The sequence below is a fragment of the Hydractinia symbiolongicarpus genome, chromosome 5 (assembly GCF_029227915.1).
Source record: "Hydractinia symbiolongicarpus strain clone_291-10 chromosome 5, HSymV2.1, whole genome shotgun sequence".
In the NCBI taxonomy this organism is placed as follows: Eukaryota; Metazoa; Cnidaria; class Hydrozoa; order Anthoathecata; family Hydractiniidae; genus Hydractinia; species Hydractinia symbiolongicarpus.
In genome coordinates this window covers 21,928,778-22,072,956 of record NC_079879.1, presented here as the reverse complement: position 1 = coordinate 22,072,956, position 144,179 = coordinate 21,928,778, and the positions used below count along the sequence as shown (strand labels likewise).

Genomic DNA, 144,179 nt, shown 5'->3' with positions numbered 1-144,179 from the left:
GAAGTCTGTTGTTTATATTTTCTACCTACAAAAATGCTTGCATATATGTAAAAAAAACTTTTTTTAATCTTTTGTAAACATTAGCAAGTCATCTATTTATCAGAATTAGCATGAAACCAACTTTCCCAAATGCTACCCCATGTTTCAATTACGCCCGTTCCATAAACTCCACACAGTTCACAACTTCAATTAAGGTGGGTATGGAGATAGATATATAGTAAAGGTTTATTTATGCTTAAACTTTCTACATTCTTCGCCAACCTGGGGATGGGATCGCTGCAACTGATACCATCATACTTGATGAAAAAACATGGACTCGAATTACGCTTCTGGATTTTTTATTTCACGGCCCTGAACCCCTGGGGGTTTGGGGACACGGATCAACTTGCGTCGACGCGACATGCAGGCTTTGTGATGTTTGTTGATTTGGAAGATTCAAAGTATTGTATGTAGAGTGTATCAAATGGGACTAACAATGCCACTATCTTCTGTTAACCTTTATTACCTTTGTATCGTTTTAGTGAGCCACATCCCTAATATACATCATAACAACACTTTTAGACTTGACAATAAAAAAAACTACATTATTTGCGACGTTTCGGGTGTTTTTAGACACTTTTAGACTTAGTGAAAGAGTATTTCGGTGATCATGCCAATTCGTGTACTGCATATAACCGTTTCCCAAATATGTTGGTCCAGCAAATCCAGCCAGCTTGTACCGCAGGCACTGTTTTCGAGGAATCGTTTACTCCCGCACGGCTGATCTTAGGTGGATCCGCGTTTTGAGAGACCGTATACACAAGAGGGAAGGGTGTATGAGTACTTTCAACTGATTCTTTACCTCTTTATAGTGAAGCCTCTATTCTTGAGCGCACATTTTATCGACTGTTTGCGTTATCCATACACGCTAGCTTGGTCGTCACCTAGTTTTCTATTCATCCAGATTACCCCTAGGTGCGCGTATTTCACGTTTCCAGAACGTCCGCTGTGCCTTGTTTGATATTCGTTAATCACAAACTGTACTTACAGTGGTTCTCTCAACCAATTAAAATTTCACCATTACAGGTACCCTAAATCTACCAATTATATTTACCCATACAATCACGTGATTTTCTCCTCTTTAGCGATAAGAAAGCCCACTTTTTTCTGTTCCTTATTAACCTTGCTAATCACCACACATGATTTGTTTTCGTTCACTTACCAAATATAGTAGGCATTGCCATCAAGAAATCAAGAAAGATTCATTAACAGCAATAATAGAAAAAGTTTACGCTTTAATTTAAAATGAATTTTCATGCCCTCCTATATCTTTATTTGGATTTATAATTAGACATTTAAATTTGGAGCGCATTGGGAAATTTAATTGTACCAGTGTGGACTTCAGCGTATTATTGACCGTTGATTTATTTAATTGGTTTTTTAATGGCAAGTTTTGTAAATTATTTTTTTATGTTTGATCAATTTTTTACATCGACTTGTGACCATTGTTGTAACTTATCTGTATTTAAAGTTTAAGCACATTTTAAAAGTATGGCATTAAGATTGTTTTCTAAAGTGAATAGAGTTTTCTTTTGTTGAAGGGTGTTTAAACAACGAAAATTAAACACATTTCTTGACGAGGGACATTTAGGCCATGAAAAAATTTGGTACTCCTTGACGGAAGCTCGCTGGACCATAAATACTAGGTGTCTTGGGAGATCTTTTGATCGGATGTAGAGATAAATAAGATCGGATTTTTTCCTTTTTTCTTTGAAATTTTTTTTTAGAATCGCTATGGGAAAAACACAATGTGACAGAAAATAATGATATCAAACAACTAGCTGACTCAACCTGATGTTTACCTTTTATCCGATTGACAATGTACGGCGCATGTTTGTTAAATCTAGATTTCGCGATTTCATTTAAGTAGGTGACAGTCTCATTTGCGTTGGAGTTAGAGAACAATGTAGTCCACTTTGGATTTTGGAAGTCCATGTTCAGTTTTTTAGGATTGTACTTAGTATAGTTCCGGCATGTAATAACTTTAGGCGAGTGTTTTTGATGATTAAAATTCTAAATACAGCGGACCATTTATGATCGCCGAATTCTATCGTAAATACCTCGTTACTTATAATACTCGAGGGATGATTGTTCGTTGTTCTTTAATCGATCAACGAAGCCGATTCGTTATCCATTCGTGCAGTTGATTTTAATAGAGTTTGAAGGTGTCCTTAATGTCTTTATTCTCAGTAGATTTTAAATATTTTACATTGAAGTCTCTAGGACAATTATCTCTTTGATCTTATTAACAGCATTACAAAGAATGTTCCACCTAATTTCAGTGAATTTAGGTGGCAAATAATTTAAACTATCCTTAGGCCGTTAAAACGTAGCTATGAGAATACTTTTCGATTTTGAGGCAAAAATTTCAAGCCATAAAGTTTTTTTTTTTCAAATCAGCTCTCCTTTCCCATGAAATTTTATCACTAATGTAATATGAAACTCTTCCTCCCTTTTCTTTCAAACAAATTCTACGGCAAATTAATATCCCCGGATTTTGTTATAGTTACAGGTTAGTTAGAGTTATCTAAGTGATCTCTATCAACAATATAAGTTTCCCATAAATGTCTACACCCTTATCTCGAAAATCTTAAGATATGATATAGATACTGAGACGTTTTACAATCCTAAGATAAGGTGAGTGTGGTTGTCATTAAGTCGGATATCCGGTTAGTTATTTTTTATCCAGTAGCATCTCAGATAGAGAGAGTTTTTAATTCAGCAGGTTGTATCACAGTCTTTCTTCTTCCGTTAATATTATTCGTCCTCTACAGGCCTCTGTATGTTTTTGGAACGAATTGGTTGAGTGAAAATATTTCAAACAACGTCCACGTATAAATTTCCTGCTGCCCTGACTGTTTATTTGAAAGGAGGCGAGTCTTTTTTAAGATTTTTAATTTAATATAAGTAGTAGGTTTATTGCATTTTTGTTGCCTGTGAACATCAAGACCTTGATAACTTTATACCATCCATTTAAGTTTACTTTTCTATCTTGTTTTTTTTCGAACGTTTGTTATGTTCCCTATAATTACGAGGAACTGCACGCCATCGAAGTTGAGATCGTTGAGGTAGCCCCTGTTCTTTGATAGTCTTTGAGATTTTCTGTCTGGTGGATGCAATGCTGTTAGTATCGCGTACATAAAACTTTAATTATTGTTGTTTCCAACGTTTATTATCGCCTCGGCTGTCTTTAATTTTATGGCAATTCCGGAAAACCTCGTTCCCTGGGGCTCCGTAATAGCCCTAGTCTAGGCTGATGATATACGGAATTTGATTGAATGCGGGTAGTTAGGACAGAGTTTTTTTCATTGTAGAACAAGGTGATGAATGTGGAGAGCAGAGAGTAAAAAAAAGTGCACGCGGAAACCTCATAGAAATGTTTGAAGAAGGATTATATTAAAAACTAATCGCTAAGGCCCGTAGAAAAATTCATTTAGGCAGAAGGACAATAAAAACAGGTTGTTTTAGATGTTTTGCTGACGTCACAAGTGCAGATACAAAAAAATAGGCGAAAATTAGTTTATTTGTTGCCTGTAATGTGTAGAGGTTGAAACGCTTTCCTTTGACGCCAATATTATTTTAACATCAAAGTTTGATAAATTAGGGAAAAAATTTATAGGTAATGTTTTTTAAAAAAATGACTTTTTAAAAAAAAATGTGAAGAATATATTCCACTTTGCAAAAGTGACAGACAGGCACACAGAAACTCTGTATTATTACATAGAAGACTAGTCGATAAAGCCCGTGGAAAAATCCACAAAGGCAGTATAAAAAATGAAAAAGAAGCGTCATTTGAATTTGATGACGTCAGCAACCCATCCACAAAATAATTAGAACCTTGTTTTGACGCTGCCATTGTGTAGAGCTTAAACTGCTGATCAAAATAATGTATAGGATCATATGTTTTCGTCGAACGCCTAAGGTGAAATAAGGGTTTGAAAATTTTGCTGACGTCAGCAAAGACCCGCCAAAACACACAAAAAATTATTTTTAGGATTTTATATACCTAATGTATTCATCGTATAGATCTTAAAACGCTGATCAAGAAAATGTATAGGATCATGTACTTTTGACAAACGGTTACGGAGATATTGTGGTTTAGGTGTTTTTTGATGACGTCATCAACCTGTTTATTCCAAAATGGATATGCGGATCTAGATTTTGGAAACTTACCCAAATGAAAAAACCACATATAAGAACTAAACATTAAAAAGGTTGACACTACAGTTCTAGAAATAATCAGGATTGAGTTATCAGAGAGCATCTGCTTCTCTTTGCACTAGTTCGATATCGGGCATCTCCATAAATCTCCTCTTTTTGTGAGTGCGTGATTCACGGATGGACAGAATAATCGATCTTAGCAGACTGTAATTAATTCTTGTTCGTATATAACTAACAGTTGCACTAAATTTGTTGTTCTTCTTTAGCGATATATGCTCTGCTAACTTAGCGTAAAATCCGCGACACTCTCGTCCCATTCCTCCAGTAGCGCTAAAAACAAGTGGTGTAAACGAACCATTTTCAACTTGTATGATTCTATCATTATATGCTCTTTTCTTCGACTTTTCGTTCGTGTCATACGCTTTTTCTATAGAAATGTTGCTATAGCATCGAGCTTGTGGGTTGAATACCCTTACATCGAAATACGCTCTCTGTCCATAGCACCAGAAATCTCTGGCTGCAATGTCAACACGCACCTCGTCTTGTTGATTGTTGGATGCAATCCGCTCACCCGTTAATGGTTCGAGACATGGCTCTGTTTCAACGTCTTTGCACACTTCAGACAATAGCTGAGCTGTAATATCCCTTAATTTGTTGTGTCGCCTTGCAACGAATCCTCCAGTATGACAACTCAGTGCATGCTGCATAGTAAATGGTGCACCGCATGCACATCGTTCCGGTAATCTGGTAAGTGGTAGGATGTATCGCAAGCGAATAGCATCCCAGAACGATCTTTTATCTAATGTAAAACCATATTTTTCTAACGGGAGAACTGTCAACCAGTTGTATGCACCGCTTTCTGTTTAACAATCAAGTGTACGCATTTGCAATGCGTTTACGGACATGGCTTTTACGGCTCTTAAATTCATTTCGTTTTTTTTATCGACTTGAATCTGACTCTTGACTTTTCGCGTTTCATTTTCTTTATTACACTTGACTTCTTGTTGTTCAAACACATCGTTAAAAGCCGCTTTTGTAACTTTTCTGGAGTTGTTGTATTCTATTTTGCAGAGTGAAATAGGATTGATAACAAATACCACCATACTTCGGAGGTAGAGACAACAACAATCGTTCGGGATCGTTGCAAATGTGTCCTTCCATCAGTACTGGAAGGAAAGATGTCCTAATGCTATCTTCTAGCGACTGAAGTAAGGATTCAATTTTAGGAACAGTTCTCATGATGTAGGTGTATCTTCCACGTAGGCCATTTGTGAACGCGCATAACGCTGATTGTGGTCCACTCTTTCCGCAACCCATTCTTCAACTTTTTGCTGGACAAAATGGTGGTTGAATGTCTGCGTACCAATGGTTGCCCCGAGATGTTTACTACCTTCTTGATTTTTATTCCCATATCTTTGAAGATAATTCCCGCAGATTCTAAGTGCTTCTTCTTTACAATAAGCCACGTCTTGTTCTCATTAACATAATAACCAATCGATGGACCATGTAGAACCAGCAGATAACACCATTGACGTAATTCTTTCAGCTTCCCAGCCACAGTTAGATCGTCAGCGTAGGCCACCTGCTTTGTCGTATTTGAAGAATCTGAAGAATGTAATGTGTAGAGAAATGAGCTGTTTATCGTTGACATCAATGGTGTGATTCCAAGAGCGTATACAGCCATGGCAATTGGGTCGGCCTGCGTTACCCCTTCTTCAGATAAGAATTCTGCTCCACCAAGCACAAAAAGTCTAGCAGGTCTGCTGTAGCAGTTTGATACATAGGTAGCAATCGTTGGACAAATGATTTTAATGTTATGAATCATCACGCAATCGTCGCATTAACTTCCCATTTCTTATGTAGTTGGAAAACGTTTTAGTAACATATTCGTCATCATTGTATATGTTGCTGCGATGGTTCATCCGTTGTTGTATGAAGTGCCCTTCTTGTAAGAGTTCTGGTAATTCTCGCCTATTATATTGGTCTAATCTTCTCTCCAAATTGCTTTTGTTTTGCTGGGCACTCGTTCTGCTTGAACTTTTTTGAAGAAGCAGTGCGGGCATGGACATAATTTTTTTCAACGCAATCTCATTACTGACGTCGGTTCACCATCCCTGGATTAAAGATGTCATAGTTCGAATATACCTCTTACCCAAGGCTCCGCTAGGAAGCTCGAAATGCAAATAGCACCATATATGTCGTCAATTTTGGTCTTTACTCTCCTAATATCTTCCATGGTTACGTACGACGTCGTATTAGGTTGCCGTGCAATAGCTTCATTTGTAACGGTCATTTTTTGCTTGTCCGCTGATGTTTTATTTAACGGTACTTCTTTTCCAGCAGAAATGCATTTCTTTTTGTGTTGTTTTAAACCACCGGCGCTCTTTGTAACCTTTTAGCAGGAACAAATGTGGATTTCTGCTTTAGGATGTTCGGGATTTTGTTTTATCGTAGTCTGAGATAACGGTAAATATTTCTTCATAGTATCATAGCTTCGTGGCCCATAGTTTGGATCAGCTCTGAAGAAGGAAGTTTTGCTTCCAGTATCTGCCACAGTTGCAATCTCTTTATCGTTGTTATTATTCGTTGTGTTGTCCGAAACGTTTAATCTGAATGCAGGATCAACCTGCAACAAAATGTTTTTTACCATTAGATCATAAGACCATAACCATAACAAGTTCGTGGAATGGAAAATAAAGCAGTATTGTAAATTACTTAAGAAGATATCCTTGTGAAGAAGATTTAACTGTATGTCGTTGTTGAAAAATTGCGTCTTTGTCGTTTCAACAAAAACTTGCAAACGGTTGCAAAAACTTCGTTCAATTTTCTTCTTATGTTAAGACGTCCGCCATCTTTAACGGTCAACTAGGGTTCTTACTTACCCAAATTAGTCTCAGTTGGTCCCTAGTCAACCACGCGATGGAAATTGACTGACGTCAACATCTCGTTTTTAAGTTATTTGGCCTCAACGTTTTAAGTGCATTGTAAGGGCTTCAGTAATCGCAATACTTTCCTTTGACGTCAATATTGTTTTGTTTATATAACTAACTCCTACAATAAATTTATCGGTAAAAACATTTTCATAGGATAAATACAACAACAATATCAAGTTTAACAGTTCAGATAACCAGATTCAGCAACTTTCCGTGTGGTTGCTTCTTTAACATGGCTAGTTAACTAGCTACATTGTCCATAAAAAACAATGCTGATATCCAGCTTTATCAAAAATACTAAATACAGGGCGACAAAATCATAAAAAATGCGTCTCCTCTCACTTTCAGATTCGTTCCTTTAGCTTTGTGGTTACCGAGTCAATATAAAGCTCGTTGAAGCTCATGTTTTTCTTGGCTACCTGGCTAGTTAAAAAAATTACTTCAATATTCGTTTTAACTATTTTAGGTCCGAATTCAACTATACACATTATTCTGTACGTGGCGAAGATCGTAATGTTTTGTTTACAAAGTTTTATTATAGGTCTAAGTGCCGACCTCGCAAGCTTGGTCGGCACTTAGACCTCGGGCGATATTTTGTGGTACAGCCCAGGTACAGTGATGTTTCATAGACTTTATCAAAGGAAATTGTGATTAATATAATCCACTTTTGCAAAAGTGACAGACAGACACATGGAACTGGCGTATTAGTATATAGACTAGTCGATAAAGCCCGTGGAAAAATCCACTTAGGCAAATGAACAATGCAAAATTAGGTTGTTTTAGATTTTAGCGATGAAAAAGGGACGCAAGTCTCTTGAAAATTGAATTTTCTTTGACAGACATTGTCTTTCTATATAAAAACTAAAAAAAAAAAAAAAATCTGACATTTGTCTTGTCTTTGATTTCTTTTTCTCTAAAAAGTTCGAGTTATCCGAAGAAATTAGCTTCATGGGTGACGAAAAATAGGTCGAGTTAACAATTGTTCCAGTTATCCGAGGTTCGAGTTACCCGGAGCTCTTTTATAAGAAAGTATTACAAAAGTTTAAAGGACATAAGAAAACGAGCAATACTTTATGCTTTGATTTATTCCTTCTGCTCTACTTAGTCTCAATTTTTGTTCATTTGCTCGATTGTTTTTATTTCTTAAGCCCGTCGATTAATAAATATATTTAATATATGTATATTTTTTTTATTATATATTTTGGTGTATAATTTTCATTTTCATATGTTCTGGTCTTAATTCTCCGTCAGAATCTATTATATCGATGTCTTTCAATCCTTCGCCACTTTGAACTCTGCTAATCTTGTCTACAGTTTTACAGTGTCTTTTTTTATAGAATAACTTATTTCTTTATTTAAATATTATTATTATTTTAATAGGACGAATAGCCATTGTAAAATATGGAAGTGCCTGAAAGACAGTTAATAAAAAAAAAAATAAAAAAATGGTTTGAGATAATTATAGTCCGTTCCAACAACAACGACAAAAATAGCAACAACAACAGAGATGTTCGAAAAAGAACTGACATAAAATCTAAACGTTGTATATACGACAACAATCGCCACTGTTTACACTTCCTGATTTCGAAGTAGAAAATCTCAAAATAACGCTGCAAAAAGAAACTCAAATCATCTACAAAAGTCCACCGACACAGATGGTGACTGGTTAAATATTAAATTTCAAAAAACTGTATTTACCATAATAGTATATTTAACTGCAGCCTCCCTATTTGCACAAAACGTAAAATAATATAATAGAATTCCGCGTACTTGCCAATAAATGTAGTGTAAAAATCGTCTTAACAAAATATGAAAACAAACGAGCAAAAGCATCAAGTCTATTAACAGTTTTTATCTCGCATACTATCAGAACTTTCACAATGAAAAACAAAAAAATAGTTACTTGTTAAAAATGTAAATTTAGGGTGTAAGTTTGTGATGTTGATGATATGTGTACAGCGTTAAACAAGGATTAAACACTTTATATTTCAACTTGTTTTGAACAGACCCTATTCGCCGCGTAGTTCACCAATCAAAAACATTTTTTTAATTCAGCAAATACAGCCAGCTCTGCGGTGGACCCGCGTTTCGAGAGTCCGTATACACGGAAGGGAAGGGTGTATGAGTACCTTCACCATTTCCTTTATTCCTTTACAGTGAAAACTAGCGCTGTGCACATTTAACGGCTTTTAGAACTGTACATACATGCTAGCTCAGCCGTTAGCCTAGTCTTCTATTCATCCAGATTACCCCCAGGTGCGCCTGTTCCACGTCTGTAGCACTGCCCCTCTACCTTGTTGTATATTCGCTACTCACAAACTGTATAATACGTCACTTACCCGAGGCGCAGTGGTGCTCTAAACCAATTAAAATCTCACCATTACAGGTGCCCTTAACCTACCCATTACCTATGAAATCACGTGACTCAGTCTTCTTTAGCAACGAGAAAGCACATTTTTCCCTTTCCTTTTTCACCTCGCTAATCATCGCACGTGGTTTGTTATCGATTACTTACAAAATCTGTTAATCATGGCCAACAAACAAATCGAGAAAGAAATATATAAAGGTAACCCTTCCGTTATAAACAGACCCTTTAAAATGACCGACCGCTTACGCCAGGTCGGGTTGTTTTGATTCTATCACGGATCAATTTCACTACGCGAGCAGAAAGCGGTATAAGAAACAAGGCCTGTGCGTCTGATGAAGCCCTTGTTTCTTAGGTCATCCCTTTACCCACACAACATCCTTTCTCTACATACGATACTTCGAATCCTCCACTGGAGATTTGGGACACCCAATCAAAAAACATGCTTCACGCCCGGGGAGTTTATTAAATTTTTTAACATTTTGGGGGGCTTCTATTCGAGGGGGGCGTTTAAAAGAGGGGGCGTTTATTGAATTTTTTACACTTCGTCTTTTTTGCATTTTTTAAGGATACCTATAATATATATCTTTACAACAGAAAATAAAAGATATTCACATGTTTCAGAGAATAAACTTCAAAAGCGAAAAGCTAAATTTCCAACCTTAAACCTAAGATTTAGGAAAAAAGTAAGTAAGTATACTTTTACTATTGCCTCGCTCCCTTATGAGGGAGGGGCGTCTATTCGAGGGGGGCGTCTATTCAAAGGGGGCGTTTATTTAAAAAATGACTGGAAAAGGAGGGGCGTCTATTCGAGGGGGGCGTTTAATAGAAGGGGGGGCGTTTATTCGAAGTATTACTAAAGTAGTTTTCCAGCCCATATTTATTCTGTTCTATGTCGAGAATCTTTAAAATATCTTTCGTAAATATGTCTTTAACGTGATATGCAAATACATCATGACCACCCAAATACGCAAATGTTTTACAATTAGCAGAATTAAATTTGAAATAATTGGAGTTATACGCTGGTTGTCGGGTCAACGCGTACATTAAGCGCTTTTCTGACATTACTTTATAACTCACCTGATCCCAGCCTTATCCAAACAAAATGTCCTGCCGTCCTATGATCACAATTCGATCCCTAAAGCATCCAGCTGCAAATTCTACATACGTTTTTATTGTGTGCTGTTTAGGAAGATATTGTATCACCAAATTTTCACTGTTAATTAAATTTGACGATGAGAGTTAGTCCACAGCTGCAAGCAAATCGACGAATACATAAATGGATTATTTATTTTTATGATTTAAGTTTAATTGGTTTCGACTATTTCGTACAGTCTAGCATCAATTTCTTCGTCTGTTGGGGGTCTACCCCCCGATATCTCACTCTTGTCTCGATGAACTCTCTCAAAGTACGGAATAAAATCCGTCATTAGAATCATCTTCATCTTTTTTGAGTCATCAATTTTTTCTGGTGGAATACATGAGCTATTTTTGCCTTGTTTTTTTTATTCAGTTTCAAGGTAGGCAGGTATTTAAAATATTCAATTTTCTTTCCGGGCAAACCTATAGCTATAGTACGAAAAAACACATTCCCGTGTAATACTTTCTCCGGTTTTAACACACCAGATGCATTTGTATAACAATACTCACCGCCTTGGGGTTTGTATAAACTGCACAAAAGGGTGATTAATGTTACTGCTACCAAAATGTGGGGGGCTAGCGGGTTTACATCACGTGATGAAAACGACTCAATTTGATTTGCTGAATTTAATGGCTAACTTTTGATCTTGAGAAAAGAGCAAAAAGTAAAAAAAGCCGTTCCAAAAAGCATATTTAAAAAGAAAAAAGTCCAAGTGAAGAAGTAGTAAAAAAGTGAAGTTGGAAGTAAGGAGTTTGAAGGCTTAGAGTTTGAACCAAATCAAAATAAAATCTTAAAAATGAAAAAATCGGTCATTTTGCTTTTATATGAACCTCTTCCATAAAAGTTTATCTCTATAAAAATATTACAATAACTAAAGGCCCGTGGAAGAATCCACTCAGGCAGAAGAGAATAGCTTGTTTAAGGAGTTTTGCTGACAACAGCAGTACAGATACGAAAAAACATTGGCAAAATTTACTTTATTTGTTGCCTGTAATGTAGAGGTTAAAACGCTGATCAAAATAATGTATACATGTTTTCGACAAACGCCCAAGATATAAGGTTTTAAAAATTTTGCTGACGTCAGCAGACACCCGCCAAAACACACCAAATATTTATTTTAGAAATTTGTTTACCTGTTGCCATTATCGTATAGGTCTTGAAACACTGATCAAGAAAATGTATTGGATCATGTATCTTTGACAAATGGTTGCAGAGATATAAGGGTTTAAATGTTTTTTGACGACGTCATTAACCCGTCTATTCCGAAATGGATTCGGGGACCCAGGTTTAGGAAACTTACCCAAATTGATCTCAGGGGGTCCCTAGTTACCCACGCAGTGAAAAATGACTGACTTCACCACCTTGTTTCCAAGTTAATTGGCCTCAAAATATTAAGTGCATTGCAATGGCTTCATTAATTTAATATAAGATATTGATGTTAAAGTAGCGCTATTGACGTCGCACCGTAACGTCAGAAAATGTAACATTTCAAACATACCTTTTTCGGTGACATCAAAGGAAAATAAAGATATCTGCTTTGCCTGTTACAGACACACACACACAGAGTCTTCGTATTAACAAAAATGTTCGGAAACCTTTGTAAACTATCTAAAACCTTTTCGCAAACAATTGTAGCTTATCACAAATGTCAAGAATACAGAATATCCATAAACCAAGACTTCAACAATTAGACCAATCATAAAAGCTTTTGGTCTATATTATAAACTTCATTTTTAATTAATTTATGAACCATAATTTCACTAAAAGTTTATCTTGACAACGGAGAAGTATATACTTCGTTTCCCATCTAAAATATATATCTGAAGCTGTCTGCATATATCCAGAAAGTATTCTGCCCTACTCTTTACTCCTTATTTTCTAACGTCACAAAAATAACAACTTCTTCCGTAAACTGGAAACAAAAAGTTCTATCCATGTCATCAAAGTTTAAATGACAGTTCTCTTTTTCATGGTTCTCCTGCCGAAGTGGACTTTTCCAAGGGCCTTATCGATAAGCCGTGACTCTTCTTGAAAATAATAAACAGGGTATAATCCCTTGGTATTTGTGACGATTGCATGTAAAACATGAAAATCTATCTATAACTGCCCTAGCCTGTTAACTATCCAAATAAAGAGCTTACTTGCTTTGTCTTGTACAAAAACAAAAGCGAAAAACGAACTGTTACTATAGACAACTTTTAATTTTTAAATTGTACAAAGCTACGTTGTAGCTAGTTAGCTAGCTAGAATAAGCCTGAAGATGTTTTGCACAGAAAAGTAACTTACAGTAAACAATCTTAGCAAAAAAGAGATAAAAATGTTACTTAATAACCTCATAAAACTTATTAAGCTGTAGCTAAAATCTCGGACAAAAGTGAAGTAGACAAGTGTAATTCAATTAGTTGCGAGTAATTAGGTGAAACAAAAATGGCATTATCTACTATCTTCCACCCCTCCCACCGCAAACAAAGTTGGTAGCAATATCGAAGAGTGGGGGAAATGCTACGTGTGTAGTTGAGAACACCATTTGCTTGTGGGTGAAGGGGGAGATGAGTTGTCAAGCCCAGTAAAACCATTATACAGAGAGTTAACATACTCAAGCAAATAAAAAACAATAATTCTTGCAAAAAAAAGGTTAAAATTGCCAGATTAGCCAAAATTCAATATTGTCTGTATGAATTGGTAAGGAATTGAGTATTAAAAAGGCGATGGTGACTGGTACTTTTTAGATGGTAAAAATCTACAAACGTTCTACTGTATATTTACAATAAGTTATATTAAAATTTGAAAATTTAAAAAGATTCTGGCAATTCAATTTTTAAACCCAACGAGATTGACGATAAATCTGTTAGACAAATTTAGCATTACCATTTCTCAATATATACCAATATGATATGAATGTGTCCCTTATATATTAGCTGACAGTATGCCCGTTATTTCACGTTTTTGTCTGCTTTAAAACAACAAAATTGTTGTAGTTAGACCGATTCGCTTTTTTACTCGTCCTGGCACAATGACTTCCTCATCCACTCGCAATTTTTTTCAAGTTGATGGTAAACTATAAAGCGATGTAGCCGGTGGAGTCAAATATTCCCTTTTAGATAATCACGTTTTAGGACAGTATAAGTTACATAAGCAGTTGTGGCATTTTTTAATGGTCTTTTGTCCAAATTAGACAATGGTCTTTGATAACGATTATCCACTTCCGATTCTTTTAACACGATATTTGAATATCCATTTCTTCTAATTTCGCTACCATTAGTTGTCCAGCTATTTGATTCTTCTTGTCCTAGGTAGCCATAGCCAAACATACGTTACATTGTACATGGTGGTTCCCAGCCAACTAATTGGCTATATTTAGTTCATGCCATGAAGGTTGGTCATAAGTAAAAGATGTTTACTAATATCTAGCAGTGTTTCATCTATTCTTTACAAGTACTTCTGTCTATGCTTACTCTACCTGCAGTTACATAATTAGCCATTTACCATTTTCCAACTTTGAACTTTGTAAAAGTTATTAACTTTAAGTTTGTTTTTTTTTAATGACTCTTTAATGAAGTTATTATACCATAGAGAGGACGAGCAGCACCATTTCATCAAGTAATTTAGAAATTGGACAGAAACAACGTGAGGTTACGCATTTCTGTCTTTTTTCGTTTGACGCAAATAATTCCTTGTGAAAAGTCGCCAAGAAGCTGGACTGGGCAATAGAATGTGTTTGGCATATTTAGAAGAGGATTGGGACGAGGTTTAGTAATCACCGGAAAGAGAAGCATAATCCACAGAAAATTTGACCGGAAAGGCAAGGCTGACCGGAAGTGGCGTAAACACCATACAAAGTTATTTTGGAATGACACTTAGGCAAACTGCTAAAAATAGCAACTTCAATGAGCAGCAGAAAGTTATCAAATGAAAAAAGTATTAAGGCTGTTCTTTTTTATTCCAATTTTAAAAAGCAACCTCGTCGACACATTTTACGTCCAATCGATTAAGATAGTTGATTCAAATAGAAAAAAATGCAGTAGATAAATGCAATAGTTATTACAGGCCCAAAGATATTATCCCTTTGTAGATTTACAATATAATTTTGAATGATTTCAATGATCTTGTTAATTAAAATTTATTAAAAAATGTATACACAGTGAAACGAAACGAAACATAGAGATATATGATATCTCTATGAATGAAGAAGGCATTAATAATGCAATTTGGAACTGATTCCCAAACACATTTTATTACAAGGAATAATCTGGAAATGGGAGCTGGTTTGAGTTTTAATAATAGTATATCTGGTTTGACACGTGCTTTTAATAACTTAAATCTAAAATTTGGTCCTAAAATGGTAACTGCTTCAGTAAATAGAGATAAACGACGTCAGTCATATGGGAAGAAATGACACAACACGTGTTTAATGAAAAGAATGGATTGAAATGGAATTTTTTAGCTTTTCGTTTTTCGGAGATATCAACATACTTGAAACATGACATTTTGAAAACCACTAAAACTCTTAGGCCGCGAAATTTTCAGCATTTGTAGATATTATTTAGATCTAGAGAATGCATTGAAATTATATCACCACGCCAGATTTACTGAATGCTTGTAATTTTTAAAATTTATTTCTCACTCACAGGTTTTGGTGGCATAAAATATCAAAAAAAATTCCTTACAACTATAGTTATGGGCTTGTTTTTACTTCAGTAGATAGTTGATAACCATGAGAATATTTTAATCAAATTTCAACAATACTTTTTTTGTTATATTTAATTTTATATTTTTTGGCCATTTTTAATTCATTATTTAATGTTTTTCAAAAAAAATTTAAAACTAGGAAAGAGAATATTATATCCAGTGAAAGGGCATTGAGCATATTTGACCCAATATTATAGTGAAAAAAACTTGTAGGTGTACCACCAGAACTGTCCAAATGTAGTTTCCGATGTTATATAATCAGGAAAAGTTGCAATGCCTTAAAAAAGCTTTTTAACCTTTTACTCTAAACAACGTCATTCTATCTCACGCCAGTCACCACACCCCAATACGTTGCACTCACTCTGCACTCACTCTTACTACGTCGAATGGAACACACTAATTTGGTTCAGCAACATTCATGACAACATACGTCAGTGACCAAGGTCATTAAAAAGCGTTTTAAACAAAAGCGGAATGTACTCAAAGAAGAAGAGTATTTCCTGTGGTTTTCTTTTCAAGCTGGCTCTATGACAACATGACAGCTAGTCGTTTGATTAACGATTGGTTCAGCATGTGTGAGTGATCACGACAAGATGCGCAACATACGTCAATAATTGGATTACAATTTTTAAATAATTTAATAGGACCTACTTTACAAGAACCTTCTATATTGTTCCCTGTTCAATTATTATTTTTATTTTTATAAAATACATATACTGACTCTTAAAAAGTCAAACTGTCATGGCACCAAAAAAGGTTTTAGTTTTCAAGAAAAAAATGTTCAAACTGTTTGATTTAACCGTGATATCTATGTTTGTTTGCCAAAGGACAGAATTTGAGTAATTTAGTGTTTTCAACTCAACCTGTATTTATTTATTCAAATTACTAAACGTGACTACATATGCATTCTGATGATGGCTGTGTGTTGTCGCGATGGCTGATTTATTAATGTCCACCTAAGCTAACCTTATAATTGAGATAAAACGCCCATCAAAATAAGATCAAAAGTTTATCACGCTATGGAGTGTCAAATACTACTTTGCCAGTTACTTCATCATTTGAATTATTATTTTCTTTATGTGGTATTTTAGTGGGCAAAAAGACTAATTTTAAAAAATTCGTGTTACGTGAAAGCTTCAGACTGTTGCAAAAGCTATCAAACGTTAAAAATTTCTCTTGACAATGTTTCATCGATTTTGTTTCATTGTTTCAGATGTTTTAAATGACGTCATAAGCAACAGAGTCTGCACGAAAGGCTGGCACTGAAACTACGTGTTATTAAACTTATATTATAATTATGAATTCATTGGCCAGAAAAAAATTGGTTAGATAATAATTACAGAGATTTCGAAATTGCGGCTAACACGAAATTATGTCTCATATATACTCATATCTGGGTGCTTGTATAGATTCCTAAAAAAAAATCCAACCGGACATGTCTCAACGAATATAAATCTACCAATACTTTTCACAGGAAACGTCAATTATTATTACCCCTAATGATTTGTACGCTATTTAAAACAGTTTTAGCGGGAAACCATAATTTTAATTAGACAACTTATGATTCGCCGCGTGCTTTAACGACGTTACTCCCCCGCACGCTACCTCTTTGATGAATACCTACTTTTAATACCTTCTTGTAAAGTAAAAGTTTGCTCAGAAATAATGCATCATATCTTTTCCACGTTGTTGCAAAAGTGTTATCTTAACCCCACATTATACAAAGTACCCACAGCCCGTTTAACTTGATATAACTTCTGTTGGGCACGTGATTGGGTGCATTTTACTAGGGATTGTGATAAAGAAAAAATATTTGAAAAAAATTAATGCTTAACGAGATGTTGCATTCTTAGGGTAAAGGTTTTTTTTTTTTGACTTCAAAAGTAATGAAAGTGTTGTAAAATGTTGTATTTGTTATAAAAATATATTTTCATGTATGTTGGTCACCAAGAGGTTACCAAGAGGTTGATAAGGACATAAGTGTGTACTAGGTATAAAATACAAAGCCGATTCAAAAAAAAAATTGATCTATCTAGCTGAAATGACGTAATTTCTGATTCTAGTGATGTGATTATATTGTTTTCCTTACCTCGAACATTTTTAAATGCAATATTCTGCATATGTACACAAGTTTAATGACATAAGCGTCCATATATTCTCGAGCAAAGCAAACCATCTTAAAGATATGACGTCATTTTCGTTCCCAGTGATGCCATTAAAATTCATTTCTTTATACCAAATCAATTTTTTAATACACAGTCCACAAGATATTCTACAACTGTACTAAGTTTTATTACTTATACTTAATTATTTTGAGATTTATAGCACGCAGACACTTCCATGGCCCCGTTTAGGGTTACACGGGCCAAAACAACCAGGTATAATAGAGCTGAAATTATTCTTGTATTTATTTAATAATTTTCATTTTTAGTATAGATTGGTCAAAAATATATGTTATGACGAGTCGGAAGTGAGTATTGGTGGATAAAATTCAATTTAAACATATTGTGATGCAATTAACTCATATCAGATGTGAAAAAAAAACTATTTCATGACGAGAGAACTATTTGTGGTGGTCTAATATATTTCAGCTATTTAAACGTTCACTTAATCATTTCATGCAGCTGTGTTTCATCCTCTTCTCGTATTTGTACACATTTGTACACAACCCACAAAATAAACTATTTAACTAATGAGTTTAAATTGCATGAATTCAGTTAACCTCTCTATGCAGGTATTTTAAAATGTTTGACATAATAGCTCATTTCGACAACATTGTGTTGTTGTACATATGAAACAATAATCTTCAGCTGTTATCAACGTTTTAAGTTCCAGGATAATAACTTTTTTAACTGTTAATACACGAGTATATTATATACATGGATTAGTTAGGCTTAAATAAATAAAATATTTGACAAAAAAAAATCTTCATAATTCGATAAAAAAGGGGGCTTTTGTATTCTTTGATAATTTTGATGACCCTCACTGGATTGAAACAACTGGTATTATGAGAAAAGTTTTTTGTGAGAGAAATAAGCAGTAGTTATCGCACATTACCGAGAAAGATATCGGAAATATTTTTTGAGTTTTTATCTTTTTGTTTATAAATTTCGCGCAGTTTTAAGCGAGCAAATAATAGTATCATATGGTTGAGTTTCTCTCGCACTTTGATTGGCTAATCTACGCGAAATATATGCTTAATTTTTATTTTCTCTACAGTGCAAAAAGCTTATATTTTTTCCCTGATTGGTTGAGTAAAGTTATGTTTTAATGAAAAACAAGAACTTGTCTGAATCTATTTGACTTTTAAACTAATGCGATAAGAAATAAATAGTTTCTCCGAAAGAGCAATGCTGCATTTGTTCTACATAAAATATCAATGACCAAATCAAAAAGTGAAAAAAAACCGCATAGTTTAAATTGATCCATAAAAATCATTTTGATTAACTAGCGTATTAATCCAATTTATTGATTACTTGTCTGTCAGAAAAAATTATCAATATTCAAATTTATTAGTGGATGGTCAAGTAAGTTATTACCACATGTAATCTAATATGTTGAATGTATGCAGTGAACAAAAAATAGTAAAAATGTGATTTTGGCTTTGCGGGTATCATTTTCAATGATCTTTTAACCTTTGTTACGCTCCATCTGTTACTTTAAATTCTTTTTCTATTACACTTTTCTTTTATCGTTGTTAAATAATTTACAACTTTTCTTTAAATTTTATTAGCATATTTATCAACTAAAGGTAATTCTGCAAATCCTTATTATAGTTTGTCATTAATTTTTATATAGGTCGGTTTTCTTCCTTTTTTTCCAGATTACTTCGATTTTGTCTGACACTTTGCTTAAAGGGTACATTAAATTCAAGTTAATCGTAGCTAATGTGGTCTTAAAATTCGGACGTCATTATTGTAAAAATGCCTGTGGATAATTATATAGTTATCACGGAAATCCGATGCAATGAATGATATTTCACAGTGCAACCGTTGAAACTTTAAAACAAACCACCCCTCTCAAAAAGTTTAAATCGTAAAAAATAATGTTAAACCGTAAAGAATAGTGGTAATTGATGAGTCACTATGACAAATGCGACGCCATACAGCGTGCGCTTTTTTAGCTACCTACGGCCCAAACAGGGCTACTCAAATTTAGCCCGAACGGTGAATGTATATAAAAACTTTTGTATGTTGATGCAGATATATAAATTTTTCAATCTCACAATGTACAAATAGATTTATGTCATTTAATTTATGATGCATGATAGACATTTGATGTAATGGAATAAATACAAAATATTTTTTACATTAAATTTAAATTACTTAAATGTGATAAACATTTCTATTTTAATTCTTCAATCACATAACAGTCAAAATAGAATCAATTTTTTTTTCAACTAGATAATTACTCTCGTTTGCACAATAACTATAGGGCAATGAGAGTCGCAAAAAAGAAAACTGAAATTGACGATATTGTGCATTTCGCTCACGTCATTATTTCGACACTCCATAATTCACAAGAACATGATGGCAATATTTTAAATTGATGGTTCTATGTTTATCATTGTTATTACATCGTTATCCTATTTTTTTAATTTTCAAGAGTTAATTTCCTGATTTTAATGCTTTTCTCTTTAAAATATTTTTGCCTAACCCCAAGGTACTTCAAATAGGACTTAGCCCATAAATTAGGTACAATTTGTTTTAGGCAACAATGTCAGGAGCCCTTCTAACCAAAGCAATTGACGTCTGCATATATCTTTAGCTCCATTAAAACCTTACGATGCTTTTACGAAATCTTCTTACAAGCCATCGCTACGCAGTCGACGCATACGATACTAAAATCGAATTTGTGAGCGTTATATCGCAGCACACGTACTGATTTTATGATACCTTTTTCAGAATAAAAGTTAATTTATGAGTAACGAATAACACAATTATTAAATGAACATATATATTATTTCCAACGACGTTTCAACAGCCAACAGTGTTGTATATATTTACAAAGTTTCGTATTTGTTTAAAAAAATACATAAAACATTAAGTTAGCAGTTTGAAGATCCCTTCAATCAGTGGATTGAAATAACGAAACAGAAATGATATTTCCTTTCAAAACCAGTATAATCTGTGGATTAATGGATTAACTCTCATTAAGTTTTAGATCAGAAATATTATCTGCGTTGGAGAGTACACTGAATTTATCAAGGTTTAGCGTAAGTCACTGTATGTTTCAATACCGTTGAAAGGTTTACCCGTATCTTTACATACTCCTATTTTCTTGCAAAGGCTTGCAAATGTATTTAAATTTGTAAACATTTTTGAGCGTAGTCTTAACGGATTAATACATTCTTCGAATCTAAAAAAAACACTAATTGGAGATCTCGATTTAAAGTTACTTCCAGTTTACAATAAGATAAAGTTCGCTAAATGTTTTTTTCTTGCGAGTAGCCATGGATGCTCTAAAATGGTAACACAATGAGTACTTCTCTTTTCAGCATTGTAAGAACAACGCTTTTGACTTGAAACATTCTGTCGAGAAATGACTTGACGCGGCGATAAATCAAGCTCAGTGGAATGCCATTAACATGTCTTCACAGTCTTTCATCTTTACATAAAATATGACAAAACCTGTCACAACTTTGGAACTTCAAATAATCAAATCAGATATGTTAGGATAATTATTGTTAAGCTAATTCTGAAAAAGCCGCAGGTGATGAAAAAAGACTCAAAACTTTAGAACCTGTTTATATAACAAACCACGAAAGTAAAATAGGAGTTTTGAATTTAAATTTATCTCTACCTTTTAAATTTCCTACTTTCTTAATGTCAGCAAAAAAATAAACAATACAAATCTAGATGCTTTCTCATAATATTTGTAAAATATAAATTCCGTAAAACAGTTTTCACTTTTATTGTTGAAAAAAAAAATAATGATGATAAAAAACAACATAAAAAAACAACAAACAAATAAACAAATAAATAAACAAACAAACAAAAAAAATAATAAAATAATAAAAATTAAAACAATTAAAAAAAGAACAAACAAACAAAAATTAGAATTAACGTCACTACGAAAAGTTTTATGAATAAGGCGGGAACGTACTAACTTTTGATGTGTCATTTTCGTCAAGAAAGTTACTTGATTTTTTTATTTTGCAATTATTGTCCCACGCTTGGTTGTTTAATTGCTTTCACAACTTAATTAAATTATTCTGAAAAAAAACTTTTAGCAACATTGTTTAAAGTCAACATATTTGACTTTAAACAATGTTGACAATGTACATTTTAATTTGAAAAAAAAAATAGCAAAGCTGTAACAAATATTGTGAAATAATTACCAAACCGAGCTTTTTACTTTGTCGCTGCTAAAAGTAAGGAAACTTAAAATTTTTGTGTATATTATAGCGCATATCTACCGACTTTAACTTAAGGAAATTGTTGACTTCTCAACCCTTTACTATTGGTCTAAAAACCCGACAACAAATAATTACGCAACGCTTCCTTGTGAAGCACATGTTTTTACTTGGAAAATTTCCAGCGCTAAATGGGATATTGTATCATCAGAAAAATTAGAATGTTCAAGTAACAGAAAGTGAACAAGACTTTACGCTTGTATGTTTTTGAAAAATTCAACTTCTTTACAAATTACATTTAGCTAATTGTGAGCAAGTCATTTTAATTTATAAAAAAAGTTTCTTTTAAAGCCAGATGTTTCTCACCATGTTGACAATATGTCCAATTTGTCATCTGTGACGGTAATTTACTGGTAAAGATTAAGTCATTAATTTTTAAGAACAAAAGAAACTTTTGTTGCTATGACTCCAAATATAACACTATCAGCTTAGAATATAAAATTTCACAAGTATGAATATCCTTCTATCAATTAGTGTTGATTAAGCAAAAATAAACAAATAAACAACATTGTAACCAAATACTTAAAGGAACAAAAATGAATGACTCAAAAGCTCTTCCATTATCTCACATCCTGAGGTCCTGTAGCTACAATCTGTATTTTGCATCTTGTTCTATTAACCTTTATCAACCTTACCATCTAACATTATTAACTTACAATACACAACATGAGTAGAAAAAAAGCCTTGATTTATTTGGTCCAGTAGTTTATGCACTCTTATTTTATTCGAGTTGTTTTTGTTTCTTTTTGTTTTGCTATCTGCACGTAATTAGTTTTGGTATGTACTCTCAATGTGCACAAAACAACGATCTTAAAGGTGAAACTCGACGCACACAAAATGAAACTTATCTGCATTCATTAAAATACTAATTATTCAAGTCAATTAAGTATTTTAAGGATGATTATGTAGCTGATTAGTGTGTTTCCTTTTTAAATTATTTTTATCTCTGCTATTAAAATCGACATGACTTACTTTCTTATTTTTAAACTTTCTGAATTCTTGCTTTGCTTGTCAATGTTAATATCGCATATCACCTCTGCGCAAAGGATTCTTATGGTTGTACAAAGAATGCTGGGAAATGCCTTGTTACGTAAAACGCATTAAGAAACTAAACCATGGCAAACTGATGGTATTTTTTCATACATATATATTAAAATGATTAGCTATATAAATATATTTTTAAAAATGTAACATAATTTGTTTCCTTGCGGTGAACATCTTTATCAGTTTTTGCTTATACCTCATCTGCGCACCACTTAAACTAACTAAAGAATATTAGCTAATTTTTACGAGTTTTGTACCAATGTAATAAAAGAAAGAAAATTATACGCAATAAAAATTAGCCATTAGCTTGATAGTCATAAAAATATCGATAAAAATTTCTAATTTTTGTGAAATAGCAATCTTTAAAAAAAAGTCTAAGCGACAACTAATATTTTAAATGAGATCCAAAATTGGAACTGTGCGGAAAATTGAATTTGTTGTCCTCCCACGTGTTATAGGTTAGGAAATATTCTTTTGTTCTTAAAACTGGCGATGCCGAAATCCCATTGATTCATAATGACACATCTAAGTGTTGTCCCTCCTTCTTTGAGGTGATTTGTATACCTGCTTGAAATAATCCTAGGGAATTAGAAGTTTTTAAATATCTCCGCCTAACTATACGCCTATTCATTGTGCTCGACATAAATGAAAACAATAGGTTTCATTAAAGCTGTCTGATTGGTTAATAAGATAATACCAATCAGCGCATGTCAACTAATCGCACAACAATTCATGTCGAAACCAACCGACCAATATAATAGCGCATGCGCATGAATAAAATTCTATTGTTTACGAATATATATTGGTTGATAAAAAAATGGAAGGAACAGTATTTAATAGACGAACAGTGGAGCGTGTTCATTTGTTTTGAATAGCAATACAGCAAACAACGTTATCATCCAGCATCATTAAAGAAGAAAAAAGTTATCTTTTTCTTTTGTTGAAGTTATATAAAGATAAAGAACATTTAAAAGCAATTGTGTGCTTTCATTAACGTTGTATACAAACATTACTTTACTGTCATTATTGTAAATAAAGTACATAATTCTACGGTTACCTTGCAAGATAAAGACCTAATAACAGTGCAAATGGTTTGGTCTTCACCAGATATGGAATTACCTCGTGGATTGGGTGCATCACCTGAAATGACAGGCAGTAGCTATCACACGCTTATGAGCCAAAAGTCAACGCCTTCTATTTTATCGCAATATGAAACAGCGTTTTCGGCTGGCTATCGTATACCTGGATCCAACAGTAGTCCAGCTTTGAGTAGTCCATCATATATGCGACCTGAAATAAGATATGGACAGAGTCCTGTAGGAGGCGCACCAATTGCGGATCATTCATCATTTAACATATCTTCGCCTGAACCTTCAACAAATTCACCGACAGACACAACATACAGCACTCCTGGTTCAACTTTTGAAGCAACGGTACCATCTTACTTAGGAAACCCATCACTACCACCTTCTACAACATTGTCAAGTTTTTACAATCCTGCAAATATGGCTTCCCATATGACAGATTACACTCAATGGGGATACGGTAGTACGACGCCTGGCGCTAATTATCTATATGGCTATGGAAGTCCTTCTTTAAGTTCTTACAATTATCAAGGAATTGGCAACGCTGGCATAACTGGTAAGAAAAACATTTGTTTATTTCCTGATTCACTAAAACTCCTAAGTGGCATACAGTGTTAAATATTTCATATATTTTAATATTTTGCTTCATGTGAAAGCATTTAGAATCCTCCTTAAAATGTCATATTAATAATATTTTGTTAAACGTATAATAAACACTAATATCATAATTATTACCAATTTTAATTTTTTGTGTACACAGTTAGGTTAATTATCGAATGGTTTAACACGTAAACGACTGTGTTGAAATTTCAATTTATTTTTTTTCTTTCATAAATATAATATCAAGTGTTAACGAATACTATCTTTTACATTAGAGATTTTACAATCTATTTGAGTTAGAGGAGGGATTTCACCTTGTTAAAATATTGTTTGCTAATTTTTATAACTCCCTATTACTGTAAATAATTTAAAATTATCAATATCATGTTCAGAAAGCTGTTAAAAAGGCAAAACATGATACAAGCTGAAACGCTTTTTTTTCTTTTTACATTCGGAATGAGTGTACACAAAACTTATCTCACAATATAACAACAATGAAAAAAAGATAAAGTTCCATGCCTAAAAATTTGTGGATCTACTCAAAAAGGGAAAAAACTCCAGAATGTAAAAATTCTAAAAAGGTACATGACGTGAGATTCGTAATGAACTTTATATAACGGACAAAACATTTGTTGATTGGATCGTATTAAAGTTAATGAGCAAAATTGTGGTAGAAGAGATCACTTCTGTCGTTGACATTTTAACCGCTCTCAACAAAAGCAATTCGAAAGCAATTACGTAAAAAATTAAGAACCCTGTCAATACTAGATATCCACTGCCCAATTAACTGCTTTAAATTTAAAGTTTTTGTTAAACATTTTTTTATATATCCAAAATGGTCAAATGGTTTGTTTACGAAACGTTTTTATTTCATTTCGTTATCTGCAATAAGTCAGACAAAATTTAAAAAGTTGCGCTGCATGAAAAATTAGTCTTACTTGACAACAAAGAACAATTACCCGGACTTGTACTCCCCGTTCCAAGTCACATTTGGCCTGTGAACTTATTTTCAAAATGTCAGCATTAAAAATGTCTAAAAAAAATATTAACTATGCAGCATTTTTTTAACTCACTTTATTTTTCTCCATTAGGTGTTCCATGGCTTTGTCGAGAAATTGATACAAAACGAAAACGAATGACGTACTCACGTAAGCAACTTCTCGAGTTGGAAAAAGAATTTCACTATAATCATTTCTTAAAAAAGGAAAGAAGATCTGATCTGGCGAAGCAATTGAACCTAACAGAGAGACAAATTAAAATTTGGTTTCAAAATCGTCGAATGAAATACAAAAAGGAAAGTAAAAGACAAGGCTCGCAAAATACTCAACAAAACACACAAAAAGACAATGTAACACAAGAAATTATAAAAGAAGAAGAAAAATCAGAAGATAGCTCAAAAGTTAAACAGATAAACTTGAATATGACTTTGCCGAACATGTCACACATATAGATATTTACAAATATATAAATATAAATAAGTCAGATTCTTTTTTTTCTCTATGAGAAATATTTTAGCTTGAAAAAACAACTGATTATGAAAACTATATACTTTAGGAATTTATGTTTTTTCGATCTTTCGTATTTGTATATAAATCTTTAAAAATTTTCCTTGATGTTATCAGTATTTATTTGTTTTTGTTTTGTTTTTTAATTTTTATTCTTTTTATTCTGTTCTTAGTCAAAAAAAGTTGAAATAGTTATATCCAACATGATATTAGGTTAAAGAAAAAAATATAAAGAGAAAACGTTTGGGTACGCTTATTTTTATTTTTCAACCCAATTTGATGTTTTTAAAATGGTTTAAAAAAAATTAGTCGAATTTACTAGGGTTAATAAATTATCTTTTTAGAAACTCGTAGAAATAATGGATATTGCGGAAACTCTTGACTTTATGCATCATGAGCTTTTTTCTTGGGTTAGAGTTGAAAGCAAGTGTCTAATATCGTTTTTTTTAAAAAAATATATTTTAACAGCTGGAATGTTAGTTGAATATAATTGTGAATAAGAAATCGCTGTTTATTATGTATTATAAATTTGTTGAAATATTGAAGAAAAAAATAAAATTCCAATACACAGTTCCTATTTTAAATTCTTTCCTGTGCGAAAGGTGTTTTAAAAAAAGATTTGAATTCATCTGATGTGTTAAACGTTGATAGCACCATTCTCTTTAAGCGTTCTTTATTTCTTCTCAATATTAGATACACCACATTTAATAACAATTTCGATACCTGTGACAAACCGCTAGACTCAAATAAATGGAAATAAAAAATATCTTAAAAATTATAACAAATATCTTCGGATCAAATAAATCTTATTACAGCTTGATCCAAGCCATATCTTTGATTAGATCCAAAAACTTAAACAGTAACTGGCGCCAGTCCAACAAAATACCCCTATTTTGTAGAAGAACGTATTGCCGATCTTTTGTAAATATAATATGCCCAGGATAACATATGCATATTTTTTTGGAATTTAAGATATCAACAGATCAAGCTAGATAAATAATCATCGGGTAAAAACGAAAATTATAGTTCTTATAAAAAGGTGTCTGTTCTGAAACATTTTTGTAGACTAATTTAGGGTATTTGGGTGTAAAATCTGAAACAGTTTTTCTAAAAAACTAAAATATTAAATTTGATAGCAAAGTTTTGATGTAACCATACGATGCCAAAAACATTAAAAGGTGTTAATATAAAATTTTATAAGTGTCTAAAGTAGGGGTTGACTGTTTACATTAAAATGGCTGGAACATCTTTCCTTGACAATTATTGGGTCATGTGCATGTATATGCTATAACATAAAATTAATTACTATAAACAGGCCATCACATTTCACACTTGCAATGCGAGACAAAATAGTAAACGAGGAGAGATTGGTAAAGAAGGTGTGTCACATGACGTCAACTGTGGCAAATCAAACATGCCTCTTTCCGCAAATGGCATGGCTGACAGTGTGTTGATGTCAATACTCGTAAGCTTCAATTTTTTTAACACGTAATAAAATATACTTTTATACGACATTAATGTCAATTATTTTATAAAAATAAAAACAAACATACTCTCTACTTCTCTTATATTTGTTTTATTTATTTTTTATCAGTTCAATTAAAACAGATCGTTAAGAACGATGGTTGAGCTGCTTCATTGAAATGTGAACTTCGTCATCCTGGGTTGGTAATAATCACCAACGTTGTCTGCTTTTATTATTATTAGCTACATTAACAAGCACCTTATTTCTTTACTACGTCATGTTACCTGTAACGGTCTAATCGTCTCACAAAACGAATTAAATGTATCTAAGATATCATTTACAAACCATTTAGAGAACATTTTGTTGACGTTTCTCAACCAAAGTGCAAACAGAACTCAATTGTAATGTTTTTAACTGTTCTCTAGTTCTAAAGTTCTTCCACAATTTCATTTATATGGAATAATTTTCGCTCAAAATCAACGCAAAAACCGCTTGCGCCAGTCCACAGAGATTTATTCGGAAATTTGAAATATTTGGATGAACGAGTAAAAAATATTTATATTGTTTCTTTGTGTTATGTTATGTTGGTTTGTATTATTATTATTATTATTATTATTATATTCATTCGCGAAGGTCAAATAATTTGACATGACAAGGAATCATAGCTGTAACCTTTTTTCCGAAAGTATGTCAGTTTCTCCGGTGATTTATTCCCTCATGTCAGCGCTGAAACGCAATAAAACGAAAAAATGCACGTCAGATAATTTCGAAGCAAGTTTTGTTGCTTCTATTTCTATACTCATCACCCTAATTTCATCGCGAGGATTGGATGCAGGATTTTTGAGCATGATTTTTTTTACCTTAAACTAGTTGAAAATATTAACATAAATATAAATTCCCACTGTGTTTGTGATGAGCCAAAAAATTTAATGAATAGACGTTCTTGTGGCTTTGTTTTGTTTTCATAAATCAATATCGAAAACCACGAACGAAATATTGTATTGAACTGGTTGAAGACTACAAACAATTTATCCCAAAATTTGCAAAAAAAGGAGTATTTGACTGGAGGGTGTTAAGATTTTTTTTCGCTGAAACTGTCATTTAATCTGTCGCTTTTATGATTGACTATGAACTGTTCACACAGCTTGCGGTGGAAATTTTTGATGTTAGCCAGGTGAGATATCCACCGCTTGCAATGGTCAATGATCATTATTTTAAAATTGCTCCAGATTTTTCTGTGTGATTTGTAAAGAAATAGCTAATATTAATTTATGATTTATAAGCTTAGATATACAATTAGAAAAAATGAAAAAGCACTGAGAATAAAGAACTACCGAATCTATTAAACTGAGTTTATAGCTAACATAAATCATGTTAATTTGGTCATTAAAATTTCTGCGGTCTTTTAAACTAGACTCACACTTTTTTAACCATACATAAGTTTCTGTTCATAACCTGGATGATTCAGTAACCAAGGCTTACCTTATCTCGCAACAAAACTCATTTAACCCCAGGGTTTTCTTACTGATATTACAGAGAAAAAAACTTGGCATTGAGTGTGGGTGAGAAATAAGTTTTGGCAAAATGATACCCCTTATACCCTGATTTAGAAACCGAAATTGACATTTCTAGGTCACGTCTCTTCTGGAGTTTCAAGCCCTTGAACTTTTAAGAGATCGAATATGTTGCTTTTGTTGTTTTCTTGCATAAATGACGCAATTCTTAATCATTGGGTGCGCCCAAACGTCATTATGTTCCTCTTAAATTCTCCTAAATTTCGAATTTTAAAATAAAAAAAAATGCATGACCAACCTTGGAACTACGTATTGGATCTTTACCCTTTCTATAAAAAGTTATATTTTTAGATATTATAACATTGCTGGGATATTTTAGCGGTGCTCGTTAATTTAACTGAACGTAATTAATCATTCACTGTCATTAAGCCGTCATGATGTGGGCTTTCTCGCGAAAATTAGGAATTCCGAATCAAATTACTCTGATCCTTTATCCAAGGAAACTTCATAATTGTTACCATTTAGAAGAAAATCAAACACTTTAATATTGCGAAATATGGTAATTGTTCACATTCCATTCACACTCATGTGAAGATGCAACTAGAGAACCTGGTAAAGTCAAGTGTCTGGAACATTGCTGATATTTTAATAAGCGATATTTTTATTGTTAAATATTTAAAAAAGGATGAGATTAGTTTCTGGTATAATGTGGTTATGATAGAATAAAATCTTTCAGCTGCAACGCATGCTTTGTGTTATATTGCAATTTGCGTTGCTATGGTAATGTTATAACTGTCATTTTGTTTTCAAATGCAAAAGAAAAGGTACTGAACATATCCCTTAAGTTTAAAAAAAGGGAAAGTAGTTTTTTAAAAAAATAAGGATTGAGGATATATAAAAACTTCCAAAAACACAACAATATTGTCGAGGAAAGAGCGTGCAAAAGGATACCACCAACCACAGGTTTAAATATAGATGAAACCAGAACGTTACCACCCTACAATAAACGGAAGCCTAAAATATCCGGTTCTTTAATTCTAAATACACATTAATATCCAATAAAAATGGCTTCTTTCCGTTAAAATTGAAAAGATTTCGTGTGTTTAGCGCACAAGAATCTATTTACACTTTATTGAAATGTCAATTTTGTAACAATAAGTTTCAATTTGCTTTAGCCACTTAGTGTAAAAGGTGGAGCTTGGGATTAAAACGTAATTATTTCAAATCGTTAAAAACGATCATCTGCTCATAACCAAACGAGCCATAATCATATTAAAAAGCGTTATCTTAATTGTTCAATATATCAGTAAATTATGTATACGCAGCGATTTTAACCATGTAATAATTAGGTGAATTCCTTTAAAACACGAAAGTTTCTGCGTAATAAAACTGGTGAAGAATATTTTAGCGTCAAAATGTCTTATACTGAATATTAATAGGAATATCAGTTTAATTTTTTAGGATGTAAAAGACTAAAATAATGCGCCTAAAATCCTATACAATTTTTAACTGTTATTCTCCGTTTGTTAAAGCATTTGAAATATTTTCATCTGTCGGCAAGTACTTTCAATATTACGTCACAGTTTTTTGGTACTTTTCTTCTAATGCGTCTATGAGTTTTCAACGTCAGAGTCAGTATGGGATCTGTTCTTATGGATTCGTCGTTTGCAGACGAGCACTTAAATTTATAAAACACCGCAAAGTTTGTATTCTTGTGCGTGGGTATGGAAAATTTAATAAGGAAAACATAGAACTTCACAGAGAATTAGTGACTTTCTTCTTTGCATTTTACTTTTTAAAATAATGCGATGTATTAATTTTGCAATATTTTATTGGAGAATAATATTCAGTAATGACATATGGGTGAGCATTATCACAAAAAGATTTTTATTATATAGCAAAGCTAGCATGTCCAGGGAGATTTAAGTATAGCTACTGGAACCGCAAAGATAATGTAGCTCATTATAAAGATACTTATAATATAAGTGAACAATTCCAAAAGTTGTTATTTTGTGTTGGCTTGAGAAACTGTATTTAATTAGCTATGGCGACCTACAAATTTTTGATGCAAACATATTAAAATTGTCAAAGTTGATGGCTGTCTTTGACTTTGTTCTCTATTATTTGCATTGGTGAAGTATTTTATTCAGAAATTTTCATCAGAAATTTATTTTTTTGACTTTCGATGCAGCTATCAAATATAAATTCATTTCCAAGATATCATAAAACAAATTATCCACCACTTAACCTGTTCCCGGGTTTTAATACCCTACATGGGTTTTAATAAAGGAAGTGAATATAACATATCAGTATCAACAAAAAAATAGCTTGTCTAATCAAATTAATTGTTTTCAGTACAATGCATTATGGAAAAAAGTCGGAAAATTCTTAACAGCTATCAGGAATAAAATATTCTTTCTCACATCCATACTGTAACTACTCCACTTTTAATAGAATGTGTTGTTTTATTTTGATAATACTAATTTTTATTTAAGACTTTTGTCATTTCTTCTTACTGGCAACATGCTTAAGTTATAGCATGCTTTGTATGGATACTAAGAGCGCTATATTTAAGTGTAAACCCCCATAATATTAGAACGCGGTAATCTGTACATTTCTTCTAGCAAAACAACAGAAATAGCAATGCTTATTTTTTATTAATGATTTTCTTTCTGGATATATTAAAAAAGACTACAATTTAATGAATATAAATATTGTTAATTAGAAATATATAATCCTTTAAGAAAAATTACACATTTCTTTATTCGAAACATGTTTCGACATTATCTCATGTCATCTTCAGTCAATATGATAAAAATTACAAGTTGTCGTAAATATAAAAATAAGTATTAAAATAATCAGTATATACCTAATACAATGAAAAGTAATTAAAGAGTGTTAAAATGTGATAAAAATTTTTTACAGAGTAATAGATGAAAGAACATAATAAACAAATCAATAACGGCTCTATAAAAAATGCAGATTTTCAAGAGCAGGTTTTATGATGTCACAAAAGGAAAGTTATTATAAAGGTAGGTTGAGCCACAAGAAAAAATGTACGATAATTTCCAAATTTTAGCTTTGGATGGATATTTATTGGTTTCTCGTAGCTACAATCCTGGCCAAAATTGGTTGAGAAAAAGCCCAACACATGTGGATTTATTATCTCTTTTGTTTCTGTGGTCCCATATGTAGAGATTCTCTGTTTTGTTGACATAAACTAGCCAGCAAAATTATGGTATGTGTATACTAAAACAGTGCAGGCTTTCACTTAAAGAATACTAGCTAGTTCCCAGTTCCCCCATTTCAATGTTGATATTTCATAGTAATTAATGCATGTTACTTCACTATGTTTGACTAAAACTACAGCAAAATTCAAAATGGAAATAATGTTACCCCTGTAACAATGTTTTTGAATAGCTAAGTTATGCTTTTCGACTTTTTTCAACAACACCTCCTATTAATCTTTAATGACATATACATATATTGATGCATATTAACAGTGCATGTTCGTAGTAGATTCTTTTGTTTTCCATTTTGTTAACTCGACCGATTTTTCGTCCCCGTTGAGGCTAACTTTTTACTCGAGAAAAGGAAATCAAAGACTAGATAAATGTCAGATTTTTTCTCTTGCCCTACCTCTTAAATAAATCACTTTAACACGAGCTATAATCTCATTTTAGACGACAAAAAAGGTAAGGTTCCAATTGATCCTTTTCTTTTATGACATCCAGATATTTGTTAAGCCAAAACACTGGTCAAGTTTTTTTATCTGTACGCAATATATAAACGAGGTTCGCCTCTCTTTTCACGAAAAGAAGATTAGGTTTTAGGTAAAATTAATTTGCATTTTTGCTTTGTGGTGCGATTGTGGCAGGTTAACTGTTCATATTTTCATATATATTCTTTTTTAGCAAAAGTTTAGTGTCGTCTTTTTTTATTTTTTTATTTTTTTGTTTATTCATATTAATTTATTTTATGGATATTTAAACAGGATGGGAACTTCAGTCATGTATATTATAATGCCCGTATACGTCTGTCCGTCCGTCCGTCTGTCTATCACGCAAAATGATAGCTTAGCTGCGCAATAGCGAGAAGCACGCAATGCGGTATAAAAAGGACGGACGAACCCGTGGATTTTCCACGGGCTAACGACTAGTGTTTACAAATAGTACGTACAGTAAAACTGCTATTAACGTTTGTCCTGTAACAACAAGGATTTCAAAGGATCAGAGGATCAATGTGGTTAATTTCTATAGTCAATCGGAAAATCAATTGGATACAATAAATATTACAGATATTCCCAATAGGTAGACATATTGTAAGTACAGTAGACGTCCGTTAATTCGAACACGCAAGGGACTAAATTATTTGTTCGAATTAACGAATGTTCGGATTATCGGAAGTTCAGAAAAAATAAGAATTTTAATAAACGTTTTAAGGTTTTATGGTAATATAACTTTATTACAACTTTACTACAACTTTTTATAAAAATCTTTTTAACGTTGTTTGTTGGGCGATGGGCAAGGCCTTCAAATTCCTTGTAAACTTCATTTTATTGGAAATGCCAATTTAATTGATGAATTAAAAGAAATTTTGCCACCATTGATCAAAAAAAGAATAAATAAAAATGAATTCGTTTTTTTTATTTTCCTTTAAGATTTTATTTATCGATACACAAAATTTCGAATTAACGAGCATAATGCAGCTTTGGGATTAAAAAATTGTTCAAATTAGCGAAATGGTCGAATTGCAGAGTTCGAATTAAGCAGCTCAAAATATAAGACCTTATTAAACCAAACTCTTGACTTAGCAATTTGTTCGAAATAATGGAAAGTTCGAATTAACGGGCGTCTACTGTCTACCTAAATTAGTACAAGAGTCCAAAACATTTCAGGGGCTACGCTTTGACGCAAATGTATCGGGATATCAGGTCAATAATGAGTCGAATGTACCCTATCTGTTTTGTCTTGCATCAATCCCAGCAAAAGAAGAGACTGAGCCAAACGTAAACTATAAAAAGAGAGCAGTTGGAGAGATTGAAAAAGGAAGGTTACGTCCAAATAAAAAACAAGATCAGATAACTTAGACGTGGCTACAGTAGATATAGGTACTCGCTCTGGTTCAGGAAGACTTGTTGTAGAGCATTACCATATATTAAAGGAAATTTGGGGTAGTTGTCCTTCAGTGACAGCAATATCTCAAGGTAAAGTTTCGCTTCTATTAAAAGAAGACAAAGCTGTTTCGGAGGATAAGGAATTGAAGTGCCCCGTGTTGTACCAGAGGACAAATGCAAATATAAGACAATGCAAAAACGTTATCTGCGTTAGTTGAATTAACACAGGAAGGATTAAAAATAAAATGACAGAACACTGAACTAATAAGAAAATCGACGGAGACATAGGGACAGAGGAGGTAACAAAAGCTATGGTCGAATCAATAAATTCAATGAAATAAAGAAAATCGTTATAATATGAGTTGCAACCAGCTCTCATCCATATCTGTATTACAATCAAGATCATCATGCAACGCAGTACAAATATGTCTCCACCATAAACATTAAAGGGGCACTTCAGTGAAAAATGTGTTTGGGAAAATTGTTATTTTGATAAGACAATACATAAGTATATTAAAATTAACCTTTAACAGTCGTTAAAAATCTTCATTTATATTTTTACCGCGTCTGGAACATCTTTAATTTTAAATAATTTCAAGGTCGAGTAAAGAGGAGAGGACTAGGTCCTGATAAATAAGCATACGTCACATCATGCAGAAAGTCTGCAAGCTCGATAGCTCGCCTTCTAAAAAATTTTGAAAAACAAAATAGAAACTGAAGAGCGCTACGAAAAAAAACATGTCTAACTAGACAACTTTTTTTATCGTGTTTGTATTCGAAATTGGTATAATGTTTTGTTATTTAATATAAAAATTTACAAAACATTAATAGGTTATGTTGTGTGGATGAAAACTATAATCGGGAACAAATAATGAAATAAGAAGAAATGAGAATCTTGGACCGCGTTAACTAGCTAAAAAAACATTCTTACGAATTGGAATTATTTTATGGAACTTTATTTACTAGTTTATTAGTTTACTAAAGTTCTCTTTTAAAAGAGAACTTCAGTAAATAAAGTGAAGTGTAGTGAAGTGCGACGAACAGATCGCTTGGTAGATCTGCACGACGTATTTTTTTGAGCCATTTTTGTTCAAAAACGAGATTGTGTGAAAACTAACTTCTTTAAACTTCTCTGATCGATTGGTACATCGAAATGCAGAGCAATTAACCATTTTTTTAAAGATTTAAACGTAAAGTACATACAAAAAGAAGCGATTTTAATGTAAACTCTAAGTTTAACATGAATGTTCTCTGCGCTCGCTCAAACTTTCTGCAAGATGTGACGTCATTATTTATAATCGGGTCCAGTCCCAAATGAAATTGCGCCTGTCTGTTTTTTTATAAGAAAAATTGAATATCCGAAGGCTAGTACAACAATCTTAAATAAGGGAAACAAGTAAATTTTTTTTGATTTTTGATACTTTTCTGAGTGATTTTTAGTGGAGTTCCCCTTTAAGCTTCATACTATATTTATCAATATTTATTTAAATTTTTTTTTAAGAAATGCGATTTTTATGTGTTGTCTTGAACAGCTTTATTATCGTTTGTGAATTAGTTTTCCTGCCTGCCAAAATTCTCACCTCTACATTTACAAATTTGTCAGCTTAAAAATTGATTTGATTTAGTATAGGGAATTTAATTTAATGGAGCGCACAAATTAACAAATTAGGCTAGAATTTCGAGTGTGGTGTATTTTTCAAAAAAATAACTTTCCTAAAAATACAGCTTACAACCTGTTGTTACCTCATCATAGCATGAAAGTTGGCCAGCATTTTTTTTATGTCGCGGAATAAGTTCCCGCGAAAGTTAAAAAATTAATGCAAGTAAGCCATGTCGATCCGCATGTGAAGTGTTTAAATCAGTGCGCAATATGGACGCAATACCCTGTCCAAAAATCGCGACTTTGATTCTAATTAAACACTGTTTAGTTAATCTCTCAGCAGTTTTATTTTGTGAAATCATTTTTCCTGTAATTTAATTGCCAGTTTAAATAAAACACGCTGAGGAAAGAGGTTGATTTTAGATCTTAGATATGTGACGATGCATTTAAAAACAACTTATGTAATTTTTGACTTTCAAAACTGGGCTATTGTTAGCAACAGTTCTCACAAGTTGAAACAAGGATACAACCACGTAGACATTGTTGAGGACAAATCAACAGTACCAAGGCTTTTCATGGTTTATTAATGTACCAAGTATTTTGTATTTACTTAATTATCTTTTGGCTTTACGTATATGCACCTTTATTCCCCAAACAGGCATTGTTGGATTAATCCCTTTTAGAGTTTGCCATCGCAAAATATTGAGGCGACGAACTCACTATTTTAGTTTAAAAAAAGTTTTTTACTTTTTAAAAAACATTTTGTGAAATTCAAAGAGACAAATTCACTTTCGGTGCAAAATTTTTATCGTCCACCTTTGCCAGATCGTCACTGTAAGTTTAGCCCCCTCTTTAGAGATTACTGTTGCAAAAAAATGAGGCTGTACCGTAGAATTCAGCCAGTATGGTCACAAGCCATGCGTATGCCAAAAGATTTATGGCGTCTTTAAACAAAATAGTATGGGCAGCGTTTATCAAAGGAAAAGATTGGAAAAAGAAACATACAATTTTTGTTTTTGCTTATCGCAATAGCCCTCACTCCACAACCATGGTACCACCAGCGGAGATGATGTTTCAACGAAAGATATGTCACATGTTACTATCCGCGACTACTAAAATAAATACCGACCTACACCGACAAGTAGAGCAACGAGACGAGGATGCAAAGAAAAAGGCGAAAGTTAACATTGACAACGGTCATTACGCAAAAACACATGACCTCAATATTGGAGACACTGTCATTGCCAAGTAATATAAAAAAACAAGATGTCACCTATATTTGAACTACACCTTTACAAGGTGACTGCAAGAAAAGGAAGCATCATCACAGCCGAATCTGATATCACAGGAAGACAGTGGACAGGAAACGCTGTTTCTTACAAACAAGTACCACATAATACTTATATAAATAATTTTCAGCCTAAAAGGAGGAAGAGGACGAGCAGGAAACGGAATCACCGTTCAACCAGCCAATTGACAACGACGTAACACCAGCTGACAACCACGAACCATTAACACAAAGACGTCAACCTGAACGTACCCTCGTAGACTGCGTAGACCAGTTCGAGAGTGGAGATACAACTACGCAAACCCTTAGACATATTAGAAAAAAAGAAGACATAGAGCCATCTACATAGAGAAAAGTTTCTTTATAGAAAGTTATGTTTGAACCTATCCATTTTAAAGAACGTCTTCTGTTGTTATAGAAACAATTCATTGAGCGACAAAAAAGATGGGAAGATGCTGTGACACGACAACAAAGATGAGAGAGAAACATTTATGATGGGGAGTTGTTGTATGATACACAAATGGTTTATTTTTGTTCCTTCCTTAAAACATAAAAATATGGATATGAAAAGCTAAGAAAAAGATTGCGTCTTTTGCAACAACTACAACAACTTCAAAGGCTAAATGGTTACGAAAGAACTAGAGTGCGAAAGAGATGTTTACGAAATAAAAATCGTGACAAGCATGGTGCGTTTTAAACTTTATTTCAGAAACTTCATAATGGCCGATAATATTTTTTTCGATATGATCAAATAAGTCCAGAGAGTTTTGACCATCTCTTCAGTCTTCAAAGAAAACATTGAGAAGGAAAACATCCGCCTGCAAAAATCAATTCCTGCGCCTCTCTATAGTTGCGCTATCTTGCATTTGGTAAATTACAGCGGTTAATGTAATACAGCTACCGTGTAGGAAAACGTTCGGTGTGCAAAACTGTTTCTACACATGTATTGCCATTTCTAAAAGTTCCTTACATCAGGTCACCATCTTCTGAAAACAATTGGAAAACGAACAAGGATTTTCTGGAGTTTTTCTTATGTGATTGGTGCGATTGACGTTAAGCACATGCGCATCAAATGTTCAAGATTGATTGGAACTTTATACCACAATTACAAACAAGGGATTTTTAAAATCTCATATAAAATCTATTTAAATTACACTTAAACCACAATGGGAAATAATAGCCACAAATGGGAATTTGGAGCCTTGATTTTGTCACATATATGCCCTAAATAGGAAATCCACGGTCAAAAATATTTGTCGCCCTCCCAAGGCGAAAAATAAATTCAGACGCCGATCTTTGAGGGTCATCACAGTGCCGATCCCGGGGTCTTCACATATTTGCGATCCCAATAATCCGAGTTGGGGGCAAAAACTTTTGATTTTTTGCGTATTTTCTTGACCCTCCTGCCGACCTGACCACTTAAGTTAAAATTTAGAGTGCGGATATCCTGGCTACTACGAAAGCATCATACCCACTTTAACGAAATGTTACAAGCAGAAGATAGCAGCGTTTTGTGGTTGGTTGTGCTAGGATTTATAATTGCTTTTGTTCTTGCTTTTGGAATTGGAGCCAACGATGTTGCTAATTCCTTTGGAACTTCAGTTGGTTCAAAAGTCCTAACACTCTTTCAAGCATGTGTCATTGCAAGTATTTTTGAGTTAGGAGGAGCTATTCTGATTGGATCGAAAGTGTCTGGTGTGTTTTATTTACTTTTGTGAGTTACCAAAGTCCAGAATAATATGAGTGTCTTCTATATAATAATACGCTAAGTGTGTCTGTGACAGGCAAAGTGGATATCTTCATTTTCCTTTGATGTTGCCGAAAAATGCATCTCTAATATACTACACTACTTTAACATCGATATCCTATATTAAATTAATGAGGCCATTACAGTGCACCTATAACTTTGAGGCCAAATAACTTGGAAACGAGGTGGTGACGTCAATGATTTTTCACCGCGTAGGTAACTAGGGACCATCTAGGACCAATTTGGGTTATTTTCCCAAACATGGGTCCCCGAATCCGTTTCGGAATGGACGGGTTGATGACGTCATCAAAAAACCGTTAAACCCTAATATCTCTGCAACCGTTTGTCAAAGGTACATGATCCTATACATTTTCTTGCTCAGCGTTGCAAGATCTATACGATGAAGGCAACAATACAAATTTCTAAAAAAAATGCCTCAGTGGATTTTTCCACGGGCTTTATCGACTGGTAAATAATAATAAGCCTCTTTCCTGTTTTTTGCAGTCCCCATTTTTGTATATTTACACACAAAAATTATAGCTATGTTGTGCAAATTTTAGAGCAGAAATTGCATGCAAAACGTTATGTATGAAAATTTACACCTGTGCATGACATTTACATGAGTTTGTTTACAAAATCCTGCAATGTATGGGCATGCATGTAAGCAAAACCACATGAGTAATTTAGTTCATTAGCAACAATCTGATTAGCAAACTACTGGTGAGCAAGAAGGTGGTCATTTGCACAGGTTCAAGTGAAAAAGAAATCGACTCAAAGATCATAGTTTACGCCTCATTTCTACAGTCTATTAATGAATAAAATAGTTTGGTGACTTGTTTCCAATGTAGTTAGTAGCTGCTTCAAACATCACCATATGCTCAAAAAACAGATACAACATTAGGAAAACTTGGTGAAGCAAACCAGAGAGGATCTGTGGAGGAGAGCACATTTGTTGATAATTTTTTTTTTAGAAATATCTATATCCTGTCTAGTTTGGTAATAGGTTTGTTTGGTATTTAATGAATGATTACAAAGATAACAGTTATTTAAAATATTCCTGTCTGTGATCAACCACAGCAATGTTTAGGCTATCTGTTCTGTAAGTAAACAAGTTCAGTTCCAATAAAAATAGTAATATGGTATACTAGTCGATAAAGCCGGTGGAAAAATCCACTGAAAAAAAAATTAGAACCTTGTTTTTACGTTGCCTTTATTGTGTAGACCTTAAAGCGCTGATCAAGAAAATGTATGTAATCACATGCTTTTGATGAATGGTTGTCAGCAAAATCCCTAATAAAAGTAAAGAAAATTAATGTGTACCCGTTGCCTTCATGTTATAGCTCTTGAAAAGCTGATCAAGAAAATGTATAGGATTATGTACTTTTGACCAACGGTTACGGAAATATTGTGGTTTAAAGGTTTTTTGATGACGTCATAAACCCGTTCATTCCGAAACGGATTTGGGGACCCAGGTTTGGAAAATTACCCAAATTGGTCCCAGGTGGTCCCTAGTTACCAACGTGGTGAAAAAACATTGACGTCACCAACCCGTTTCCAAGTTATTTAGCCTCAAAATTTTAGGTGCTCTGTAATGGCTTCATTAATTTATTATAGGATATTGACGTTAAAGTAGTGTTATTGACCTCTCGCCGTAGCGTCAGAAAATTTAACATATTAGACATGCATTTTTCGGCAACATCAAAGGAATATGAACACATCCACTTTGCCTGTTACAAACAGACACAGTCTCTGTATTATTATAAGAGATACATCATGTCATAGCTATTCAATTTTGCTAGTGAAAAGAGAAAGTTACCAAGAAAAGTAAAATCAAGGAATTAAGATGTTCGCTAAATTGGACGGTACATGCTACATTAAAACACAGAAAGTCATTTTTAACTTTTTCCGTTTTTGGATTAGCAAAGCCATGCACGCTAGCATGCATTGTGTAAGTACAGTGAAAAAAAGTATTTTTTCGTACAGTGGAACACTCATCACATATATATATTTACAGTACCCATTATTGTTTCTTTGCCTAAGTGGATTTTTTCATGGGTTTATTGACTAGTTCCTTGATAATTTGTCATTTGCCTTTCACTACAATATATGTTAATACACATTTTAATCTTTTTTAGACACTGTTCGAAAGGGTATTATCGATATAAATGGCTTTCAAGGCAGTGAAGAACTTGCAATGGTAGGTGCATTTAGTGCACTTACAGGAACAAGTGTGTGGTTATTAATAGCTACATTTTTTGCACTACCTGTGTCAGGTACTCATAGCATAGTTGGTGCAACAATTGGATATGGTGTTGTTGCTTTTGGAGGGAGTGGGATTACATGGCCTACCTTTGGAAAAATTGGTAAGTAGGTTATTTCTCTGGAATCAAGTTTGGATTTTTAATTCTGTAAGTGGTGTAAAATCTTCCTTGTAAGTAAACACAACAGTTAAATTATAGCATTTGTTGTTAAGTCACATTAATTTCAAGGGTACAATTAAAACAAAATTGGTAAAATTATATTTCTAGCTTCTAGATTTTGTGCATGGTTAACATTCTTACAAACAGACAGATGGGTATTACTAATATAGATATTATAAATTTTTATGTATATATGTTTGTTTTTATTATAGTGATAAAAAAAACTTAATGTAAACGTTTTTTATTTAGTGTAAAATTAAAATAAAAAATATCTCACAATAATATTCTATTGAATAACATGGTTGTGGTGTTAATAAATGTTATTATAAAAATTCATCTTTTTTGTAGCTGCTTCTTGGATCATTTCCCCACTGTTGTCTGGATTGATGTCAAGCTTAATTTTTATATTGATAAATAAATTTATTCTAACTAGCGTAAGTTTTTGTCTCAATTTCTTCTCATTGTTAATAATGGCAAATTTAGATGTTTAGCAGGTATTAGACAGGTATGAAAATGGGCCATCAAACTGAGAATATAGTGCAATTGTTCCATTTTAAATAAAGATGATAACGCTAGCAGAAAATGAAAACTTTAAAATGAGTTTTTTTAAAAAATTGCATACCTCTACATAGTAAGTCACTAAGGTAATGCCTGCTTGTCCACAGGTTTATGCTACATGTTAACTCCCATCTAGCAAAAATTTCCTTACTAAAAAAATTTGGTATTTGGTAAGGATAAGTAGATAAGATCAAAATAAGTTACATAAATATAACTTTAAACTTGGGGCTTGCTGACATTTGAAAAAATTAACAACCTTTAAGATTTTAGAGTTAACCTAATAACACAAGATCCTAAGCCTTCAGTCCGCTGTGAACATCAATAAGTTTCAGCGCGTGTTACTTAGAGGGGAACAGAATTCTTAACTGTTGTTGTTGCGATCTTTGAAATTCTGCCCTCTTTCCCCATAGATTATATCTGGAGTTGAAGCATTGCAGAAAATATTGAAGTTGTGTCATCTTAACAAACTGATATTTTAAGTAATAGTTTTTCAGCAACAAGTGCACCTTGTTACGATCAGTGCAACTTGGTACTATTAGGTATATTAAAAGCACGTCATTACCAGACTTTCATTAAGGACTAACAAAATTGTTTAAATGCAAAGTTTATTCACTGAATTAATCCTTGTGTTACATACTTTTCTATACCAGAAGTTAACTTGTTTAGTGGTACAAAATTGGCGTGGGAAGGAATCTATGACCTTGGTTTTTTTTATTTACCCAAGCTGATCCATATTTGGTCAGTTTACAGCTCTTGTCTTGATGAATGTAAAAAATATGGCAGAGGGAGTTCACATCTTGTTTTTTGTTGTGATACTGTTATATAAAGTTTGCACCAATTTTTTTATTGTTAGAATTTGCAGCCGTTCTTTTTTTAGAGCAATCCATTGTTTAGAGGACTATTGGCATTGCCCTTTTTGTTTGCTGCGACAATATTTATCAATTTGTTTTCCATATTCTATAGCAGCTCTGAAGGTAAGCTTACTTTTTTCTTGTATCCACAGTCAAATATTTCTATTAAATCATGTAAAAATCATGTGTTATTGTAATTATGACTAAAAATATATATATAAAAAAAATCTTCAAAAACCTGTTGCCACTGGAAAATTCTAAAATCTCCTGAGTTTTTTATGCTTTTGGAAAGTCCTTTTTTAAATTAACTTTTTCCTGGGAATTTGATACTGATATTGGTTCAAGGCATTTAAAAAGACAAACATTTGCATTTTAAGTGCTTTAGCATTTTAATTTTTAATTTTGATTTAATTTTGATGTTCATTTTAATGTGCTCTTTAGGATGCCACAAATCCTTTTAAAATTCGTAAAGTTCCAAAAAAATTTGTTTAAGTTAACTGATGGGAAAAACTCTTGCCTTCAAAGAATATAATCCTTTATGAATTTAGGGTGTAATCCAGCGTTATCAGTAGCCGATAAACAACTATTTCTCAATTCCCAATTTATTAGAGAAGCAAATTATATTCACTACAAAATATCGGACTTATGGTCCATTTTGTGAAGAAATAAGATTTCAATATACTTACACCACCTTGATAAATTCCCATTTGGGATTTAGCAGTTCTTATTTTACATTTCTGGATTACACCCTGTTTATTAAAAACCATTAAAATCCTCTATTTATTTTTAATATTTTCCAAATTTATTACAAAAATCCTATAAATAGGTGATAACCCCTTTTAATCCATTTTTTGTTTTTCCTAACAAGTATCTTTTTCACCTGGTTAATTGCTGCCATGATGCATTTTTTTATTAATTTTCAGCTTGGTCATTTTCAAATTATTGTTTTTATGACTGCAAATTGGGGATTGTAGAGCAAATAATTTTATTTTAGTGTTTGGCATGGAAAACTTGAAGTGGTTTGAAATACTAGCAATATGTATTGGTTGTGCAATTCTGATTGGTATTTTAACAGCAGTGTTTTTAAATCCTTGGTTGAAGAAGAGAATCCTCTATGAAGGAAGCTTACCAGTATCACATCTATCAGCATCATTTAAGAAGAACACATCTTTTAATACAACGGATCAAGTGGAGGTCACAAGTATGAAGAAAATTGAGGGTACTTTTTTACAAATCTTCTTCTTTTTCCTTAAGTTATTGTGTAATAAGTTTTATGGTAATATGTTCAGGTGGGCTTTTTTTATCTGAGAAATAACTGGGTTCAATCTGAAAAAAAATTATCACATAATGCAGGCCTATCAATAAGAAAATAACACCAGAGCAATAAATCGCTCTCCCAAGGTTACAATAATTTAAACTAGGCAAACAATCTGAATAAATAGAATAAGTTTAGAAAAGCATATTTAACACAAAGTCTTTTTTATCTATTATATATCTTTTTTGTATCTTTTGGTTCTTTTTTACTGTAAATAATAAGAAAGGGGACATTGATTTCCATGTGAGATGAATTGATATTGCTCGGTCAGAAAAACTTTTTTTGGAATTGGGGGAGCAATTAATGGCTCAGCTAGTTTTTCATTTCTTAGAATTGGGCGAGCCTTTGCGCGAGCAAGAGCAATTGCTCTCCCCTTATTGATAGGCCTGAGATACCAAATGAGAAAGCATGTTATAAACACAAAACACTTTGACTTTCTATCTGCATTATTATTTCGAATAGTTTTAATGAATGTAAAATTATAAATTCTCAGATAAAAACTTTTTAAATTAGGAGGTAATTTGTAATTGGGGCTTTGTATTGCCAAGGCCATTATTAAAATGGCACCATCGAAAAGTATACAAATAAAAATTAATTACCCTACACAACTGTTTTAATGATGTTGGTTTTCTTGAAAAAAAATGGTTAAATAGACACTGAAAAGTAAACTGATAAACTTTACTAATGAGCTGCTTTTGAAAAAAAATATTCACTAATTGATTAAGCTGTCCCTTCTGTTGTTAAGAACTAGTAACGCCGAGCAAGAACATGCACTCTGTCAGGATGTCAGGAATTTCAAAAATATAGGTGAAATTGGTCTTTTTATAAAATGAAAGAAGTGGGGATTATATTTTAAAATTTTTAACCAATCTGGTTTATCAATATGTTTGTTATTAAAAATCACGTGTGTAAGATTATCTAAGGTTTCAAATAGTATGAAGTTCTTATAGAGTGTAGCTTGAAAAGTGAAAATAATGTCAGAAATTGTGACAAAAAATGTTAGAAAAAAAAGAGTGAGCACAAGTGATACACACTGTTAGCGTATTTTTAGACTAGTTGTGTGGCCCCTAGAAAATCCATTTGGTTAGGGATGCAAGCAGTTCCAGAAATAAACTTTTGATACAGTTAATAATGACCTTAACCATGTACAAAAACACTTTAGTCCATGGTTGAAAAAAAATGATCATGTTTTTTTGATCATGTCATGAACCTGTCTGTTTCGAACTAGGTGGGATAGACAAGCTTTGGGAAGGGTCTAATTGTGTTCCCTGGTGGTGCCTATTAAGAAGTTTACATCAGTTATTCACACACATTCCCAAGTTTTGTCTTCTGACAATCTATAAAAGCCTAATTTTCTTATTCAGAACTTTATATTGAAAAGATCAATTCATGGAATTCGAAATGTGTATCTTTAAGACAATTTTCTAACTTAATGCCAGGTGTTCCATAGTTACCCACATAGGGGTGAAACTACTGATGTCACCATCTGTTTTTATTTGACCTCAAATTTTAAGGCACATTGCAACAACAGTATTGACAGTAACAGTATTCAGGCAACATTGTTGACGCAATTATGTAATGTTAAAATGGTTAATTTTTCGTTCAGGACGACACAAGATATAATAACATCCTCATTTATTTGTCACACCGTATATTATTATATTATATTATATTATTACTGCATTGTATCACTCTAATTCGCACAAAAATGTTTTGCTATCTAGGTTCTGTTCATAATCAAGTCTTTCAAGATGAAACTTATCAAGATGAAGAAACAGATGAAAAGGCAGTATCAGTTAAGTTTAATGAAGAAGAAGTTAATTCTCTCAAGAAAGATGATAAAATAGATCTTATAGCAGATTCAGAAACTGATAATGGTTTGAGAAAAAAACGGTCAGAATCTGCAGCATCAAGATCTAGATCTGGATCAGTACGTTCTCGAACCAGAAGTGTCATCGAGGATATAATGATGCCAGTTGATGAAACAGCAAGATCAAAAATTCAAGATGATCCACACTCTGCCCGCCTCTTTAAATATCTCCAGATTTTAACTGCGTCTTTTGGAGCTTTTGCTCATGGTGGTAATGATGTCAGGTATGTTAAAGTTATACGTAGCTACATTTCCTGCTCAATAACTTCATTGTAACACATAAGAATTTGACCCATTTGCCTAACGCCTCTAGCAAAAATATTGTTTTTATTCACCCATAACTCTTTACACAAAAACAACCATCAATCCCATTTTCGCAGAATGAAGACAAGAGAAACGAAGAAGAAATTTTTCCTTTTCTTTTTCTTTTCAACTTTTAGATATTCCAGATATAATTTGACACACAACAGTCTTCGCCATCAAATCGTCTTCACACGGCATATTTCCAACGCAATAAATCTTCAGTAGTGCAACAACAATTCTTCAACTATTTCAATTTTCTTTTTATAAAGTAGAAGTGCAAAGTAAAAGCTTACAAGGCACTTTCTGTTAGCACCTTTAACAACAATTGCTTGTTGATGCACTATATTTTTTTCAGCAATCGAATAACTTTCAGGAATGCATTAAATTCTTTTTCCTTTCCCTCCACCATATGTGTCAATCTACCAGCATCTGCTCGTGGAAGATTTTAGTGCTGCTGATACGATCCTTTGGTCACTTACTGTTAGTGTAGCATATAATTCTCGGTGTTTTAGGTAGGTAAAAAATCTATTTCAGTAGATTTGTTGTCAATCAACCAACGTCAGCTGCATTAACTATTCCTAATGCTTCATAAGCTAGGCTTTGTGATTCTGGTGAGATTCCTGGAAAACCACTTAAATCAAACTATGATCAAGCTCCTTGAGTTACCACATTGGGAAGATTTGCATGAAATGTATTTGCACGCATTGCAAGTTCAACCCAAGTTCACCGGACAAAGGAAATAACAATCTTACGTTTTCTGACTTCAAGTATTTGATACGATTCTCAGTTTTCAGTGATTGCACAACAGCTTTAATTCTATAGTTTGCTGATCTACAGCGTTCCTTTACGACCATCACGATAAAGCAGTTGATCAAAGAGAGCGTAAATCATTTTCTCTTTTATGAGTGGTGCATCAAGTTTTACTTTTCTCTCGCTATCAACATTATTGTCTCTTAAACTTTGCACATGCTGATCCTTATCTATGTGTATCTTGTTACTAGTCTGTTTCACATTCAAATCAAATTTTCTTGTGCTTGTTGATTCGAAAAGCGTCTTTCAGCTGAACCATTACTAAGTCAATTAACTTGAGCAACAATCATACCAATCGACGAAACCAGCTCATCAAACCACAGAAGCAATGATTTATCATACATAGTCAACTTTCCATTTAAATCAATGAGTACTTCTATAACTCAGTTGTATCACTCTCACAATACATCAGCAAGTCCATATAAAGAGTGCTTTAAGTGATGTAGTTTTTTTTCCAAAATCTTATTTTGATGAAAGACGAATACGTATTCTTTTTGTAATGTCATTGCCTTGTAAAAATGTAGAGGTTATATCTGACGAGTGTTCCCGACGTTTAGTGGATGCAACTATAAAAACAAGTCTGAACATTTGCCTAATACATGTTGGGCTATCGGTTGTACATGTTTAAGTATTTTGTTTTATTTTATAGTTGTAAGTTATATTTGTATCCTGTGGTAGGTTCAATAGTATATATTATCAACTAATAGTATGCATTACCATGCCGAATCAAGGCGAAATTACTTTCTTATTTAATAAATTTTTGCAGAACCTCTACCTCCTTTTTTCCTTATGCCAAATAAAAATCTGAGATTTTGTCTAACCAGATCCCTTTAACCATCTTTAACAGATGCTGTTTAGTGCAAGAAGTTAAGATGCTGATGAAAAGTTTGGGCTTTACCCATTGGCTAATACCGACCACGCCAAAGCAATCTCAAAACTATGTTTTCCATTTCCCTTCTTTTTAATCATTGATTCAAGAACAACTTCATTGTTTGGCTCAATCATACTATTACTATATGGTGCCTTGCCAGGAGTTTTGCTTGTGTTAATATCAAACTTACATGCATTCCATGAAACACTTCATTACAAACCTCCTCATCACAGTCATTATGCGTCTTTAATGCGAATTTGATAGATTCTGGTTACAACAATTTCCTTTTTGTAATTATTAGGGTTGCTGAAGTATGACGAGCAGCTGCGGTCCACGAAATGCAAAATCCACAATTTAGAATGTATTACGTTATTTCGATCACTTGATACAAATTTATTAAAATTATCAGCTTTTAGCATTGACACTACAGGAGAAGGCTTTGGAGTTTTATACTTTAAGAACTCTTGATCTTCACACCCATTTTAGAAGCAAGCCTAATCTTTTTAGCCTTCATTATTTTTTCTTTTACTCATGACAAAATTTTTCAAATGAAGTATCACATTGTAGCTTTCAATTTCTCCTTTAATATACAGAAACTACATACTGCCCAGTAGAATTGCTTTCTCAATCTTTTCTTATTGAGCAGAAGTAGTATCAGCGATGAGAATTAGATGTATGGCCATGGGGACATCTACTTTTTGATGAGGGAAATTCTCAACGTGTTTGTGCTGTTACTCAAAACATCACATTACATTATCTCCAGATTTAAGTGATCTTGCACCGGTCTCTCTTTCTCTAACAATACCTTAACCGTTTCTTTTGTATCTCCTACTTTGACAAGTTCTTCTAATGCGCTTTCTGTTGCCGTGTATTTCTGTTTTCACTGGTAATGTTACTTCGTTTTCATCCTGTTGGGAACTTACAAAGACTTTTTTGACGTCAGTCTGATGCATTGAGGTCGTGTTGTAACGTCAAACAAATTAAAAAATAAGCAAAAAAACAATCTTTTTCGGTTACATCAATGGAAAATGAACACATCCTCTTTTCCCGTCACTGACACACACACATATTAGTATATAAGACTAGTTGTCAGGACCCGTCGAAAAAATCTATATAAGTCATTATTTAAAGGAGAACTAACGATTAATAACAAGTTGTGCCTAAAGTGTTCATTATAATGCAAATATAAACTGTGTTAATTTTTTTATATTTGGGAGCTTTGGTTCTTGAGATATTTAAGGTCAAAGTAGTCCTACGGTCGCGGCCATGACAGTGTCGATTAGGACTTTTTGTTGGGTAAAATACTAACTTGTGTGACGTAAGTACGCAGTGTTGTAAACAAACGCATTCTAAATGAACGAAGCGAGGGAATACTAAACTGTGCCTCCTTTAATTGTCTAAGAGTAATTTTATTTCTCATATTTTGAAATAAATATCTTTATCAGAATAAAATGAAATTTCACCGTTATAAATATAATTTTAGATTTTTAGACATGAATTATCACTTGGAAAAATAAGTATTACGTTTATTAAACTTTATTATAAAAATTTTTTATATAATTTTTTATTAAATAAAACTCAAATGATTATGCGCAATAAAGTGTACTGAAAGTGATTTTGTGAAAGCTAAACAAAACAAAAACAGTCTCAAAGTTTTTCTTTGTTTACCTACTTTCGCATGTTGTTAAATTGTTGAAAATTACTTTTTTATGATGTTGTTTTACTGGAATTTAACTTGTCTTCTTCATCGTTTGAACGTCGCGATAAATTATATCTCTCTTCGAAGACCAAGAATTTAAGTGGACCCCTACAAGTCCTGCTGAGCTATGTGCGTCGTGTGACGTAACAAATGAACAAAATATGTACGAAACTAGTTGGCTTTTATTTGATAATGGCGGCGACCGTGAATGTAATTATGGCTTTTTGAAAAAAATTTTCGTTAGTGTTTCTTTGAAGAAAAGTTGTATGAGGAATTTGTTTGCGTGTTGGCACTATTATGTACAGCTTGAAATGATCAAAATATAGGTGCTTGCCATTGTGTTACGCCGTCGTAAGGACTAAGAGAATGTATTCGGCACCTTCAGGAAGTCTAATTCCAGGTTTATTTACAACCACTGTCCCTGCTAACATACTCGCAGCTTGAACTTTTTTTATCTCGTAGCCGAAACCTTGTTTTTTTTGAAAGTTTGGAAAGTTTCTTTTAATATTACGAAGGAGCTTTTCACAAATAAAAATCAGAAAGCAACTTGCCAAGGCAATATATGGGCACTAAAAATAGTAGGGTAATTCGATCCACGTTAGTGAATCCATTTATGATTCCAAAGAAATCATTATATATTTACTCCGGCCCTTCTGTAATGCAATATGTTACAAAACAACAAGTTTTAATAGCTTTAGCGTGAATACATCAACTGGACATATCTTTATACATGGATAAGGAAAATAAGAAACTTTCTTGCAGATGTAACGTTACTTTTGATACCATCTTTAAAATTATTTTTTAGCAACTCGCTCAAAAGTCAGTCGAGAATTAAGGTTGTAGGATAAGTAACATGAGAGATACTAAATATCATATGACAAGGGAAAAGGTACAATATAAGTATATGTGATGTCAATTGTTTTTTGAATGTTTTCACCGATTATATACGACTGAGCCATATCAAATATGCATCATATTTCATGTTCTAGGATAATTTCACCGTCAAACACCGTTCTGCTAATTCCCTCTGGTCAATTTCCCCCCGATAATTTCCACCTAGGATACCTCCATCAGGATAATTGCCCACCTTCCTGTATTACTTCCACTTCGCATACCAATTAAGACTGAATATTTGCTACGTAGGTTTTTGCATACGAAATGTGTGTCTTGACGACTTACGGAGAATATATAAACAATTATTACAGTCTTCTATACGCGAGGTCTTGCGAACATTTCACAAAATAAAAGAAATAAGTATTAAATGTTGTGGGAAAAATATTTAGTCTGTTATTTTTTTTTATTCCCTGAAATTTATCGTCTGAATAAAATTTAAATATTTTAAAAATAAAAGTCTATGCAAATGTTTAGTAGTTCTTCTAGAATTTCTTTACGCCTCCTTCATAAAAATCTTCCTAGTATTTGCTCAATTTTTTAGGGGAAAAATAGTTTATAGCTTTCTTTTTTAAAAAGAAATTTCGAAAACTAACTAGAAACTTCATGAAATCGAAAAAACTAAACAATACACTCCTCTTTTTTATCGAAACTGTAGAACTGAATTTGTCACAAATTCTGGTGTCAGTTAGTGAAAAGGAATTATCGCGGTAGGATTATCCAGGACCAAAGCGTACTGGATAGAAAATTATCTGGGTTTTATATAAATGTTTATGTATTTGAGAGCCTTGTGGTATAATACAAAAATAAAATGTTGGTAATGGTATTTTGATAACTATTTTGTTTTAGTAATGCGATAGGACCTGTCATCTCTCTTTGGCTTATTTACCAAAACGGGGAAGTTGTTTCCAAAGCATCAACTCCAATATGGATCTTGATATACGGCGGAGTTGGAATCATTCTAGGCTTGTGTATATGGGGACAAAAGGTTATCAAAACAATTGGTGAAAATCTTTCTCCCATAACACCTAGCAGGTTAGACAAAATTTGATTTTTTACGGTAATTAAGGATATAAATCTCCTTAACTGACCTGCAACACTATGTCTCAAAAGCAAAATATTTTTATTAATTCAAGGTAAATTTACGAAAAGTACCTTTTTACCGGTTAACTCAACTACGAATTGCATAAACATAGAACTACTGTTGAATTTACATTTGTTTTTTCTGTGTATGTTGTACTTCTTTGATCAAAATCTCTCTTCTATTTAGTGGTTTTGCTATCGAAATCGGGTCAGCATTAACTGTACTTCTGGCATCAAATCTTGGTATACCAGTCTCGACTACGCACTGTAAAGTCGGCTCGGTTGTTTTTGTTGGTCGAGTTCGTGCAAAAGAAGTTGTAGATTGGTCCTTGTTTGGAAATATTGTATTGTCTTGGGTGGTGACCATGCCTATTACTGGTAAGTCTTACTCTTCACTTGTCGCAGTTGACAGGGATCGTCTTCAATTCAAAATAGCATCGCTTTATGACACGAAAACAGAAAGTTTTTGTTATGCTCAATATTTATTGATGTTGCAATCTTGGTCAACACTTTTAGTACATTGGCAATTGTCAGCCTTTTAAAATTAGCCAAAGCATGAAACAACTAATACTGCTCAGGCAGTATGTATAAAATTCCTTAACTTGTTCAAATGTAGGTCGGATATGCTGTGTTTATCATTCGCCAAATTAAAACCCCCGCCAAATATTCCATTTTGGTCACTCGCCAAATTTAATCCTTGCCAAAATTTATCCACTTAAGGTACATAAATCAAAAAGTTATCTTGATTTTTCTCTCCCTCAAAAGTTATTTCCTGCGAAGTAGGCCATCCGCGAAACTTTCTTCCCGCGAAATGTAAAAATTTTGCGTTTTTTTTCAATCCGCGAAAACTTTCTTCCCGCAAAAGTTTCTAACCTTAAAGTATTGATTTAATGCTCATATCAATCACATTTTTCCCACGTACGCCTCAAAAGTTAAAAGAATAGATTACCTAATTTTTGAGTGTGCGTGCAATAACATCACCGTCTATTTTAGGTGGAATTTCTGCTGCTTTGTTTGCTATACTGCGAGAAATACTGTATTAAGAGTTGTGATGATGAAGATTTTTAGAAGATACAGGAATACATATAGTTTATATAATTGATTGTTGTAACGATTAGTTTTATTTTACATCAACTTTCGAGTGATGTTGTCATGACACAATGTATCCAATTTGCATTTCAGTTTTATTTTTTATTTTTATAAAAGTTTGTTTTCAGCTTATAATTTTATAGATTTATTTACGCATGTAATGTAAGGTGTGAAATATGTATGATTCGAATAGTATTAATTTATAATAATATATATATATATTTTAATTTTTAGCGAAAATAACTAGACAAAATAATATAATCCTAAAAAATAAACAGTTTTTCCGCACACACTCAACAGCTCTGAAAATTTCTATACCGCTACACTGCACGGGCCCATTCTAGCGTCTCCTCAGCCGATTCCTGTGCTTCGTTCAGAATACGTTAGTTTACATCCCCGCAGACTTACGTCACACAAGTTCAGAAAATACTTACCATTTATTGTATTGGTGTCTATTTCTTTCATTGGTATTCCTTCGTCCTGTGTGTATTTGTTTTGCACAACCACTAATATTTTACCGATTTAAAATCCCATAAAAATAAATTAATAAATAAATATTTTCAGCGACTTTAGTTTTTACGTTTTTTTTTTTTTTTGCTCGGTCCTTTTTACCGATGACGTATGGCATGTTTAACCACGAAGTTGCATTGCATGTTTACATCTCTGTCACGAAAATATGTTCTCGCGAATTTTTGTCAATTACTTGTTTTGGAATAAAAACATTAATTATGTGAATTATACAATAGTATTTGGCCATCTGCAAAAATGCATTATTTCGAAATTAAATTTTTGCTAAAATTTATGACTAATTTTGAATTTCGCCGCAACAAATGATCACATTGGCTGTTTCTAAAAAAATTATTTTGACATGTTAGCTTTCAAATGCATTATACTCCTCCGCAATCACAGAAAATAATTCGTATGAGGAAAAAGAGTCATTATGATTAATGATATGATCAAAAACTGTGGCGGTCAAGACCAAATTTAATTTTTCCTGTCTGATGAAAAAAATCCAAATGATCACACATCGAACTTTGCAAAGGCATAAATGATAAACAAGACCGGGGCGAATAACAGTTGTTTAATCGTCTATTATAAAATAAATAAACTTAAGATGACAAAGAGCCTTTGTTTCATTAATTTTGTCCACGATTGTAGACACTAATTACAGGAAAACTTTCTGCCATCAATCAACATTTAGCACATAAAATTCTTTTCAGATGGCACACGGCATAGATAAAAACAAAAGTCTATTGTTAAAATCGCAAACCGCAAATATTTATACCCGTATACGAAAATTTCGAATCCGCGAAAGTTTGTCTCCGCAAAAATTTCACAAAAGGCGATAATTAAAACAAAACTTTAATAAAACTCTAGAAAATTACATTTTTACAAATAGTGGTACATCATCATGTGATAAATGTTAGCTTTAACTTTCCAAACTTATGTCCAGAGTTCTACCTTATACTATCTCAATAATGATGCCATAAGGTCTTTAAAGCTCATAAAACTAACGTTATATATATAAAGAAAAGTTGACTTATGGGCCGGATACACTTTACGATTTGTGCGAAACAAAAGGTTATCAATTTTAATACATTTTTACACGCACTGAAAAAACTGGGTTTTTTTCTGTCTTATTACTTGCCGCATTTAACTTCTGAGCGCTACATGGTTCGTACGACATCTACAAAAGCCCATTTGCGCCATTTCTTTTAATTTACATGCATAAGTGAAGTAAAAACATATACAGTTGTTTTGTACGCATTACGAAAACGTAACACAAGCAGAAAAACAAATTTAATATGTTGCCCTACTTTTGAAGACATATTACAAGCAGAAAAACAAATTTAATATGTTGCCCCACTTTTGAAGACATAACACAAGCAGAAAAACAAATTTAATATGCTGCTTTAGTTATGACATTGTTTTATTCTTATCCTAGGATAAGAATAAAATTACGATCCTTGTTATCAAAAAGAAAAGTTACAGCACTTTCAAAATAGTGAAAAATTTGGATTCTAAAATATTGACTTAAAATCAGATCAAAAGATGTAGAAATGTTATGATAAGACAGAAAAACGATCAATCTTTTTAACAAATGTAGCAATTTTTTTATTTTTTATTCTATTTTACAAATGGTTCATCCTTCAAGTATTTGACACGAATAACTTCACGTGGTTTCACAATAACAATGGTAGCAATGCTACGATCAAGTGTAGCAGAAATAACTCCTTGTTGCGTTGGTCCTGTACCCATTATAAAGTGTGGCTACAAAACATTTCATTTTTACTGCTGGTGTTACGTTGTGAGTGCGGCATACATAAACAATTAACTTCTCTATATGTGAAGAAAAATTAATAGCACTTCCGTACGTATCGTTTTCGTCGCATGCGACTCGTAACTGGTACTTTTGTATGATTTTAGGCGTTTACACGATACGATTTATTGCATTTATCGTACCGTGCATCAGGCCTTAACAGTATTATCAACTCTGCCTTATGGGCATATTTTTAGTAAAAAAATTTTTAAAAAAATCTAAGATAATTAGTTTAATTTTCAGAGTAATTTTCAGAGTTTAGGAACTTCTCGCAAAAATTAAAAATTTAGGAAAAAAAGGACGCCCTGTAGAATGATATCGGCGTTATCGTTTCATTTTAGATCAAAAATGCCCTGAAACAAACAATAAGCATTATATGTATTACAATATAAATAATTTATCAAATCAGTGTTACGTGTTAGTTGAAGGCTTCTTGAAATGTCTCTGCATATTCTGTTAAAAAGCGAACGTCCATGTCTTTCTTAAGAAATTCAGGAAGGTCATCGTAGTCATTTTTATTTCCAATCGGAAGCAACACTTTTGTAATCCCTGCTCGACGGGCCTAAAATCAATATTTAAGAAAAAAGTAATAAAATTGAAATAACCCTATTTAAATAGATTCAAAATCTGATCTGATAAATAATTTGTGCTGACTTCAGTACGTCTTATTTCCACGATTTTTCGGACCTTTTTCAGGTTAAGGAAGGGTTGTTCATAACGCATTTTCATCGTGAGTTACTCGACCTACACCCCTGCCAAAGAAACTCTTGCAGCCTATAGGGTGCTAAGTACTGGCTAAGTGATGACGTTTTGCCATTTACGAAAATAGCCAAAAGAGCCTTTTGCAAAAATATTTTGTCCGGAATTGTAGTAGCCAATGCTAGTGCAAAGTATAAAATTCAAAACAATCAACTTAGCTAGCTACCAGAAAAAATATAAATCAGCAACTTCAATATGCCCAATGGGCATTTAATAAATGACCTTTCTCTTACCAAAAGTCATAATTAAGCATAATTAAGGTAAAATAAGTCAACTGTACATCACTTTGCTGGAAATTTTAAATCGTCTATTAACTAACCTGATTTTCATGTTTTTATATTTATTTTGGCTGTGTTTTGCGGAATGGTTATGGATATTAAAATAGGCTTATTATCATAAATATAATCCACAATTTTAAAAACGCGTAAAAGAGAAAATATCTAAGAAAATTATTAACAAACAGAAAACTTTGGAATGAAAAGATAATTTTAATTGACCTACCGCAATCAGCTTTTCCTTTATTCCTCCAACTGGTAAAATCTAAAGAGTAGCAATTGATCAGATGGTTCAAAGATGATACAAATTCGAATTATTACACCATTTCAATAACATTTAAAACTTTAAGCAAATAATTCTTACGAAAACAATATTTATTTAAACGCAGATAAAAAAACGCCAAATTTTAAGAAAATGATGCAACCATTCTTATATAATGACACTATAGACGTGACGTCATCAAAAACGTGACCAACATATCATTTTTTCAGTTAAGATCTTGTTGTATTGTGCCAAGTTTTATGCGACAACTACTCGATATATAATAAAGTAATACATTTTGAATATGCAAACGAATAAAAAACACGACGTGAAAGTAGAATATTTTTGAGAATATCTAATTTTACATAAAACATCTTCATACTCAGTTGAAGGGTTATTTTACGCCAGTATTTCAGGGAGGTAACCATGGAATTATGCATTTACTTACCTTCCCAGTTAATGAAAGTTCACCAGTCATAGCTAAATTGTGATTAATTCTTTGGTCCATCGCAAGCGATAATAATGCTGTAGTGATGGTGCAGCCAGCAGATGGACCATCTTTCGGAGTAGCTCCTTCAGGTACGTGAAGATGAATTAAATGGTCGTCGAAAAACGTACTTCCAGGATTTTGTTTTGAGAAAAATGACTAGAATTAAAAAATTCAACAGAGTCCGGCAACAAAAAAACATTAAGTAATACAAGAGAAAAATCAGTCCTCGAACAATGATTATTATGCGAATTGTTTTACCGTGCATACACCAACAACTTCCCTAATATTTAAATATGTTACAGATCCAAGGTTTGTGTAAAACCTACTTAAATTTCGTACAAACTTATCTCTCTGTATGTAAGGACAAAATTCTCCAATAGTTTTAACACAGCATACTTTAGCATATGTATACGCAATTTGGCAACTTTCTTTCATGACATCACCTAACTGTCCAGTAATATATAATGGTGATGATGATGCAGTAGTTTTAGCCTTTACCGTAGTTTCTATGAATAGCGTCGATCCACCTACAATAAATAAAATCCCACTAATTAAATCTGAAAACACTAAATCAAAAAAATGCCAAAATTACTATAGTCAAACATGAAATGAATAACTTATAGCTAGTTAGTTTCATAATAACCGTCGTCTCTCTGTTTGTGTGTCTGTTACGAAAACATGAATGCGATATATATATATATAAAGGACAGGCGACCCCGTGGGTTTTTCCACGGGTTGACGACTAGTTAGTTATAATAAGCTATACATACCCATTGAAGTCCATGCAAGACCAACACTAACACCAACAGGTGTCTTATCATACATTCGTTCAGAATTAAATACCGGATTACCGACAAATTGTTTTAAGTTATCTTGTGTGATGGATACCACTTCATTCTTTTTAACATATTCCAGTGCTGCTTTTCGGTACATCTAGAATAACAATCATAAACAACTCTGTTATGCGTTAGTTAACAAGTAGCTCACCATCCAAGAAGTTGCTGTTTCGAATACATACAGTTGTCCTATTACATAAAAACTGGCACTGTGTAATGAAAAAAATTTCACAAATTAATTTCAACATGATTGTTCAGCATGGTATGTTTTCTTTATTTAGACAGCTAGACTAGAGCGCCTGATATTAAATTTTGTTAAACAATTTTAACAACGTTTTTCGTAAGTCAATATCAGGGTTCAGACAAAGGCTGACAAAATAAATTCCCCGAGTTTTTTGGTCGTTTTGAAGGCATTTTTCCCTCAAACTGACCTGGTTTTGGTACCTTTTTTCCCTGCGCAAATATATGATGTCAAATCTAAATCTCGTTACTCTAACAAATTGTAATAAACAAAATTGTCACATATAAGACCTACATTTATTTGCTGAAAACAGTACATAACTTGCCATAACCAAAATATTAGAGATGGGGATCACCAATAGGTAAAATTATAACCCATTTAGGAATCTTAGAGATTACTTAGATTTAAACAGATTTAGGGCGTAAAAAGGTGGTAAAGCTGAGAAAAAAAATTCCCTGAGTTTTCCCTGAATTGGAAAAAAAAATTTTTTTCCTTGGTTTCCCTCAAATTTTTTAAAAAACACCTTTTTTCAGGTTTTCCAGGGTCTGGTTGAACCCTGAAAATTTCGGCAGTTCCATCCAAGTCACCTGTTATTACTCTATTCTTGAAAAAAAAAAAAAACAAAAAAAAACAACAAAAAAAAAGAACCCCCGGGCTCTAACAATTTATGCAGAGAATATCTGCGAGAAAAAACTGCTTGGAAACTTTAGGCAATATAATATACAGTTGGGAAAACTTAACATTAAATGGCTTAGGCTAGATATTCTTCATTTTGCAGCATTGCACAAGCCAAAGTAAAAATTATTAAGATATTATGGTGTTTTGCACTAAATTTAGCTTCTAAAGAGAAGCATCAACATTAAAATACTAACCACAAAAAGGCTAAAAATATCCCAAATAATAAAATATCCATGGAAACTGCTCGCGCTTTACACAGAGGCTCGTCTTCTACTTGCAGAGTAACAGCATTGGTAAGTGATAAAAAAGCCTGGGACACAGGTTGTTAACTTTGTTTAAAAAGTCTATGATTGAAGCTGTAAACAAGATGCTGCAGAATCTAGCATTGAGCTCTCTCACAATGTCTTTTCTTAACAGCAACAATACATTTTACAGCTATGGTCATCTACGTTGGAAAGAACATTTCAAAAATTACCATGTTGAAAGCGTAACAAAGAAACTTTTGAACAAGAAGAGTTATCAACATTTATGTACCAATAATCTTTTTAAAAATTTGGGCAAATTTGAATGCACCAGAAACTCTACAGCTTGTTTAGTAGCATGTTGTCAAATGGAAAATAAAAAAGTTGTTAAACCTAAAAAACACTTGCTTTACATCCTCCATCTTGCAGTCATGATGGAGACATCAAAATGGTAACTTTTTGTATACCGCTTTAGGCTGAAATTAAAGTGTTAATAAAAACTGCTTTGTTTAATACAAAATTCGCACGGTTAATAAAGAAAGCATGTTGTCACCTTAATGCTGTTTTAGGTCACAATTGGTCAAAACATTAAAACTGTTTTATGTTAGACAAATAACTAGATAGTTAATGCAGCTGACTTTCTAATGCAATACTACTTGGTTAGCAGGAGGATAGAAAAAAGAAATAGACAGGTCTTTTTTGTTAAAACGACATAAACCTATTCATTTTTGTATTGTTTTCAACTACAAAGGAATTACAAGCTTGTTCACTCGCCGTTTTTTGATGAAAAAATGATAAAAGTGAACTTTCTCCGAACACACTACGCGGGTTGCTACTCTGGAAACTGCTTGATATTGCTGCTAACTCACCACGATTGAAATTTTTATTGGTTAAAGCTCTGCTATGCTTCCTACAAAGCGGTGCAAAAATAAAACACTTGTTTTGGATCTGCAAATGAGTTAAAAATCATAATTTTGTCAGAGGTCAACAGTGGTCTTCACTAAACAGCTCATTGTAAAAACATTTTTAGCCTTCGAACTTCGCTTCGGCATTCGGCAATTGCCGAAGTATTAGCAGTTATAAGGCTTTCGCTTCGGCAATAATAATGCCGAAGCAAAACTCGATCGTCGATGGTTGTAGTTTCCCTTTTTTTATGAATATTCATATTATCCATACTCCTAAATTTCAAACAGATATTGCCACAATGACACAAATAAGTTTCCACTGTCCACTTCAAAAACGACGAAAAATAAAAAACATATAGTCTCGATGCCCCCAGCTTATAATTGAATGATGTAAAGTGCGTCACGAAAGTCGATTTGTCACCTTGTTTTCACGACGATGTCTTTTTAAAAAGTGCCGAAGTCTGCCGAGGCAATTGCCGAAGGTTTTCAGTGCTATTGATCATTGTCTTCGGCATTTTTTCTGCCGAAGGACTGCCGAAGTGATTTTGAAAAATTGCGAAGTTACTTCGGCAATTATTTGCCGAACCAAATATATCGGAAATTCGAAGACGACATTGCAGGCTAGATAAGTGATAAAGTAAATTTTTTCTGCAACTTTGTGTGAAATTTTTCAGAATTTTGAAAGATACGGTCAATGTTCTTGCAACATTATAATGCAATATTTTCGAAGGAAAACAGCATTAAAACATTTATTAGGATAATGAAATCAAATTAATTTGGCCAAGAAAGTTGTATAGTTTTTAGCCAATGTTGAGTGAAAGTTTAAAACATTGGCTTTAGCTTTAATTTAATCGAGTCAGCAATTTTTAACTGAAGACGTTGTGGGTTCGATCTCTACATCATGAAGCTGCTATCTAGTTGTTATCTAGTTAGACTTACCACATAATTCATACTTTTTTCCCAGGAATATATTTTTTTGCAAATTACGTAGGATGCATAGTTAGCTAGCCAGCCAGCTGGCTAGGTAAGTAACATATAACTTTTTTTAACAGAATTTCAAAGCAGGCAGCATCATTAAATAACATTGTACTACGAAGTATTATTAACGTGTTGTAATGTTGGCTGGAAATTCACGATCAAACTGTTAAATTAACTCTGATGTACAAGAGTAATAACAGAGTTATGACAGCATTATGATAACAAAAGGGTCAAAAATCCTAAACCATGTTGCATATAAACAGGCCATACACACGAAGACAAAAACACAAGTGAAAACTTCATTTAAAATAAAATAGATACCTTTTCAATATGTTTTTGCAAGTTTCGTACACCACTTTCACGACAATAGCTTCTAATAACGGTTTCAATTGCTTCATCAGAAATCCTTATAGACGCACTGCTCATACCTGCAGCCTTTTCGGCAAATGGTATCAAATATTGCTTAGCTATTCCCATTTTTTCATGTTCAATATAACCAGATACTTCAATCATTTCCATCCTGTCTTTTAAGGGACCTGGGATAGTATCAGTTGTATTGGCAGTGCATACAAATAAGACTTTCGACATATCAACAGGCACATCAAGATAGTGGTCGAGAAAATTATGGTTTTGTTCAGGATCAAGAAGTTCTAAGAGCGACGAAGCTGGATCTCCTTGAATTCCACGTGATATTTTGTCAACTTCATCTATAAGAATCAGTGGATTCTCGCATTGTGTTTTCTTTAAGCATTGAATAATCTTGCCTGGCATGGCACCAACATATGTACGTCGATGTCCTTTTATCTCTGCTACATCAGTCATTCCTCCAACACTGAATCTGAAATATTTCCGATTTAATGCACTGGCGATAGATTTACCGATACTCGTTTTACCAACACCGGGTGGCCCTAGTAAAAAGCGTAAGTATCCTATAGTGTATTAATAACAATTTATTCACAGAGGAGAAACCAAGACACTAAGATTAATAGGAAAATACAATACTAGTACAGCCGGCTGTAGAAATCTGTATGGGTATACATACCAGTAAAGCACAGTATTTTCCCTTGAACATTCCCGCTCAGCTTTCTTATAGCAATAAATTCAAGCACACGATCTTTAATTTCTTCTAAACCGTAGTGATCTTTGTCAAGAACAGAACGTGCATGTTCTAAATCAAGTACATCTTCTGTGCACACTCCCCATGGCATACTTGTAAGCCAATCCAAATAATTTCTAGTAACACTAACAGATAAATTAAATATATAAGCCTTCTTTCATTGAAAATACATTTTTAGAAACACTTTTATGCAAGACAAACTACAGATCTGGCATAATTCTTGTAAAATGGAAAAATGTCCCTATTCAACTTGTTATAATCTGCACATAAAAATTACGAAAAAATTAAGGCAAAGCAACTTGCAAATTATATGTCACATTCTCTAAATTGGTGTATGAAATTCGATGTAAATAACCTTAAACACTCATTGTTACAAATCTACAGAGGTCAAAACTTAGGAAATATTACTGGCATACCTAAACTCTGAAGAATGATTGTCAAGGTAAGATAGTTTGTCAAGTTCTTCTTCAATTATATCACTCACATTCACTGGAACAGTAAGAAGCTTCAAACGTGAGCGAAATTTTTCAATTACAGAATCTTTATCATCCTTCTCCAAACCCAATTCTTTTTTTATAATTTTTAGTTGTTCTTGAAGCAGATATTTTCGCTGCATTTTACCGACTTTTTCTTCTACCTACGAAAACACAAACCATGGAAATAACTTTTTAAAGCAATCAACATCTTAGAATGGATGTTAAATATCTCACAGGGCTGTATATTCACCTCCTTCCCTAGTCTTTGTTGAAGAGTAATAATAGCTAACTCTTTTTTCAATAATTCCAATGTTAGCATCAATCGCTGAGGTATATTCTGTTCCTCTAACACTGCTTGCAACTGAGGTGGATCTGCACTTGTCAAAGCAGCACCTAAAATTTTCATTACAAAATTGTACATATCAGCTGGCTTTATATAAATGTTTAGAGACAAATCTGGTTAAAGAATGTCATACAAATCCTAAATTTTCTGGAATAAACTTTTAAATGACGCATTAAAAAAATTTGTTTTTTAAGACGTGTATTGGTTGAGTTTTTTTTTCTGTGTTTCTGTTTTTTAAGTGACAAAAATGCAACTTTTTTTGGCTACCCACGTATTTAAGTTATCTATGTTTGCGGCACCTCACGTTCTAAAAATAATTATTGTTATTTACTATTAAATTTTTGTGCAAAAAAAGACTACAGATAACACTGTTGCGGAAGGAAGGACAGAAAAAGCCGATTTCTTTGTAATTTGATTTAAATTCTTACAAAAGAAACAATATTTATGTTAGGTCTTACTACATTAAGCATCAACAGACATAAGAGTTGTGAATGGACAATTTTTTATTTATAAAGTTCTCTTCAATATCGTTAGAAATTTAACTTCTCAGAAATTTTTCTTCTCAGGACAAAATGATCTTTACACAAGGTATTACTTTGCGTTATTAGTTTTTAATTGAGACAAAGGGAGTTTTTTCATCATTTTTAAATATTGTCAAAAGCGTTGTGGCAAAAATTAGTACTTTTGCATACAAACAGGCCAGTTAGACTGCGTTTAAAATTTGCTGGTCGCATTCTTAACACACCTATAGAAAAACGAAATAATCCATGTTGATGCCTACGTAGGAAGTGCCTAAGAAGAAAGTGCAGGGAGATGTAGTAAAGACGTTCAGCCTGCTTGGATTTTATACAAAAAGGCGATCGTTTTTCCTTAGATTAAGAGACAGGGTAGCTGTGTAAGTGAAAGCTCAGATTTCATGCCACCTGTTAGAATTATTGAAACTATTGTAATTTCCGCAGACAATAAATAAAAAGATATAGTTTTTTCCTTTGCTTTGTTACTTTGCCCAATTTGTCCAATGAATTGCCCAATTGAGCTTGAAAATATACATAACGTGTATTATCTGACTATGGCTAAAATTCTTAGTACCGCTTATCTGGTAAATAACGTTAACACCTGTTAATGCATGTTGCTACACATTTGCAATTAGTTATTAGTTGTTAGCAAACCTAGTTTTTAATATTTTTGAGGAAGATGCCAAAACAGATTTAACAGTCTCACACATAACTTAATTTGGGTTATTTTGTAATATGGTAACATAGTAGCCTCATAAATATTTGAATTGGAATTGATTCGGTTTGTTAATTATTGTAACTGGTTTTGTGTGGTTGTTTTTACATTATTGCTTGATTTGGTTCTTTAATAAATATTATTGTTGTTTTTTTGCAGGTTTTAGGTTGTTTTTAGTTTTATTGACATATAAGTTAAATTATTAGAATAATGGTTCAACAAAAAAATTTAAAATAAAAAGGCTGGTCCTGATATATTGTTTGTGATTGTTTCAACCTCATAATAAAAAATAATTTTAATGTTCTAAAAAACTGTGAGGTACATATTAGTGGACTTACCGAAATCAGCTAAATGAACAGGATTATCAATAACACGTTTACCAGCCTCTATTAACTGTGAAAGAGATTCTTTAAAAAATGGATTAATGGCTATAATATCTCTTATCGTTTTCACAACTTCTGCAGCAGTTGCCTAAAAACAGAAAAAAACAAAAAAACTGTTCATCAAAAGCATGTAATTCTATACATTTTTTTGATCAGTGTTTCAGCCTGTATAAAATAGAGGCAAAAAACTTAAAACTTAAATAACGGATCCTTTTTACTTGTAACAGAATGTTTTATTTGGATCAGCCTTTAAAGTATTGTCATATTATTTTATAAAACAGTCATAAATAATCTTAAAAATTAAAAAATACACCTTAAAAATATCGTTTATCATTACAGTGAAAAAATATTTTCTATGCTCCTGGAATAAATATATACGTATAGCGCTTATGGATATTGTAAGGTCTTTGAGTGAGATTGTGATAATTATAAATCTTTGTGTAATTTTAATGAAGATAGTATTTTCAATGCAGTTGGTCATGATGGGTGCAAATTCTGTCAGAATCATAAAAGCAACTAATAGAAATTGACTTTTCCTCCTTACCACTCTGCATAAAGAACAGAAATGATTCCTCTTGTCTATTGGAATATATGGATTATTTACTCTGCTTGAAGATAAATACAACAGGAGCACTCCTCTGTTTTCAAAATCAGATAGAAAAAAAACTAAGAGCACACCTTTAGTTCTTTTGTTTGGGTAAAAGGTTCATGGTGAGTATTCTCAATGTCGACAAGCAGAATTGGTTCCCTGTTTTCAGACATATCAATTGCTTCAAACTTTTTGTTGCTGTCAATTCGTTCTGGAGAATTATTCTCAAGTATTTTATCTGAGTCTTTATCTGAACTGCTTTCAATTTTCTCATTGCAAAATTCAGATTTGTCAAACACTGTTTCAGCAGTGTCATCTTGTCTGCTAGCTCCGGTAATATGAACTCTAAAGAAAAGCAATATAGACAGAAATTACAATTCATTTGATGTATCAAATACAAATTAGTTTCATTAAGAAGGTCAATCCAACTTCTTACTGAAAGCAATCACCTAAATAGAATGGCACAACAAAATACACATAATTTAAAAATAAATCTAATGCTAAAGTAAAATAAGTAAAAAATAAGTAAAACAAAGCAAAACAAGAAAATAAACGTGCCTTCTGTGTCCAGAAATTATCATTTTGATTTTATCTCCAGTGTCATGTAGTTCTGAGATGTGAACAAATGTACCAATAGAATATATTTCATCAAGATTATGAATGACTTCTTTATCGCTAAACAAAATAACAACATTTATAAAGACATTTAAACATTTAAGACTTAGGCTCTTCAATTACTCTACCAAGAACTGAAATAGCAATATACTGGGAGTATGAAGCAAATGCTTTTAGTATGTCCACATTTTATTTGTCTAACATTCTATTATGCTGTTACAAATCTATTAAAACTAAAGATTTTAAGAACTTCATGCACTTTGATATGTCCTTGGGAGAAATTCTGCAAAGTGCAACTGCTGACATTTTACACTCCTCATTAACATTAGGAATCTTCATGACCTTTAAACATGTGTAGAAAAGATTGCTTTGTCTGAATTACGTGTGTTTACATCAGCTCTTTTAAGGTATTATGTGTGTTTACATCAGCTCTTTTGAGGTTTTACGTGCGTTTACATCAGCTCTTTTGAGGTGAAGAGAAATTTCAAAGGAAGAAAAACTACCTTGTGAATCTAAGTTTTGCCTTTTGATATCTCAGCTAAAAATCTACAAAATATATTTACCTATCATCTTTTCTTAAAAATGCTCCAGCATAAGGTTGTGATAGTTTGCACTTTTTTCTTATCAGTTCCATTAACAATTGATCTGAAACCTTAAAATTAAAACAAGAAAGTTGTTTGAGAATAGGAAAATAAGATTTTTTTGGTTTTGAAATTTTCTTATGCTATTTTAATTAACAAAAAAAACATAGCGCGTTAAACTTAAGTAATGCTCTATATGACTACGGTCACAGATATTGCATAGAACAATATAAAAAAGGTTGGAATCTTGAGTCAGTGTATATATTCACACAGCAAGCTTTTTGAAAAACAGAAATCGAGACCAAGTTGTACCTATTTTTTTTTTGCTCTTACCCACAATAAACGAAAGAATCTAATTCTAAAAGACAGACCATAGGGCATGAATGACTGGGGATTCTCACTCACACTGTATGCTCTTGGGTAGTCTGGGAAAAGGAATATCAAATACTGCATGCATCTGGTGTAGCATTGACGGAGGAATTTATTGCAAATTTGAGCAACAAAAAATGTAAAGGGGTTAACAAAAGGGAAACTCCCAGTAATGCAGTGTTTTGTTTCACAAATGTGCAACAATTCTAAAATTTCTAAAGAAGCTTAAAAAACTTTGTTGTCTATAATCTTGCCTTTGCCATGCCCCTTTCCTGCAAACTCCACAACACCACCTTGGAACTACATGTCACATTTTAATGGTCATGACTTTAGACTTTGCTAAATTCACTCAGAACCCTTTGTCTACTAGTTCTTTTTTTCACTTCTCAAACTTTTCAGTAACTCATCCATTGATTCTGCTATAAGAAAGAACTCATCTGCTACAATAACTTCCATGAGCACATTGTTCTGAACTTCATCGATAGCACTTCAATACACGAAAAGATTTAGTACAAAACCCTGATGTATATTAAATTTATCAGATCAAATTCAAGGTTATTTACTGAATAGTATTATGAATTTTTATGTTTTTTTTTTTCAGGCTGCTAAATGAAGATCTATACACTTAACATAAAAGACTTAAAACTGCCAACATAACAAAGTAATTTATTTATGAAAAATAACACCAACCTGTCAAGTCAATAACAAAAATCCATGTACAGATACGTACATGGGAGGAGAATAATTTGTTAACCCTGTAAAATAGTCATCAGGAAAACTTTTAATAGATACTGTCACATATGGAAAGAAATCATAGCCATTGATGTCATCTATTTGATCACGACTCTGAAAAACTGTTTAATTTTGGCATATTGACACATTTTGCGAAAGTAATTTCCAACACTGCCCTCATAATTGTGGCTATGCGAATAGTTTCTTCTTTTTGCTATGCTAATACTCTTTAAGTTTAAATAAATCATATCAAAACACAAATAATATACAATGGGTACAATTCGGATAGCCATGGTTGTATTCGATTTCTTATAATTATCTTATTTTCTGCATGAAAAAAATGCACCTGCCATAAACAATAACATGGTATCTCTTTTCTGTCCTGTTTCCTTTTTTCTTATGTAAAAATCTAGTTTAAGCAAACAAAAGAATTTGGTTATGAGTTACTTTGTTGTATGAAAATGCACAATGCATGTTCAAAAAAGAAAGAGAAAATGTAGAGGAAATTATCAAAGTAAAATAAGAACATGGCCGACTCCGATGGTACTGCCATGTTTTCAGGTGTGACGATGATTGTTGGCCAAAGAAAATTTTGGAATTTGATCCCTGGAAAATTCCCGAAAGGACGACCTCGTAAATTATGGCTTGAAAATGTTCAACGTGATATAAAATCCAAAAACCTCATTGATGATGTTGCCCAAAACTTTTTGGCCAGGAGAAATGCAATACAACAATGAATTTTATTATTTGCATTTTATTCCATCTTGTTCTCTTGTTAAATAGGGGTAAAATACATTTAATAATACATAAAAATAATGTGTACTTTGAAAACCTACCTCGACTAACTTTACGAACTTTGGAAACACAGGATTACGATACAAAGGAATAACAGGAACTACTGGGAAATTTTCAGGAACACCGATTTGTGTTAGCGCAGAACTGTCACCATTATTTCCATCAGTGGATACATTATCTTTACTCTCCTTGTTCTCACCATTATCACTCAAATCTGACTCATTTTGATGAGAAGCATGAGTTGTCACTGTCAAACTAGAAAGAAGATGTATACATACTGTTTTTTAAACTCTAGAACAGCTGTACGTGCATTTTTGCACATGCTCTCTCAAATTGCTTAAAACCTGATCCTCATTTGTCAGGCAAGAATGTCAAAAAATTAAAATACAAAATATTATAATTCAAAATGTTAAAAAAGAATGCTTTCATGGAGCAAATTCTAAATAAACAAAAATGAGTTCTGTGTATATTGAATACAGTCCTAAACACACAAAAGTTTACCCAAAATATAAAAAAAAAACTTTTGTAAGGAGTAAATTTTTAATCGCCAAAATTCGTTCTTTGACATTGTGCCTATTTCTTTTGTATTTCAGTCTGTGACAATCCCAAATGTAAAAAACCCCGGCACAACAAATTCAAAATTTAGTCACATATACAGGGTTGCCATTTACTTTCATCAAAAGTAAAATTTTGGAGGGTTCTAGGAGAATTTAGGAGAAGTTCGATAATTTAACCTCCAATATTTAGAAGAAATCACTCAATTAAGACTAAAATGCAATGAAACTTTTAGGAGGATTTGGGACATTTCACAAGATTTTATAACAATCTCACTACAATTCATTAAACTTTTGTTAATAATACAAACATATTGAATAAAGTAGTATTACACAATATGAAAAGAACCATTACCATGGTACACAGGCTTAAAAAATATATGTACTCAATTCTTTTTCTAGAAGCAACTGTATTGGACTTGAAAAAGAACTAATCAACTTTAGTTCTGTATAAACGTGATGACAAGCAACTACCAAAGATTTCAAAATTTACAACTATTTCCCATATCAACTATTTCACATAACACTACATGCTATAACTGAGAAATTGTCAAAAAAAATCCTATATAATGTAATTGTTAGCAATATTTTAGCCTAAGTTAGTTTCCTAAAAAGGAAAACACACTTATTAAATAAAATAATACATTCTATAAAGTTAATAAGGATCAAACAGGACAAAAGTATGAATGTTTTAAAGTGACATTTTTCTTGAAAGCAATGGGAGATTTATTTTAAGTTCGACATTACAATTTTAGGAGGATTTTTGGAGATTGTTAATTTTACTTTTGTCTTTCAGGACATTTTAAATAATATAAATTCAGGAAAGGTGGAACAGACGGGGAAATGACGTCATCAAAAAACTTTAAATTCCAATATCTTATCAACTATTTGTCAAAAGCACATGGGTCGATACATCATTTTGATCAGTTTCAAGGTCTTAACAATAGATACAATAGGTTTTGTATAGAAGATGTTAGCGCCAAAGAAACAAGAAGCGCTAGGGACAAAGTATTGGATAGTTTAATTTTGCTTGCACCTTGCAAAATGCGTGGATTTTGCTACAGGCTTATCAATATATATTAAATATATGTTATACTTACAATTGTTTGCAAACACGCAGTGGATTCCAAGATCTATGGGTGTGGGCTGGCAGGATAGTATTTAATGGTTTGACTAGCACTCTCAGCATGGCTTGCATATATATTATTCTTCTAAAACGTTTATTTTTGAAAAGTTGCAAATTAAGGCAGCCAAGGGAGGGTCATATATTCTCTCCCAGTCTAGAGCTTATTTTTCGAGTCACAAGATTGCGTTGAAGTTTATCTCTTTTCTACACATGATAAAACCCCACCTCAATTTTGTCCACAGTTAAAAAGCAATATATATTATTTGATTTGTATCACCCACATATATTGATACATTTTGGACATAAAAATAACTATATGACTCTCATTCCTTGTAGTTCAATGGTTAAGACAAGAAAAATATATGTACGCATACGCGCATTTGTCCAGAAAACATAAACAACAGAAATTTAAAAGCTGAAAGCTGTTTTTGAGAAGGGGAGTCCAGAAAATTTAATTTCTGTTTGTATTCCTAAAAATGAAGGTAATGACCCATTGTTTTCCTATGTAGTCCTGATTTATTTATGCCATGCATTGATGTATAGCAATCGTTAGCATCCTGTCTATATCATTGTAAAAGTCAAATACATTTGCAGGAAGAAAACGTTATCCCTAAATATTTTGTGATTTCTTGCAGTTGACGACAAAAACTGGAAATTATTAGAATTGATAATCTAGTTTATGTAGAATTTATAAAAAACTACACCTTTTTTACGGAAAAAAATCCTTGCTACGACATTCAGGCCATTTCTTAAATAAAACTATGCCAGAGCTATAAAAAGCACCCGCTAAAAAAATTATATGTGCTATGATGTGTGAAAATCGCACTCGTAAGCAAAATTTACAAGTGCGATGTGAATATTTGCAAGTGTGTTTCACACTTATTTGTTTTTTGTAAAGAAATGATGTTTGAATACTAAGGAATCGTCTCCACAATTGCTTCAATGCATATAATATTTTATATGAATTGATCTCTATACGATTTTAGAAAGTGAAAATACTGATGTGAATCGTTTAAAAATCATAAAAACGACATCGTAGAAAGCGAAAATATGGCAGTAGATCGTTTAAAAATCAGGAAAACTGAATCGCAGAAAGCGAAGAGATCAATGTAGATTGTTTAAACATCATGAAAACAGGATCGTAGACAGCGAAAAGATCACTGTAGATCGTGTAAAAATCTTAAACAGCATCGTAGAAAGGGAAAATATCGCTGTAGATTTTTTAAATATCATGAAAGCTTTTTTCGTCACTCTATAGCTAATATTTTAGAAAAAGAAAATTTTCACGAGTTTAAAAGCACTCGTAAAATTTTTACGAGTGTGCGGGCGAGTGCACTTGCAATCGCACTTGTCTCAAGGAATGGCCTGGGCATTCATCAAACACTCAATGCATTGGCACAATGAACAGGCTGTGCCAGTCAATAAAAGCCATCCCTTATTGACTAGACACACCAAAAGCACACTCTCACCCAATGTCAATATATATACCACCATTAATTGACTTTTCTGGAAGCTTTTTTAGTAATACTTCAGGCCAGACAGTACACATTTTTATAAGAACAATGAGTCTGAAAGGCTGGAGTATAAAAACTAAATAAAAAAATTAGCAAGACTGAAATTTTGCTGTCAAGGATGCTGAATACTGAATATTTTTTAAACTTTACTCTAATTATTGTTGTGCTTTATATTTACCAGCACTGCTTCTTGTTGTGGTAGCTCAGTCTACCACCCTTTAGTATACATTGATTTAGTAGGGTCAGGCACCTTTCATCTGTACTGTAAATTTTAAAATTTGGTGCACAGTTTTAGCCCTCTAAATAACTTTGCTTCACCTATAGTGCAACAAAGTTTTTCCTGCTACGCATTACCAACGCCGAAACAGCTTGCCGGTGAAAATACAAGCAAAGAAATTCATCTATAGGATTGTCGGCATAGTCTGTATGTCCATGGGTTCTGCAGATTACACTGACTAATTCCCAACATATAACAACATCACTGTGTAAATGTTTTCACTCTTAAATTCCATTCGTAATATCCAGTCCTCTCTTAAACAGTGTTTATCCTTAACGTCCAGGGGACAAAGAATTTGTCAACTAAGTGTGTCTGAGTTACCCAAGTTACGAGACGCCTTAAAAAATTACGTGCACCATTGGCATTGGGCACTGATCGTGTAAGCGACATCAAAGATGGGGCCGAAAAGTCGTGCATGTGAAACTTGTGTATCTGACTTTTACTTACAGAGAAAATGTTTTTTTTAAAGAAACAAATTTTCTCGCACGTTTTTCTTGCACGTCTTGACCTTAACAATTTTAAATTGATTATACATCGAAACCTAGCAAAAATGAGCTACTTTGTTTTGCACATATTTACTAAATTGTTGCACAATACTTTTTACTTGTGAACAAGTTTACACATACTCGATCAAGGCGCTTAATTCCACATATTTTCTTGGCGTACTCGATTCCGATCATACCATTACTTGAATACCGAGCCCGATTTATTGTGTACGATAAAAACTAACCTTTTGAGGTCTGTACTACAAAACAGGATTTACTGTATTTTGTTCACATTGTATATGTTCACTGGTAGATGCATCGTCACTTTCGCTTGAGGATTCTTATGCAAAAAATACAGGGTTTAGCTATATGTGAGATAAGAAGAAGAGGAAACATCGTAGCTAGCAGCTAAAAATAATGAATTGTAGCTACAGGTCAACTAACAACGATAGGCAACAGTATTCTTTCTGTTGTTAACCACAGAGACATTACTCCTCAACTGCGGAGGGCGCTAGATAAAGTAAATAAATGAAATGAAATAAATAACATAAAAATAAAGAAAAATTATGTTTCCACGTGCTTCCCGAAAAACATTATCCTCGCCAGGCTTGCTGAACATGGAATACGAAACTCCGGAACAAGTAATCCGGCGCAACCCGGAATTCCAAAACAGGTAATTCATCACAACCCGGATCAACGGAAACAAAAAATACAGGTTTTTGCGCCCCGCCGAAGGGGCGCACATTTAGTGGACCGCGGGTATATAGTGTTTGTTGCGCCCCGCCGAAGGGGCGCACATTTAGTGGACCGCGGGTATATAGTGTTTGTTGCGCCCCGCCGAAGGGGCGCACATTTAGTGGACCGCGGGTATATAGTGTTTGTTTTATGTATGGGAGAAGTTTTTTTCTTACTCTCAACTTCGCGGGGGAACTTCGGCTCGAACATTCAACCTAGGTTTGATATAACACAACCTGTGTGTTTGGTACCATCAAGACAAAAATAACACTGATCGAGCAAAACTTATCTTGTCTCGGTTTCTTTGTTGTCTCTGAAGATTTGACTGCCATAAAAAATATTAATCGAGATTCTTTTGTTATGTTAATTTATAGCTTTGTAATATTGTCTCGTTTAATATGCTTAAATGTCACTGCAGCCCACGTGAATTTATCTTCAAGAAAAGGTTTGTTTTTCTTTGTCCAAGTTGTTTCGAAACTTGTTAACAGTAAGTAGAAGGATTACTTATATTTTATATGAAATTAAACTCAGAACGGTTTATGGCGTTGATCCAAAGGCCGCAATTTATAAATGCATCGCAATTTAAAGTCAATCAAGAACAGAACATTCCGTGTATGGCCATGAATAAAACTGCTTGCATTTTGTTGGTCTTCCATTCCCGATGGTCTGGCTTGTTGTAATAGCTTTAATGATGTAGCTAGGGAGCTAAATACTTATTTTTAAATTCTTGCATTTTATAAGTTAATAGTCCTAAAACTACTCTCACTTGTACTACAGCTATCAAGCTAGAACTGCACAAAATAGTGCTTTCATTAGAGTCCCTTTTTTCAGAAGCAACAAAAAACTTTTATCCTGCCCTGTGTAATTTTATCAACGAGGGTGCTGATAAGCCACATACACCGTAAAAAGTATAGGCGTTTTGGGTGAGTAAAATAACTTCTAAAGGAACCTTTGTGAGGCTGCTATCATGTATTCTTGCGGTCAGAATGTTCTACTTCGTTGCTATCCGATGGAGAACAAAGTGGACTTTTCACGGTCAAACCTTCAAAGTAGCAACCTTACTTAAACAGAATTTACAAGTAAAACGTCGTTAAAATGTCGCAAAATGGCAAAAATTAAGCAGTATCTAAAACATATTAAAGATTTGACTAAAAAAAAAAGAATTCCTTGAAAAATCCAGTATTGTGTTTATGAAGATTTCACCACAAAAACATTAATTACGGCATTTGTACCCCATTTCATAATGGCTGCCCGTGATTAGTTGACACGAATTAGACCGCAAGAATATATATAAAAAGATATTTGTTGAATCATGAAAAAATATTGTTGTTCATTGCACGGAACAGTCAAGTTGAACTGATAAATTAACCAATAACATAACATAGTTAGCCCCTTGCAGTACAACTAGACGCTACCCACAGTATGTTACAGGTTTCTTTGTTTTCTTCCCTTTTTCATGTTTTTTCTTGAAATTATAAATGATGTTGTTGATTTATCAAATCTGACAAATTTATTGAGTGTCTACCCTTTTTTGTATCAACTTGTTCAATTCAATTCGAAAACAATGACCAATCAATTTCCTCGATAATAAACAATCAAATTTGTAAAATTCAATAATCGATTTCGACAAAATAAGTCCTGTATTGTCCACAGGTTTGAAAATCTTGTATCGCCTGCTTAATATTATACTTGTTTAACAATGATATCAAAGCCAGCTTGACTAAATTTATATATATATTTTTATTTATATAGTATACCTTTTGTGTATCACATGGCATTGATTTGTATCTTTTTAATAAATTCTAACTTTAAATCAGATAAGTAGACAATAATTAAACAACCTAGTATTAATTCAGTTCTGGTAAAATTGTATTCTTCTTTCTCAATTTTAAATATACTTTCTTTTTCAGATCATTTGTTATGAAACCATGCACCATCAGCAGTTTCGAAAAATCTTCAACGAGAGAAATTTTTAAGGATTTTATTGGTAACTTAACAGAGTAATAATTCATTGAAATTGAAATTGTTCAGAAGTTATTATATATATTCGAATCGTGAAGTTCATACATAGCAATCCTGCATCCTGGAATTTTCGAGATCAGTTATAAAACAAGACGTATGATATACGCAAACAACCTCGCCAAAAAAGTGTATAAAAAGCTGAAGTTAGACACGACATATTTTGCTATTCGGATAGGCAATAATATTGATAGAAAATTTCTCGAAATTTCAATTTTCGTTAGGTCAGTCAGTAAACACGTCCTCGCGGGCGAGATAGTAAAAAGAAAAAAAAAGTAAAAATAGTTACCAAGATGAGATTCGAACACACGACTACTCCCGTGTCGGTGCTCAGAGAGGCAAAAATTTCCATTCTTGTAGGACACTTTTGCGTTTTAATACAAGCTCACGAGCTTAAAAATCCAGTTAAAGTTTTAACTATTGTTTTAGAATATATACTATATATATGTAAAAAAAAATTATTTTTTTTTTATCAAGTTGTATTTTACGTTAATTACAATAAAAATTGAGAATTAGGATACTTATGATGTGTTTATATACCCCATTGTTCTCCGTTTTAAAGTCTACTTCAAATTTCAGAATCTTTTAGGCTAATGACGGAAATCTTCAAGTCGCAGGGATTCTTATTTAAAATTTTCCCCCTGGGCAATAAGCTTATTCACAAGCCTCATGCAATTCCGTACTGCATTTCTATCGTATTCGTCAAATTTGTCGGAAAATGTTTCAGCAGAATAGCTTTCAGACACAATTTGTTATTACAGCACAAGAATTTTTGGAGATTTGATAAGTCAAAAATGTATGCGTAAGTCTTTTGAACGAATTTTAACCAAAAATCAAAAGCAATGATTACGTGAAATTACACAACAAGAAGGCTAGAGGCGTTTAAAGTGTACATATATTTAATCAAGATCTAACTTTATAGATAGAGCCTTAGCCAAATGTGAAAATAACGAAAATAATAAGTTCTAACACTGCAGTTTTTATAGATTTCAAACGTCCACCATTTTCCATTTTAATTTTAAATCCCGTTCTAAATTTGAATGTTTGAAATCGTTATTAGTAATTCGGGGCGCATTAGTGGTAACTATGGCTAGTTTTATGTATGGGAGAAGTTTTTTTCTTACTCTCAACTTCGCGGGGGAACTTCGGCTCGAACATTCAACCTAGGTTTGATATAACACAACCTGTGTGTTTGGTACCATCAAGACAAAAATAACACTGATCGAGCAAAACTTATCTTGTCTCGGTTTCTTTGTTGTCTCTGAAGATTTGACTGCCATAAAAAATATTAATCGAGATTCTTTTGTTATGTTAATTTAAAGCTTTGTAATATTGTCTCGTTTAATATGCTTAAATGTCACTGCAGCCCACGTGAATTTATCTTCAAGAAAAGGTTTGTTTTTCTTTGTCCAAGTTGTTTCGAAACTTGTTAACAGTAAGTAGAAGGATTACTTATATTTTATATGAAATTAAACTCAGAACGGTTTATGGCGTTGATCCAAAGGCCGCAATTTATAAATGCATCACAATTTAAAGTCAATCAAGAACAGAACCTTCTGTGTATGGCCATATGACTAAAACTGCTTGCATTTTGTTGGTCTTCCATTCCCGATGGTCTGGCTTGTTGTAATAGCTTTAATGATGTAGCTAGGGAGCTAAATACTTATTTTTAAATTCTTGCATTTTATAAGTTAATAGTCCTAAAACTACTCTCACTTGTACTACAGCTATCAAGCTAGAACTGCACAAAATAGTGCTTTCATTAGAGTCCCTTTTTTCAGAAGCAACAAAAAACTTTTATCCTGCCCTGTGTAATTTTATCAACGAGGGTGCTGATAAGCCACATACACCGTAAAAAGTATAGGCGTTTTGGGTGAGTAAAATAACTTCTAAAGGAACCTTTGTGAGGCTGCTATCATGTATTCTTGCGGTCAGAATGTTCTACTTCGTTGCTATCCGATGGAGAACAAAGTGGACTTTTCACGGTCAAACCTTCAAAGTAGCAACCTTACTTAAACAGAATTTACAAGTAAAACGTCGTTAAAATGTCGCAAAATGGCAAAAATTAAGCAGTATCTAAAACATATTAAAGATTTGACTAAAAAAAAAAGAATTCCTTGAAAAATCCAGTATTGTGTTTATGAAGATTTCACCACAAAAACATTAATTACGGCATTTGTACCCCATTTCATAATGGCTGCCCGTGATTAGTTGACACGAATTAGACCGCAAGAATATATATAAAAAGATATTTGTTGAATCATGAAAAAATATTGTTGTTCATTGCACGGAACAGTCAAGTTGAACTGATAAATTAACCAATAACATAACATAGTTAGCCCCTTGCAGTACAACTAGACGCTACCCACAGTATGTTACAGGTTTCTTTGTTTTCTTCCCTTTTTCATGTTTTTTCTTGAAATTATAAATGATGTTGTTGATTTATCAAATCTGACAAATTTATTGAGTGTCTACCCTTTTTTGTATCAACTTGTTCAATTCAATTCGAAAACAATGACCAATCAATTTCCTCGATAATAAACAATCAAATTTGTAAAATTCAATAATCGATTTCGACAAAATAAGTCCTGTATTGTCCACAGGTTTGAAAATCTTGTATCGCCTGCTTAATATTATACTTGTTTAACAATGATATCAAAGCCAGCTTGACTAAATTTATATATATATTTTTATTTATATAGTATACCTTTTGTGTATCACATGGCATTGATTTGTATCTTTTTAATAAATTCTAACTTTAAATCAGATAAGTAGACAATAATTAAACAACCTAGTATTAATTCAGTTCTGGTAAAATTGTATTCTTCTTTCTCAATTTTAAATATACTTTCTTTTTCAGATCATTTGTTATGAAACCATGCACCATCAGCAGTTTCGAAAAATCTTCAACGAGAGAAATTTTTAAGGATTTTATTGGTAACTTAACAGAGTAATAATTCATTGAAATTGAAATTGTTCAGAAGTTATTATATATATTCGAATCGTGAAGTTCATACATAGCAATCCTGCATCCTGGAATTTTCGAGATCAGTTATAAAACAAGACGTATGATATACGCAAACAACCTCGCCAAAAAAGTGTATAAAAAGCTGAAGTTAGACACGACATATTTTGCTATTCGGATAGGCAATAATATTGATAGAAAATTTCTCGAAATTTCAATTTTCGTTAGGTCAGTCAGTAAACACGTCCTCGCGGGCGAGATAGTAAAAAGAAAAAAAAAGTAAAAATAGTTACCAAGATGAGATTCGAACACACGACTACTCCCGTGTCGGTGCTCAGAGAGGCAAAAATTTCCATTCTTGTAGGACACTTTTGCGTTTTAATACAAGCTCACGAGCTTGTAAAAATCCAGTTAAAGTTTTAACTATTGTTTTAGAATATATACTATATATATGTAAAAAAAAATTATTTTTTATTTAGCAAGTTGTATTTTACGCAATAATAATTGAGAATTAGGATACTTATGATGTGTTTATATACCCCATTGTTCTCCGTTTTAAAGTCTACTTCAAATTTCAGAATCTTTTAGGCAAATGACGGAAATCTTCAAGTCGCAGGGCTTCTTATTTAAAAATTTTCCCCTGGGCAATAAGCTTATTCACAAGCCTCTATGCAATTCCGTACTGCATTTCTATCATATTCGTCATATTTGGCGGAAAATGTTTCAGCAGAATAGCTTTCAGACACAATTTGTTATTACAGCACAAGAATTTTTGGAGTTTGGATAAGTCATAAATGTATGCGTAAGTCTTTTGAACGAATTTTAACCAAAAATCAAAAGCAATGATTACGTGAAATTACACAACAAGAAGGCTAGAGGCGTTTAAAGTGTACATATATTTAATCAAGATCTAACTTTATAGATAGAGCCTTAGCCAAATGTGAAAATCACGAAAATAATAAGTTCTAACACTGCAGTTTTTATAGATTTCAAACGTCCACCATTTTCCATTTTAATTTTAAATCCCGTTCTAAATTTGAATGTTTGAAATCGTTATTAGTAATTCGGGGCGCATTAGTGGTAACTATGGCTAGTTTACTGTTTAACCCTCCTATTCGGTTCGGGGTTTTTCGAACATACTATGACCGGGGGGGGATTCCGCCCCCCCCCCCCCCTCAATAACTTTTCATAGGATTGTTCAAATCTTGGAGGAAAGAATCCGTATTCTTTTCTCCAAGTTCAAATTGAATCAAACTTGGCACACTTATAGTACGTCATAAAAGGAACAAAATGGCGGCAATAAATTTTTGCTTGCGTCAGCACATTTTCTCTGACGTCATCAGAAGCTTGAAAATTGTTAAAAATGCCACTATCTGCTTAAAATATAATTACTTTTGTTCTAGAGCGAATTTTTACATTCTGTTTGAAGTTTCTGAAAGCTAAATTTGTTTTAACATATCTTTCGGTTTTTATGGATCGAATCAGGGGCGGATCTAGCAAATTTTCTTTGTAGGTCATGATGCGCAGCATCATGACCTACTAAGAAAATTTGAATATACAGCTGGGGGTCTTGGGGGGCGCTCTAAGCTCCCCAAGCGGGGTCTGGGGCGGATCCCCAGAAGCTTTCGCTAAAACGGGCTTTGCGAACCCTGAAATAGGCTTAAACGGGGACAAAAAACAACCTCGTATGCAGACGTTTTAGAACTTGATAACAGAAACGAAACATTCTCATAAACGCCGCAGCTCCGCATAAACACTTCAAATAGAAAAAGAATGACAACTTAAATGTATTTCGTTAGCATAAATCATTTTTAGACTGTTTCGCCCAATGTCAGGGCTCGTCAGCATGCCTAGGACAAACGAAAAATAGATTGAAAATATAGTTCGTTAAGCCCGACATGGACAGTCATAATGCCGCTCCGGAAACCAGGTACTGTCGGCTGGAGTCAGGCCGAGCCCGGAATAAGAAAAATTTATTTATAGAAAGAAGTTATTGTTAAAGTGGAAGTAAAGAAATGGCTCTGTCAACTGCACGCACAGGAATTAATTATCATTGCAGCTAGCTGTTTTGTCACATCATCGTATGATGATTGTAAAATTAGATAAATGTTGAAACTCAGTAAGTATCATAGCCATATAAGAAAGCAATCAGGAGTTATTAAAAAACACCGTCCGGGGGGGGGGGGGGGGGCGGATTCCGCCCATACCTTTCAGAGGCTTTGATATTGGCCGTTACTCGAAACTACCCCTAAAATCTCTATGAAATCCTTATAATGGGGAAAATATAATAACTCCTGTTAGGATTATCCTTAGAACTTGAAACTTGCAACACAACTTTGTTTCATCAAAAAGAATCATTTTGAATAATTTTGACACGTGACTAATCCGATTTCCCGGCTCAGGGGCCACAAGACCCTGGGGACGAGGTTGCTGTTTAAGTTTATTCTCTAAAAAATGCTTTCAGCAATACCATTGGCAATTTATCATGTATATAACTGGCAAGTGGCAATCTAATAGCGTCGTACAGGAAATAACGCGCACGTTGTCCAATTAGACAAGCATTACAATTTTAAATTCAATTAAAATCGACAGAAATTTTTAGTTCGCTTATCACTAGTACAGGAGGTTTGTCAAGAAAAACTCAAAATTGTACTTTTAAGGGTAAAATCATGAAATTTATTACGGCTGAGATTGAAAGAAAAAGATTAAGCCTCGGGACCACCTCTCATAGTCATATTATTGAGTTTTTTACAGACCAGAATATATTCTTCATAGAAAAAAAAATCAATGTCAGAAAAACTTATATTCCTATACAGTATACTCACCAATCAGCGGACACCATGACCAAATACAAAAGCAGTAAATAAACACTGTTAAGCTCCATCAATTTCCTAGCCTCTACGTCGGTCTTTCCTATCAGAAAGTAGGCCTGTAGACGAGGTTGGTATTAATAGTACACCTTGTCGCAAAATTTTGTACTGTAAACATTATTTAACAACTTTTTATCGCAACAATTACTCTCTTTTTTACACAAACGCATACGAAACAATATGTTTTGTGTATCACACATATACAAGTATACAAATATAAACAGTAGCATATGTTACACAATATTTTAACATTAGATTTATAAATAGACAGAGTTCCTGCAGAAAAAATATGAAAGTGTAAAGGTGTCATCGGGTTCTATAGAGAGCATTGATTATAAACGCAAAAAATCAAAGAGTTTATGCTTAGATTTTAAAAAATAGATGTTGTTTTCGTTAGTTAAAACATGGCTGTTCTATCAAATGTCATTGTATAAAAACGTATGCTTCTTAGATATAAAAGAACATACTGTTCCTAAGTTACAAAAATAGAAGTTTGTAAAAAACTATTATGTATTATATATAAAAACTTTTTCTTATAAAAATCAATATAGTTTATAATTAAAAACTGCTAGCTTAACAATAAGCACAAAAACAGAATAAAAAATCTGTGTTCTCCTTTAAAGTACCGGATTTCCTCTATTACCACCCAGACGTTTATTATTTTTTTTGGAAATTAAGGAAGGAGGGGGAGGGTGGGAGGGGGTGGTGGCGGTTATTAAAGGAGGCACTAAAACAGGAGACGGTCATTAAATTATTTCAGAATCACTAAAAGTTTTAAAAGATGTAAGAAATATTCATTTTATAATTTTGTGTTGCGACTTTACTTAAAAAAAATATATATAGTATACAAAATTTGTTTAAGCCCAGTGGCAAATCAGCTGTTTTAATGAACGAAGAAAATTACTTCAAGTTCTATTTGTACGGTTTATAAAAGTACGAACAAAATATTTTGTTCAATGATTTGACATAAATATGAACTTTTCTTCAAAATATCGAACTCGGTTAAATCAAGTAATTTGAATCTGTCACGAAGAGAATGCTTCATCCATCCAAAATGGGACAAATCCCATGTAACTGTCTGTTTGCTCCATCATGTTCTTCTGTAGTATTAGTGATCAGAAACAACAACGTGCATTGTGGGATGTGTTTTATCTTTATAGCGCATGCGTATTATATTGACAGCTTCTTTGTGTGGAATATCAATCAGGCTTTCACCATCCACGGAGATTAGTATCTGACCAGCCTAAAAATGTATTGTTGATAAAAAATTTGAAAAAACTATAAAAAAAGATCAAAGTCGTATGCGCATTTAACCCATTTCAGAATAATAAAAAAATGTAATCTAAAATTCCATGTCTTTCAAGAACTTCTTTCACTATTCCAAGACTAGAGTCACGTCAACGTGTACTTCTTTAAACGCCTTAAAATCACAAGATATTCAACCACAATGAAAACCAGGCTACTTTACAAAGAATGTAAGCCTTCTAAAAATGTGAAATTTTACGAGGGAAAAAAAAGAAAAGGGTTGAGCGCATTACCTTTAGTGGGGTCACAAAGGCTGCTGTATCTGGGTGTACTACTGCTATCTTGATGTCAGGCTGCGTTTTTGAGTCACTCCCGCCTGATATACTCAATCCTGAATCATAAAAGGTTTAACAATAGTAATAAAAAAAGGATTAAATATTTTGTAAAGCAATCGATAATATAATAGTTAATAATGGACTTCATTAAAGTTGTATTAATTCGTAACCCAAAGCGTGTAGACGTGTTTTGTTACTACGAAAACATAACAATAAATAAACAAGAGGAAGGGTCAAGGGATACAAAAAGCTCGAAAAAGTAGCTTACGAAGTCTAGCACATGTAAACTCATTTTTATCTACAACACAATAGGTGCTTGAGTTGATTTTTTTTCTCATGTCAAAAGAACTAACATAAAAGTAGCTACAACACCTATTCCATAAAGGACTGTCAAGGTGCGTGCTGCAAAAACAAGCGCTTACCTAAGGAAGAAAATCCCTTCGGTACGTCTATTTCGTGCAAATCGTTCCCGCTTTCACTAAGCCTTGTATTCGTTAGCAGGTCCTTTCCATGATCAGGTGCAGCGAGACGTTCGGTCGGAACGCCGTTAATAGTTGGTTCATTTTCACTTACGTTATCTGACACATCCGGTCGTCCATCTGTAGCACCATCAACAGTTGGGCCATTGTCGACTAAGTTTTCTTCAACAGTTGCTCCAGCACCGTTAACAGTTGGTTTATTTTCACATGAGTCGTTACCATTCAAAACCACAAGAGGTTTTGGTGAATCTTTTGAGTACTTGTAGACCTTGTGCGGTTTGTTTATGTTGACAGTATCGATGGAAAGGGAGTAACTTTTATGTATTGTATCGGGTGAAGAAGAAAGATCAAGTTCGTACGCACAAAAACTATCGCGCACTTTTATCTGACTAGGATCTTGTTTCTTTGGTTTGTTGACAATCGCGTATAACTCATCAGGCACCGTGTCGCCTGCCTCCCTTTCTTCAGCATCGTTCAACATGGCATGCCCATTTGTTGCAGGATTTCCTGGCGAGCTTCCACGTTGTACGGCTGAATCCAGCGTTGCATTATTTCTATTAGAAATAGCTAAATTATCCGGTTTACTGTCAATAATTTCACTACTGCTCATTGATTCACATGAATCATTTTGTATACTCTTTTGCAGCAAAAAGTCATTTGTATTTACTCCATTTGAATCAATTCGATTCAGTGTCTCCTGGCTTCTGCTCAAGTAATTTTTGTAGGGCTTGTTTTTCGGTTCAGCGGCTTCCACTTTTACTTGTACGTACCTGGGAGAGTTTCGAACTGGAACGCTGTATTTTCGGTCACGGTTTATTTTATCACTTGCTTGATTGACAATATCGTTTTTATTTGTTGGTTTCGGTAAAGTATCTTGAAATGTTGTTACAGTATTATATTTCTCGTCAAATGATACTGTCCTTTTGCGCTTTGCTTCAAACGTTTCTTTCGGTTTCTCGTCCTTTTGGGCACCAATTTTATCGCTCGAGTCATCGAGAAAAGAGCTGAATTCCGAGCTGTTTATTCGTTCTCGTTCATTTTTGTTTTGTTCAAGCGATTCTGGTCTTCCTTTCTGTAACATACTAGCATACATCATGGATGGTTGAGGCATACGACTAATCGAGCCAAACTTTTCATTCGTTAACTCGTCATTCAAAGATATACTCTTATGATAGTGTTTTGTATTAATTCGGTTGTAAATCATTTTTTCGTTCTCTTCTTTTGTGGATTTTAAACTGAATTTCTGTGACTTTGGCGCTGCAAAAGATTAAAAAGAATATCAAAGAAGACGAAAAAATATAATTAAAATAAGAAAGATAATAACATAGTTTTCTTATGGCAACTTAGTAACTAGGCCACCATTAGATAGAAAAAATACTCTACGGAAATATGGTTTAGTGATGCAAAAAAAATGACAAAATACGAATAATAACCAAATAAGGACCAAACAAGAAGAAAATATGTATCGAAAAACAAACAAACAACAATCAAAAACAAACAGACAAACAAACAAACAGACAAAAAAACAAACAAACGTACATATTACTGCAGATACGGTTGTCTTCTTCGACGGCTTTTTGTGTTTATCGTAGATAACTGGAGTCACTATAATAAAAGATGAGTGGTGTAACTAAAACATGAAATGATGTACACGTTATCTGCTTTGCAAGCAATTTATTGCATTAAACAAAAGGTGAAAACAGATGTGGCCTACAGAAACGATCGTTTTTTTGTTTGTTGTTTCATTTTCACTTTATGCGAAATAGGAGAAAGCGTGAAGGGTTAAAAGAACACAAATGAATAGAACATCAGTATTAAGTGAAGCAAGATAGAATATTTCCCGAAAGTATCCCAAAGAAATGAAACCAACCTGACTCTTCGGGTTTCAATTTACGAATGTTCTCATATTCATGCTTCGCCACTATAGCATCGAAACGATCGATTTCATAAGGACAAATAATCCCCCTTAAAGAAAATTAAAAAAAAAACAATTAAATAAGAAAAAAATCAATACTAATTACATCACTGTTCTTTATACCATTATGAAACGTTAAAAAGAAAACTAAATTAACTAAAAAAGAACAATTAATCTTACAATTAGCAGAAAGATAAGAATCACACGTGACCTGAGTAATTGTCATTTTGGCGCGTCTTTTTATATTATGAGCTTAGAGCGTCTCTGTATACTTATACATTGCAGCCTTAACAACTGAAATAGACAAGAGGTATTGTGACGACGACCGACAAATATTGTTGTGAGGAGACAACATAAAAGATTGTCAAAGCAAACAAAAAAAATACAAAGATATAAAAACCTCTATATATGAATAGTCTTATTAGGTCTGTTTGTATTCAAAATAAATTCTGAAACAGCTTCGTGCTAACGCTACATGAGATATGTATGACGGGCAAAAATCACCTCTATTCTTTTCAACAAAATTGGAGAAATCGGCTAAAATTTATTTTAAATTAATAAACACATGGCATTGTTGATAGACGAATACGCATGATGGCCGAAAATAAACGTCAATTTACTCCAGTTTTTACGACAAGTATTATGTAACTACAATTCAGTAGCGGTTTGCAATTTCTTTTGCGAGACAAATAAAAATTGCTGTCTATTTATTTCCATCCTATAAGACTCGTCTAATTCATCGCAAGAAAGTAGCAACGATTCTTAACCCGTGGTAACAAACCTACATCTACAACTTTGTGTTTATTATCTTAGCTAACATTGTCGCATTGCGGGAGGGAATATTCATGATCTACAAGGGCTTTGACGACAATCTTTAGACAAAGTAGACGCGTGCCTCAGTTACTTTATAAGCAAACATATGTTCAAAATTTTTTACTGAAACTATAAACTGGCACAAAAAACCAAAAACAACTCTTGGATAACAACATTAAAAAAGAAGAAATTGAAATACTTCCATAAAAGGTCATCTAAAAACGATTTGAGCCTCAGGCATGAGTAAGGGGTTTGGGGTGGAGTGTATGGGGTGGAGGGCAGTTAGTATTACCCAGACCAGTTGTTAAGACTTTGCCCCTCGCCCAAAAAAGCAAATCAAAAAAAATTACAATACCATGGCGTAACTATGTAATGAAAATACAAGAAGCTTAATGAAAGTGAGTGGTCATAGAAAAAGCTTAAAAGTATTATTTACATCCATGTGACGTCACATGTTTTTTGCATCCAAACCACGCCCTCTTAGTGATTATGTTTTGTCACATAATAAGTGGATTGATGATTGTCTGATAAGAAGATGTAGAAGGACATCGTTAAAAGGTTACCGGATGTGCCACTAATTATACCAAATGAGTGTCATCATCAACTTACATAATGTTGGAGGGAAAGTATAACAAATTACTAAATCCAGAATTTCAAAGATAAGAAATACTGGTAAGCTTTGTTTATGTATCCATGACTTATAGTACTCAGTCCCTCGCAAATATAAAAAATAGCGCATTAAATCAAGGTTGCTGTTATTATTTGTGAGGGCGTTATCTCACATTTTAGCCACACAATCAGCTTTTAATAAAACAAGTAACGATAAAATCATTTTTTTAAAATATCACCAAACTTTTCAAATTGTCAAGTTGTTCGTCAGGGGTACAAAAATTACGGAAATGCTAAGAAAATGCAGGGTCTGTCTAAATTTAATGGAAAATTAAAACCTTCGGGATGATGATTTCTCATCATGTCTATAACCCATCTTTCGTTCAACCCCCCGGGTTCACTTATTTTCAAACTTGTGTTGATTGATTGGAAATACATCCTGTCGCGTCAAATAATGTTGGCATCAAAGGGAAAAACGCTAGTCTTATATAACATTTTGATGTATTTAGTTCCAAGGTTGACGTCAGTGTAAATCCAGCCTCCGGACACTCACACAAGAAGCAAGCCAATATACTCGCAATAAAACGAAAATACAAAATAGCTTTTAACATCTTATTATTTAGACTCCTATTACGACAAGCAATCAATACTTTAAAGTTTTAGCATGAAATGTAATTTTGATAACGTATTTGCAACAATGGTTCTGTTGTTTCCTGCTATTATGTTGTGGAGAATGTAGGACGTTAAAATTTAAACGTAAACAAAGTTACACAACGAAATTCCGTGAAAGAAGCAAATCTTTACTGATAGACTGATAGAATTTCTTTTATATAAATTTCCTACAGTTTCTATTAGATCTTTTCTCTGGTACTATGTATAACCCGCGCATAAAACATCTTTGGCACTTTTTAACAACAATTTCGATTAGCTATCGGATGGCAATCCCGCCTTCCAGCGCAACAACCTGCGAATTAGCTACTACATCACCGTTGAGCACAAAAAGATTTCTTTGCTCATTTAAAGATCAAATATCAAAACACGAAACAAAAACGCAACAACCTACCTTACTGCTGGTATGAGTTTGTATTTCTGTGGAGTATTAAACGCATCCAGAAGGTGAATAAGAAATATTTCAATATCACCTTTCGCTAGGTACTAAAGAAAACAAAAACAATCGTGATATTGATCAACGTGTGATACGGTTAAAACGACATTTCTTACACAAAGCTTACTTGCGCAAATTCTAACTGGTTTAGCTTCAAACTCTTTTTTTTATACGGGTAATATTTCTTGGCTATTCCTTGGTGTAACATTATTTTTGACACACATTAATACAAGACGATAACACAAGATAACAATCCAGAGTTTAAAGGGACTACTGATAACAGAATATATGTAATATAGCCCACTTAAAATGAATCTAAATGTACTTTTAAATGTACTATGAATGGTTTATCACAACAGAATATTTCTATAGTGTAATTGAGTAATCAAAAAGAACTGGATGACTTTGTTAAAAAAAAGTAGTTTAAATTGTTTCAGGTGGCACAACTTTAAAGGACACGTGTTTAAACTTTACTGAGAGAATAATTGATTAAAACTTTTAAATAACAGAAAATTTATGCTAGGATGGAACACGGTTTGGGATCTGCAGGTTAATTTGTACAAAAGCATGCAGAATTTTATTGAAAATCGGTGGAGTAAGACTTTCCAGAATAGAGAATTCCAGAAAGGACAGTGGGGATGGTCCATTAGTAAACCAGCAAACGGTTAGAAACGATTAAAGCAGTGTCAAAATATTAAAATCTTCGCACAAATTATTTGAGGCTTTATATAATCAACTAAGATCTTGCAACAAAGTATTCACTTTTGACCATGGAGGACTTAGATTTACTGCACTAGTCTTTACAGCAATAATAACAATAAAAGCAAGGCTTTTTGCCCATTACCCAGCGTGAAAATAATACGACTTTGGTCTCCAATTTGTCCATAAAATTAGTTTAGCCGTGCATAACACTCCTTTGAAGCTTTCTATGACCGCTCTATCAATTTTCTGTTTTGTTATACAGATATACGACTAACCTACCCTAATATAGCCTTAAATTTAAATCATTAAGTGTTTCATAATTTCCTAGCTTAAATAAAAACAGAAAAAGAATTGGAGAAAGTAATGTAGTTAGAAACACGTCAAAACGTTCAAGACTATGACATACATCAGTGACATGCTCCTTGACAGTCTTGTAGTCATTCGTTGAAAGAATATCTTGCATTTTGCGATCCAAACTTTGTATTTGTGTTCGCTTGTTGTCGAACAAAGCACTTTCGAACAAATTCCTGTCATCTAAAAAGAGAAAAATGGACACCAGGGATATAAATAGTGGGGCATGGCTTAGATAAGGAGTTCTGGAGTATTTAATTCTCATTTTGAGCTACTAAAATCCTAATAGGGTCCGTGCTCTACCAAATAACTCCCTACAATATCCAACGGCCCACACAATGCGCTATCTCCCCAATTTCCCTTACATAACTTGGGTTAACCCAGGGCTATGGTAACATTCATCCATCGAATCACTGAAAAAGAGAATTGAACCCACGGTCTCCCGCACAAATTGCGAGAGTTATAACCAATAAGCCACAGAGTCACAAAGATGAATTTACACCAGAAGAATAATTCACTGTATCAATTTGGATTACGGAATTATCGACCTTTCACATGTGTGGGCTGACCTCGCTGTTCAAATATAAGCAAAAATTTCGTAAAAAAACAAGGGCGTTAAAAGGCCCAAAAACATTGTAGGTAATTGTTGTACTGTCTGGGACAGGATTTTTTTTCTAATAGAGTTCATGAAAACAATAATTAAAAAAAGGCGGCATACTGTTATTCTTATCTTTTCTTTTTTTCCAACTCAAAGCATTCTTGATTTTTTCACCTTGTCTGCGAAGAAACGAATGTTTCTCTCTGTCTTTTTTATTTAAATTATCCAAACTACCCGTCATCTTTTTACTCAAGCTTTTATTACGTTGATTTGTGTTCAAATTACTTAAATCACTCAAGCTTGAAGACTTGCCACGACTGTTTATCTTCTTTACATGCTCGTCACTAGCTATACCTTTCTGCGAGTCTTGAACAGCGGTATTATCAGGAACTGAATTCGTCCTGCGCAAACTCAAAGCTGGGTTCTGTTTATGAAGTTTCTTTCCATTATCAACACTGGAAGACCTTTTGTGCTTTGATGACAAGACAAGCTTGTCCTCTTTCTTGTCCTCTTTTACACTATTTGCAAGTGAAGTGAAATGACTTTTCTGCTCGCTCCTGTTGCTGTTTACATGAAGGCTTTGGGATCTTTCGTGTTTTGAATGTTTTGTAGGCTTTTCTGGTTTCGTTGGCGTAGACGTCAAAAAATCTACACGATCCAAGGATCCAGTACGTTTAGGCAGATGACGATTTTTGGGACTATCCCCAGGTGATTTTGTTGCAACAGACTGGTTACTAAGAGACTGTTTAGGATGCAATTTTTGAAGAGATTTGTTAGAAGTGGCATCTATGCTACCATCGTTCAATATATTTGATGAAAATGCAGAGTTCAACGAGTTAGTCCTGTTTAAGTCAGAGGATGTATCTGAAGAAAAAAAATGTTTTTTAACAAAATTATACAAATATGGATTTAATTGCATCTTATTAATTGCATCTTAATAAGTTCGATCATCGTCATCTATGACAATACAAAAGTCTTGCATGCTGTCCTACGCAATCAACAGCCTAAACCCTCACACTCCTTTAGATTTTATTTTTTAATGATTACATACTTAAGTCCTGCTCCCAGAGTTTTAACTTCATATTATTTGAGTTTTAATTTTTAACAATCCCTACAAAGAATGGATATTATGTTTACCACTGTCAAATGTTTTGTCTTAAGTTTGTTTTTTTACATTCGATATCTTGTAGCTAGTGTTGTTTTTTAGGTTTAACTATTATCCAAAATACGAGACGAATAGGAGGTACAATGTTAGTCAAAATGTTTTTGCATCTTCCAATAATTTCTTTTAGGCAAATGTTTTTATTTTATTTCATTGCTGTTTTGAAGAGTGTATTTGATTCAGCATCTTTTCAGCCTTCTCAACCTGCTTAACCAACTCATTTTTATTGTTTTAGCTATGCTAAACCTTCTGAGAGGATTTGGAAGCCTCCCAAACATTGTCTGAACAGAGCAGAATGTTTAAAAAGGTAAGGAGGTTTTGAATAGGTGAAACAAATACCCTTCAATCTTTTTACCATTCAAAGAGACCACACGATACAACCAACTATTAAAAAGACTTAAATTATTAAGCATCAGATGAGAGATATGTCAAGAACATACTCATAACACATTTTGAAGATGCTTTTAAATTAATAACAGCTTGCTCCATTAGACATGTCAATTTGGCTGACATCTTTAATAATACCTCATGCACAGGTGGACAGGTGTATGGATTTGAAAATTTATACAACAACCATATTTTGCTAGTAAATGAGGCAAGGGGATCATAATATCGTAACCATGTCATATAACGCTGAAAAAACCTCTGTTATGACATTGAAACTCAGTTAGTAATGGAAAATTTTTGGGTTCTACAGGTTGATTTTTTTTATCGTTTATGACTTTTCTTTTGTAACTGAAAAAGTAGAAGATACAGTTCTAGCTTCAATAAAACCACAAATATTGTACAGATTGCCCTTCAACAAGATCGAAGATTGGGATTAAATTCAAAACTTCATCGTTAAACATTTGACAATAATAAAAGAAGTTTCGTCAAAATGGTGTAGTGATTTATATTTTATGTGTTTAGCCTTACTAATTTCAAAGGATAAATCGTGTCAATTGTGTCAGGAGGGACCACAAAGGCGGTTCTAGAGTGTTTAAAGCTCCAATTTGAGCTACATCTGTGAGAGTAGAACCCCTGCCTTTCAGACGTTACCATCTGAAGACCCCCATCTGAAGGTAATCTGGAGAGATTGTGTTACTCATTTACATTTTGTTTCTTTAGTTTATTATGTAAAGGAAAATATTTATTCATTTCATTAAAAAGTTATGCAGAATATTGTTTGGGAATCACTATGAGCATAAACTATTGTGGAGAAAAATGGCTGCCACATAAATGATACATGATCAGTTCTTAATAAAAAAAATAATACCAAAATAAATTATAAGACGAAAAAAAAACAAATTTGAGCATAGAGATTTAGATATTTGTATTTCTTCCTTACCTGACTGTCTGCTGTAGCATCTTTCTCCATTTGTTGTTATCCAACTATATAGAGGGACTAAATGTCTTCCCTCTGGAACCTTACCAACATGCTGAAAATTAACAAAGAAGAAGGTAACCAAACTGGGTAACTAAAAAACCTCTAGTCTTTCAGGCTTGACTAAGCATTTCTTCTAAGATGTCTTGAGCAGAATTTTTGGAATACGACTCAATAATTATTCAACTTAATTTGAAGTTGATAAAGTTTTCTTTTATAAAGATGCCAAAAGGTTAACCTAGGATAACTTTTGAATGGTTTCTTGAATTTTGAAAATTTTTAAAAGAAATTTGTTTGTGCGGCTAAAGGTTGCAGATGAAAATATTTCACAGAAACAAATTACGTTTTGGTCAAAGTCTTAAATTCATAAAAACTTACTCCTTACAAGGATTCTTCATAAAGAATTATGAAAAAGGCGAAAACACATTTTCATACAACCGCTGCATGTAGAAACATCACTAACCTTCACAGTTATCGATAGCTGGTGACGCTTTCTAATGTAGTTAATTGCATCATGATGGTTAATGTTTTCAAAACTTATTCCATTAACTTCAATTATTTGATCGCCTGGACGAAGACCACATTGATCTGCAGGAGAATCAGCAACAACACTAAAATTTAAAAAGACCAACAAAGAGTTGTGTACAAGCTTCCCTGTTTTTGTTATTGTTGTAATCCTTTTCGTTTGGCTTTGTAGTATTTTAATATTTAATGCTTGTACTTTTTTAACAAATTCAAGTTGTTACACTGGCGCATAATCTAGTCACAGCAACAGAGAGCAACACATATCATTAAATAATATAACCGTTGAAATGATAAAACATTACTGTAGCTTACGAGAGTGTCACACATTGTAGGTGAGGTAGCAACATGGTTGGGTGGGATCTCACATGGTTAACCTCCTATAGCTTTTAACCACAGGTAATCTCTTTAGTAATCAAAGCAAAGAACTTGAATTACTAGATTGTTGAAATAAACATAATTTCAAGTAATGAATTGCATTGCATTAAAATAGGCCTCCTCTAATACACACTACATAAATCTTTTTCAGTGTCCTTGAAAAATACACTAATTTAATTAACTATGAGTAACTCTTGTTCGTATCACCTCATCCAGGAAGATTATGTGACAATAAAATGAAAAGAGAAGTAGAACTGGATTAGTTTTAGTTAAGAAACGAAATGATAATGTGAAAAAATGTGAATAAGCAAGAGCATGATTTAACCTTACTCAATGAAACCATCAATAATATAGAGACAGGATCCTTCCATGGTCTGTAAGAAAATAACAGCGCTTATACATGACTTTGCTGGATGGCAGATTGAGACATGATAATATCCCTATCCTTATAAGCAAGCACTTAAAAAAATCCTATTTGATCATTATAGTCAGCATTCAACAGAAGAATTGAGATAATATTGTAATCTAGAAATTTTGGGCATGATTTATGCATTTATCGGACACACAGTTGGACTTAAAAAAATAAAAAAAACATAGGGATAACTTGTTAATACCTTGATATAAAAATACCAATTCCATATTCACAACCTCCTCGGATATTAAAACCAAGAGATTTCTTTGGTTCTCTTTGATCAATAACCAAATTTACTCTTCGCTCTAGAATATGGTCATCAATGCCATCAGGCTATGTAACAAAATTGAAATACATGGTGTAATTACCATAATAGAAACTTCTATGTAAAAATGCAGATTAGCTTGTTCAGCGACTATATGCTGCTCAACAAGATCTACATTTCCTTGTTTTTATCATCTGGCAAGCTGACTTGTTTTAAAATCTTATTAGATAATGGATAAAATTTTTTCGCATATAATTTTTTTTGTCTATATTTATAGGAATAATAATTGTCATAATTGTCATATCTAATTATGAAAAAAAAGTAAAATTGACACTATGATAAAATGACAATAACGTTTTAAACCATTCAGGTTTAAGCCTGCCCAAGAAACTCATTGATTACACTAAATTTTATTAAGCCCTCTATTGTAGAACAAAATGCAAATAGTGAATTCTAATTGACCTTTTTTCTTTTTTTTACTTTTTTTTGTTATTTTCGACAAAATATAAAATATTTTACTACTATTATTAATAATACCTTAATAATAACTTATTTACATTAATTTTTACAGATTTAAGGGTTATAAAAAGGGTTATTGTGATGTTGCCAAAACTTGAATCTATGTATTTTGACAGTGCCTATGAGAAATTACACTAAAAATATACCTCGTTTTTTTTAAAATTCTATTTTTACATACTAAAAACTGCTATGTTGCTTTGTATCTGTTGTCATTTTTACCATTTCATTTTACTTCCTTTTGACATTACTAGCCATCAACCACCTTAATTTAATTAGTCTTTAAAGCAATCCAAGGTATAAAATAATGTTGGACTTATATTATAGAGCTTAAAAAAGTTGGTTAACAAGTCTTTTTAAATTTTTTAAAAAACTCTTATCGTTCTTAAGACATTCGCATTTAAAGAATTTCAGATTAATTTATGCCGCATAAATTATGATGTCATATTTAAGTTAAGTAAATTTTGACATTTCCTGTCATCAGTTATTTTAGACCTGTTAAGGTATGTGCATTCAAAGTTTATTAATGCATAGATATTGTAAAGGTTAATTGATTAACATTTTTTTTGACAAAATGACACTTATTTGCTCGGCCTCTTAATTTTTTTGCTGATGCCCTATAACTTAAGATCTGCATGCCGGTTTGCAATCAAATTTTGTGAGTACACACAATCTTTACAAGCTCACCCAAAATATAAGTCCAACAACACACATAAGCTTTACAAGCTTACCCATAATATAAGTCCAACAACACACATAAGCTTTACAAGCTTACCCATAATATAAGTCCAACATCATTTTATACCTTGGGTTCCCTTTAATTCCTAAAATTGACAAACCATGTTAATTTAATTGGTGTATGAGAATTAAATTCAACATGCTTAATTTCATTTAGCACTTTTGGAATATCGTAACTTTAAAAAATGTTTTTTATACTAAAATTAGCTTAGCTAAATGTATCATTTTTTGTTCCTTTTGGAAATAATCCAGTGTTTTTTGATTTCTTGGAATAACCACCATAAATTGTTATTGTTATTATTTTATTACTTTTTACCTTGATTATATTGAGACATCTAATTTCTCATACAGTTTTCTATCAAAACTTAAGAATTGTCTTTACAATTTAATTCTATAACTGATTGGGGCTTCAAATTGTTTGACAATGACAGTTGATTTTTAGAACAAATCACAAAAAAACCTTTTTCCAAGGATAAACACCCTGTGTTAATTCCTTATATACATAAATAAATAATTTTAATAATGTCACAGTCTGGTTCATATTCATACAAAGTTACAACATTGTGAAATACCTTAGATGGTGGGGGAGTAGTGGTATGAAAAACATTTTTAGGTACTAGCAAAGGAGAAGACTTCTTATTTCCAGATTGTTGGGGATAAAATTTTCTTGCACTTCCTGTTGGTTGCACTTGAGACTGCAACACATTACTACGTATAATCTTTTTCTTGTGTGTCCTATGAGTAAAAAATAAGAGCGAAGTCTTATAAATACTGGTGATTGCTTATAAAACACATTGGTACAGCAGCCCAAAAAGGTAATGCATATAGTGAAACAGGCAAGTAAACAAGGCACAGACACTTTTTTGATCAGTAACTAGGATAATAGAGTATTTTAGCAAAGCAAACCACTTAAGATATATGTCACTTATCATAGGTAAACTAAGTATCTTACATACTCTAAAAATTCAGTTGGAGCACATTTGTTATGAATTCATACACATTTGTTATGAATTCGTAAACCTTTGAGTGTGTAAGGAGAAATTTTTATATACATGGTAGCATTGGTTTTAATGATATAAGAGAAAAAAAGTATGTGTAATAATATTTACCATGGATTAATGAGATGCAAGGGAGACAGGTCAGTTATATTTCCTCTTTTCAAAACAAATTTCAGTTGCTTCAAATTTTTTAGTAAGCCAAGTGCAGAGTTTAACAAGATATTTTCCAAAGATATACCATTTACTTCAACTATCACATCTCCAACTTTTAATCCTCTGTGGTCTGCATTTGATGAAGGTTCGACAAAGCCAATAAAAATACCCATTTTATTTTCTTGACCACCACAAATACTGAACCCTAGGTCTTGGAATTTATCTGGTTGCACAAAATTGACAACTGTATATTTTATGCCATTTGTAGATGTGGAAAGTTTATTTGGCAAAGTCAAATTTCCATTATCTTTTAAGTATTTAAATGTCTTCAGTTTATTGGGTGACAAATTACTAACAGACCTTTGCTTCGAATTATGTATAACTGGTGCAGTTTGAGATAGATCATTACTTGAAGAAGTTGATGCTGTGCTATAAGTGTCCCTAATAACATGTGGTGCAGTAACTAAATTACTTCTAATAAGGGAGTTTAACATCTTGTCAAAACTTTCAAGATCTTTCTGGTAAACAATACTTCGAATATCATATAGCATTTCAAGTTTTGCTATTGGCTTTAGAATAATGACCAGACGCTTAAAAAACTGTTCAATTGACTTATTATCTTGATAATGCTGCAGGGAAGCAATTAACTTAGCTCTCTCCTTATCTGACAAATTATGACATGCAACGTTGTGCAAAAAAAGTTTACTTCTTTGTGTTGCATCTTCCATTTTTATTCACGTATAGATTTTGTTTAATGAATCAGTAAGTTGCACTAAATTTATTTCATTTGTAAACACAACATGACCTGGTTTTTACACATTGCGAACAAGCTGAACTGGTGTCAGAATAAACTACACCTGCGTTCTTCTTTACATGCCTGAAATTTCTGTCTTGTCTTTTGATCCCATTTTCAAGAAATCACAAATGTAAACATGCAGCTCTTCTCCGTGGCTAACCTCAACAGATAGTTGCTAATTATCCCAATAGAATAAAATATTTCGTGGGTATTATTGTGAAAATAATTATTACAGACTTTTGTTTTAAAAACTTGCCTAGCTTTGTTGATTATACTCTCTGGGAGGTAAGATAATTTATACTAATCGAAGAAGAAGGGAGAGGATAAGCATGTAAACAAAGATTGCGATAATTTACCGAACACTTTCGATTACTAAATAGGAGTGTGTCGTTTGAATTGTCTCGTTTAGCTAGCTGGCTAAAAGTATCAGCGGTAAAAGCTAAATATGTGAAAATAGGGTTAAGAAGTCATGTATATTTTATGAATGTTTCCTATTTTAGCCTTTTTTTTAAAATATATGAACTGCAGTGCTAGCTATATTTAATGATAGGTTAGGCTAGCCTAGCAACCAATTTAAAAGAAAAATTGTGGTTAGTTTGCAAAAAATAGAAAAAAGTCAAAACACAGCACATAAATTTTGTATTTCCTTAGCACAGAACATGACATATTACTTTGTGATTTTTTAATGTATGCCTAGCTAACTAGCTAATACTTTAACCTGATATTTCTTCAGAACAATACATACTATAGTAACAAGTATAGGTAGTTATATATACAATGTCATTCGATTTCTACTTTTATTTATTGGTGTTTTTTGTCTTGGTCTTTGCTGTGTTAATATCAAGGATACTTTGGTATGCAAAAGATGTGCCCAAGTCAGAACTATTTTATCAAGAATCATCAGAGGTGGTGAAAAAGATCATAGCAAACTGTCAATGTTTAAATGAAAAGTAAGTATTTTGTGCAAATAATTTTTTTCATTTTTTTTTTTCATTTTGAATACATGCCATATATATATATTAATGACAGATAGATTAAGTATAAATTTTAAATATAAATTTTACCCTGGTACTTATTTCAGCTGGGGATGATTATTAAGGAGGACTATATATCACAATGTTGGGTGTTATTCAGATATTTCATTATCACAATAAATCTTTAAAATTCAATATAAAATTGCAAAATTTTTTTAACCAACATACAAAAGAGAAAAAAATGATGTATAGAAATTTGTAAAAATGTTCCAACAAGGGCAGTTACTAAGTATATACAGTTTTTTTGTCAATTTAAACTGAATTTTAGATGCACCCTAATTAAGTCTCCATGTGTGTTTACTTAGGATTAAAAGTGCACCTTAAGCGTGAGTGCTTTTAAGGCATGGTTTCATATTAGCATGCATTTATTACCCAGAGCATTTATTTAAAAACCAGTAAAGTAGCTGCTCAAGTAGTTGTTTGTAGTATTCTTAAATGCATAAAATGGGAATTAAAGGAAAAAAACAATTTATTCTTTGACTCTCTCTTTTACTAGATAAAAACTTAAAGGAACCTGAGGTTCCAATGACCCAATTACCTGGGATCTGCGACTTGTTTGCAATACAATTTTCTGGGTAAGCCTGTATAGGCCCTGCATGTTTACTCACAAAATTTCATTGCAAACTAAGTTGCATATTCCAAGTTATAGAGTCGACAACAAAAAATAAAAAGGCCTGGGACAATCAAACAAGGATCATTTTGGAAAAAAATGTATAAGTTTAACATCATTTTATACCTCGGGTTCCTTTTTATTCATAAAAAAGAGATTGATTTTGAGGGAACTGACTGAAAATATTTTGTCAAAAGAAGGCAAAATGGCAACAACAAAAAACCCTTAATAAAACTTAATACATTAGTTTATTCTTCTGAAAGCTTTTTTAAAGTAACATTGTAAAAGATTTTTTTTACATTTATTTACAAAATATTCTAACATGTTTTATACATTATTAACGAACTATTTAAATCTTCTTTTAATTTTCCAGTTATGTACCCACTTACTTGTGGGGAAAAAGTGGTCACATTCAAAGCATGCTATATACAATATTTGGAAGATTTGGGAGGATACCACCAGTAGGAAGTAAAAGATACAAACTAGTTGCTGATGATGGCACTCAAGTTTCTTTTGATATCTTTGAAGCTCTGGAGAGTGCAAAGGAGGTAATTGTGATTATCATTATTATCAAACAACCATGTTACCATAACATTACTGCGTCCTTTATTATTTCAGTGTATTTCTGTCACTGTTAACCATTGTTGATGAGAGTTTTCTTTTTCAGAATAGAATTCTAGAACTTCTTTCAAAAGATGGAAATATTTTTATACCTTTGTGAAAAATTTGTCAAATTCAATCATACCAACCAAATTGACAATTCATCGAATAACACCAACATCAAAATTGCATAGTTAGTCATTAGCCATTTTTGCTTTATAACAAATTAAGAAAAAAGTCCTTTTTTCTGCAAATGTGAAACATTTGGACAAATGGATTTTAAGTGCTATAAATTGATATAAATTGATACACAAAATTAATGATGAATAAACATATTTCATTATGCAGCCCCCACCCACAACAGTTTTTAAAAAAACTATAAGGTTTTATCATTTTATTTTTCTAGACTTCAAAGACAATTCTAGTGGTCCCTGGCATCTGTAACCATGCTGAAAATGTATATATAAGAGCATTTTCTTCTCATATGACAAATCTTGGGTACACAGTGGTTATCTTCAATCATACAGGAGCACTTAAAAGTATTGAGTTAAAGAAACCTAAAATTTTTACATACGGTAAGGTCAATAAAAAATATATATATATAGCTTGGTTAACTGATATTGATAGCATTTTTAGATTAGGTAAACTTTTTTTAATATTTGTAATAACCCTAAAACAAAACGTTATGAAATTATTGTGTTGTTCCTGATCAATATATTTTATAGCTTTGTAAAATGACAAAAAAAATTAGTTTCTAACCTCATTTTCCCCATCTTACTGTTCTTGTTAGTTATTGATTATGACAAGTAGTTTTTGACTAGATTTCCTTGCATATGTTTTTCTTGTTGCCAACTTGTTGTTACCTACATTGAGGACCAAATTTGGCCTTCATAATGCAAATAGAAATTTTCTTTGAAGAAAATATGGTAATATTACTGGTGAAATCAGAGTGTTTTGCATTGAAGCATGTCACAATAAAAACTCTTTCTTGTTTAATTATTGTACAGTAGGATCTGTGCAAAGTAAAGGTGTACATGCTTTTTGATCTCCTTTGGAAGTTTTCAAGTTTCTCCCCTTACTCTTATTTTTACTTCAGGACAAACAGATGATCTCGATTTTGTTGTCCAGACACTTCTTCGCACGAGAAATGTAAAAAAGTTAATAGCCGTTGGTTTCTCACTTGGTGCAAATATCTTGATGAAATATCTTGGTGAAAAGCCTAACCGTCAGGAAAATTTTTATTTCGCTGCTTCAATATGTCAAGGATACAATGTACCTGAGTGAGTTATATAATTCGAAAAGTTTTTACATTCTGCTTATATCAGAACAAAACACAAAACAATTATTTGTTGTTTATAAATCTATATTTTTTCTTCAGATGTAATGTGTTGATGCAGGAGAAGGAAAACTTGAGATGGATGTACAACTATGGTTTAACAAGAAACATGTTGCGAGTTATATTGCATCACAAAGACACTTTAAGTAAACATTTAAATTCACGTGACCCACCTCTTGATTTGAACTGGAAGAAAATCTCTTCAGCTAAAGCGCTAAACGAGCTAGACCTAGAATTTACTATGTATGTTTTATTTTATTTTTATTTATTTTTTTAAATTTTATTAAAAAAGTTATTTTTATTCCATATTTGTGGGTGTCCTTTTTTTGGAGAATAAGTAGGAATGTTGCCACTTTTTAGCAAATTGTTTGCTCTACGGAAAAATCATATGTTAATATGGGGTGGTTACTAATAATTATTTGTGGAAATAAGGAAATGACCAAATGCTGGCTATTATTTTAAAATAATGCCACTGCAGTGTTTGGTAAAAACGTTAAAAAAACATTCGTCAACTCGATTGACTTTTCTATATGATTTTATATATCAACAAGTCAAACATTTTTTGAAAAAATAAAATATATTTTTATCTCTTTTTTATCTCTATATATTAGCAAATAAGTTGGCTGCTGTCTCTTATGTGCACAAAAGAATTAATTGAACCAGAAAAGCATTAATTGAACCATAAAAGTGAATATAATTTCAGGAATATTGTGTTTTTATCAAGTACAAAGCCCTATGACCAGTTCTCAAATGTGATGCTTAAATATTTGTTCTGCATAGTAACAACAACAACAGAGACAAAATTTTCTATAATAAGATTAATTTATTTGTTTCTCTCTGCAATTAATTGTTTATTTATATGCTTAGCACACACCTTACTCCTTGCCTTGACAATAATTTTTGTTTAAGGGGTCCTGGGAACGAAAGTGTAACATCACTGAATTAACTATCAATCCTAACATTATGTATACTGTGTTTATTTTCAGCAGTATTTTTTACTTCACAATGTCAATGTGATCTTTTTTAGAAAATTAGCTGAAGAAAATAGTATTGAAGAGTTGTATGAAAACTGCAGCTCAAGCAAATACCTCGAAAATGTAAGTGCCTTTATAGTACTAGTACTGAAATTTCTCCCTGATCACAATCATGCTCAAATAATGAGGTGTGGATTGCCTTGTTAATGCAACACAATTACGTCAGGACATGTCATAACAATATGTGACACTTTTAATTGTAAAGCTTAATTTTTTGTAAATGAGTTTATTTGATGATAATTATCAATGTGAGTAAGCTGATATCACATTAGGCTGAGAGAATTTTTTGAATAATATTTAGCCGTTTACACTATGAAAAACTGTAAATATTAAAATCCCTATTCTGTTGCAGCCAGTTTCTTGTGCCTTTCAGGTTGTGGGTTGCATATATTTTCTTTACACGCCCTTATTCAATACGCCCCACTGTAATACGCCCTACTTATTTGTATGGTATTTGTATAAATTTTATAATGTTTTTATAATTAGATTTATATACCGCTGTTAATCTTAAACGCAAAAGACGACCCTCTGATACCTGAGCAATTATTTAAATATCCGAAGAATCTGATTGGTGAGTAACTAACCAATCAATTTTAATACGACTGTGACGTGAAAGATTTCAGGCTAATTAATAAAAACCGAACGAAAAATTGATGAACTTGTGATGGAAATTAAAACAAAACGTTTCTAAGCGCCATGCATTAATGTTTTGAAACAATGCAACAAAAGTGCATATCCACCTAGCTAACAACACACTCTTATTTAAATGAGAAGTTCCTCAGGAAAAATAAAATTTACAAAAAGGATATTTAATGTCATAGCAGGAAAGCAAACAACCCAGGCCCTTAATTTATTGACTCCCCTCCCCTTTCCCCTTTCCCCCCAATCTATATACGTTTTTTAACGTTAGTGGCTCTCCCAACTGTCATGCCCTTCCTCCAAAAAACTGCTTATGTAGCTTTAAATATATACTCCCCACCGAAACTATTAGAATTAAGTAGACCACTACGAGAAAACTGACCGAAAAAAATTTCGTGCTTTCAAACTATTATAAAGGGAATACCGAAATAGAGCATTTCTTCAGGCTCCCTTGCTGCAAATTTTATACTTATCTAAACGAGCTCATAGCTTTTTTCTAAAAATGTTAGTGGACCAGAATGATCTTGCAACCTTACACCAGCTCGGCTAACCAACCTTCTTTTTATCTTCTAGGTATCAATCATAAAGTTTTATTCGTTGTTACGCCTTATGGCGGACACATGGGTTATTTTGAAGGTGGTGTAATATTTCCGGATCGTCTGTCATGGGTAGATCGTTTACTGGCCCAATACATAGGAAGTACTCTGGATATTTTAAAAGATAAGGAGAGCAGGAAGGAGGGTGTTGGTGAAAAAGATGAAAGTGTGAAAGACGAGAAACCAAGGAACATAAAGGAAAAAGGTTTGCTAAGAAATAGGGAAGAAAGAGAGACAGATAGCAGCAGCGAAGAAGATGGGTTTACATTTGTCAAGCCTACTTTTAACATTACCAAATAAATTGCCTAATTCTACTACTGTGATTATACAACGTTTTTTACGGGTTTTTTAACCGTGTGTCAACTAACCAAATATATATTTTTTCAAAATATTTGACATAACCATATTTTTTCAGTTGGTTAAAAACTAGATATGTATTTTAACTGCGATGTTTACTATGTACAACACTAAAGTGCGATTACTTTCTTTATGTGCGAAACTTAAGGTTTCCTTCTAGTTTACCTAATTCGAACACAGCCCTCTTTAAAGCTGCTTCAGGTTTTAGTTTTCATATCAATTCTAAGTTCACTTAAAGACAAATAAAAAAAATTTGCAAGAAGAATAGGATAGAATCCTATTTTTATTTAACTTTAAACTTCGTCAGCTTTTCTTGAGGTTGTATCTGTATAGCAAGCGTTTCCTCGCCTTTCATCAAAATTTATATGACGGAATGAAAGTGTTAGGCGGGAGCCTTGCTTTTTGAAGATATTTTGTGGAGATATATTAAATTTGTGGACTTTGAAGATGAAGCAAATCTAAAATGCTAGTCTGACAGATAGGTTATTTTTAGAATTTTTACAGTAGTTATTTGTGGACCTGTTGTTTTGTGGCATATTGCTGTTTGTTTGTTTTTGTTTTGTTTTTTTCTTATATTTATATATTTATACTATATAGCTTAGTCTTTTTTAAATTGGAACGCGAAATAAATGTTTCGATATTAATTCTTTTTTTTTGGTAATTTTAGTCAAGGCATGAGGACAAGGTTGCATGTTTTGAAAAATTTATATATTTTTAAATTTCACTTTTGTCATGGAACACTTATCTAGTTTTGTTAAGCTTTGGATGAAAGAGCACTGCCTTTTATAATATTTCTTATATTATTTAATAGTATGTCTTTCTTGTATTTATTAGGTCGCTTTTGTACACACTCTGCCAACAACAACAACAACAACAACAACATGATTTTAATTTGTTTTCTCTCACTACCCATGAAGGACAAAATATAATTAAAACAGGACAGCTAATTTTGAGTTTTTTCGCCACAAGTGATTACATTGATTGTTATGATATTACAGTTGCGCATTTTGAACTTGTCAAGGTTCACGTCTCAATCGTTAAACAACTCGATCATCAAAACAGACTCGAAACATTCTAAGTGTTGCTAACGTCAGCTCGACCGTCTTTTTGAGACATTTGTGGGTCACGGCGAATTATTTCGTTGTGTAGAGAATGTCACTGACAATTTTTACTTTCTACCTCTACGTGTGCGCAAAAATACCGAAAACAACTGCCTCTTTTTTATTAATTTTGTCCACAATTGCTGAAAGTTAGGCCAGTTCTGTCTCCACAACAAATATCAAGATATATAGACGTCTAAGCGACATTCTACTGGCGTTCTGATAGCCCGAAGGAAATTTCTAAAATTCCACCTAAAATTGCGTAAACATTTTTTGTTCAATACACGTTTCCTGAATTGCACATTCTTAAAAAAATTAGAATTTTAATGTTTTGACTGTAAAGGGATTCCTGCATCGAAAATAAATGTTTTGTATCTTATAGAGGGTAAAAAGTTGCTTATCAAGTTCTTTGGAATTTTTTAAGAATATTTTTTAGTTTTCAAGATATTGAGCTTAAAATATTTCCAGCTGAAAGATATTAAGCATAAAAAAATCTTCGAAATATCTTCGAACTTAAATAATATCAAAACTTTGAAGCAGTGTGGACTTGCTCTTGATGATATATTGGCATGTGTAAAGTCTTGCATTTTAAGAATGATCTCATCTTTAATTACAGGTAGAAATATGTCAGCATTTTTTTTTAACTTATTTTCACATGTGAAAATGCTATTTTGGTAGTGTTAATGTCACGGTCAAAGTCTTCTTAATTTTCCACCTTTACCAAGAAGCTTTTGTTAGGGGTCAATTAGTACGAAATTAAAAAAACTGTTTTTCTAGGTTTTTTGTTTGCTGTATGAATCTAAAGATTTCACATTTTATCAAGTTTCAGGTGAGGATTTCAAAAATCACATTCATTTTGTTTGACAAAGTTGATGAATAGCAGCGGTATATCAAAGAAAACTAATTCGGAAAATTCGATTTTTGTAGCTTCGTATTAACTTTGAAAGTGTTCATTTTAGACGATCGGAGATTTCTTGCTAATTCAATAAAAATTTAAAATAGTATGGCGGAAAAATAAGAGATAAATTTGTGTAACAATATTTCTGAGTTGACAATATGTATAAGACACATATTACGGGCTACACGCTTTATTACAAAGCCCAACAACACGACTGAAATGTATTTAATGTCTTTATATCATTGGAAGATCCCGTTTACATGTGTGAACTCAAGATTAAGATAAAGATGTTTTGTTTTCGGGCTAAGCTGAACACAGTTCGTTGCTATAGGTCTATGCTAAGGTGGCCTACACACAATCTCGTTCGCAGGGATCTTTACTTTTTTCTGTTTATGAAAATTGGAAGTTTTTTTAAAAAAATTACCAATGAGATCCCAGTTGTACCAGTGTTGAGATCTCGGTTAAGCGAACTGATTTTCTTACTTAAACGTAAATTAGTTTTCATTGACAATATTTCACCGAGGTGGAAACTTGGTCAACAGTCTTCTTCTCTACATGTTATCCATAGGAAAGTTTTGTATATAAATTTGATGTATATAGTAGAGTGAGGGAGGAATGACAAGGATATTCAAAGGGAGAGAAAGAAATGGTACGCCAACATGGCAGACAGATGTTAAACACGTGAATTCGCGAGATTTTTAAAGGTTATGTTTTATTACCAAGGATATATGTTTCGCATATAAGCTGGAGATTTTTGTAGTTATCCACATTCCACTTTTCAAAGGTTTTGGCATTTTTTTAAAACATTCCACTTTTTGCCAGCACCATAACATTTACATATTACGAAAAAGTTACAGTGATAAAAGCAAAATAAATAAAAATTAATGGCACACTATAAAGGTAATGTCGAGGCAACCCTGTTTTATAACGATTTATAACCTTCAATCTCGCCTTGTCCGAATGGCTAACAGCTATGCTGACGGTCAAGGAAATATTATTAGTAGATACTAAATATACTATGTCTGGGGATGTTTTTAATTTATTTGACTATGTATAAACAATTTCTTAGAATATAATATACATATGTTTAAAAAAGTTTGGGGTCTCCGTGATAATCGAAATATTTCATCGTAACGGGCATTAAACCTAAAAAAAACATCATTCCTCTGTTAGTAAAAAATCAACACACCAAAAGAAAGGACACACACACCAAAAGAACAATCACAAAAAATTGAAGGACGAATTAATAACACCACTAACAGCAGCCATTTATGGTCAGAAATGTGTTGCTGAATTTTGAGATTCAAATTAAGCAAGGCTGCAACTAAGCTTTTAAAGTACAGGGGCACAAAACTTTAACTGACTAAAACCCAAAACATGTCTTTAGAGACGAGAAAAAACATGTGATAAGAACACAACTACAATTTAGGGACGTGTCGATTTCACCTTCATGATCAAAAAGTTTATTTAATTGATGTATTTTCCTTGTTATTATAACTTGTTTACATGTTCGATAGAATATTACCCAATCCCCTTAGTTATTTTTCTAACAAAGACGTTTTAATTTTTACACCAATTTTGGTCCAAACCAACGTTTATGTAAAAGTTGGCTGACAGCATCACTTCACAAGTGCTACTATTGCAGAGGTAAGGTAAATAGCGATTAAAATGCTAGTCGCGCTTCCCAATACGTCTGCCTTTAGGAATAATCAACGTCCATCTTCACAACAACCTCAAAATTCAAGAAAAAGGGCTACGCTGACGTTTTTTGAAAATATTATAAAAGCACAAGTAACTTTACCTATTTTCCGAGCTCGTTTTATCGCATCAGTTATTTCAATTTGTTTTCGACCACACAACCCTAAATTAAAGAAAAGTCGACAGTTTTCCTTAGTTTCTAACGGCACATTTTTATACTATACAACAATAAAAACAACGACGACAATGACAATAACGACGACGACAAAAAACAACCACGACGGTGAAAACAACAACGGCAACAACATTAATAAAAACAACGATGAGAAAAGGAACGACGTCGACGACAAAAAACAACCACGACGGTGAAAACAACAACGACAGCAACAATAATAACAAAAACGACGACGACAATGACAACAACAACGACGACGACAAAAACAACGACGGCAACAACAATAATAACAACAACGATGAGAAAAAGAACGACGCCTACGACAACAGCAACAACAAACTATACGCAATTCTTTCATGCCAGACATCGACCTGTCTAAATATTGACCCTAAAAAACATGTGGCAACCACAATTTGACTTCACACCAATAACAAAGTAAAGAGCACACACCAGTTATCCTTCGGCCATACATTCTCCCAGTGTGTGGAGAAATGAACTGTGACAGTAATCTGACATTCTAAATAAATCAAAAGTAACACACGATGTTTTTTAACAAACTTAGGATTTGATGAGATCTCAAGTTGTTTATTTCTTAGTCAATATCTATATAGGTCCGAAGTTGGTTGCTTAATTTTATTCAACTATATTTCGTAATTAAGTAAAAAGGTAAAAGAAGTGGTAAAACAAAGTTCTTGAGACAAACTAAGGTGTGCAACAAAGAAGTTATTGTAGTTTTCTTTTCTCGGAGTTACATTTCATCTGTTTCGGAAGCGTGTCTCTTTCTATTTTAGCACCAAATAATTTTTTTATATTGCTTGTGCCTATATATTTGTACAGAACTAAAGTTGCTTAATAATTTTAAAACCCAGTTTAGTTACTAATAAGCGATTTGCCGATAAAAAAATGGTGTATTGATAACAAAAGTAACGGTTTTAAGATGAAAACAGGCATCAATGATAGAAATGAAGCAAGCAAACAGTAATACTACCTTAAAATCCACATCAATATCGGGGTTGCGGTGTGGGCACAGCAAACATCCAGTTGCTCGATCCTCCACATCAAGTCTCTAGTATTATACACATAAAAATGTGGTCAGTATTCTGCTCTTGAGAGTAAATTTCAGCCTTTATACACAATAATTTTTTTCATTCACATTCTTATCTTACTAAAGTCTCAATGCGTTTTATACAATGACAAAAGTAAAATCAGGGTGACTGAAAAATTAACACTTTATATTGATATTATTAGGAGATTTTAGAAGGATTTAGGAGATTTCAAGGTAAAAAAAAAAAGAATAAAAACTATATATACTTGTTAAAATTATAGTAGGAAATAAAGAGTTACTAATAATTAAGATTTTTCTTTTTTGAATTCCAAAGATACTGTTGATTTAACGTCATATACAATGATATCGGTATGTTGCAGCTTTAATTTTTTCTCCCCAAGTTTGTTTTCAAAATATCCATGGTTTTTTTGAGGATGAAACAAATAAAGTTAACATTTTGCGCCCCCCCCTTCTATTAAGCCCCCCTGTCTAAAACCTCCAGAATTTAATACGCTCTTCAGAGGTTAGCCTCTGAGGGGCGTATTAAAAAAGAAGAATTACGGTATACTCAATTCTTTCCCACATAACACGTAATACAAAAAAGTGGCTATGACAAAAAATTGAAGTCACCATATTAAGAGATTTGAGAAGGAATCGATATTTTAGGTTAATATTTTATCGTTTGTAGGGTCTTTAGCTTTTTTTGGATATTTGAGGAGTAGCCACCCAGGAAATTATGCTTTACACTACAATTAAAACTTTTTTAGTTCGAGAATTTTATGTTTATGTGCTAGTGGTCATTTATGAAAAAAGTCATTAAAAGAGAGGACTGGGGAGTATTTAAAGTATTTATGTTAAAAAAATATGGCATACACAGTTACAATGTAGTGTCGTTTTGACAAATAACAAAAAAAAAAGAAATTTCAATTGAGACTTGCATGCCAGGTCATTAACTAAAGACAGGCTTCCTACCTCATACTTCGATTTCATTAATGCGTGCTTTTCTCTGTGTAAACGTGCTTTCTTTCTCATGTTGCGGTATTTTGGATATTGGTCTAAAAATTAATAATTACATTTTAGGCCTTTAGTTTCATGAAAACAGTAAAAAAATAAGACAAATTCTTTGTAGTTATTAGTGTACGAGTCAGCTTGATCTAGTAGTAGATCTAATAATTTTGTCCTCCTTCAGCATAGTAAGAGATCATTGGGATGCTGAATAGCAAATATGTTTTTGCTACTCTTTTTATCAGTTCTCTAGAATGCAGTAGTGCTTTTATTTGTTTTTTTTTTTGCAAGGTATTTAGTGAAAATTTCAGGCTTGGTAAATTGTAAAGATGCTCTGAATAATTCTAAACCTTAACATTCCGGCCCCCTTACTTTTTTTTAATAACTCCCTAATGCTACGTTGCATGGCTATGACACTTACTGAGTTTCAATATTTTTCTGGAAAATGTACAAATTCCTACACAATTTTTTAAACTCTTTTATATAAAATTAACTTGACCCATATTGTGCAATATTATGTGGGTTGGAAGAATTGAATCTAAGAAAATTTCAGTTGATATAACTCCACTATAATGACAAAAAAAATCCTTCGAATAAAGATATTTCTTTTTAATCTTGAAAGCAAACGATTTGAAATGCATTTAAGGAGCTACAACATTATTTGCCAGTGCATTCCATCAACCACGCAATTAAAAAACTTACTCGGGTTTATACAACAGCAAGTTTTATTTCCTCCTGCAGCACTTTACATGTTTCACTATTAAGACTTATACCTAAATTTGAACAAATTACGCAAATCCTGTTACTCCTGTAAAACAAATATAAAAATTTATTAAGAAAATTTGGAAAATCATTAATGTATATTAAGAACAAGACTGGTCCCAATACACTACCCTGTGGCACACAACTTAAAACTGTGTATAATAATGATGAAAGATTTTGTAGTACAATACTTTGAGTTCTAGTTACCAAGAAGTCTTGCAACCAGTCAAGTAATTGCCCTTCAAGGCCAAAAAAAATTAATTCCTTAATCAATCTTAAATGGGGGATTGTGTCAAATGCCTTAACAAAGTCTACATATACAATGTCTAAATTTAGCCCAGAATCCAGTGTTTCTGTCATTCAAGGTCAATCAACAGATTTGTTTAGTATGATCGTTTTGGTTAAAATCCATGCTGTGCATCATACAGAAAATTATTTTCATTTAAATGATCAAATATTTTGTCACCAATAAGTAAGAATGATAAGTCAGTGATTACTAGGGTTATTCCAACTTCTCTACTTGTCAATAGGTGTCACATCACATTCTCTCCATTTCACAGGTTGTCCAGCATTAATTGACTTGTTAGGGTTACTGTAAACGAAAAAACTCACTTGATGAGTAGTCTCAGAAAAACCCTTATAATTTATCAATACTTTTATATTTTTTTTTATGTTTTTTTGTTTCTGAATGCTTGATGAAAGACTTTTTTGATGGTGTTATTTTCGTGAGATGGTAATTTTCCAAAAAGAAAATATAATGAAATAAACACACACCAATTTTTCACCGTACGTTTTAAAATGGCTTCTTTTTCCGAACGCGTGGTCGCAGACTTCTCGTTTTCGCACCATTATATTCAGCATAAATTAAATTCAAAAAGGTTCCCGGTTTTTTTTTTCTAATAACGTCGTTATGAAATTATTTGTAATTATATATAATCATTCAAAAAAATGCATATTTTTTTCTTTCTGTCGTCATAATTCGCTAATCAGTAATTTATACAAAAAAATCCGGGAACCTTTTGTGCATAATTTATTCAGCTTTTCATTACCGAAAATTTCAATGAGCCAATAGGAAGCTTTCGGAAAAAGACACCACAAACGTAAAGGCATGTATGCGAAAATTTACTAACGAGATCTTTGTTTTTAAAGATTTTCGTAGGTGTTATAAAAATATGTGAACTGAGTATGCAGAAAGATGATAGAAGTGCGAACTTTTTCTTTATGCTGAATATGCGTGAACGCGTTCAGAATTATTAATAGACAGAAGTCAGATTTACAAGAGACAGCTCATATGCATATTCCTTAACTTTGATTTTTTTTAATTCGATAGTGAAAGTAAACTATCTAAAAAATATTATTATGCATATTTTTATACGGGAGTTCCATATTATGCATAATGTTTACAAAAAATATGCTCAACTCATTTTGCACATATTTTTTCAAAGGTGTGAAGGATATAACACCTCTAAAAAGGCTTTTTCCAGAAAAAAGGGATGTTCCAAATATTTTCATAGAATATAAAATATGTCATTGGAAAGAGAATTTTTTTTTTCTGTATGTCATGAATTTTTTGCAAAAAACCTAAAAAAAAATTGTTTCCTTTACAGTAACCTTAACATGCAAAACTTAATTTAACCCACCGTAAACACCTAATTAGGCGGCATGATCTACTTAGGCAATTCATTTAGTTAGACGACGTGATGTAGTTTAATTAGGTTACCTGTAGTCAAAGTAAATACGTCAAAATCATTGCGTTTCACAATACAATATTTATGTGAATCAAATCTGTCCACTTTGCAGATAATTTTGACCAATTATCGTCTTATTTGCATCGCGCATTGGTAACTTATGGCCCAAACTTTGTGTGGCACTATTTGTTGTTTTAAATAATGGATTTCACCCATTCACGCTGCAGGGAAAAATAAATATGGCGGATAAAAACGTGGCAGTGTTCACCTAAACACTTAACCTAATTAGGTTATATAGTTTATTTTAACACAATTCTTACTTGTGCGCGAACATATCAAGGCACGAGTGAAAATTTGGAATCATGGTCGCTTTTTGATTTTTTGCGATGTGTGAAAAGCCATTTACCTAATCTACAATGAGTCGCCTAAAAAGGTGGTATGCCCTAATTAGCCTACCGTCGCCTAATTAAGTGTTTACCATGGCTGTCCAGGAGTTGATGTCACAAAAGCTCTCCCAGGAAGGAATTTATTTACATTCAGGAGACAAGATGCAGATTAGCACAAAGCTTCTCGCAAGCTAAATTTTGCAACTTTAACAATGAATATCTTGGGAATAAATCAAAACAAGTATAAAAGGAGTTGTTTCCGTAATTAGTACTATGAGTTGATTTTTAATGACTTTTTTTAATTGGGAGGTAAACCTCTTTCTTGGAGAATACGACGGTTTATACTAACGTTTAAAAATAATATGACAACAGGGAAGGGTCATACCTGAAGTAGTTAAATGAAAAAAACTACTTTGTAAAATTAATGCATTCCACGACAAAGGTAATAGAGTGTTATAGTTTTTGCACAAACATCCACATGCTTGTAGCGCCATCTTTGATGCTTGTTTTGTTTATGCGAACATTTGGTTTATGTTATTATCACCCAGATTCGTCTGACACACTAAAGTAAAAACAAGAGAGCAAGAATTGGAACTTATCAAAGTCTTAAAATTTTTATAAACTCACATTTTATATTCGGATATATAAAGTTGGTAGGGTAAAACGAGTAAAATTACTATTCCGTTAAGGAGTAAACTGAAGAAAATACTCTTTACTTACACTAATACTTTAACTTGACAGATATATTACTATTATTTCCATATTTAATAAATCATACATAAAACCCTTTGTGGACACTCGGGAACGCGCTGTATATACAGCCAAAAAAAAATTGAAAAGTTATAGTTTTTGACAATTCGCATAATTCTGTGATCTTTAAAAAGGAATGCATGTCAATTGTTTCGTTCGTTTTTTTGGAAAATAATGCTAACTAGTTTTTTTTAATATTTCGAACTAAGTGCAAGTACCAGCCTTGTTCCCAGGGAAGTTCTACGCCTTGTGGCTGTGGTAGCCAGATCATACGGCTCCTACATAAAGCCCTGGGAACGGGATCGAGTAGTACGGTATGTCAACTTACATTATAGTATGATAGACTGACCTGGTTTTTGACAACTTTTATATGATTGGTGATCGGTCCCTGTTCAAAATTTTGGCTCCAAATCATTTTCTTGGCGGCTTTATTTTAATGTTGTTGTGTTTTTAATATATTTGTTATTATCTTAAAATGGGAAAACCAGGAAAAGGAGAGAAAAACCAAAATATACAGGTTGCTGTTCGGTGCAGGTATTTTTTATTTATTTTAATATTGGTAGCTGCAATTAAACTACAGATAGAGCTGTGTACCATCGGGTGTACTAGCTAGCTAGCTGCTGGAATTTAATTGGTTTTTTACATTTTGAAGTAATACACTTTTATATGCTGGGAATCTTATTGTGACCCATACTCTCAGGTTGACACATAGAGTAGCATGCTTTGATTTTAATCTGCTATTAGGTATTTTTTATTGATATGGGGAATATATAATGGACACATTTTTAACCCCTTTAAACACAAGGGTGCTGACTTATGAAAAACGCCTGTATACATAAGGGCGAGCTTGGAAGAATTTCTGAATGAAGTTGGCGCTTTTCATCTGAACTCGCTCTAATTATTTCTAAAACTTGCCTGAATTATTTCCAAATAGCAAACAGCACTTTCTATTTGGTTGACTGGCAGTACGGCACTTTTCCTCGACCAGGTGAATTTCCCCTGATCGGGGGTAATCACCCGAATGGGGAGTTTCCAACTTCCAAATTAGTTGATACTTACCCGGATCAGGTGAGTACTTTTTGTGAAAAAAATTGTGTTTTAAAAAGGCAAGCCACTGGGAAAAAAATGCGTGCCAATTTTGTTTCTACGAAGTCATGTGCGTATTTCGTGCCAATTTACCAATTAAAAAAAATTCACCATGCCGTTCTGGCGCTATTACGGTTTATTTACGTTGGATCAACAACTTGGTAAAATACTCTTTGTTTCTGGTTAAACATGCTGTAAAGATTTAATTATTTTGATGTCTTGAAGCAAGCAAGGGTAGCTAGCTTGTGAATAATAAGTATATTTAAGTCTTTTATTACGTGTACAGATGAGCTACTGCATACTTACAAGATACACCAAAACAGCTATCTAGATAACATAAATATGTAGCTACTCCTAGCTAGCTTAGGTGATAAATTAGGCTAGCCAAAGCAAAAACCTAATTTAAAATATATTCGTGAAAGAAATAATGATTGATACCCTACAGCGCTAGCTAGCTAAAGACATAAGAAACATGATATTGGTGTAATGGCTTCACATATATAAAATAAACTCTGAGCAGGCGAATGAGAGAAATAGTCAAAAAAATTTGTGAAATATGTTGTAACATTGATTGGGGGAGAGTCACTTAATTGACTGATTACAAGCTCCAAAGCGCCACTCACTCGTTCAGGGTATTAAAAAGTTTGTGTCCGCCGCCGAAACACCCAATTGAGTGATCCCCCCCCCCCGATCAGGGGAGACTCACACGATCAGGAAAAGTGTCGTACTGACTGGGCTACAAAAAAGACAACCTTCAAAGTATTACAAATTTCTGTGACTTATTTGTTAATCAAATAGTATTAACTAAAGCCTTTTTAAAAACTCTACACCAACTTTCTTGATAAAATTTGTTCATGGCACTGGTTCTGTCCCACCTTTCAACGCAGGCCCAAGTATCAACACTTACTCCTCCTGCTTGTGGCCTAACTATCAACGCCTGCGTCCATATTGGGCCACCCATCCTAGCTGCCAACTGCAAAAAAAACAAGGCGTATGATATATGTAAACAACTTCGCAAATAAAGTTTACAAAAAGGTGTCTATCAGATTGTGATTTCTATTACAAAATTTTTAATGGGTCAGTCTTGGGTAAACTGACTGACAGGAGGAAGAAAGACCACAAGCCTCACCTTAAATTTGCAAAATTCAGTAATTTAGTAGACCTCGTCAAAAAGAATGGGGTATAAGAGCATCTCTCAGTGAGAAAAATAAAAATAAAAAATATATATATATATATATATAAATAAATCTTAATTGTTTGGAGCATGGGTTGGACGGGGTATATTAATGACCCTCTTCCAATCTGATCTAGACTGTGTTAGATCTAAACTCAACTTCCTCTCTATCAAGTCTGTCCTTATAACCTCCTGCCAAGTCTTTCTCGGTCTGCCTCTGGGCTTTGCCCCAGGAACTATCAAGTCTCTACACTTTCTTACCCAATTATCCTCCTCCATTCTTTCCAAGTGCCCCAGCCAATTCAATCTTCTTATCTGGATAACATCTTTAATTCTACAGAGACTTAGCCTGCTTCTTAGCTCATCTGAACTCTTTCTGTCTCTCAGACTGGCATTACACATCCACCTAACCATTCTCATATCATTCCTTTCTAAACGGTCAAGATCTTCCTGCTTCACTGCCCATGTCTCACTACCGTACAACATAACACTTCTTACACAGGCCTCATACAACCTACCTTTTACCTCAATTGACAGGACTCTGCTAGTCAATAGAGGAAGTAACTCTCTAAACTTTTTACAAGCAGAACCTATCCTGCAAGTAACACTTCTTCTATCACCCCATTTACTGCCCAACATATCACCTAAGTAACAGAAGTTCTTAACTATCTCTAACGAGCCACTGTTGTACATCATTAAAGCTGGAAATACTTCATTCTCTATAATCTCACCTTTGCAACGCTTCCAAACGCTTGTTTGAAAAAGAAAATGGGTGTAGTTAAAAAAATATATTACCAGAACTGTCACAAACAGCAAACTTTGTTAAAAAGAATCCTGTGTACTTATGATGCAAAGACAAATAGCAAGTTTAAAGCTGGACGTCTATCCCAACTGTCAACGTTTGTACTTATATTTACAAGTTTTCAGAATAAAAAAACAGTGATATTAAAACGAAATTACAGCAGTATTGATAGAAAATTTCTTTCTTCTCATATTTATATGGATTTTAACAACATACTTGTGTACGTTTTGACACTCAGGGTTTAAAATTTTTACAGTGATATGCATACTTTACACAATTCACATTCTTCTTTCCACAACCCAAGTTTTCTTTCTATATATATGTCATTAAAATGTACAGCACATGTTGTCATTTTTTTAAATAACTTTTTTTTTTTAAATAATTTTTTACGGAGATGTTTTAGCTTCTTGCACCAACCAACAAAAATAAGATGATAATTTTGTACACAATAAAAATTGTTGGCCTAAAGATGAATAAAAACCATTCTTTACCTATAGTAGACCCAAGCTTTTTAACACCACACATGTATTTTATACCGAAAGATGTACATATGTTCTATGTTGTAACTAATTATTGTGTTAAATTTGTTTTTGTTTTTCGTAGGCCTAGGAATCAACATGAAATCAAGCTTGGATCAGCCAATGTTGTTGAGGTTAACTTACCTATTAAGGAGATTACTGTACGGCAAGAAATGAATTACATGGATAAAGGGAACAACAAGACGTTTTCATTTGACAAAGTTTTCGGGCCGAATTCACGTCAAATCGATGTTTATAAGTCAATGGTTTGCCCTGTTATAGATGAAGTTTTGCAAGGATATAACTGCACTATCTTTGCGTAAGTTATCAACTTGATGTTTTATGTCTTCATTTTATTTTTATATCAAGATGTTAAGCATAAATGTAGGTTTGTATGAAATCTCAAGTGTGCCAAAAGCTGCACACTTGAGAAAGTTTTCGAAAGCTTTACACTATTGGTGTCATCTCAATAAGTTCTCAATTTAATCTGGAAATTCATTTTTATGAAGGCCAAAACTTTCTTGGCATATACTCATTAAAACATAGTTATTCCTACCTTTTTTTTATCCTTCTTATGTCACCCCTAATTTGACAGATAACTGTTTCCCAGCTGCAAAAACAAACTTTTGATAGATTTGACTTCTTAATTACTTAGGCCTAAAAAGATAGTAGAGACTTCTCCGGCTTCCCAGGGTTCTCACTATTTTAAATAGATTTTTTAGCAAACGAGATAAAGAAAATGCACACACTGTGCAAATAATTCTGTACATTCTGTACATAATTACAACTTTGAACGTACAGTACTATGAAAAGGTTTGTTAACATCGTGTAACGAGCGTGGTGTACACGAACCATAATAAAATCGTGGTCTTTATGTATAACAAACATTTAAACATTTTATTGTGGCCACCACGCTAATATTATTATCTCCACGAAGGATCGTGTGTCCTACCATTATTTTCGCGAGCTTCACGATTTTTATAGCCAGTATAATTTTTTTTTCTTTTCAAAAAAGTCTTTTATTAAAGTTAATTTGTTTGTTTCAGGTTTTATCAAAAAAGCATATTCGTAGTTTTTGCTTATTGTATACTTTTTTGTCATGAACGCGATCGTATTTTTACGAAATGTCATTTGTCTAGCAAAGTTAAATTTGTCTGTGCCGATAGAAATGCTATTTTAGATTGAATTTTAAAAGTTTAAAAACAAAAAGCGGCGATAGAAATGTTTTTTTAGATCGCATTTTAAAAATTTAAAAACAAAAAGCGGCGATAGAAATTTTGATTCACGAACGATTAAAATCTATTCTTGTAGCTAGCTTTATGGCAACGAATTAAAACAACAAGTGTTAATTTATTTTTTTTTGCCGTCGGTTTTTGATTAATTGATAAACTAACGGTCTTTGTTGTTTTACAATAGAAGTTATCTATCATGGAAGCCACGATATAATATTTAGTTTTCGTTCGTGTAGTCCACATGATCGTGAGGTCCACGATTGTTAAAAAAATACGCATTGTTTGGCTATCGTGGTTCTTGCGTAACATGAAATAAACACGAACCAATGTTAACAAACCTTTCCACAGTACTGTATTTTGGGCATAATCATGTTATGAACGAGTGGTTTTTCTCTTATTCCAACTTTGTCCTTAGGGTTTTGTTGCCCCTGAGCCATATAACTTTAAGTTGGTTTGTTCTGCTAAGTATCCCTAAGTTTATTCTTGCATGTTTTTCGAAAGGGAAAACAGTTTTACTGATCAACTGGCACAAAGCACGAGCCTAACAGTAAGGAAAAATACCCGCACTTTTTTTTCCAAAAACATGCACAGTTTCTTGAAATATTAAATAAAATACCACATGTTTTTTACATTTGCTGGTTAGCAAGTAGCGCTTCGTAAATAAATGGTAGTTGGTTTTAAAGATGGTTCACCGTCACTCATTTAGAACCATTTATTTCAATCCTAAAGCCTAACAAATGCAGAAATAAGAAGAAATAAGGAAGTGCACAGCTTTCAGGCAGTTTGACAATATTTTCAGAATATAACAAAAAATATAAATCCTGAAACAAACAAAGTATGTCAGTTTAGTAAATTTGACCAAATGCGAGAAATTAAAGTTATACATACAATAATCCACACAAGCAAAAATTTTAGTCTGTTGAATCCTTGTCTTTGAATCAATTTTTCAAATTTTTTTTTCAAATTAAGATAAAATTTTAAATAGTTTCTTTTGGAGAGAATTTATATTGCACATTGTAATTTAATGTTTTCATTCAGTTATGGTCAGACTGGCACTGGAAAGACCTTCACAATGGAAGGTGAGCGCACCAATGACTGTGACTTTTCATGGCAAGATGACCCTTTGGCTGGCATCATACCAAGAGCAATGCATCAATTATTTGAACAACTTAATTCTATGGAGGATTGTGCTGAATATTCTGTCCGTGTTTCATTTTTGGAGATTTACAATGAAGAGTTGTTTGATTTGCTGGGTAACAGCCTGGACACACAAAAATTAAGATTATTTGAAGATACAACAAAGAAGGTATTTATAAATCTTATTACAATTCAAGTGCCATCTTAAGTATTGTTCTCTGGAACTTTCACTTACTAAAAAGTTACATCAGTTTAGGGTTGGACAGTAATTTACTGTTTTCTAGATTCAGAGACGGATAAAAAATGTTAGTCTTATCATATTTCTGTTTGTTAAACAATGGAGCTATTTTGTTTTGTTGCTGCTGGTATTGCAAATAGATTTCATTCTAAGTATTTTATTAAAATATAATCTTTCTACTTTTTCAGGGGTCAGTAGTTATACAAGGCTTAGAAGAAGTTATAGTTCACAGCCGCAATGAAGTTTACACTATTTTGGAGAAAGGTGCAGCAAGACGACAGACGGCAGCTACATTACTTAATGCTCATTCAAGGTCAGCTTGATTGACAGAATCATATGTTCTATAGCATTTGCCAGACTACTGGAGAAGACTTAAATTAGAAAATATTTTTGTGTGAAGTTGCAATATTACTTTATTGACTAATTTTTCATTTTTTTTTATTTTTTTTTTTTTTAATAGTCGTTCGCATTCTCTATTTATGGTTACAATCCATATGAAAGAAAACAACATAAATGGTGAAGAATTTCTTAAAACTGGCAAGCTCAACTTGGTAAATATTTAGCTCTTTAGCTGTAAAAGAGTTCTGTTTTTCTACTTTAGAGAACCTGACTTTTTTGTGACAGTATGCCTATATTTTGATTTTGCTTTCCCAATTTAGGTTGATTTAGCAGGAAGTGAAAATATTGGTCGATCTGGTGCTATAGAGAAAAGGGCAAGAGAAGCTGGTAAGTTTTTTATAAATCTATGCAATTAAACAAAAAATTACTTGTTATATGTTTTTGAAAATGTGTTTTGTGGTGTTCCTTTACATTTCAATTGATTTTCTTATATTTAGGAACAATTAATCAGAGCTTGCTAACACTTGGCCGTGTTATTACTGCCCTTGTGGAAAACGCACCACATGTTCCCTACAGAGAGAGCAAGTTAACTCGATTATTAAAAGATTCCCTAGGTGGCCGAACTAAAACATCTATTATTGCAACTATTTCTCCTGCAGCATGCAATTTAGAGGTGAAATATTTTTATAGTTTAATTGACAAACTGTGTACATAGGGGTGTGTGTTTAACATATTTTTATGCTTTATGTTATAGGAAACTTTAAGCACCTTGGATTATGCTCACAGAGCAAAGAACATAATGAACAAGCCGGAGGTCAATCAGAAATTGACAAAGAAGGCATTGATTAAGGTAACGGTCTTATTTGTTAGCTACAATAGTATTTGATGCAATCCTCCTAATTTTGTCATCGCCATTAAAACTTTAGTTAGAGCTTTTCATATAATTTTATCAGACTTTATTATTCATAACATCAACATAGTTCTTCGATCTAAAATGTCGGATGTTTGTTGTAACTTGAAACTACCCCGAAAAATTGATATGAAAACACTGTAACTGGTAACATAAATTTTCATTGCGAATAATAGTGTGGTCATTTTGTAAAATTTTGACACCACACTGATTTTATTTTCACATTTTACATTTTTTATATAAATAATGCCAAATTTAAACAATCGCCCTAAAAATTGCTGAAATTTTACACAACTTGTTGGCGGCCCGTGGAGAAATCCACTCGTTCAACCGTTCTTTTTATACTGCATTGCATGCGTTTTGTGCTAATACGGTATTATAATATAGATTGCTAAACAATTTGCATGATGCGCATTTAAGTCCTAAGTATAATTTGTTAGAAAGAAAAATTTTACAACTTTAATTTACATTGGCACAGAATTTGATATTAAATAGACAAATTAGATCAAATAAAAAGGAAGGACCTGTCATTTTTAACTTCAAATGGAAATAAACATTTCACCCATATAATCTTTTCCAGGTATACAATGACTAAAGAATTTTTGGGGCGTTTTTTTTCTAAGAAGCTAAACAATGTTTGAGGCAAAGTGCAATAAATTGTTTATATAAAAAAATGTACTAAAAGATGCAGAAAAAGTTGATTTACAACATTCATTTACCGGAAACTCTAAGCTAAAAGTAAAAAAACGATTTTAAACTTTATTTCGGATTTAAAGAAGGAAATTACAAGCTGACGATATCACATTATTGCAGCTACTCTTTCGCCATCACAGTACAACGGCATTTTTGGAAAGCATTTTTTGAAGGTTTATGTTATGTTTTGTCCAGGAATACACAGAACAGATTGAGAGATTAAAGAAAGATTTGGTTGCTGCACGTGAGAAAAATGGAATTTTTATTGCAGAAGAAAACTATTTGTATGTTGTGTTTATTTGTCTTCAAATGATTATTTTAACTTTGAAAACATTTAAATTTGTTCTGTCTGTTACAGATATATTTTTAAAAAAATTAATGCTAAACATGAATTTTTTCTTTTTTTTAGAGAGATGCAGACTCAGTTAGCATCACAAAAAACTAACCTTCGAGAGTACATAGATAAAATCCAGTCCCTTCAAGATGAAATGAAAAAAGTCGAAGAGTTGTTTTCTGGTACTCAAGAAAAACTGGAGAGAACCACCCACGAACTGAACTGGACCAAACAGCATCGCGACGAAACACAAGAGCTTGTTTCGAAGCATAAGGAAGCCGAAGAGGAGTTGTTTGGACAAGCGAATGAGTTACTTGACACTGTCAATGAAACTGTTTCTGACACGTCATACTTACACTCGTCTCTGAATCGAAACAAACAGCTTCATTCTCGAAATTATGAATGCATCAATACATTTAAGGACAATGCGAAAACTAGGTTTTCGAAGCTTACAAATCATTTGCAGGATAGAGAAGAAATTCAGAAGATCTATCATGAAAGAATTAACAAGGAGTTAGGTAAGACCCTTTTTAATAATCCAAATATAATTTAGGGTTGCCACACCTCTTGGCATATTCTCAAATCTCCAAAAGTAACAACTTTCTCCTCAAATCTCCTAATGTTTCTTTTACGAATCTATATGAAAGTAATATTTAACCCTATTCGGTCCGGGGGGGGGGCGGATTCCGCCCCCCCTGACGGTTTTTTTTTAATAACTCCTGATTGCTTTCTTATATGGCTATGATACTTACTGAGTTTCAACATTTATCTATTAGACACCTGCATGCTAAATTTTTAGGTCCCATACCTTTCAGAGGCTTTGATATTAGCCATTACTCGAAACTACCCCTAAAATCTCTATCAAATCCTTATAATGGGGAGAATATAATAACTCCTGTTAGGATTATCCTTAGAACTTGAAACTTGCAACACAACTTTGTTTCATCAAGAAGAATCATTTCGAATAATTTTGACACGTGACTAATCCGATTTCCCGATTTTTTCGGATTTTACCCGAAAATCGGAAAAAAACGGATTTTCGGGCAATTTTTGGCAATTTTTTATTCGATCCATGTAAAAACCGGAAGATATGTTAAAAAAATTTTATTTAGCTTTCAGAAACTTCAAACAGAATGTAAAAATTCGCTCTAGAACAAAAGTAATTATATTTTAGGCAGATAGTGTCATTTTTAACAATTTTCAAGCTTCCGATGACGTCACAGAAAATGTGCTGACGCAAGCAAAAATTTATTGCCGCTATTTTGTTCCTTTTATGACGTACTATGAGTGTGCCAAGTTTGATTCAATTTGAACAATCCTATGAAAAGTTATTGAGCCCCCCCCCCCCCCCCCCCGGTCATAGTATGTTCGAAAAACTCCGGACCGAATAGGGTTAAAATCCCCCAAATATCCTCATTTTCTTAGAAAGATTATCAAAATGTCTCAAATTTTCTCTCTTGTCAAAAGTCCTCAAATCTTTACTTTTTGAAAAAAGTGACAGCCCTGTAATCTTTGAGTAGAAGTCCATCCTGCGACCTGACTATAAGCTTTAGATGGACGCAAAAATAATGCAAAAGATGCAAAACCTAAAAAAATGCAATTTCAGGGAAACTTAAAGGAGAGTTCGGGAAGATTATGTCATTTTTTTTTTCACCAATTCGACAGAATTTAATTGTCGTATGTGTGTCTGCAAGTTGGAAGTTATCATTAGTTCACTTTTAGGATTCTTCTTAAATTTTACAAAGAGAAAATATACTTGAAATTGTCCTTGACCCGTGACAAAAGTAGATTATCTCAGAAAAGCGTGTACGGGGTTTTGTAAGCTTTATCAATAATAATTTGTTATTTGCGTTATATATTCCCCAGTGGACTTCAAAACATCAAAAGTTACTGCGTACAAAGAGTTGACAAAATCCATCAATACAGCAATTGAAGATATGAACAAGAAAGTGGAAACAGTTCAGCTTAATCAAAAGTTGTTTGAAGCAGATCATGAAGAGAGTGTAGAGCTCTGTAACAAGACAAGCGAGCAGTTCAAGGTAGGGCTCTAATCTCCCAAACTGGATGACCTTTTGGTGTTATTGCTAGAAATTTTAATTCTTTGTATTTTCGTTGTAGGCTAAAACAATCGAAACCATTCGTAGCTTTCAAAATGAGCAATTTGCCTCTGTTATGGAGAAAGTTCGTTCCTGTATGGCACAGATGAAAGAACATGATGAGAAGCTTTTGTGTGCTATTTCTAACATGGTAAGCGAGTGCTACCGTAAGCAATTATTGACTTAAAACGAAACAAGAAACTTGAAAGCTTTAAAAATCATACTGTTTCTAAACCTTACCCAACACACTAGTGACGATAATTTAACGCCTTTAGCCAAGACAGGGTGGGCCAAAAAATTTACCTAGTGAAAATACGACTTTGAGACAACGTTATATAGTTTGCCGTTTTTTAGCATACAAAATGAGAATATCTTACAAAAACAAAAACGGCGAACATAAATTTTGTAGACATGATTCGATGTCTCGACTGAATCAAAAAAAAAATTGCATGATATTTTTTATAGTAAGTTTTATCGTTTGCCAAATTAAAGATTTTCGCCAAAAGTATTTATTTTAGCTCTCCGCTATATTTTCTGGTGGCTACACCTAAAACCTAAATAACTTTAAAAAATGGAGATTCTCCCAAAATCTATTTCATAACCTTAACTTTGGACTCAGGATATTTATTTATTACAAAAATCTTACAAAAGGACTGATGAATTATATTTACATTGTTAATCCAATTTGAAATAAGCAGTATTTCTGGAAATCAAAAAAAAAAGCTTGACTATTTGTAAATTGCCTGAAAGATGGAATAGTTTTATACGTTTTGAGTGTTTTCTCGTAAAATTTGATAGCCCAATACCTCGTAACCACCTAAAATTATGAAGATTTAAATGTGTGCCCAACCAGAATTTAACATTTTATCCGACAAATCTCTCCGCTAAAAATTCTTTTCTTAAAAACATAATAAAGCGAGGTTTATATTATGTTATTATATGATTTTAATTAGTTTTGTTGTTGGTAGAAGTTTTTTGACGTACTAAACCTTTTTCATTTAGACTGAAAATTTCTGTTCATGTTTAAACGATATGAAAGAGCAGCAATCCAAAGAATTGAGTTTACTTCATAACTCTGTTCAGTCACACACTTGTCAACAGGTAAAATACGTGCTGTGTATATACAAGATTTGTATCAAAGGTCGATTTGTTCTATTAATTTTCTTCAGATTTGTTCTGTTAATTTTCTACAGATTTGTTTCTTTTTATTGACAACATTTTGTGTTTCTCCGGAAGTTTCTCCTGTTTTTTTGTTGTTGTTGTTTGTTGTTTTCATATACCTGATCAATTTTTTTCTGTATAAATCGTGATTCTTGTTGTAATCATAGCATCAAGCAGTTGAGAAGTTGTCGTTATGTACTGAAAACGCAGTGACAAGTCAGAAATTCATGCAAAACGTAAGTTTTCACTTTTCAAACATGATCTGAGAGTATAAGTGTGTTTTGTATTAATCCTCCATACTCTCTTTCTATCAGACTATATTTCCACTCTATTTCACAACATACCACTGCAGCAATACGTAAAACCTCTTCTCACTTAACTATTTTTAGCAATTACAGAACGACTTTCTTCTGAGTCTTCAAGCAAGCATAGAAGCCGTCACAAAAGAGAACTTCGCAAAACTTTTTGCAGCACAACAAGAGCAACTTCAAACTGACACTAATCAGGTACGTCGAGGGTGAAGGGAGAGGAAATAATATTACCATCAATTTGTAGAAGCTACAACCATATCTCCTTCTCGGCCAGTGTTATGCAAGTTATAGGCTGCAAAAGTTTACTTTGGCGGAAGTGTGGGCCAAGTGACCAAGTCGAAATTGCGCTAACTTCACTTTGCGCCATGTCCGTATTATGGAACGCTCTAGGGCATGGAAAGGTCCGAAATATCGTGGAATTGGGGCGTGTTGTGGTCAGCAAAAATAAGCACGATTTATGATATTGGATCTAACCAAATAACTAAGATCCTAAGTCAGCTGTGAACATTGACCATTTTTGAGTGCGTGTTACTTAGATAAAAACGTCGATCGTCGTCCCTTTTTATATTCTTGGTTTATTTTTGCGTATTAAAAAGATTGTATAAAACATTGCAGTTCTTACGTTGTCGAGGGTGTGGCTAATGAAATATCCTATCCATTGAATATTCTATTCACAAATATGTGACTGATTAGATTCTGGATTTGCATAATACCTTCACAAATTGTTTATCGTTTTATGAGAATGACGAGCCCGTTAACATGTTTCGAATTTATGTTTAGATGTTAACTCAACTCACAGAGCAAAAAAATGTAACAGAAAATTTCACGACAGATATGGACAGGTTTGTGTTTTATTGTACGAAATCACGCTTATTACGAACCCTGTTTAAAATGTAGTGAGGTGCAGGGGTGTGTTTTTAATTCTTTCTGCGCGTGCAAGTAATTGCAATGGTGAGTGTCAGCTTAGTGACGCCACGTCGGAACACCTTATTTTTATATCAAGTATTACGGTAAAAGCTTCAAATATTTGCCCCAATTAAAAACCCGTCTTGGTAATTTATTTGCGTACAGCAGTAACAAAGAAAATTGTTCTGGTGTTTCGTGTGAGTTTTTGCGGTAAAGACAAAAATTTCTGTCCCTGACAATTTAGATTTTTTTTCTAGACGTGTTCAGTTATTTAATGACTCTATATCGAAATGCCACAACGAAACCGTGTTGGAAGCTAAACGAAGTTCCGAGTCTGTCACTGCTGAGATCAGAGAGGTAATGCTTTCTTTATCCATGTCTTGACTTACTAATTTTTTAAATCCTTGCAACTTGTTTTGATTATTTATTTGCACTTTACATTTAGATGGGTACGTGTGTTACTGCTTTGAATTCAGAGCTTGACGGATTAGAGTTAAACGAAAAAAAATTCGAAGAACAACTTTTAAATGTGAGAGGTTTTCTTTTGTTAATATTTATCAATTAAAATTAGGATATGCTATACCTTGTTTCTTGATTCACCAGAAATTTGAAAAATTGATATTTTATGGTCATTTTTATACCTCTTCTTCTATACCTTTTATAATTCCGGACAAAGAGGGGTGGAGCAATGCACATGTTTATTCAAAAAAAATCTTTTACTTTTATTCGATCAAAGCTTATGAAATCAGAGAGTTTAATCTTTTTCTAAATGAAAAATTATACTGATTAATATTCAGGGAAGATTTGGCTGTTATAAAATAAAACATACAGTTTTTTATTTCAGAAAGTTTTTGCCCGAATAAGCACTGATCAAATCTTTAATCTTAAGAACGAGCGCTAGTGCGAAGGATTAATGAAATATAAAAAGAAAAAGCACTTTGAAATTAACTTGAAACACAACTATATTCCCAAAATAAAAATTACAACATTATAGTTGCTTTATTTTAACTTCATTGATCGCCTCTTAGGAAGACTATTTTCTTCATTATACTTCTTTTAGACAAAAAAAGCGCCCTATTTGACCAGAGGCACTTCATTAAGATTTTTTACTATTTAGAACGCAGAAGCGCAACATAATCATATGCTAAATAGTAACAACGATACGCGTCAAAAACTGAAATCGTTTGTTGAAGCAACTGGAAACAAACTTAACGTAAGTTAGTCTTTGCAAAAAAAATGTTATTTTTCCTTGAGTTTTTTCTGTTCATAAGACGATAAATTACATGTTACAATTACACTTTTTAGGACGTGCTCACAGACAATAACAACTTAAAAGACAGCTGTGCCGTGAGAATCCAATCCGAAGTAGACTCAAGCAGCAATATGTTATGTAGTATACAAGCCAACCTGGATCAGCACAACTCGCAGGACGTAGAGTGGAATACAGTGCATACTGAGCAGTTGTTCTCATTTGAGAACTACTTGGTTGAATTTGTAGAGGAGGAGATCAAAATAGATTCACCGACAGGTACGTGAATTAATCACGTACAAAAAACAAACTTTCTACAAAAAGAAATTAACTTAGTTGGCCATGAAAATTTCGGGCTCTTCAATAGATGGAATAATTATTTTCATTAATTTGCAGAGACGTTAAAAGTAGAATAAACTTCTAACGCATAGAATTACTACATGTGTATAGGAATATTTGTTTTTCACTCATGGCATTACTTTAATTTATATATGTTTTTTGTCTTAAAAAAGCCTCTATAAAAAGAATGGAAACCCTGATGCTTGAAATTAAGAGATTATGAAGAGGTTTTCGTATTTTCTGTGTAGGTCTTACACCTGATCAAAAGCAGTACAGTTATCCGCGTGTTTTACGTCGCACTCAAGATCATCAAAAAATCATCGACGACTACCGACAACGCCATGGCATTCCACCGCTACCCGAGATGACGGAAGTGGAAGAAGGTGCAGATGAAAATAAGGTACGTTGAAATTCTAAAATTTTGATTGAAATAATGATTTTCGTAAACCTCAAGTTAAAGCGACAAAAAAATTGATAAAATGAACTGGAGGTGGCTTGTTCAAGGATATTCTCACTCGAATTAAAAGAGAACTGCGGAATTTTTGAAAAATGTGAAAAGTCTACTCAAATCTATTTTATAGGATCGTACAAACGATGGTTCCTTTATCGAAGACAGTCCTTTTGAGGATGATTCTGATGAGAAAGAATCACCACTACTTCATAATGTAGTTCAAAAAATCAAATCGGTAGGTGTTTATATGATGCAATTATTAATTCTTCTTTGTTTTGTTAGATGAATTTCGCTACTCCTCTTCTTTATAGGCGTCTACAGCATCCCACGTGTCGTGCGACAAAGAAAATATTATACCGTCTAAATTACCGTTGTCCGCATCTAAAGTTCGTCAGGAGCGACCAAGAATACCGCTGCGATCGGCTAATACTCTTAGTTAGATTTTATGTTATATATTGTTGAAATTAGTGCAAAAAAATTATAGTATTTTCGGCAATGGAGTTGGTTCACAAAGGTTATTTTTATATTAGTGGCAGATTTATTCTACACCAAACGTGATAATAAACCAGTAGAGTATCTTTTCTTCATTTTATCATTTTTCGTGTATTTCTTATTACTGAAAATAATCATTTTGCTTGTACGGTAATTGGAAAGAATATATATATTTGCGAAAAGGTGTATAATTATTTTTATTCTACGTTTCTGTGCGCGTAAATTCACTTTTGGGCACAAAAATATTTATGCTTCCTTGGACTTTTTTCACATAAAAAAATATACAAACAACGATTAATCGGCATTTATGCTACCTATCGTCTTCGCTACCGTCTGTGTTTATCGTTTTTATGCCGTCAGTAACTGTTTCAACTTGTTTATTCTGTTCGTTGTTATTAGCTTCGTTTTTCTTCAAATGAAACATGTTCAGACCGCGTTTATTTCGAGCCAATTCAATGGCGAAGAACTGGATACGCGTCACTAAAAAAGTATTAGAATAGTCAAAGATTTGTCGCAGTTCAACCGGATGTTGCTTATAAAAACGTCTGCCAGAAGTTAGCGCACACATTTAGTCCTTCAAAGCTTGCTGTAATTTGAGCCTTGATGATGTGTGTACTACAATGCCACCTAGGCATATCCTCAATTCACGTGAATTTAATAACTAAAACTGCTGACAAGAAATAATGTATTAAAATAATTACCAAGAAAGCAGTTTTCTTCCGTATAGTCTTCTTTTACATTTTTTCTAAAAACAAAAATTTACGCTCTTTTTTTTATGTGTACGCCCCCTTAAATTGAGAGAATTAGGCGGTGGAGTGTACTGGTAGTTGAACCTTATGTAAAAACAATAGCAATTCACTTCAGCTAGAGATTTGACTCACGGCAAACTAAAAATTTCATGTAAACACCATTTTTTAAAATTTTGTTACTGGTTTTAAAAATGCTACAGAACCTATTCAGATTGTTAATGACATCACAAAAATTGAAAGGATGGGCAACGAACTGCTTTTTTTTTTATCAAGAGTGCAATAATTTATAGACTTTTTATATAATACAAAAAACAAAACGGAAGCATTAGATATTTCGTTATACCCTGATCCAGAGAATGATCTTAAAATTATAAGAAACTAAATTTGCGAAAATTTATTCCCTTAAAAAACTTTAGGTCAAATTTCCTTTGTGGTTTGACAAAATCGAGTTTTTAAAAGCTTGATTCGATAAGGGACTCGTTTTCCGTAAGTATATCTTTACTTTTTCAGCTCAGCCTTTGTATACCTAAAGACAGGTCTTTTTAAGGTTTCAGCTCAGTCTCATTGAATAAATAATAAAATTATATAAGTTTGTTTTTACACAAAAACATCGTTTTATCTTCGCGGTTGTTAATATGCACAACATTTTCACTGTTTATATGCTTCTGTGCTTAAAAAACGTCGAAATTACCAGAACTGGAAAGTTAATTAACCCTCCATAGGTTTCGAAACATTAGACTTCTGTGACATACCTTAATAATGTTCCAAAATTGTAGTCATCGACTTTGTCCTTAAACATTTCACAAAAGGGACGCCATCTCTAAAATAAAAAAAATACATGTTCAAGTGATAACGCAGGAGGACAAAACGATCTACAAAACGGTTCAAAATCATTAGTCGTCGAATATCATTAATAACTGCAACATATTTCCTGCTTTTACCCCAAATACCTATAACATAGGGTACTTTGCTGTTAGCAACGTTCCTGTGGTTTTGCTTTTTTGTCGAAAATTCACGAAAATTAAATTCGACGCTTTTTCGAATGGCGACGTCATATTTATATTTTAAATTAGATCTCAAAGTAAGCAAGTAAAAAGCTTTGGAATGCCCTACAGCAAAAATATGCGCAAAATAAGCGTCGCGAATTATTCATTTCATCGCAAAAATAAATACTGTCTCCAGTAGTAGTGTGTTCACTCCTTCCTGAAAGAAAAAATCTCTGGACAATATTATTAAAAATTACCAACTGGAATCACGAAAAAATTTAGTAAAAAAATCTTTGGGTGCGATTTTCTACGAAATTATATTTTCGCGTAGCAAGAAATGAATTCCCCTTAAAAATCTGCGTCAATTATTTAAAAATAAAAGAAATTTTGCGCGTAATAACTGTACGAAATAAAATTATGCATGCTTACAGCTTTTGCTTCCTCTGTTTTCAAATCGTTTTCATTGATCATTTCAATCTGAAATTGAAAAGTTGATTAATGTACATAGAAAAACATCAAAAATCTGAAAAAACATTCATCGATTTTTGATTATTTTTTTAAATTCTCAAAAAGTGAATACTGTCGATTTTTTTAAATTCTTAACCTCAGCTCTTTGAGATAAACCTCGTAATTAGGTCTGGACTCGTCTGGTCACGTAATGGATTCTGATTCTTCTACAGACCTGTGTTTTTCCGCGAAAGATTGTATGTAGCATTTAAATGTAAACAAACATGGTGGTGGAAGAGATGAATGATCGAAATATCCTCGCGTTAATTTATGTCATGACTGAATGTAAAGCAGATATTAAGGGCTGTATATATCTACCAAGGCTATAATTCAGTTCTCTCTTTCAACAACATCCACTGTTAGTATTTGACCATTCTTTACATAGCTAACTTTCAGTAGCTAACATATGGCCAACCAGCTATACTGAAGGAAGCTGGTCTGCTAACATAATTCTACTACTAGCTAGCTAGCTAAAAGTTCATTTATGTAGTAGGGTATTGGTTTTTGTAAGCCAGGTGGAAGTAACAGCGTCGTACTGCAATAAATATATGTAAAAACTGTAATGTGTCACACTGGAGGTGAGGTGAGAGCTTAGCTATAGTTAGTGTTGCTAGCTAGCTACACATTTTTTGGCCTAATGATTTTAGAATATAGCCATTTTTCCTAAAACTTAGTTTGGGTCTGAGTTAAGGATTTTATTGATAGATTCGTTAAAAAAAGGTTTATGTTCACGTGTATTATTTTTGATCATTCGCAAAAATGCTATTAAATTAATCGAATCAACTAATCCTGAGTTTGCCTTAGGAGAGTTGACTCGCTTCATATAATGTCAAAGAAATTTTTAATAGTGGTCTACTATTATGCAAGCTGATTAATTTAAACATGCTGAGCATGTCGTGAGCCACAAATGGGTAAATCTACCTTATATAATCACCTCTAGGCTGGTTTAACAAAACAGTTCTCACATAAATATCTATAAAGCTAGAGATAGATGGCAATTTTGAAGGACTCTTTTTCCAGAAGTGTATTATGCAGTAGCAGCAATCACCCTGGTTAAGCTCTTGATTAAAAATATAAGCTCAATTAAAGCATAAAACGGCAATATTAATAGATAATGAGTTAGCTAGCTAGCTAGTGTGCAACTTTGTACGCATAGTGAGACTTTCACTTAGCTGGCTACAGCTAAAACTAGCAGCTAAGCTACAAAATAGAGACTGGTTATGTAAGTAAGTTTCAGATTTACATGCAGTTTAATGATTACAAAGTTTTTCAAAAATTCAAATAAATGCTTGGGAGTCATCATCAAATTAAATCTCTTTTCACAATATTCCACTGTACTGTCAGATCTGCTTTTTCAAGTTGTGCTAAGTCACGAATCCAATTAGGTGCCCACAAACGATAAGTAACGATTAAAAACGGCTAGTTTACAAGCCCAACATCAGGTAATCAAGTCAAAAAAAAATCATCACGTGACCAGAAGGTTCCAGAGTTACTTTCGAGGTTTTAATCTCAAAGAGCTCTGGGAATAAGAATGGATTCTTTACCTACGTTTATTTATCATATATTTCTTGTCATTTCAATAGAACATGTACACAGCACGTAAATTTGAGTCATGCAAAAAAAGTAATATATACACACAACTTTGATATGAGAAGAACATAGCACAACATTTTCCTGTGGATGTACCACACTCTGTTGCTACAAATAAATATATACTAACATTTAAATCTTTGAAGTATCTCTTAAATGATCTGTATATAACATCATCAAATCTAAAAAAAACAAATTGTTGCTATTTAATATCAAGACAATTTTCTATGTGTCCCACACCAAAAGAACAAGAACGTACTTTGTGAGTTTCATATTTTTCGGATCAATTGATGATATCAACTAAAATAAGTGATGCAAAAAGTTTGAGGGTGGTAGCAGTATGTTGTGCCAGGGGTTAGGATTGATGGCTGTGCATCATTCCTCTGGAAAAAAATTCCTAAAATTTTTTCTTAGCTGCATCTGGCCATAAACATAGTGGGTGTCATACAATTACTTCTTTCTCCTTTAAAACATGCATGCCTGCTGCAACTGATAAAATCTACCCAATAACACCGAAAAAATGTAAAAAATAATTTATATACTTTCATATATACTTCAGCATGTTTATGCGCTTTCATAGCCCAATAAGACTCTATTGCTTCCTAAAACAAGAAGAAAAAACAAAAATATTTGGTTGTTAACAAAAATATAAAATATATGATAGACAGACATTAAAAATATTTGGTGTCAGAGTCACCCAACATATATATTTTTAATAAAGACAGGTTTTATCAGTGTTTAGTGTTTTTATTAGTGTTTAATAACTGAAAGCCTAACCCTGGAAATACTATTGGTAATGTATAGAGGGTTAAGTTTTGGAATTTTCCCCCCAAGCAAACTCTGTCTATACATATATAGCCACTTTAAACAAATCAATGATTACAACATAATTAGGATCTATAGCTTGGTTTTCAACTTTTAAGACCTTCGTGGTGTAGCCTTGCATAGATTTTTACATAATGTACACAGACAGACTTTGCTACAAATTCAACAGTTTAATTCAACTGGTATTAAAATGGTACAATATAACCACTGTTAGGTCACTCCAATTTCTACATTGCAATGATTGATTGTTGTGTGGTATAAATAAGTTAAGCATTAAAACACAGCATTTCTCACAAGTTAGATAGCCAGTTAGCTTGCCAGGGAAAAGAACTTACATTATTGCCAAATTGTGAAGCATCTGCTTGTAACAATGATCCTGCTGCAAGAGCTCCATTAGCACCCTAAAACAAGGATTTTTTTCTATAAATCTTTACCACTGCATAAACCAAGCCACATAGGTCAGTCAGGGATAACTAGGATAACACATACTTGAGGGATCCCTTAATTGCTGTATTTTAATTTTCAGAGTTTGCTAAGTGTGTGATATTTAGCAGTGGAACTTTGAGGTGGTAGATTACAAATATTGTCTTAAAATTTTAAAGAGAAATAAAAATGCTACCAGAAGTTACAGCTCTTGGGGTGAGACGCTATAGACAGAGTTTATTGTTATTAACATTTCTTTTTAATAATTATGTCATTTTTCTTTGTACAATTTCGCAAGCACATGGACTAAAACTATATTCGGCCAAACTAATTAATTATTCATGAATTTTAATTTACAGACGAATTGTTGAGGCTGAATATTTTTGGTGAAGGGCCAGCACCGTATCCGGAGTTTATTTGGGGGATATCGTTCACGCACTGCAAAATTTATGAGTATTCCAGATTGTCGGAAAATGCATTTCTCGGTGTATGAGTGAATAAACATGGTTCTTTTGACTTTTTTTGACTTGCTTATTCCAACAATATATACATCAATTCACAGATTGTTAAAGATCTTTTTGTGGGGAACAAGGATGTGCGTGCGAGTAAATCAATCAAGCTATCACCTTTGGTTGATTGATAACTCCGCCGTGTCGTCCCCAGGAGCGTGAATAATTGACATACCACTCCCGGCCATGAAAAAGATCAATCATTCCCAATAGTTAATAACTTTTCAAAAATATGTAGTTGGCCATATAGTTCAGATAAAAATATATTGTGGTATTCCGCTTTAAGGCATTCTTTTATCTCTTTTAATACAGTTCATACATTTCTCTTTTAAATTTAGTTGCAAGAGAAAGGTTTTGGTCACATGCAGAGAAGTGTTAAGTACAGAGGATAGGTGTCAAATTATAAAACAGAAGTGTGAGAATACAGAAGAGAACTGTTTGGATCATAGAGTAGAGAAGTGCTTTTAAATTGGAAGAGAAGTGAGCCATAGGGGCCATCGTACTATTTATGTCACTGTTAAAAATTTTCAAGAATAAAAAATATTAGTTAAGTGGTTAAAGAATGGACATTGTGGTTCAGAGCACTTGTTCAACACACATTTATGCACTTTTAGCTAAAAAAACTTTCTTTACCAAGCTGTCCAGTTGACTTGCGAGATCGGCCATTATGGTTTATAGTGTTTATTAAACGTTCCGCGTTTTACCATGCACTTTTTCCTTAAACAACAAAGATGGCGTCAGCTCGAGTCGCAAGAATCCTAAAAAAATTCAATCTACAAAGTTATATCTGCGGCGCATCTCACGTTAGCACACGGAGTCTACTTACAAGTGCAAGACTATTTGATGTGAATCCAGAAATCCCTGACGCTACGTATGGAGGACGACACACTGTAACTTTAATACCAGCTCACGGAATTGGCCCAGCATTAATTTCGGGAACAGAGGATGTTTTTGGAAGTGCAGGTGTTCCTGTCGATTTCGAAGAAGCGCATCTAGTTGGGGACAATGATGAAGAGATTTTACATTCATTTAATGATATTGTTACTGCAGTTCGAAGGAATGGAACAGCACTGAAGGGTAATTGGATAACAGATTTGGGTAAAATCGGGGGGAAGTCATTTAATGTTGCTCTAAGGCACGATTTAGATTTATATGCAAATATTGTAAAATGTAAGTCCTACCCTACAGTTAAAACAAGACACAGTGATGTTGATCTGGTCATTATTAGAGAAAATACAGAAGGCGAGTATAGCAACCTAGAGCATGAAAATGTCCCAGGTGTTATTGAAATGATGAAAATCATAACAGAAGAAAGTTCTAACAGGATTGCTAAATTTGCATTTGAGTATGCAAGACATCATGATCGAAGAAAGGTAACTGCAGTTCATAAAGCTAACATCATGAAGATGAGTGATGGACTCTTTTTAAGTTGTTGTCGGGAAATGTCAAAAAAATATCCTGATATTGAATTCAATGATATGATCATTGACAACTGTGCTATGCAGATAGTGTCTAAGCCTGAACAGTTTGATGTAATGGTTATGCCAAATCTCTATGGAAATGTTATCACAAGCATTGGTGCAGCCTTAGTAGGAGGTCCAGGTATTCCACCAGGGGAAAATCACGGTCAAAATCTGCATGTCTATGAAGCTGGCACAAGAAATTGTGGTAAAGAAATAGCTGGAGACAACATTGCAAATCCCATGAGCATGTTATTTGCTGCCACATCAATGCTTCGTCACCTGGGATTATCAAGACATGGTCATTTAATTGATGTGTGTATCTACAATATAGTGTCTTCTGGTAAAGCTCGACCTCTTGATATTGGTGGTCAAACAACTACAACAGAGTTTTTTGATGTGCTTATTTCAGAAATTGAAGGACTAAGGAACCGAAGAAAAAGTTACCAGTAAAAAGTAATTTTCTTTTGTTGTTATATATGGTTAAAGCTTTCTTGTAAATTAAATTTCACTGTAAAAAAGTAATAGTTCTGGTACAATGAGTCTCATTTCGTAGTTAAATATATTATCCTTATCCATTATTATCAAAGAAAAGAATATACAAAGCCATAGTGGTTGATCAACAGATTGTTCATGAGATCGGCAAAAGCAACGATTCGTAAATTTAATCGAACACTTTCTAAAATATTACTTTTGTAACTCGCCACAAATATGCCAAAGGCAATCATAAAGAGAATTAATTACTCATATAATTTTTCATCAAGTCATGTCAATTAAACAACAACATTTAAAAACATGGCAATGAGCTATCCCGAAATTTTTACCCTGAAAGAGTAGTGCCCAAATTTTTAACCTGAAAAACTTTTTGAACGTGAAAATCTTTTTTTCAATAAGTAAGAAAGGATAAATATCCTTTCATTATTCGATAAATATCATTTCTTAGTATACAGTTTATACCTGTATACTAAGAAATGAAACGCCCATTTACCTTTAGAATTTGTTCCTTTAATCGCGAAATACGAATAAAACATAAGCGAAAGCAAGAAATTTATATAGTTAATGGTTTCACAAGTAAATAATGTAAAATGAACCCACACTTTACATAATCTTTAAATAGCCCAAGATTGCGGAGCTGCATGATTTGCCAAAGGTTTTGTTGCCAGTTCTGTAATATATTTTCGACCCTTTTCTTGGCCTAATTGAATTTAAACCTATGCAAGTTTTAAGCGTCAAAGTAAAAAAACAAATTTGTCGGTGATTATCGTACAGCTCTGTGTGCATTTGCCGTTTATAGAGCGCGTAGCAGAGTGCGTTAAGAGCGACTTCAACAGACAGACGAGCAAAAAAAGGCAACAATCCAAACAACTTAAAACAAAGTTACAAAGAGTGTCAGAAGTGTCGAACGACAACAATATATAAAGTAAAGAAACATCTAACGGATTAAATGATATGGTAAGATATGTTTTTTTGAGTCATACAATGTAATAACGCAAAAACAACTAAGCTTTAACAGCAGGTGCTACTTTAAGGGAAAAAACTTTCGCGGACCGATAATGAAGTATTAAAAAACAATATAAAACAAAGGATATAAATGTTGTAATTATTTTAACACAAAAAAACGCTATATAACATTCTTAGTCTGTGATTATAATGTTTTCGCAAATGTCTTTGCTTTTCGCTTCGCTCTTGTTTTCCGTAGTTTGTTTTTTGTTCGCTCTCCTTGGTTTTTTTTCTAGATCCGGGGTTTGTAACAAAGGTTCTTTCTTTTTTGGTTCAGTGTAACATTTTGCTGTTAGCTCCTTGTAATGCTCTATTAGCAATAAGTTTAAACAAGTCCCAGGGATTGAAACCTTTATTACACAGGGTATTTCAAGACCCCCTGCATGAGCGGAGATTATGGTAATGTTCTCCAGTAAGAATTGCCCTCGATATCTCTCTTGGTAAGTAACCAATCGGAGTTTCACAACCTGTTTCGCATATTTTTATTGCAAACTGATCGGGTTATCTGATTCGTGTGAATAGTTGAGATGTTGTGCAGGTTGTGGTATCCAAAATCTTCTATAGTGGTACCCACGCACTGCAGCGGTGAATTCAAAGGTTTTCGTGTAAACCATTTTTCTTGCTTGTTATTCTTTTGCTTGTATATAGGCCAAAGAGCTTTTTAAAATATATTCATCAATTCAATACCTGACAAAAAAATGTAAATAAAATATGCCATCTACCTTGGGTCAAAAGAAAAAGTGAAAAATATAAAAGAATTTAAATGTTTCCAATAGGCTATTTTTTAAAGCCTCTAAGATGAAGATATTGAACAAATATAAAAGAAGGAAAAAAGATTCGGAATGGGTATTCTTTTTATCTTACCTTTTCTTCGTACCAAAAGAAAAAAAAGGGTTCATACAAACAAAAAAAGTTGGTGGAAGTATGTCGTTCTTAAGAGCAGATATGAAAAAAAGAAGAAAAACGATGAAGAAGTAAAAGAAACTCAAGAATCGTCATCCTCAAATAATCCTTTGACTATAGAAAAAAATAATTCTGGTGAAGACGGTTTTTTTTTGTGGTTTTCAGTTGAAAAAATAAACCTCTAGAGAAAATGAGCCGAAATTCTAAGATAATGACAATAATTATTCGAGGGGGGGTGCTAATTTAAAGATTTACGGTATACGAATACTTTGTTTCTTTTTAATTAAAAACATTTTTGTTTATTTTGTTTCATAGCTAGCTGCATGTGTTACCAGATAAGACACTGGTTTGGGTAATGTTGATTTCTCTGTTCTTGATTCTGACCTTATTGCTGGAGCATAGTCGTCCAAAGAATCGACATATATAAAATGGAGGGACAAAGAACGGTACATTATCGGAAAGTATGCCTCCCTTAACGGTCCTAGAGATAGAGAAATGTATGTTCTGGCGCATCGCACATCGCGCACACGCGCACGCCCAGTCAAACGCATGGTCAAACACAACAAATTCACTATCATCCAATACAAGTACTTATCATACCTCAAATGAGTAAAAAAAATTCTGGCGCACATCAAGGTAAATTCCCATCATGCTGTGCTTAGTGATGCATAGTCCCTCTGTGCTTAGTGATGCAAAGTCCCTCTGTGCTTTGTAATGCACATCAAATCAATGCGGCAAATGAGTAAAATAATTTCTAGCGCACAGTAAATTCCCCCGCACACTCCTGACATCAATCAACGCATGCGCGGTAAAGATGTGAACATATTGACCACACTAAGAGAAAAAAAAGGATTGTAAAGAGAAGATGTTAAAGTAGTACGCAACAGAGATAAAAACGCAAGACACGTGCAACAAAGCTGTTGAAAAATACACTTTTATGCTTATAGATGTACCAGACCAGTTCAAGACCCAAGACATGTGCAACAAGGCTGTTGATGAGCATCCCCGCGTGCTCAAGTTTGTGCCATACCGGTTCAAGACGCAGGACATGTGCAGCAAAACCTTCAATAACAACCATGAGATGTTTTGGTTTATTCCAAAACAATTCAAGACCCAAGACATGTGCAGCAAAGCCGTTGAATATCATGCCTGTATGCTAAGGCTTGTGCCAAGCAAGTTCAAAACGCATCATATGCGTGACAACATGTGCCCTATATGTAGGCGAAATTCCTTTTTTAGAAAATACTACTAATAAATGTGCATCAACCGTCAAACAAAATTTGAGGGCATTGAAAACGTAGTAGCTTTTTTTATAGCTGGCATTGGTCTCTCCATCCCACTAATGGCCTTGGCCTTGGTACAAGATTCGTCAAAGGAAAGGGAGAATGAGCGAAGGATTCAAGACTTTTAGAAGATGATGTTTATAAATAAATGGAACAATGTAAGGACTGTGAACGTGTGCTGGATAAATATGATAGATGTACCTGCGCACGTAGGTTTGTGGTAAAGGCTAAAATGTTGTGTTGGTACTGTTATAATGAATATATCACGTATAACGGTGGTAGCTGTGTATGTAAAACGAGAAGCATTCCTCGGAGCTTGTTTAAAATTTAATAAAGAAGATGCTGAAATTTGAAGAAGAAATTGTAAACCCTAAAATATTCTAAAACTTTGCTGCTACCTTTAAAGACATCAACGATATAAAGGTGGATTATCTGACAGTGTCAGACCCCATTCCTGCCAATAGAGGTAAGGATTAACGTTTCATAGTGGGGTATCATACACGAGACCTCGTAGTAGCCCTCAGGGTAAAAATACCAAAACCGCCAAGGACGTGATCTCGACTAAATTCCACGGTATGCCGGTACCCTATAATGAGCCATGCCAAGTCAGTGCCATCCTGGCTATTTCATCTGTGTATGTGCAAGGTAAAAACTACTACCCTCAGATACATGTTGTGCAATGTTGGTATAAGGACTTCAAAAAAGAATAGTTGCTGAGTGAGGATTAAAAAAACTATACATTTTATAGGCTCTACAAGACCTATAAAATTCACAAAATTAGGGCTTGTAGCCAGGTGGAGACTCTAGGTAGCGCTTGCATACTGTACAGATTGAAGTTTTTTTAAAACATCGTTCCTGCTTTCCTCCCAACTTTTCGCAACTAGCTGGACACGCTCCTGTTCGTTGATCGTATTGGCAATACGGTTAAAGCATTGTCTCGTCTGTTCCTTTACAAGCATATACTTTTGCTTTTCTTTGATTTTCTACTGCTTTTGAGATGAGATCAACAATAGAGTTCAATTTAGACTCCGCCAATAGTCTTATATTCTCATGCTTTTTGGATTTCACACCCAACCTCTTCCTGGCGTTCCGGAGACCAGCTTTTCCAATCCCTACAGCTATTGTGATCCCGTCCATAGCAATACAGAGTGGAGCTCCGAGGCTAACGCCCCGATCCCAACACCCGACGTTGCTATAGTAATACACAGCAGTCCGTGGTCACAGTAGCGTACCCAGGTCCCGTGCATTTTGAACTTTTTTGCAAGTTTGTCCCGCTCTTTAATTTCACTTCGCAGGTACTGTTCAATTTCGTCAATCTTGACAAGTCTTAGTTTTTGAATTTTATCGGTATGTCAGTGCTTTGTGCAGATGCACTTGGTAAAATTGGATACAGCTTGGTTATATCGTTCAGTAGATGCATCGTTAATCCAGTGAACGAACGAAACGTTTCGTGTGTCAACATAAATTCGAGGCGGTCCGTAGAGCCTTTTAGGGGCATATAAATTGGCGTGTTAAAACTCCAGGTCAGCATGTCCCCCAAGCGTTTAGCTCTTTGGTGGGGAGTAAAGCGAGAATTTTAGACTTTTTACCACCTAGCAGGCAGTCGTCTTCGTCCAACAGAGGGCAAACGAGTCTCAATCTTTGATAAACGTTAGTTTTGTAGAATCGGAGCCTGCAGAGTCCATTTTTCAGGAAAAACAGTTTGATCCTGTCCTGCGCCTGGCTGTTAACGATAGTCGTCAAATCCTCGATCCTGTACAAGCCGTTCATGATTTCGATGCTTTGAAGTACGTCCGTGAACCCTACTCTACGAATCGTTAAGTCGTTGTTAGTGTAAATATTCAGCCCTACAGGCCTGATACTAATAGATTTCAGAGCAATTCTAGTATCCTGTCCCAGGTAGTATTCAAATATCGTAGGTTTTTCAATGTCGATGATGTAGAGTTGCTTCATCCTTTCTTCTAAGAAAGGATGAACATGTATTCGTACAACCACAAGGAAAAGTACAAATCCAACACGGGAGAATGGCCCTTTGGTATTACAAGCCTCTAGAGCATCAGGACATGTATGTGTCTGCAGAATCACATATTCCCGTGGTATTTCGTAAGTTTACCCAGTATGTCATCAAAATTATAACTAATTTGCTGAATGACCCTATCAGAGTGGGTTGGACAGGACAAGCCTTGGACTATTGGAATATCCAGGGTAATTTTGCTACCCACTGCGCAACTACGGCATTAGGCATCTCCACTAAGCACATGACGGGCTCCGTACCCCTTGTCAACTCGATCTTCAAATTTCACGTGTACTATCACATGCACCGCTTCCTTTCCAGGATGTGGGTGCCGATGCCCTATGACGACGGTTATTCTCAGTACAAAAATCCCTACTCCACATCCGGATATGCACAAGTGTGTCGCGAGTATGGTGCAGATTCGAATAGCCTGTACAAATTCAAGGCTGTCATGTCGTCACCCACCAACGGTTCGTGGTGGCCTCAGGTTGATGCTGACTATGCAACATTCATCATGCCGGCAAGTCAAGGCCTAACATCGGAAGGTCTGACTAAGCTAAGTGAAAGTATTCGGGTTTATGTGATCTTGTTGCTTGGCTCGCAGGCGGGAGCCAAGGCATCCCTACTCGGGTTCTTTTACGGACAACTATACGGCCAGGCAGATTTTGTTACAAAAATTGAAAGCCATGGTATAACGTCAGGAGAATGTATGGCATGACATAAGTCAATTTCAGAACGTGCTTAAATATACCCGAACTCCGGTTAATTTTGCCGTCGTGCCCAGCGTGTACATGTAGCCCTCAGACATGAAATTGAAGGGTATAACAACAATATCCTGATCGTGCCCGCCAATGTAAATGTTGGGGTACAGGTTGACGTGAATAATAAGCCTATTCCTACAGAGCAGACCATCAAACATGCGGCTATCGCACTCCCTAGGCATACTAAACCCACTAGGCATAGTACACCCCCTGGGCATACTACACCTCCAAAGCATACTATCAAAATACCTATACATACTATACATGTTATACAGGCTATACCACCTACACCTCATAAGCATGCTACGCCTCCTATACATACTCCTGAAGAACCCTTACAGGGGGGAACAACACGAGGATACCAAAACAGTGTTGATCACGGCAGCAGTAGGGCTGATCATTGCGTACATCTGACTTAAATAGATCAAGATTTTTTCCTCTTTCCAACGTAGGCCACGACAAAGGCAACAGAAGCTGCGATGGCCATGTTGAGATGTTTCACTGCATATTCGACAATGGTTGCCGCTACCCTCAGAAAGAATGAGACTACGGTACCAATAATCCCGGGTAAGGCAGCACCCGCCTTACCTGCTAAATATTTGAGGAATTTTCCAAGTCTTTCAAGCTGCTTTTCTACACCCGCCGCAGCACTTCCTCCTGCACCTGCCGCGGCACTTCCTCCTGTAACTGCGAGTACAATGGTTGAAATCAGTAGACCAACAGCCGACACGATACTCGCTATGGTCAGACCCTGCTCTCTGATGAGGATCTTGAGCTTTTCAATCAAAGACATGTCATCTCCAGCAATTTTCATCAACATTTCCTTGATTGTCTTCAGCTGCTGGTATATATCTGAGGATAGTAGGCCGTCTTTATCCATCACGGCCTTTTTTTGATTGTTTAAATTTTCAATTTTTTCCTCAACCTTGGCAATTTTCCTATCCAAGATGTCCCTTTGTCCCCCGGTTGCCCCGGCTTTCTGCTTCTTGAGTTGTTTCGCCATAGCCTTTGCTTTGCCGATCTCACTATCATACGAAATCAGCTTACCCTTCAATCTTTTAATGTTACCCTGTGAGGTTTGAATTTTGAGGTTGAGTCCTTTTATTTCACTGTCATTGGGATTAGTGTCAACAAACGAAGTGTCTTGTATAAGGCTTTCTGTATCATCTACAAATTCGTCGATATCATTCATCGTTTTCATCGGGATAATTTCATCGGCCCTGGCCTTTTTCACAATATGATCAAACTTTTTCCCGAGTCCCTTGGTCGATGTCGTTTTGTTAGGTGTTTGATAGTTGTCAAAACCTAGACTTTCAGACGCTCCTTACCTAACAACGTTTCTATAGAGTTAAACGTTGTTAAATTACCATATTGATCAGTAAGCACTTTTTCTTTTAAGATTTTTTTCCCTCTTTTTATCTGTCTAAAAATGAGTTGCTTGCCTTCACCTATTCTAAAATAATCATAATGTTTCGCGGATGGCGTCAGCTTCAAACCCCCAATAAGTTTATCATAAAGGGCGTCGACCTTTGGTTCTAAATCCTGCTCACCCAACCCCAACTCCAATCGCTTACGTGTACCCGACTATTCTCCTGTCGTTGAAGTCCATGGCGTTGATGGAAGATTGTGCGTTGATTGCGTAGTATCTTCATGTTGTTCATCTGTCCCACCATGATCCTCTCCAAGATCATCCTCATGTGTAAATACTGGGTTATCAGCCACTTTATTTAAAAACAAATTTTCTATATTAAATAAATGAGTGCATTCGGAGACAAACTCAACCCCTACGCAGAGACGAAGCAGCTCTTTGGTATCAAGGGGAGAAAGCAACGTTTTCAGATCAGTAACATACCTTCCACAATTAATCAGCATGAAGACCTGTACGTGGATATTCCCAACATGGGGCAGAACGATCTCATATTTCCTGGAAGTCTCAAACTCTTATTTGGCCTGGTGCAGATGGGGACCAATACGAAACGTACCCTAGTCAGCAACATAGGCCAATGTCTAGTGCGAGATTTAAGTATCACCTTGAATGGTAATGAGGTTCAAAATATATGTGATTTCAACACCCATGACAGGCTACAGTTTGTCCTTACATTTTACGCCGCATGGTGACGTTATAAAGGTTGCAGGCACGGCAGCCTCAGGGAGCACCGCGCATCCGGCCGATGCCACATATAAAATTACCAACATTAAGCCAGAATTCGACAAAGTCACTCATGAAGGTCTCGCGAGTGCCATGATGTCAAGGTATGCAAGACTAGCACTACAAAGTAGTCACAGTGAAAAAAGCTGATACCAGCTACAGCCTCCAAATCGATACCCCTGCAAAGAGTTTGAAAGGCGTCCTATTACTCTTCGTGGATCATTCAAAAAAGAAGGCCTATTCAGGCGTCAACAAGGTGTTCTACAACCCAAAAATTGATAAGATTAGCGTCACCGTTGAGGGGGAGCCTAACGAGTTATACTCACACGCGATGCTTTCTAAGGACCAACTCGAGCAGGTCGTGAACCTTTTTGGTAGTCACGACTCGAATGTGACGATTGGCCAGTTTTTCAATGAACGGTACGTGTTATTTATCGATTTCCGAGCTTTCCCTGACCATACCCTGCATGGATCTGGAAGGCCTCTGCAACGCTTGTCAGACGGCATTACCCTCCACATAACAAAGAGAGCCGACGGCACCGGAGATTCCAGATGCAATGTGTACCTTCTTCAGGACGCGCAATTAAACATCCTCAACGGTAGGTTCCACAGCGTGGAGTACTGAAATAAATGACAACTATCGCTGTTCTTGTTGCAGGTGCCGCGATTAACGCACTCGCATTCAGCGGGACCACATTTTTGTTTCTAAGCTCTCAGGACACGGCGAAGCAGATCGGAGAAGGCATGACGAAGCCATGGAGAAACTCTAAAATGCTCAAGCTCAATGGGTACGCGATCGACAAGCAAAGATCGACTGGTTCAACAAACAACGGGAATTACAACTACAGGCTGGTAAGAGCCTTCGGGAGCTGGACGATGCCATGTACAAGTACTACATCGCCTCGAATGATAATATACCTAAGTTGTCCGATTACTATACACCCTCGAAGCAGCAAGAAAGCGGTAAATTGAGTCGTTGGCTCATTGTCTCTGCTAGGATTTGTAGCATACAAGTATTTGTAAAACGTTTAACATGTAAGTGACATGTTAAAAGCCTCACATATCGTTACTGAGGAGGAGGTGGAAAAATTAAGCAATATCTACTACACCCAAGAGCATCTCTGGACTGTACGAAAAGCCATCAAATTGCTCGCGAAGGAGAGCGGCTTATCCGAAAAGCTAGTCAACCACTGGTATATATAAAGAGCCCGAAACGTATCATTATCCCCACTTCACTATTACGAGGCCCAACAAGAAACATCAGTTTGATATCTTGTATATGCCTCACGATAGGATATATGGAAACACGTACAAATACATCCTGACAGGCATTGACGTGGCTTCAAGGTACAAGGTAGCTAGGCCATTGCGTACCAAAAAAGGCTAGTGAGGTTGCTGACATGATCAAGGATATTTACAAGCCTGAACCTCTTAGATACCCCAAAATTTTTCAATGTGACAATGGAAGAGAATTCAAATCAAATGTAACAAAATTGTTAGATGACAAGGGGGTGGAGATTAAACTACTACCAAATATCACTATACTTTCACGGCCTTTGTCGAATCATACAATAAGGTACTCGCGGACTCTTCAAGCCTTAAGATGCACAAGAGCTGGTCTCTGAGGATACTAGTAGTATTTGGGTGAAAAACTTG

At 33.4% G+C, this 144,179-nt stretch overlaps 9 protein-coding genes across 11 annotated transcripts; 5 read left to right on the top strand and 4 right to left on the bottom strand.

Moving 5' to 3' along the window:
• Positions 1-23,632: 23,632 nt before the first annotated feature.
• On the top strand, positions 23,633-26,102 carry LOC130645370 (homeobox protein Hox-B7-B-like). Its single transcript, XM_057451344.1, has 2 exons — positions 23,633-24,428; positions 25,564-26,102. Exons 1-2 carry the CDS (start codon positions 23,876-23,878, stop codon positions 25,920-25,922), a joined length of 912 nt encoding a protein of 303 aa, XP_057307327.1. The 5' UTR covers positions 23,633-23,875; the 3' UTR covers positions 25,923-26,102.
• Positions 26,103-38,261: 12,159 nt separating this feature from the next.
• LOC130645369 (sodium-dependent phosphate transporter 2-like) lies at positions 38,262-53,039 on the top strand. The gene is made up of 9 exons (XM_057451343.1): positions 38,262-38,655; positions 40,843-41,070; positions 41,476-41,561; positions 42,563-42,659; positions 43,531-43,755; positions 45,576-45,945; positions 51,145-51,330; positions 51,566-51,756; positions 52,372-53,039. Exons 1-9 carry the CDS (start codon positions 38,445-38,447, stop codon positions 52,419-52,421), a joined length of 1,644 nt encoding a protein of 547 aa, XP_057307326.1. The 5' UTR covers positions 38,262-38,444; the 3' UTR covers positions 52,422-53,039.
• A 679-nt stretch (positions 53,040-53,718) lies between these two features.
• On the bottom strand, positions 53,719-69,472 carry LOC130645368 (lon protease homolog, mitochondrial-like). The gene is made up of 15 exons (XM_057451342.1): positions 69,338-69,472; positions 67,725-67,938; positions 65,770-65,858; positions 65,150-65,266; positions 64,681-64,936; positions 63,958-64,090; positions 62,297-62,439; positions 61,987-62,207; positions 61,496-61,695; positions 60,775-61,361; positions 57,344-57,506; positions 56,970-57,100; positions 56,532-56,729; positions 56,048-56,086; positions 53,719-55,349 (listed from the first exon to the last, which is right to left on the bottom strand). The coding sequence occupies exons 1-15, from the start codon at positions 69,433-69,435 to the stop codon at positions 55,206-55,208; spliced, it is 2,733 nt and encodes a 910-aa protein (XP_057307325.1). The 5' UTR covers positions 69,436-69,472; the 3' UTR covers positions 53,719-55,205.
• A 10,824-nt stretch (positions 69,473-80,296) lies between these two features.
• On the bottom strand, positions 80,297-95,983 carry LOC130645366 (PDZ domain-containing protein 7-like). The gene is made up of 13 exons (XM_057451339.1): positions 94,846-95,983; positions 94,309-94,471; positions 92,420-92,550; positions 91,369-91,516; positions 90,870-90,960; positions 88,501-89,244; positions 87,838-87,965; positions 86,688-86,779; positions 84,158-84,252; positions 83,827-83,892; positions 82,231-83,544; positions 81,767-81,864; positions 80,297-81,471 (listed from the first exon to the last, which is right to left on the bottom strand). Exons 1-13 carry the CDS (start codon positions 95,613-95,615, stop codon positions 81,337-81,339), a joined length of 3,975 nt encoding a protein of 1,324 aa, XP_057307322.1. The 5' UTR covers positions 95,616-95,983; the 3' UTR covers positions 80,297-81,336.
• A 262-nt stretch (positions 95,984-96,245) lies between these two features.
• Positions 96,246-102,774, top strand: LOC130645367 (monoacylglycerol lipase ABHD2-like). Its single transcript, XM_057451341.1, has 8 exons — positions 96,246-96,633; positions 97,701-97,875; positions 98,334-98,502; positions 99,024-99,207; positions 99,306-99,506; positions 100,291-100,360; positions 100,784-100,868; positions 101,510-102,774. Exons 1-8 carry the CDS (start codon positions 96,461-96,463, stop codon positions 101,830-101,832), a joined length of 1,380 nt encoding a protein of 459 aa, XP_057307324.1. The 5' UTR covers positions 96,246-96,460; the 3' UTR covers positions 101,833-102,774.
• Positions 102,775-104,910: 2,136 nt separating this feature from the next.
• Positions 104,911-111,184, bottom strand: LOC130645365 (30S ribosomal protein S18-like). The gene is made up of 6 exons (XM_057451338.1): positions 111,032-111,184; positions 107,778-107,860; positions 106,749-106,826; positions 106,211-106,277; positions 105,689-105,748; positions 104,911-105,033 (listed from the first exon to the last, which is right to left on the bottom strand). Exons 1-6 carry the CDS (start codon positions 111,138-111,140, stop codon positions 104,975-104,977), a joined length of 456 nt encoding a protein of 151 aa, XP_057307321.1. The 5' UTR covers positions 111,141-111,184; the 3' UTR covers positions 104,911-104,974.
• Positions 111,185-111,771: 587 nt separating this feature from the next.
• On the top strand, positions 111,772-127,046 carry LOC130645362 (kinesin-like protein KIF11-B). 2 transcript variants are annotated; one of them, XM_057451332.1, is made up of 23 exons: positions 111,772-111,930; positions 115,062-115,295; positions 117,247-117,514; positions 117,772-117,896; positions 118,044-118,134; positions 118,243-118,309; positions 118,420-118,595; positions 118,677-118,772; positions 119,721-119,809; positions 119,935-120,377; positions 121,726-121,898; positions 121,978-122,106; positions 122,958-123,056; positions 123,284-123,352; positions 123,506-123,622; positions 124,208-124,269; positions 124,591-124,690; positions 124,779-124,862; positions 125,451-125,546; positions 125,639-125,861; positions 126,170-126,321; positions 126,503-126,607; positions 126,684-127,046. In XM_057451332.1, exons 1-23 carry the CDS (start codon positions 111,872-111,874, stop codon positions 126,810-126,812), a joined length of 3,186 nt encoding a protein of 1,061 aa, XP_057307315.1. In that variant the 5' UTR covers positions 111,772-111,871; the 3' UTR covers positions 126,813-127,046. The 2 variants fall into 2 exon arrangements, with proteins under 2 accessions (XP_057307315.1, XP_057307316.1); XM_057451333.1 differs by lacking the exon at positions 123,506-123,622.
• Positions 127,047-127,116: 70 nt separating this feature from the next.
• LOC130645364 (protein PBDC1-like) lies at positions 127,117-133,219 on the bottom strand. Of its 2 annotated transcripts, none has more exons than XM_057451337.1 (9): positions 133,087-133,219; positions 131,857-131,922; positions 131,239-131,298; positions 130,956-130,996; positions 130,827-130,878; positions 129,029-129,076; positions 128,366-128,433; positions 127,566-127,609; positions 127,117-127,344 (listed from the first exon to the last, which is right to left on the bottom strand). In XM_057451337.1, the coding sequence occupies exons 1-9, from the start codon at positions 133,117-133,119 to the stop codon at positions 127,175-127,177; spliced, it is 582 nt and encodes a 193-aa protein (XP_057307320.1). In that variant the 5' UTR covers positions 133,120-133,219; the 3' UTR covers positions 127,117-127,174. The 2 variants fall into 2 exon arrangements, with proteins under 2 accessions (XP_057307320.1, XP_057307319.1); XM_057451336.1 differs by lacking the exon at positions 133,087-133,219 and adding an exon at positions 132,571-132,752.
• LOC130645363 (isocitrate dehydrogenase [NAD] subunit gamma, mitochondrial-like) lies at positions 133,140-134,452 on the top strand. Its single transcript, XM_057451334.1, has one exon. It carries the CDS (start codon positions 133,185-133,187, stop codon positions 134,364-134,366), a length of 1,182 nt encoding a protein of 393 aa, XP_057307317.1. The 5' UTR covers positions 133,140-133,184; the 3' UTR covers positions 134,367-134,452.
• The last annotated feature ends 9,727 nt before the right edge of the window (positions 134,453-144,179 follow it).

Bases quoted from the DNA above. Each gene is read 5' to 3' on its own strand.
- LOC130645370 (XM_057451344.1), top strand. From the start codon at position 23,876: ATGGTTTGGTCTTCACCAGATATGGAATTACCTCGTGGATTGGGTGCA. The intron at 24,429-25,563 runs GTAAGAAAAACA...TTTCTCCATTAG, and splicing joins TGGCAACGCTGGCATAACTG to GTGTTCCATGGCTTTGTCGA.
- LOC130645367 (XM_057451341.1), top strand. From the start codon at position 96,461: ATGTCATTCGATTTCTACTTTTATTTATTGGTGTTTTTTGTCTTGGTC. The intron at 96,634-97,700 runs GTAAGTATTTTG...TTAATTTTCCAG, and splicing joins TGTCAATGTTTAAATGAAAA to TTATGTACCCACTTACTTGT. The intron at 100,869-101,509 runs GTGAGTAACTAA...TTTATCTTCTAG, and splicing joins ATATCCGAAGAATCTGATTG to GTATCAATCATAAAGTTTTA.
- LOC130645369 (XM_057451343.1), top strand. From the start codon at position 38,445: ATGTTACAAGCAGAAGATAGCAGCGTTTTGTGGTTGGTTGTGCTAGGA. The intron at 43,756-45,575 runs GTACTTTTTTAC...TTTGCTATCTAG, and splicing joins AAGTATGAAGAAAATTGAGG to GTTCTGTTCATAATCAAGTC. The intron at 45,946-51,144 runs GTATGTTAAAGT...ATTTTGTTTTAG, and splicing joins CATGGTGGTAATGATGTCAG to TAATGCGATAGGACCTGTCA.
- LOC130645368 (XM_057451342.1), bottom strand. From the start codon at position 69,435: ATGCAAGCCATGCTGAGAGTGCTAGTCAAACCATTAAATACTATCCTG. The intron at 65,859-67,724 runs GTAGGTTTTCAA...TTTAATTTTAAG, and splicing joins AGTTCGTAAAGTTAGTCGAG to GTTTCAGATCAATTGTTAAT. The intron at 55,350-56,047 runs GTAGGTCAATTA...TATTGATTTTAG, and splicing joins TAAAGGAAAAGCTGATTGCG to GCCCGTCGAGCAGGGATTAC.
- LOC130645365 (XM_057451338.1), bottom strand. From the start codon at position 111,140: ATGGCGCTACAAGCATGTGGATGTTTGTGCAAAAACTATAACACTCTA. The intron at 106,827-107,777 runs GTAGGAAGCCTG...GTATAATACTAG, and splicing joins TAATGAAATCGAAGTATGAG to AGACTTGATGTGGAGGATCG. The intron at 106,278-106,748 runs GTAGTATTACTG...TGATTTATTTAG, and splicing joins ATATTGATGTGGATTTTAAG to AATGTCAGATTACTGTCACA.
- LOC130645364 (XM_057451336.1), bottom strand. From the start codon at position 132,657: ATGATTGATCTTTTTCATGGCCGGGAGTGGTATGTCAATTATTCACGC. The intron at 130,997-131,238 runs GTATATAAATTA...CACTTATTTTAG, and splicing joins ATGCTGAAGTATATATGAAA to TTGATATCATCAATTGATCC. The intron at 127,345-127,565 runs GTAATTATTTTA...ATACTTTTTTAG, and splicing joins GGAAGAAAACTGCTTTCTTG to TGACGCGTATCCAGTTCTTC.
- LOC130645363 (XM_057451334.1), top strand. From the start codon at position 133,185: ATGGCGTCAGCTCGAGTCGCAAGAATCCTAAAAAAATTCAATCTACAA.
- LOC130645366 (XM_057451339.1), bottom strand. From the start codon at position 95,615: ATGGAAGATGCAACACAAAGAAGTAAACTTTTTTTGCACAACGTTGCA. The intron at 92,551-94,308 runs GTATTTCACAAT...TTTGTTACATAG, and splicing joins CTACTCCCCCACCATCTAAG to CCTGATGGCATTGATGACCA. The intron at 84,253-86,687 runs GTAGGTTGTTGC...ATTTTCTTTAAG, and splicing joins AAACTCATACCAGCAGTAAG to GGGGATTATTTGTCCTTATG.
- LOC130645362 (XM_057451332.1), top strand. From the start codon at position 111,872: ATGGGAAAACCAGGAAAAGGAGAGAAAAACCAAAATATACAGGTTGCT. The intron at 119,810-119,934 runs GTATGTTGTGTT...TCTTTTTTTTAG, and splicing joins ATTGCAGAAGAAAACTATTT to AGAGATGCAGACTCAGTTAG. The intron at 124,691-124,778 runs GTAATGCTTTCT...CTTTACATTTAG, and splicing joins TCACTGCTGAGATCAGAGAG to ATGGGTACGTGTGTTACTGC.